General features: G+C 44.3%; 1 protein-coding gene and 1 pseudogene across 2 annotated transcripts; one reads left to right on the top strand and one right to left on the bottom strand.

Moving 5' to 3' along the window:
* Nucleotides 1–31,890: 31,890 nt before the first annotated feature.
* On the bottom strand, nucleotides 31,891–87,452 carry LOC124789931 (opsin-2). 2 transcript variants are annotated; one of them, XM_047257456.1, is made up of 8 exons: nucleotides 87,192–87,452; nucleotides 70,766–70,945; nucleotides 65,537–65,755; nucleotides 57,586–57,716; nucleotides 51,804–51,976; nucleotides 41,667–41,827; nucleotides 38,602–38,703; nucleotides 31,891–32,274 (listed from the first exon to the last, which is right to left on the bottom strand). In XM_047257456.1, the coding sequence occupies exons 1-8, from the start codon at nucleotides 87,242–87,244 to the stop codon at nucleotides 32,154–32,156; spliced, it is 1,140 nt and encodes a 379-aa protein (XP_047113412.1). In that variant the 5' UTR covers nucleotides 87,245–87,452; the 3' UTR covers nucleotides 31,891–32,153. The 2 variants fall into 2 exon arrangements, with proteins under 2 accessions (XP_047113412.1, XP_047113411.1); XM_047257455.1 differs by having other exon boundaries at nucleotides 70,766–70,948; nucleotides 87,192–87,393.
* LOC124790742 lies at nucleotides 59,219–59,336 on the top strand (annotated as a pseudogene).
* Nucleotides 87,453–144,179: the final 56,727 nt, after the last annotated feature.

Raw genomic sequence — 144,179 nt, 5'->3', positions numbered from 1 at the left:
TGTTCATTTGAATCATTAATCTAAAGCAGGGCCGGCCACGGGGTGCCATATTTCACGCATGCTGCTTGTGCGGGCCACGGGCAGACCAAGGGACCGCTTGTCCCAGCTTCGCTCGGTTCTCTTCGCAAGTAGTCGGTACAGCGCGAAATTTCATTTAGCTGTGTGGTGTGGCATCTTTCGATCGGCACAACTCTCTTCAGTTCGGCAGAGTAGTGGTGTAAGCGCTGTTTACCCTTCGCTATTTGTTAGTGATACGAACTACGTTCAGAGGTCCAGTGGCTGCTTGCACGAAAAGACGCAATCTAGCGAGTCATCGTCACAAGCCTTTAAAACTGAATGGGAATGACAGAATAGAGGGATGAGAATTTTTGATTCGTATTATGCATTCGCATAAGCGACGAGTACTCAAAATGTCTCTGAGCACTATGGGACTTAACATCTGAGGTCATCAGTCCCCTAGAACTTAGAACTACTTAAACTTAACTAACCTAAGGACATTACAAACATTCATCCCCGAGGCATGATTCGAACCTGCGACCGTAGCGGTCGCGCGGTTCCAGACTGAAGCGCCTAGAACCGCTGGGCGACACCGGCCGGCTTACTCCACATTTGCTATGAAATGACATTACAGTACCATGCAGAAGGGATTTGGTTAGCAATGAAAGAGCAAATCTTACAACTATCGACAGATAGCATCCGGTGTTCCGCATTACAAAAGCACTTCGTGCTAAATTTGCCGGCATGGAGCACATTTAGAAATAGACAGTACAAGCTGAGCCGTGCTGGCTCGTATCGATTGATCGATCGGGTCAGCATCGTGTGATCTTTGGGCTGGGCCGTTTGACGTGGCTTTTGGCCGCGACAGGCGTGTTGCGCTAGAGGGGACAGCCAGAGAGCCGCGCCGCGCTGGAGAATCAGGGGGAGCGTGCTTGAGCAGGCCGGGGCACGACGCAGAGGTTGTGGTGTGTTTGACACGACTGCAAGACCGAACCTGGCTCGTAGTGTGGGAACTGGACTCGGCCACATTACCCGAATCGAGTCGTGCGGCCCTGATTTGGATCTGTAAAGGATTTCATAAAAGATTCGTGTTTTACAGTGTGCTGTGTGCGGCACCCTGTCCAGCTCGCCCGCTTGCTGTGGGTTCTGGGTCTAGCCGCCTCTGGTCCGGGTCCAGTGCCCCCTCCCCCCCCCCCCCCCCCCCGCTTCTGCTACTTGAATTATCCCGTGCCTTTGTGACGTCACCTGTTTTGAAAATCTGTCACGAAGTGGTTTATCTGTTTCTATTTTTTTTTTTTTTAATCTTGTGATATTCATGATTCGTTAAGCTTTATCTCATTATTGCAGTCCCCTTTTGGGAACTTTACTGTGTACGGAAACTAATTAACTTGCGAATCACTTAATGCCTGTTTAAAGATTAATGTTGTTTGAATAGGGCGCTTGCCCGTGCTTGTAAGGATTCTTTGCTAACTTACCTCATCACAAAATTTTAAAGATAAGATTTTATTTCCTGAAGAAAAGTTTAATAAAAGTGTTCTTGTTATAAACTGTGAATGTTGCTTGTGTGGCCCGGCCCTCCCGCTCAACAGCAATTGCCTGATTAGGGTGGATTGACCACCACACAAATAATACAATTTCTGAAGTCGCATGCAACAAATTTCCATGAGATCGAACACAGAGTGCGGGGACTTTACATATTACTGCAAGGTGTGTTGGTTGAGTCGAGGTGCATGCGCGGAACGATTTTTCGATTTAAAAATGGCTATTGCTGATTTTATCAAGGGTAAAGGAGTACAGGAATGAAAATTAGAACATCCGGAATGGATTTCCGCCCTCGCCTTTCAAGTGGACTTGACTGCACACTGCCCACAGTAAGACATAGCAAGGTATTGTACTTAGCTTTCCTCAGGTAGTTCCAATGTCTCCATATTGAGGTTGCAAAATTACCACAATATTTCGACCGACATATATTAGTGAAAGACTTTTTTCGGTTGTGAAACCAAATAAGCCACAATTACGTAGCAACCTGAGTGCGAAAATCTGTGAAGTTGTCTGTGTCTGTTCGCATGCCGACGATTTGTACTAGATAACGCAGGTTCAAATCCTGCCTCGGGCATGGATGTGTGTGATGTCCTTAGGTTAGGTCGTTTTAAGTAGTTCTAAGTTCTAGGGGACTGATGACCTCAGACGTTAAGCCGCATAGTTCTCAGAGCAATTTGAACCATTTGTACCAGATATAAATTGTATGTTTTCAGTGTGCCAAAAATAATTCAACAACAGGGAAAATCTGTTTGGTTTTTTGTCTGTGTTGCTGAGAAAAGTGAAATATACCAAATCGTGCGCACTACAGCTGCATTCAACGTGGCCTGGCAGTGGGGGAAATATGCCAGATAGGCTGAGAGCTGTGGTACTCTTGCCAACTCATGGCCCGCGATCCGAATTCTTGGCCACCCCCGATCTAAAACGTCCACATCTCTGTATTATTCTTCCTGCTGAAAGCAATGTGTGTGTCCCACCTCCCGAATAATTGATAATCAAAAATTTTACTTTTTTTTATTTTATTATCTTTGAGGGATATACACTGAAGAGCCAAATAAACTGGTGCACCTGCCTAATATCGTATAGGGCCCCCGTGAGCATGCAGAATTGCCTCAACACGACGTGGCATGGACTAATCTTTGATGTAGTGCTGGAGGGAATTGGCACCACGAATGCTGCAGAGCTGTTCATAAATCAGTAAGAGTATGAAGGGGTGGAGATCTCTTCTGAACAGAAGTTGCAATAATGTTCATATCTGTGGAGTTTGGGGTTCCTAGAGCCACTGTAGCAATTTTGAACGTGTGGGGTGTCGCATTATCCTGCTGGCATTTGCCAAGTCCGTCGGAATGCACAACGAACATAAATGGATACAAGTGATCAAACAGGATTCTTACGTACGAGCCACCTGTCCCATATCACTCCAACAGCAGACGCCCCACACCATTACAAAATGTGCCGACATGGAGGATCCATGAATTCATGAGGTTGTTTGCATACCCGTACACGTCCATCCGCTCGATACAATTTGAAACGAGTCCAATTTTGGTGTTGACGGGCCCAGGAGAGGCGTAAATTTTGTTGCACAGCCATCAAGGGTACACGAGTGGGCCTTCGGCTCTGAAAGCCCATATCGATGATATTTCGTTGAATGGTTAGCACACCGACGGTGATGTGCCCAGCATTGAAATCTGCAGCAATTTGCTGAAGGGTTGCACTTCTGTCATGTTGAACGATTCTCTTCAGTCTGGTTCTTGCAGGAGCTTTTCCGGCCACAGCGATGTCGGAGATTTTATGTTTTACCGGATTCCTGATATTCACGGTACACTCGTGAAATGGTCGTACGAGAAAATCCCCACTTCATCGCTACTTCGATGCCACGTCCTATCGGTGGTGCGCCGACTCCAACACCACGTTCAGACCCCCTTTAATGTTGAGATTACGAAGGCTTTCCCGGCGTAATAATTGATAATATTCTTCTCAGGTGTGCAGCCGGATCATAGCGTCATCTTGACACAATATTTCCGCGGTCCAACTGGCCGCCATCTTCAGGTGAGAGTGCTGGTACACGAGTTCGCCTGAACTGATTTCTCAGCGCAAGCGGCGGCCCATATATAGGCCGCAGAAGGCCCACAACGCGTGCGCGAGAAGGTGCCGTAACTGCCCTCTAGCGCAAGTAAACATACCGGGCCGCCAGTGGTGGAAACAGACGAAGTCGAGATATCGTTATCAAAAATTAAAAATTATTTCGACGATCGAAACACAGACCGTTGTTTTTTAATGTCTGATAACACCGAGTTCCAAGTCTTACTTAGAAGATAACCCTTGTCTCTATTAATAAGATTATGAGATAAACGAATCTCTATGGATTCTTTTGAAACACAGTCCCAATAGCGAGATGCAGGGGCAACCATTTGTGTCTCGTCATACAGCATTCTATGTCCCTCGGAGAGACAGTGCTCCGCCACTGCAGCTTTCACCGGTTGAAGCAACCATGTGTGCCGCTGGTGCTCAACACATCGGTCCTGAATGGTCCGGATTGTCTGATCAATATAAGCCTTCCCACAGTGGCAAGGGATCTTGTACACACCGGGCTTCCTGAAACCCAGGTCATCCTTAACAGAGCCAAGAAGCGCTCTAATCGTGGCTGGGGGACGAAAAATACTTTTGATATGATATATTCTTAGAATACTTCCTATCTTCGAGGAAATACTCCCAGCAAAAGGTAGAAAAGCCACCGATTTGCAGGTATCTTCTGGTAGTTCAGGCGATGGTTCAAACTGAAAAGCACGACGGATCTGTTTATCTGTATAGCCATTCTGCTTGAACACAACCTTAAGATGGTCCAATTCTTGTGTCAAGCTTTCTCCCTCTGAAATGGCATAAGCTCCTCTCGCCGACGTCCGCAGGACCCCCGTACGCTGGAACGATCGATGACGGCTCGAAGCATGCAGGTAACGGTCCGTGTGCGTAGGCTTTCAATAAACACTGTATCCCAGTGTCCCGTCATCCTTTCTGTACACCAGAACATCCAGAAACGGAAGCTTTCCATCACTTTCCACCTCCATGGTGAACTTGATACTAGGATGCAGGGAATTAAAATGATCTAGGAGGCGGTCAAGAGCTTCTCTCCAATGAGGCCACACCATAAACGTATCGTCGACGTACTTCCAGAAACAGGTCGGTTTTAAAGATGCCGACTTCAGTGCCATGTCCTCAAAATCCTCCATAGAAAGATTGGCGACTATTGGGGACAATGGGCTCCCCATAGCCACTCTGTCAGTCTGTTCAAAATATTTGTCATGGAATAAAATGTTGATAACCTGCCATTGTAGCAGCAGCAACCGATCTAACAACTGCGCCAGAAACTTGTTGTCTTATATAGGCGCTGCCGACTACTGTTTCCATATCTCTGTATTTGAATAAGCATGCCTATACCAGTTGCTTTGGCGCTTCAGTGTATTAGAGCTGGCACTTCCGTTGCTACCACTAGCGCCAGAGTTTAGAAACAGCTCTTGTCCGACGAAAGGCGCTGTTCTATACTACCCGACCTCCTTCCACGTGTATGAAAAACTACGGGAGCTGCTGACCCTCTCAAGACGCGACGGTGGCGTGTATTCCACCAAACAACTGAGCAATATGAGACCTTAACTTTTCCCGGCGAATTGAATGTTCAAATAACTTACGGGTTTGCTGCCGGGTGCCGGCCGGGTGTGGCCGTGCGGTCTAGGCGCTTCAGTCTGGAACCGCGTGACCGCTACGGTCGCAGGTTCGAATCCTGCCTCGGGCATGGACGTGTGTGATGTCCTTAGGTTAGTTAGGTTTAAGTAGTTCTAAGTTCTAGGGGACTGATGACCACAGCAGTTAAGTCCCATAGTGCTCAGAGCCATTTTTTTCGCTGCCGGGTGACGTCGTCGACCACCGCCGATATTTCCACAGGAGCACACCCTGCCATTCTCAAGGCACGACTGCAAGGAGGAAGCAATGTGCAAGGGAATTTAATACCTCGGTTCACAGAGGAAAAACAAGGAAGAAACCACACACAGAACAAGTAAAAGCAGAGTCAACACACAACCAAACATCAGAAATATCGATAGTGACTATTAATCAACAGGTGAGGTTCAAATGGCTCTGAGCACTATGGGACTTAACTGCTGAGGTCATCAGTCCCCTAGACCTTAGAACTACTTAAACCTAACTAACCTAAGGACATCACACACAACCATGCCCGAGACAGGATTCGAACCTGCGACCGTAGCGGTCGCGCGGTTCTAGACTGGAGCGCCTAGAACCGCTCGGCCACAGCCGCCGACACAGGTGAGATAGCACTAATTCTGTCCCTCTGTTTTTTTATGAGAGACAGAGCCGGATTCCAAGCAGCATTTAAACAAAATCCACCATCTCTGTTTATAAGGTTGCTTGATAGTCTGATTTCAACAGCTTCCTTAATGACAATCCCAATAGCTGGACGTGCAAGCCACAATCTCCGTGTTGTTGTATTCCATAGGACGACCAGTGTCAAGGCAATGTTCTGCAATAGCGGATTTGCTCCGCTGTTGTAAGCGTGTGTGACGCTTATGTTCAATACACCGCTCTTTCACAGTCTTGACTGTCTGACCAATATATGACATGCCACAACTGCAAGGAATACAATAGACACCAACCTTACGCAAACCAAGATCATCTTTTACGGACGCCAACAGGGCCTTAATCTTAGAAGGTGGTCGAAAAACACATTTCACATCATATTTCCGCAAAATACGGCCAATCCTGTTGGAAATGCTTCCTGCGTAAGGCAAAAAGGACGGAGACTTAGGAGCCACTTCGTTGCTATCGTCACTCACCCGTTGCACAGAAGGCTGATAGCGCAACGCACGTTTGATCTGCCTCTCAGTATAACCATTCTGACGAAAGTTGACTTCGAGATGTGATAGCTCAGCTGCCAAACTTTCAGGGTCTGAGACAATGTGGGCCCTGTGAACCAAGGTACGAGGTACTCCTTCACGCTGAGCTGGATGGTGACAATCTTTGTGTTAGCAGAAGAGCCAACACCGTGTTACGAGTGGAGGCCGAAATGCACGCGTTTTAGCTCAAGCAGGCTAGCGTGAGGGAAGTATACTGACGTGAGATCTGGAACATGACAAGGAATGAAAATTCAGCAAGCGGACGGAATTAGTTTCATTCTTAGCTTTAATCCATTAATGATGAACGTCGCTCTTGACGGTACATGATTCACAATATTATCTGTTCAGAATACATTCTTGAAGTAATTATCGAAACTGAATATGGGGCCTTGCTAGGTCGTAGCAAATGACGTAGCTGAAGGCTATGCTAAACTGTCGTCTCTGCGAATGAGAGCGTATGTAGACAGTGAACCATCGCTAGCAAAGTCGGCTGTACAACTGGGGCGAGTGCTAGGGAGTCTCTCTAGACTAGACCTGCCGTGTGGCGGCGCTCGGTCTGCAATCACTGATAGTGGCGACACGCAGGTCCGACGTATACTAACGGACCCCGGCCGATTTAAAGGCTACCACCTAGCAAGTATGGTGTCTGGCGGTGACACCACAACAACTATCAACTCGCAGATACAAGTCACTGTGAGTAGGCTTCCTATAAACAGAATGTCCCAACGTACCATCAGTCTTCCTTCTGACCAACACGTCAAGGAAGGGAAGACATCCATTCTTTTCCACCTCCATAGTGAACTGAATATTCGGGAGGATTTGACTCTGCGTTTACTTGTTCTGTGTGTGGTATCTTCCTTGTTTCTCCTCTGTGAACCGAGGTATTAAATTCCCTTGCACATTGCTTCCTCTTTGCAGTTGTGCTTTGAGAATGGCAGGGTGTGCTCCTGTCGAAATATCGGCTGTGGTCCACGATGTCAACCGACAACAAACCCGTGAGTTATATGAACAACTGAGCAATAACATCACGCCTACCTACATGCTGTGTCTGTGAATTTATCCGGTAGACTTCCATCGCCACATTTGTCTCCGGTCTACCAACACTAATTTCCTTCCGCTTATGGACACGGCTTCACCAACATGCCCCGTATAATACGCAATGTAACGAATCGCTCCTGTTCCTCGCCGTCCAGCTTTTTTTCTTTTTTAATCTCTGCCGCATACTGCCACATTTTACGATTTTTTCCCTCATTAACAGGCCAGCAGAGATTAAACGGCGCGCTCCCATTGTCCTCAGAGCAATTAATTACGCGCCTAATATTCCGGCGGGCAATTTATGAGGTCGCGGCCTACTCTTCATTTTTACGCTGTGTCTTCGGCCGCGCCCGCGGACAATGCCGAGGGGTGGGGGGAGGTACGTGGGCCGCAGTGCGCGGATTACAGCCCCCCCCCCCCCCCTTGGAGAATGCCGTGCTCCAGCGTGGTCGAGATACCAGCCCTGTGGCTCATTACCACTCCACCACCCACCCTCACCCCCTGGCGCCACTTCGCACCGTTTGTTTAAAATATAAATGACGTGCTAGAGAGCCCTTTATAAGACGTGCGGCGGGCGCGTGTGCGATAGCTCCGCTATTGCCGAGCCTTTGTTCGCCGGCCGAGATGGCCGCTGCAATTTATAGTCCTTTTCCGCGTTGCACCTTCCGCCCTGCCGAGAGCCAATTAGCCACCAGCTGCTGCTATTCACGGGCGCTCCGTTTCGTGTCAGATACCGCTCACCGCGGCTACCGATAGAGGTGCTCTGTCGTCGTTTTTCCCCCCTTCATCCACCGCTCGTGTTGGGCTGGCGAGATAATTTCGTTGTTGTGAAACATGCTTTCGTTACAGTTCACAGACGTGCCGGCTGAGATTGGGTAGTTTATTTTAGCTACTGCTTTAATGGATACACACAACCAGACCATAGCACAACAAGCGGGCACCATTGAGATTAAGACTGTTGGTTACATCAAAGGGTAAGGAAACATCTATAACAGGTGTCATGGACCTGCAATCTGAATGGCATAACTTCCTGGCAGATCGAAACTGTGTACTGGTCCGCGACTCGAACCTGCGACCTTTCCCTTTCACGTGCAAAGTGCTCTACGATCTGAGCTACCCAGTACAACTTATGACGCGTCCTAACAGCTTTACTTCTACAAATAATGTTATAGGTCGGACAACGATGGCTAAAAACTTGTACATACTATGATGGACAATCAAACAATTTAAAATCGTAGATGGCAAAATTGTATATATAAAACTGAGTAAAAGTCCAAATCCGCAATAGCTGTTTATTGTTTTTTCACTGTATGACGACCGGTTTCATACCCGAGAGGTACACTGTCATGCATCGTTAGCAATGCATCTCCAAAGCACTGTCCTTTTTACAGTGTGTTGCAGATGTATTACTGATCATGCATGGTTCGTATCGGATGCCCACCTGCCGTTTCATCCAAGGTTTTACCGAGGAGTGACATGTTTTTGTGCACACTTGCGCCTTCAAATTCGTGGCGCATGAAGTATTAGTTTTATGTGACCTAAGGATATACCTCCACGGTATGAAACGGGTCGTCATACAGTGAAAACCCAATAATTAGCTATAGCAGACTCAGATTAATATAACTATTTTACCAGCTCTGATTTTAAATTGTTTCATTGATCTTCACATCATCACTTTACTTTTGCCTGTGTCTCATTTCCTACCTGCAAAACGTCACAGGAGGTCTACTTGCGTACTTGCGGAACTAGTACTCCTTGAAGTAACGATATTGTGGGGACATAGCTAAGCCACAGCCTGAGGGACTGTTTGCACAATGAATTTTCACTCTGCAGTGGAGAGTGCGATGATACGGAACTTCCCGGAAGCTCACAACTGTGTGCTAATCCAGGATTGGAACCTGGGGCCGTTCCCTTTCGCAGGCAAGTGCTCTATCAGTTGCGCTGCTCAAGCACGGATCACTACATGTCCTCGCAGCATTACTTCTACCAGTACCTTACCTCCTACCTTCCGACATTCACAGAAGTTCTTCTGTGAAACTTGCAGTACTAGCACTCCTCGGAGGAAGGATATTGCGGAGATATAGCTTAGCTCCTGCCTGAGGGACTGTTTGTATCACGGACTGAGCGACCCCTCCCGCCGGAGGTTCGAGTCCACCCTCGGGCATGGGTGTGTGTGCTGTTCTTAGTATAAGTTAGTTTAACTAGTGTGTAAGTCTAGGGACCGATGACCTCAGTAGTTTGGTTCCTTAAGAATTCACATACATTTGAACATTTGATTGTTTGTACAATGAATTTTCACTCTGCAGTGGAGTGAACGCTAACTACCTGGCAGATGAAAACCGTTTGCTGAAACGGCATTCGAACTACACTCCTGGAAATTGAAATAAGAACACCGTGAATTCATTGTCCCAGGAAGGGGAAACTTTATTGACACATTCCTGGGGTCAGATACATCACATGATCACACTGACAGAACCACAGCCACATAGACACAGGCAACAGAGCATGCACAATGTCGGCACTAGTACAGTGTATATCCACCTTTCGCAGCAATGCAGGCTGCTATTCTCCCATGGAGACGATCGTAGAGATGCTGGATGTAGTCCTGTGGAACGGCTTGCCATGCCATTTCCACCTGGCGCCTCAGTTGGACCAGCGTTCGTGCTGGACGTGCAGACCGCGTGAGACGACGCTTCATCCAGTCCCAAACATGCTCAATGGGGGACAGATCTGGAGATCTTGCTGGCCAGGGTAGTTGACTTACACCTTCTAGAGCACGTTGGGTGGCACGGGATACATGCGGACGTGCATTGTCCTGTTGGAATAGCAAGTTCCCTTGCCGGTCTAGGAATGGTAGAACGATGTTTTCGATGACGGTTTGGATGTACCGTGCACTATTCAGTGTCCCCTCGACGATCACCAGTGGTGTACGGCCAGTGTAAGAGATCGCTCCCCACACCATGATGCCGGGTGTTGGCCCTGTGTGCCTCGGTCGTATGCAGTCCTGATTGTGGCGCTCACCTGCACGGCGCCAAACACGCATACGACCATCATTGGCACCAAGGCAGAAGCGACTCTCATCGCTGAAGACGACACGTCTCCATTCGTCCCTCCATTCACGCCTGTCGCGACACCACTGGAGGCGGGCTGCACGATGTTGGGGCGTGAGCGGAAGACGGCCTAACGGTGTGCGGGACCGTAGCCCAGCTTCATGGAGACGGTTGCGAATGGTCCTCGCCGATACCCCAGGAGCAACAGTGTCCCTAATTTGCTGGGAAGTGGCGGTGCGGTCCCCTATGGCACTGCGTAGGATCCTACGGTCTTGGCGTGCATCCGTGCGTCGCTGCGGTCCGATCCCAGGTCGACGGGCACGTGCACCTTCCGCCGACCACTGGCGACAACATCGACGTACTCTGGAGACCTCACGCCCCACGTGTTGAGCAATTCGGCGGTACGTCCACCCGGCCTCCCGCATGCCCACTATACGCCCTCGCTCAAAGTCCGTCAACTGCACATACGGTTCACGTCCACGCTGTCGCGGCATGCTACCAGTGTTAAAGACTGCGATGGAGCTCCGTATGCCACGGCAAACTGGCTGACACTGACGGCGGCGGTGCACAAATGCTGCGCAGCTAATGCCATTCGACGGCCAACACCGCGGTCCCTGGTGTGTCCGCTGTGCCGTGCGTGTGATCATTGCTTGTACAGCCCTCTCGCAGTGTCCGGAGCAAGTATGGTGGGTCTGACACACCGGTGTCAATGTGTTCTTTTTTCCATTTCCAGGAGTGTAGATACGTTTGCCTTTGGCGTGCAAGTGGTTGGTAGAAGGCAAAGGTTCCAGTTCGGCTCACAGTGTTGACTTGTCAGGAAGTTTCGTATTAGACCAGACTACGCTGCGAAGTGAATATTCATTCTCGAAGCATCCACATGATGTATGCAGTACTAATATGTCATAAAGGGTACTAGATATCAATATAAGGTTGGAATGGGTCTGTGGATAGAGATCTGGTCCCCCGCCCTTAGTGGCCTGACCGCGTCGACCGCATGCGGCTGTGATGTGCGAGAGAGAGAGGACGAATGCCCTTCCCAAACTTTGGCGGAAGTTGCCGAAGGTGGCCGATGCTACCCTGCCTGATACTGCAGCCGCGTGAGCGATTGTTGACAGCCACGCGACTACCACGCGGATGTCACGCGCTTGTACTCGCCTGCACGTGGGCTGCGAATATGCACTGTGCGCAGGCATGATGACACCACTATACATTACGCTTCCCACTTCTTTCTGGTCAGGGCCGTTAACATTAACGACTGTAACGGGCCAACTTGTGTTGAAAACGAGCCTGCGTCCATAACTGTAGTGCATGGGTCTCGCCGTGCTCGCCGCCCTTGCCTTTCGTCGCGCCGGATGTACGGTGCCGATCATTGGGAGCCTTGTCGTGCAAAATTGTGGTGGGTTCGTCGTCTCACGCTGAACAGCTTCCCAGCTCGTAGTTTGCAGGTTCCGAGTTACGTATGACCTTTATTCTGTGGTTAGCTAAGAAGATGGTTGAAACATTGTGGCTTGGGTAGCTGCCGGAGATGGTTCTGAACTTGGTTCCACAGTGGCTATTTTAAGGAGGCTGATATTCCTCATTTCGTTTCTCATCATCTGTGGTGTGTGTGTGTGTGTGTGTGTGTTTTAAGTGGTTTTCATACAAATTTTAACTTGTTTTAGGTATATTGACCGCTTTGAACTGGTTGCGGTTGTGTACGTGCCCGGCAGCCGTAGAGTTAATGGTTTAAACATTTGTCACGGCAGGATTTGGTACGTTTATTTAATGTTGAAAGTGCCTTAAGGCAACTGGAAATGACATCTAAGATTCCTGCAAAATTTACTGAGAGACAGGTAATGTTAGAGTATAGCTCCATAATAATTTAGGGGCATGCTTATTATATATTCCAGTGTGGCTGTAACTTGACCTTGTTTTCATTGCGATCTACTTGTGCTGCGGGCCATTTAAGTCTGCTCGTTTCCTGGCGTCTGTGCGGTTATGGATTCTTGTCAGGACCGCTCATTGTGAGGCCGGTCGGACTATATACACTCCTGGAAATGGAAAAAAGAACACATTGACACCGGTGTGTCAGACCCACCATACTTGCTCCGGACACTGCGAGAGGGCTGTACAAGCAATGATCACACGCACGGCACAGCGGACACACCAGGAACTGCGGTGTTGGCCGTCGAATGGCGCTAGCTGCGCAGCATTTGTGCACCGCCGCCGTCAGTGTCAGCCAGTTTGCCGTGGCATATGAAGCTCCATCGCAGTCTTTAACACTGGTAGCATGCCGCGACAGCGTGGACGTGAACCGTATGTGCAGCTGACGGACTTTGAGCGAGGGCGTATAGTGGGCATGCGGGAGGCCGGGTAGACGTACCGACGAATTGCTCAACACGTGGGGCGTGAGGTCTCCACAGTACATCGATGTTGTCGCCAGTGGTCGGCGGAAGGTGCACGTGCCCGTCGACCTGGGACCGGACCGCAGCGACGCACGGATGCACGCCAAGACCGTAGGATCCTACGCAGTGCCGTAGGGGACCGCACCGCCACTTCCCAGCAAATTAGGGACACTGTTGCTCCTGGGGTATCGGCGAGGACCATTCGCAACCGTCTCCATGAAGCTGGGCTACGGTCCCGCACACCGTTAGGCCGTCTTCCGCTCACGCCCCAACATCGTGCAGCCCGCCTCCAGTGGTGTCGCGACAGGCGTGAATGGAGGGACGAATGGAGACGTGTCGTCTTCAGCGATGAGAGTCGCTTCTGCCTTGGTGCCAATGATGGTCGTATGCGTGTTTGGCGCCGTGCAGGTGAGCGCCTCAATCAGGACTGCATACGACCGAGGCACACAGGGCCAACACCCGGAATCATGGTGTGGGGAGCGATCTCCTACACTGGCCGTACACCACTGGTGATCGTCGAGGGGACACTGAATAGTGCACGGTACATCCAAACCGTCATCGAACACATCGTTCTACCATTCCTAGACCGGCAAGGGAACTTGCTGTTCCAACAGGACAATGCACGTCCGCATGTATCCCGTGCCACCCAACGTGCTCTAGAAGGTGTAAGTCAACTACCCTGGCCAGGAAGATCTCCGGATCTGTCCCCCATTGAGCATGTTTGGGACTGGATGAAGCGTCGTCTCACGCGGTCTGCACGTCCAGCACGAACGCTGATCCAACTGAGGCGCCAGGTGGAAATGGCATGGCAAGCCGTTCCACAGGACTACATCCAGCATCTCTACGATCGTCTCCATGGGAGAATAGCAGCCTGCATTGCTGCGAAAGGTGGATATACACTGTACTAGTGCCGACATTGTGCATGCTCTGTTGCCTGTGTCTATGTGGCTGTGGTTCTGTCAGTGTGATCATGTGATGTATCTGACCCCAGGAATGTGTCAATAAAGTTTCCCCTTCCTGGGACAATGAATTCACGGTGTTCTTGTTTCAATTTCCAGGAGTGTATAAACATATACCAACTGCTAGTGAGCCTCTGCACAAGCCGTGGGGAGTGAACGCTCGTATTGTCTGCCGGCCGTAGCGTTATTGCTTCCAAATACTCCTGTGGGCCTTAACGCTGTTCTCTAAAGTTAAGTGCAATTTGAGAATCATTCTGAGTCATTATGTCCGTTAGTTAAGTGAGGCCGCTTTGTTAATATTAGCGTTTCTGTAATTCATTTTACTGGTTGAGTAATTACTAGCCATTCTTATTTAACACTTACGTTAATCATTTGTGTATCTTTAATGAATGTGCAACTTGTTATTTTTCCTGTGTGCCGGTTTTACGACCTTAGTTGGCCCACCTTGCATTTTCAGTATAAGCATGGTTCACTGCGGACCTTTATGTGGGCAGTTCGGTTTTATTAAGCTTTAAGAACTTTGTTTTTTAATGAAGTTGTGGTATTGCTGTTTAACTTTGGGTTCCTATTTCCTTTAAATAACTGTGGTGAGATTGTAATTTTTTGATTTTCTAAAGAACTGAGCAGTACCATGGTTCAGTGTATTAAAAGAAAATCCGACTTGCATCCTCATAGTGGCGCTACTGGCGCCACTCTTATGCAACTGACGCGAAATCCGAACAGACATCCTCTTTCGGATGTAGAAACACGCCTACCAACTTTCGTTCATGTCTCACAACTCCTTCTTGGTGTAGCAATTTTTACCGTCAGTGTACGTATGAATCAACAACACATCCTACCATATCCTTCGCAAGATCACGAGTTTAGCTTACCACGAAATTTTACTAGATTGATTGCAATCTGTAATGACCCTGCAGCCAACATTACGTGGGAGACTGGAAGTCGATGGCAAAATTTCACACAACACACGCGCAGAACCTACCATGGAATTCCACAAGAACGTCCATTGCTCATTGACTATGCAGCCAACGCCATGTGGCTGATCGGAAATCAGTGGCACAGCTCTGTACTAGCCGTATCGGATTGTTTTTCGATTAATAGCAAATGCTCACACATGCAAATCCCATCCTTACTGTCTTTCTAAGCAATGCTCCTTTCTCCATGCAGTTATGCTCATTTGGGAGCATGGAGACAATTGGAAACAGAGAAAAGTAAATACAATCAAATTGAAGGATTTGAAATTGTTCACTCCATTACGATCCTAATTTGTAAACAATTAGTAAAAATGACCACTGTTTGTTACAACGGTTTCGACCGTATGGCTGACGGATACATAGCGTGTTAGGCCCATATGGCAAAGGAAAAACGATAAATATTCTGGAAAAGAGTTAACGGAAAGAAATAGACACAGTTGGAGGGAAAAATGAATTCAAAAAACATTAAAAGTGCTGAAGGTTTCATACTGCTACATTTGAAATGAGCTCCTTGTGCTTTTTAGAAAACTAAGCCCTGACCACTGAATGTACTTGGAAAACAATTACACAGGCTGGTCGCAAAATAATCATGATTAAGAAGGTTCTGAAAAAAACGGATTTTTAGTTGCAATATACCTAAGTAACCACACAGCTTCACGGGGATCTGCACAGAGGCTGTGACGTAGCAAATTATTACTAATTTTCATCTTGCGTTGGAATCTTAGCTTGCCGTGGAGCCGGGAGGAGAGGAGATTTTGGTTCTCACGCTCACACAGCTGACGCTGGCATCGTGAAACTTGAGTTAGGGACTGTAATGTGTTCATTTATAGTATCAATTGAAACTACGACCAAGAGCATAGGTTCACATAATCTAAGTTTTTGTAATTTTCCTTAGTCTCAATACTACAGAATACTGACGTAATTAACAATACTTCGGAAAATTATTGTTTCATTGTGTTTTGGTTGTGTGAGTGTTTTGGTTCAAATGGTTCAAATGGCTCTGAGCACTATGGGACTTAACATCTTAGGTCATCAGTCCCCTAGAACTTAGAACTACTTAAACCTAACTAACCTAAGGACATCACACACATCCATGACCGAGGCAGGATTCGAACCTGCGACCGTAGCAGTCCCGCGGTTCCGGACTGCAGCGCCTAGAACCGAACGGCCACCGCGGCCGGCTGTGAGTGTTTTGGAGAGACAGGGAGTCAACGGAGGACATACATAAAGTGAGAATGTGATATTGTATTAAAACTATGTAAATCTCTGCGTGAGAAAGTTGTTGTGCAATAGGGGAGTTTGTGACATACAGCATGTCCGAGAGAGCTTGATTTTGTAAAAGGCAACCAGAAGGGGCGTCGAGTATTAATTTGTGAAAAGGGGAATCGTATTTTGTTTTCTTAAAATTAAATTTTTTTCGGAATTACGAAATTTAGTCTAAATTGCTGCTGGTAGTGTGATTGGCTGACATTAGAAATACCGCGAGTAAAGAAGTGTTCGGGATAATCCAATTAACTGCTTAACGTAAGAGCCAACAGGAATTCAGCATTTCACCGCGCATTGGACTATGGTTTTGTGCCTCAAATCTAGGAGTCGAGATAGTCGGTCGGGAACTACTTCTGGTAAACACCTGTGTTAAAACGCGCTGATTAAATTTGTACCAAACTGGAGAAATTCGTGCGTTTGATCCGTTCTCGTGTCGTTGACGAAAAGCGACTACAATATTGAGTATTTTGTGAATGTTTGAGCGTTGTGAGTGGTTTATTTTATGAGATATTTGCGTGTGAACCTTTCAAGGCGTACATAAACTCCGCGTGACGTGTTTCGAGCAGATCGCGAGACATTATAGGAACATTTCTTTACAAGAAGCTTACTGCATGCGTTAACGCGCGAGTGTCGTGGGTTAGTGACTGTTTGAGACGTTTAAAATATCAGTTCGGATTAAATATCTTCTGGCTGCTTTTCAATGTGAACTTGTTAGAGACAGTCAGTAACATTGCGTTATTGATCTCGGGATGTCAAACAAGGACTTGATAGCCATTTTCCGTGTTTTAAAGACAATAAACCGACTAAAAGATTTTTTTTTTTACATTTTTTCAAACGACTCATGCAAGAATCCCGAACGCTTGATAGTTTAACTAACTTTCAGCTGCTACCCATGGGCTGGAGTTATGTGGCCTTTGCGCCGTGGGTATTTAGTCGAATTTTCTTCAACGTTGCTTTTGTCGGCTAAACCAGTATCTACCATTGCAGAGTGATAGGGCAGACAATCTGAAGCCTATCCAGGTAGGAGGAAAGATTGTTTAAAGGATAGGGAGAGACCGATCCGCCGCGCCGCACGTCCATCCTCTAAGCCACCTGGAAACCGAATGCCGAAAACCTCGCGGTGTGCCAGCTAACGGTCTCTGTTCATCCCTGAAGGGAGAGGTGGCTCTTACAAACCCTGAAGATTCCAACGCCACAGGTGCACCGACCTAGTATGTAGCTACACTTGGTTTTACACGAAGTGAGACCAAGTGTAGCTACATATTGTGTTTATTTGTGTACATAGCTTAATAATGCACGTTATAAGAAGCAATCTGATCTGTGAACCGTGAATTTACTTTCAAAACCTTTTCTTAAAGAATTTATTTTATTTACTGGCGATTCAACAAGAACATTGACACATTTAATCACACTAGGTGAGCGTGGAAGTAGTTGCCAGGAAGTAACTGATGGAAAATTACTTTTAACAAATGTGAATTTATTCCTAAAAGCTTTTCAAAACAGATTTAAAATTATAAGCAGTAAATCACACTCGAAATATCAAGTTACAGTTTTATTTAGAGGCAAAGACAATATTAACAGTAGGAGCCTTTGGGCTGAGAAGCTTGCCTGCTCCCTTTCAACACGGCCGTAGAGATGACCGCTCACAACAACCTCTGAAAGAGTACACTGGTGCAAATCTGCAACACACCAGATTACTTTAAACAAAAAATTTTTAACAACTCACACAAACATGTAAACTATGCACCCCGTAAGAGGAATGGAAATGGTACAACCCTCAATTTATTTGCCAGTAAAAGTGCAATATGATTTTTTTTTCAAGGACTCTTACGGTGGAAGGGTGGCGAGCTTATAACCTAAAATAACTATTTAATAAAACCCATAAAATTAAGACTTACACAAAATGTACAACATGTTCTACATTACACATATACCACCTCGCAAGATGATAAGCAAGATATAAACATATTTCAAGAATTCGTCCTTTAAGCAATAAATTCGTCAACACCGAATCCGACAACCATGACAGAGGCAGCTATTAACGTACGGCAGACCGACAGACAGACAGACAGACAGACACTAATTACCTAACAAATGCAGACGAGAGACAGACGAGCAAGCTGGGGACAGAGACTGACCAAGAAAACAAGTAGAATTTCACAAGTAAATGAAACAACATATCACAAATCACTCAACTTCTAAAAATGTGATGTCTGGCGAAGACCTGGCGCAGGACCCCCAAAACTCTCTCCCGAACCGTCTGCTGCCAGCCGCATCAACGGACGCAGGAAGGCGCGCCGATCTCCCGTCTCACGGCGTCGCAGCTCGCGCCGGCCAAACCGGTGTCGTGGGTTGGCTCCTGTTGCTCTCGTGTCGACCGCGAAGCCACTACCCCTCGCTATACGCCGAGGCCCACTGGACTCACGTGGCGACCTCACATGCGCCGACGCTCAAGGCGGACAAGTCATCTTAGGTCCCAGTGCGCGACCGACCAACCGATCGATCCAACCGGCGTTAAAGTTCGATCCGAACGACAGACGTGATGGCACTCCAGACGTTGACTAAGTGATCACTCGGTCTGACCCACCCCTGCAGAGGAAACATTCCGTCTGGCTACCCGACATCCCTGCCCCGGCAAGAAACAGACCTACCGATCGATCCAACCGCCAATGTCCATTGCCTGCAGACTGGTGCCCTAACACATACTAGCACTCCGGACGACAGACTGACCCACACTGACCCGGCTGACCAACTGAACGACTCGCCGATACTGACAGACCTCCCCCAGACTCACTCCGAGTGACCGACTCAGACTGACTGACTTACCGACTAAGTAACTGACGAGTTTTTTTTTTTTTTTCTATATTGTGATTTCATGCCCCTGCCCCATACGGGCAGGGGAGGGCTGTCAGCAGCACAATCCGCCGCTCTTCAGCCGAGTGAATGACAACTAAAACAAGAATAAAATAATACATCCATAAGGAGGTAAAAAAGGGGAACATAAAACAGAGTAAGGGGAGAAAATGCAGGTAAAAATACACTGACATGTAGAAGTTCATTGGGGACAGTTAAAAAAGTCACCAGAAAGTTAAAAAACACAGTTGGCGATTCTTAAAACACAGAAGACACTGGATGCGCATGCACAGGTTAAAAGTTGGCCACAGTATTAAAAACACTCCGAAACAACACACTTATAACCCACTTGGAGCACACATGACGAAGAATAAAACTACCAGGCGGGACCTGCCGAGGGAAAGGTCAAAGAGGATGGAAAAGGAGGGGAGAGCATGGGGCGGCTGGGGAAGCGGCGGGATGAAGAGAGGAGGGGCAACCGTAGGTTCACGAAGAGGCAGGAGACACATGGGGCGGGAGAGGAAAAGGGAAGACAGGGCAGGAGGGAGCGCAGAGACACTGAAAGAAGGCACAAGAGATGGACGGGGAGTAGGAGGGGAAATCCGCTCAGAAGGAGGGAGGGGGAGGAGAGGGAGCCCTGAGGAGGAGGCAGGAAGAGGGGGTTAGAGTTGGTAGGAAGGGTAGATGTCAGGGCGAAGCTCATCATCCGGGAGTGGTAGACGGTGGAAGTTGTGTTGGGAAAGGAGATGGAGGGTGTGGAGATGGAGAGAGGGAGGGACACAACGGTAAAGGCGTGGCAACTGGTTGGGAGTGGAGAGGAAGGGATACACCAGGGGGTGAGGGGGATCAAGGCGGTGGACAATATATAGTGTGCGGATGTGTTCAAGGAAAAGGAGAAGGTGGGGGAAGGGGATGAGGTCATAGAGGATGCGCGTGGGGGACGGAAGGCGGATGCAGAAGGCGAGGCGGAGTGCATGGCGTTCGAGGATTTGGAGGGCTTTATAGAACCGGGGAGTGGCGGAAATCCAAGCGATGCTGGCATAACAAAGGATGGGGCGGATCATGGATTTGTAGGTGTGAAGAATGGTGGAAGGATGCAGACCCCATGTCCAGCCGGACAGGAGTTTCAGGAGGCGGAGGCGGTTGTGAGCCTTGTTTTGGATGGTAAGGAGATGGGGAGTCCAGGTGAGGTGGCGGTCGAGTGTGAGGCCAAGGTATTTGAGGGTAGGAGTGAGGTGGATAGGACGGCCGTAAATGGTGAGGTAGAAATCATGGAGGCGGAAGGAGCGGGTGGTGCGGCCTATGATGATTGCCTGGGTCTTGGAGGGATTAACACGGAGGAACCACTGGTTGCACCAAGCGGTGAATTGGTCAAGGTGGGTTTGGAGGGTACGTTGGGACCGTTGAAGGGTAGGATAAAGGGCTAGGAAGGCGGTGTCATCAGCGAACTGGAGAAGATGAACAGGAGGGGGAGGTTTGGTAACTGACGAGCTGATAGTGCCCCTTACATGCACGTGAACAGGCAACCTTTCCCCTTTCACACCAGAGGGAGACACCAAAGCTGCGATTGCCACGGAGGCGCCACTGCCAGAAACGGAGGGCGACTGCTTCACACTACGCGCTGCGGCGCGCTTTTCAAAACAGCAATTTTTACTACGGCTCAATGCAAATACCACAAGGCAGTGCACTCGCCAGCACTGCATCTAACTACACTTGGTCCACAAAATTATGTTTCTGTAACACCTCCATCTGAAGATGAGCCTGCAGTGGCTCGAAAACATGTTCATGGCTGAATAAATCGTAAAAAAGCGACTGGTAGCGTATTTATTACCAGATAAAGGCCCATTTAAACCACAGTCGCAGTTCGTCATCCACAATGGATATACTGAAACTAGTTAGAAAAGTTCTGGAAGTGAAGATGAAAATTTAACAAAACTGGAAAAATTCTATCACAGCTGGTTTGACAGAGGCTGTAGTTGCTCCTGTTGCATACGATTGTCAGCAGAGTACCGCACCATGTAAAGAGCGGACCAAGAGCTCCAGCGACAGTCAGTTCCACTTCTGAGAAATAACTGCACGGATGTCTCAAAGACTCCCTTCCGAAGGATGATAAAGGTAGACCGTCTCTCCAATCGATCTGCTGTACACGATAAAGATCGGCTCGCCGGCCTGTCCATGCGGTGGATTACGTCGCATACCAATAACACATCGTGATGTGTCTGAAATGAAGGTGCTCCAAGGGACTGGGGTAAGCATTCTGCCAGTCGTCAAACTCACTCGATATTCATTCACAGATACCAAATACTCGGTCATTTCTCAGTTTCGTAAGAACTATCAGGTTATCCGTACCGAAATATCGAATGGCGCAGCTGAGGACAAAAACTTTTCACTAGTATTTTAATGAGGATTAAAATGTATGCGTGTCTGTATGTAGTGCACAGGAAAGAAAAGCAATGTAATAAAAATTTCATAGAATATGCAGTCTACAACAAATATATTTCAGGAACATATACCAATAATTTTATCTATGTACCCACTGTCTTTGAAAAGTTGTTGGCGTTCCAGTTTCATGCTCTTTAGGAAAAAAAAGGGTTCTGTTTATGAATGCTTTTGTCGCAAAGAAACGCTTGTAATGATGTACAGTAACAACTGAACATGTGGGTAGTATGAAACCTAAGACGAGGCCTGTATTTCGTTCGTAGTTGGATATTTGTCATTTTCCTTACTTGTTATTTTGGTATTGGATTTTATATTCAATTTGGTGCGTGAAGGTATGGTATAACTGCCATATTTCGCTTAGTATTCCAGATAACGCCTTCAGTGTTCAAGAAAATCTTAAAGATACGTAAGGAAATCAATAGTTTGCTATAAGGACGTAATCAGAAATGGGGCAGGAAACCTACAACACGCCCTCCCCCCTCCCGACCCCAGAAAAAAATTTATATGTTCAAATCGATCATGCTTCCTGCCTCATCACATAGACCTGTGAAGTTTAATGACATGGAATGGTACCTGTACAGAAGAAATCGGGATGAGAATATCTACGGGAAAAGGGAGAATTTGAAAATGTAAAGCAGTTTTTAACATCGAGAAGGATTCCAGTGGAGCTGAGGAAAAGATCTTCTAAATGTTTAGGCCCCTAGTGTAGTGTTACACAGCTGTGAATCACGGACAGTTTAAAAGAAGAAGAAGATATTTAGAAAGATTTGAAGTATAGTTGTGGAGAAGAATGCTTAAGATGAAGTTGACTGACAGACTAAATAATGAAGAAAATACGGGTAGAAACCAGTGCCTATTTGAAGGTAGCCAGAACATATGGACACTGACTAGTAGCAGGCGTATCATACCAGAACCATTTTTCATGAAATCTGAAATGTTTTTTTCTGAAAATGACAGATACCTCTGGGTTCTACAATGTTCTAGTGGCTTTGTACCTTTAGTTCATGATGTTTTCACTCAAAATTGCCAGTTATAGTGAAAATTGAACTGCCAATTGTGAAAGTATTGTAAGCGAATTTTGCCTGCCCACATCAGTACAATACATACAAGCTTAATGTAGAGTATATTGTCTCAGTTTGGTACTTTGTAAGTAGTAATTACCCATACACAGTGGCAGCATTAGTTATGTTAAAAAGGTTTCAACGAGAGTCATCCTAGGGAGAACTGAATAGAAACTCGAGGAAAATTACTGACGAAGTCCAATTCGGATTGAGAAAGAGTTGAGGATGACTGGAGAAAGAGCGGTGGAGATGTGTGTATATTTCTTTTATCGACTGGCAGAAGACTTTCGACAGAGTCAACTGAAGTATACTGCTAAGAAGTTTAAAAGATAGACTGGAAAGATAGAAGGTTAATAAAGGAGATGTATATAAAGCCAAAAGTGCTGGTTATAGCAAGGCATGACGAGATGGAAGAGATTTGAAGGAGTGTAAAAAAAGTTTACTTAATGTCACCGAAGCTTTTCATTATATATGGAGAGAAACTGACAGGCAAGGCCGCAGAGGACGCGGGAGGCACTGTAATTGGAGGGGAAAGGATAAAGACTACAAAATACGTGGATGATCAGACACTGCTGACGGAGTTAGAAGAGGAGCTACAGAAGATGTTGAAGAGTACTGAAAGAAGGGCCACAGAGGATACAATGAACACGAACTGGTTCGAACAGCAAACTTACCATGATAGCAATCAGGTTAGGCATATCATTTTCGTGCAGATTTCACATGCATTGTTTCGGGTTTTTGTTCACATTTTCAATTGACTGAGAACACGTGGTGATCTGAATTCGTATCTGGGCTAGGCATCAGTGACATACGAGCAACTATTTTCACTCAGGACCAAGTTTCCAGTGGATTTGCGATATTGTTTCTTTTGTGATTGTGAAATTCTGCCCAGAATGAATGTGAGAGCCTCCAACTGGATATTTATTCAGCACCACTACGTCAAAATTATACAAATAACCAACTGGTAAATTATACTGCTTAACCACTGCATTTCGGCTTCACGAAAATCATTCAGACCTTTTTCTGGAATTACCAATTTTCAGCACACGTGTTTGCCTCATTGTTAGAAATCTCATGTACATTAGTTTGGTGGTGTCCTTCTTGCATTTATGTTGCACTTGATTCATAGCTGCATTGCACATGTGTTTGCTGCCAGAATTTCTTGTTTTGTAAAAGATTTTCACCAAACCAGGTAAACTAATGATGGCGTAATTGCTACCAAATTTCCTGCTGCTGAGACACTGTAATTGCGAATCAATGCTTTCATCACACGGCCTAAATGTTCACAGGTTATTAGGTAAAGTAGCTAATAGGTGACGAAGACTTTGTCCTTGCACAAATCTGGCCTGTAAGGTGTGATTTATTAAACTTGCGGCTTGAAGACACTGCCGGAAAAAAAATCGCATCATAAGAAAGGTGTAGTACGACGTAAACCGAAGTTAGGAGGCGTGTTCCTACATCTGAGATAGTCGTCTATTAAAAATTTCGCACTATTAGCATAAGAGTGGCGCCAGTAGCTTCACAGTGAGGATACAGATCAGATTTGTTTTACATACATGCTGTAACAGTCGTGAGCGTTTGTTACCTGTGAGACTGGACGTGGTGAGTTGATATTGGTCCAGAATGCATTTAAGGCGACCAAGACCCTGTAATCAGCAGCTCACTGAACGACGTCGTGTAATACGGCTATGAGAAGAAGAAGTATCCTCGGTGTAACAAAGCAGCTTAAATCACTTAATAAAGGCAAGGCCTCCGGTCCAGATTGTATACCGGTCAGGTTCCTCTCAGAGTATGCTGATAAAATAGCTCCATATTTAGCAATTATATACAGACACTCGCTCACAGAAAGATACGTACCTAAAGACTGGAAAATTGCTCAAGTCACACCAATACCCAAAAACGGAAGTAGGAGTAATCCGCTGAATGAGAGGCCTATATCACTAACAACGATTTGCAGTAGGGTTTTGGAACATATACTGTATTCGATCATTATGTACCTCGGAGAAAACGATTTATTGACACAGCACGGATTCAGAAAATATCGTTATTGTGAAACACAGAATAAAACTCATGAAGTAATAAGTGCTATCGACAGGGGATGTCAAACTGATTCCATATTTTTTAGATTTCCAGAACGCTTTCGACACCGTTCCTCACAATCGTCTTCTTAGGAAACTGCGTGTCTACGGAGTATCGCCTCAGTTGTGCGACTGGATTCGTGATTTCCTGTCAGAAAGGTCACAGTTCGTAGTTATAGACGGAAAGTCATCGAGTAAAATAGACGTAATATCCGGCTTTCCCCAAGGAAGTGTTACAGGCCCTCTATTGTTCCTGATCTATATTAACGACATACGAGACAATCTGAGTAGCCGTCTTAGATTGTTTGCAGATGATGCTGTCATTTACCATCCTGTAAAGTCATCTGATGATCAAAACGACTTGCAAAATGATTTAGATATGATATCTGTAGGGTGTGAAAAGTGGCAATTGACGCAGAATAAAGAAAAGTGTGAAGTTATTCACATGAGTACTAAAAGAAATCGGCTAAATTTCGATTACGCGATAAGTCAAACAAATCTGAAAGCTGAAAATTCAGCTCAATACTTAGAGATTACAATTACAAAAACCTAAATTGGAACGATCACATAGATAATATTGTGAGGAGAGCAAACCAAAGACTGCGATTCATTGGCGGAACACTTTGAAGGTGCAACAGGTCTACCAAAGAGACTGCTTACACCACGCTTGTCCGCCCTATTCTGGAGTACTGCTGTGCGGTGTGGGACCCGCATCAGGTGTGACTGACGGGTGACATCGAAAAAGTACAAAGAAGGGCAGGTCGCATTGTATTATCGCGAAATAGGGGAGATAGTGTCACAGACATTATACGTGAATTGGAGTGGCAATCATTAAAACAGAGGCATTTTTCGTTGCGACGGGTTCTTCTCATGAAATTTCAACCACCAGTTTTCTCCTCCGGTTGCGAAAACATTCTTTTGGTACCCACCTACATAGGGAGAAATGATCATCAGGATAAAATAAGAGAAATCAGGGCTCGCACAGAAAAATTTAAGTGCTCGTTTTTCCCGCGTGCCGTTCGAGAGTGAAACGGTAAAGAGACAGCTTGAAGTTGGTTCGTTGGACCCTCTGCCAGGCACTTTATTATGACTAGCAGAGTAATCACGTGGATGTAGATGTACACGGATATTTATTTTGCGATACTGCTGAAAGACTTGGCAGGAATGTAGCCACTGTACGATAGTTGGCAGCGGTGGTCACGGGAATGTACAGTCTCAAGAAGACCGGGATCCGAGAGGTTCAGTCTGGAACTGCGCGACTGCTACGGTCGCAGGTTCGAATCCTGCCTCAGGAATGGATGAGTGTGATATCCTTAGGTTAGTTAGCTTTAAGTAGTTCTAAGTCTAGTGGAGTGATGACCTCAGATGTTAAGTCCCATAGCGCTCAGAGCCAGAGCGGGATGCGGACAGGAACGTGGCACAACTGATAGGTAACACCATCGTGTTCGGCGTATGGCTCTGACGCTTCATACTGCATCTGCAGCAGCAATTCGAGCAGCAATTGGCGCAACAGTGACACAACTAACAGTTACAAATCGATTACCCCAAGGACAACACCGAGCCAGATGCCCTGTAGCGTGCGTTCCACTTATCCCATTTGCGACTTCAGTGGTGTCAAGAGAGAGCATATTGGAGGGCAGGGTGGAGGTCTGTTGTGTTTTCTGATGAAAGCTGGTCCTGCCTCGCTGCCAGCGATCTACGTCACTGACTCCGCCTGATGTCCCTCTGCAGCTGACAGCAGTGATCCCCCTTTCATTTATATATTTCTGTTGTTTCTGGCTGCTTCTGGCTTCGTGCCAGTGATGTCCATGTGTTGGTTAGAAGGAGGCCACCTGAGGGCCAAGCTGTCTACGTGCTAGACACACTGGAGCTACACCTGAAATTATGGTCTGCGGTACTACTTTGTGTGACATCAAGAGCACTCTCGTGCTTATTCCATGCAAATTTGTTAGTCATTCTAGTGATTCGACATGTTGTAACGTCATTCATGAACAAAATTCCAGGAGGTGATTTCCAACAGGATAACGCTCGCCCACATAACGCAGTTGTAACCCAACATACTCTACAGAGTGCCGACATGTTGCCTCGGCCTGCTCGGTCACCAGATCTGTCTCCAGTCGAGCAGCGCGGGATTAGCCGTGCGGTCTCAGGCGCTGCAGTCATTGACGGTGCAACTGGTCCCGGCGGAGGTTCGAGTCCTCCCTCGGGCAAGGGTGTGTGTGTTTGTCCTTAGGATAATTTAGGTTAAGGAGTGTGTAAGCTTAGGGACTGATGACCTTATCAGTTAAGTCCCATAAGATTTCACACACATTTGAACATTTTCCAATCGAGCAGGTATGGGACAGCATCAGACGATAACTCCAGCATCATCCACAACCGGCATTTAGTCGTCCCTGTAGTGAGCAATCAAGAGCAATAGCCGTTGAGCTCTAACCCACAAACTGATATCCAGCTCCAGTACAACACACTCCACGCACGTTTGCACACTTGCATTCAACACTGTGGACGTTATTAATGTACCAGCATTTTACATTTGCGGTGGCTTATCTCGCACTTGCATTGACCTGTAATCTTACAACACTACTCACTTAAATACACTACCGCCCATTAAAATTGCTACACCACGAAGATGACGTGCTACAGACGCGAAATACACTCCTGGAAATTGAAATAAGAACACCGTGAATTCATTGTCCCAGGAAGGGGAAACTTTATTGACACATTCCTGGGGTCAGATACATCACATGATCACACTGACAGAACCACAGGCACATAGACACAGGCAACAGAGCATGCACAATGTCGGCACTAGTACAGTGTATATCCACCTTTCGCAGCAATGCAGGCTGCTATTCTCCCATGGAGACGGTCGTAGAGATGCTGGATGTAGTCCTGTGGAACGGCTTGCCATGCCATTTCCACCTGGCGCCTCAGTTGGACCAGCGTTCGTGCTGGACGTGCAGACCGCGTGAGACGACGCTTCATCCAGTCCCAAACATGCTCAATGGGGGACAGATCCGGAGATCTTGCTGGCCAGGGTAGTTGACTTACACCTTCTAGAGCACGTTGGGTGGCACGGGATACATGCGGACGTGCATTGTCCTGCTGGAACAGCAAGTTCCCTTGCCGGTCTAGGAATGGTAGAACGATGGGTTCGATGACGGTTTGGATGTACCGTGCACTATTCAGTGTCCCCTCGACGATCACCAGTGGTGTACGGCCAGTGTAGGAGATCGCTCCCCACACCATGATGCCGGGTGTTGGCCCTGTGTGCCTCGGTCGTATGCAGTCCTGATTGTGGCGCTCACCTGCACGGCGCCAAACACGCATATGACCATCATTGGCACCAAGGCAGAAGCGACTCTCATTGCTGAAGACGACACGTCTCCATTCGTCCCTCCATTCACCCCTGTCGCGACACCACTGGAGGCGGGCTGCACGATGTTGGGGCGTGAGCGGAAGACGGCCTAACGGTGTGCGGGATCGTAGCCCAGCTTCATGGAGACGGTTGCGAATGGTCCTCGCCGATACCCCAGGAGCAACAGTGTCCCTAATTTGCTGGAAAGTGGCGGTGCGGTCCCCTACGGCACTGCGTAGGATCCTACGGTCTTGGCGTGCATCCGTGCGTCGCTGCGGTCCGGTCCCAGGTCGACGGGCACGTGCACCTTCCGCCGACCACTGGCGACAACATCGATGTACTGTGGAGACCTCACGCCCCACGTGTTGAGCAATTCGGCGGTACGTCCACCCGGCCTCCCGCATGCCCACTATACGCCCTCGCTCAAAGTCCGTCAACTGCACATACGGTTCACGTCCACGCTGTCGCGGCATGCAACCAGTGTTAAAGACTGCGATGGAGCTCCGTATGCCACGGCAAACTGGCTGACACTGACGGCGGCGGTGCACAAATGCTGCACAGCTAGCGCCTTTCGTTGGCTAACACCGCGGTTCCTGGCGTGTCCGCTGTGCCGTGCGTGTGATCATTGCTTGTACAGCCCTCTCGCAGTGTCCGCAGCAAGTATGGTGGGTCTGACACACCGGTGTCAATGTGTTCTTTTTTCCATTTCCAGGAGTGTATAACCGACAAGAAGAAGCTGCTGTGACATGCAAATGATTAGCTTTTCAGAGTATTCACACAAGGTTGGCGCTGGTGGCGACACCTACAACGTGCTGAAACGAAGAAAGTTTCCAACCGATTTCTCATACACAAACAGCAGTTGACAGGCGTTGCTGGTGAAACGTTGTTGTGATGCCTCGTGTAAGGAGGAGAAATGCGTACCATCACGTTTCCGACTTTGATAAAGGTCGGAATGTAACCTATATCGAGCTCCAATGACTGTTAGCAGAATATGGAATCGGTGGGTTCAGGAGGGTAATACGGAACGCCGTGCTGGATCCCAATGGCCTCGTATCACTAGCAGTCGAGATGACAGGCATCTTATGCGCATGGCTATAACGGATCGTGAAGCCACGTCTCGATCCCTGAGTCAACAGATGGGGACGTTTGCAAGACGACAACCGTCTGGACCAACAGTTTGACGACGTTTTCAGCAGCATGGACCATCAGCTCGGAGACCATGGCTGCAGTTACCCTTGACACTGCATCACAGACAGGAGCGCCTGGGATGGTGTATTCAGCGACGAACCTGGGTGCACGAATGGCAAAATGTCATTTTTTCAGATGAATCCAGGTTCTGTTCACAGCATCATGACCGAGCGAGGTGGCGCAGTGGTTAGCACACTGGACTCGCATTCGGGAGGACGACGGTTCCATCCCGTCTCCGGCCATCCTGATTTAGGTTTTCCGTGATTTCCCTAAATCGTTTCAGGCGAATGCCGAGATGGTTCCTTTGAAAGGGCACGGCCGATTTCCTTCCCAATCCTTCCCTAACCCGAGCTTGCGCTCCGTCTCTAATGACCTGGTTGTCGACGGGACGTTAAACACTAACCACCACCACCACCCCCACAGCATCATGATGGTCGCATCCGTGTTTGGCGACATCGCGGTGAACGCACATTGGAAGCGTGTATTCGTCATCGCCATACTGGCGTATCACCCGGCGTGATGGTATGGGGTGCCATTGGTTACACGTCTCGGTCACCTCTTGTTCACATTGACGGCACTTTGAACAGTGGACGTTACATTTCAGATGTCTTACGACCCGTGGCTCTACCCTTCATTCGATCCCTGCGAAACCCTACATTTCAGCAGGATAATGCACGACCGTTGCAGGTCCTGTACGGGCCTTTCTGGATACAGAAAATGTTCGATTGCTGCCCTGGCCAGCACATTCTCCAGGTCTCTCACGAACTGAAAACGTTTGGCCAATAGTGGCCGAGCAACTGGCTCGTCACAATACGCCAGTCACTACTGTTGATGAACTGTGATATAGTGTTGAAGCTGCATGGGCAGCTGTACGTGTACACGCCATCCAAGCTCTGTTGATGCCCAGGCGTATCAAGGCCGTTATTACGGCCAGAGGTGGTTGTTCTGGGTACTGATTTCTCAGGATGTATGCACCCAAATCGCGTGAAAATGTAATCACATGTCAGTTCTAGTGTAATGTATTTGTTCAACGAATACCTGCCTGTCATCTGCATTCCTTCTTGGTGTAGCAACTTTAATGGCCAGTAGTGTATGTTACCTAGATAAGCGTATTCCAGAAATTTCACTACTGTACGTTAATTATTTTTTGGTGTTGCAATTTTTCTCGTCAGTGCAGTATGGCGTTAGCACTTTCCTGTACGTGTTCATTATTAAATTGTGTTGCTATCCGGTAAGTTTCCCACATTATGTTGCGCTTTCCGTGAGCTTGCCATGTCATGTCATTAGTGAGAAGGATAGACGGCGTTACCATTGGGCGATATTCACCGTCTGGAGGTAAACTGAAAGGCATAAAGTGTGTTCATCATTCTTACACGAACAGTAGTATTTAATGGGAATGGGAGGGTGACACACAGTTTCCTTCCGTGAAACTAACGTGAATTGCTCCTCTCCACTACCTCAGAAGCTGGGTACAGTTTTCGTTGTAGTACTGTCGGTATCAACACTTTTGTTGCCGATATTATTGAGGTTTTGATTGAGTTATAGGTGATGGTGTCAACAACAAACAAAGTATTGAACTTGATAGTCGCACACTGGTAAGTAAGGCTACCAGCAGAAATGTTCAGTTCAGCTATCTATTGTCTGGTGAGGGACACCTACGTAGAAAAACTAGAAATAAACAGTAGATAAGCAGTTGCAGTACGAAAGGAAAGACTTTATTCTAGAAACAAAACGGTCTGTAGTGCGATTTAGTATGAGAGCAGGAGCAGTCTCAATGTTACCCCACGCACCCTGACTGCAAATCCATGTGGCACTCTGGTGATTCGACCTGTTGTGCTGCTACTCATGAACAGCATTTCAAGACCCTTTCTAACAGGATAACGCTCGGCCACGGGACGGAGACTCACAGTTTCCTGCCGTGGAACTAACGTGAATTTTTCCTCTCCACTAGCTCAGCTCCAGGATACAGTTTTGCCTTGCAATACTGCCAGTATAAATACTTTTGTTGCTGATATTACTGAGTTATCGATGGAATTCTAGGCGTTGGTGGCAACAATAAACAAAGTGTTGAACTTGATAGTTGAACAGTGCTTAGTAACGCTACCAAGCAGGAAATGTTCAGGTACCGGGTGACCAAAAAGTCAGTATAAATTTGAAAACTTAATAAACCACGGAATAATGTAGACAGAGAGGTAAAAATTGACACACATGCTTGGAATGACACCATATTGCTAGACGCGTGAAAGATCTCTTGTTCGCGTCGTTTGGTGATGATCGGGTACTCAGCGGCCACTTTCGTCATGCTTGGCCTCCCAGGACCCTGGACCTCAGTCCATGCGATTATTGGCTTTGGGGTTACCTGAAGTCGCAAGTGTATCGTGATCCACCGACATCTCTAGGGATGCTGAAAGACAACATCCGATGCCAGTGCCTCACCATAACTCCGGACATGCTTTACCGTGCTGTACACAACATTATTCCTCGACTACAGCTATTGTTGAGGAATGATGGTGGACATATTGAGCATTTCCTGTAAAGAACATTATCTTTGCTTTGTCTTACTTTGTTATGCTAATTATTGCTATTCTGATCAGATGAAGCGCCATCTGTCGGACATTGTTTGGACTTTCGTATTTGTTTGGTTCTAACAAAACCCGATGTCATTCCAAACATGTGTGTCAATTCGTACCTCTCTATCTACATTATTCCGTGATTTATTCAAATTTATACTGGCTTTTGATCACCCGGTATGTTCGAGTGAGGGACACAGGAATAGAAAAACGAGAAATAAAGACAGTAGAAGAGCAGTTGCGGTATGAAAGGAAAGAGTTTATTCTAGAAAGAAAATGGCACTGTACAAGAAAAAAGGAAGTGCGTGTGTATGGGAGAGGCGCGAAGTCCATGTCCGTCAGCCGGGTCTCCTGTGTCGCAGCAGTAATGGCAGGGCGGGCAGCTGCCACGCGTCCCGAGTAGAGAGGTGAGCGGTGTTCTGGCTCAGGGCGCGCGGCCGCCGCCGCCACAGCCGCTTCTGCAGCCCACAGGGCCTTCTAGACTGTCTGGTGGCTGCGGGCTCAGGCCGAGGCGGACACGTTGCCCACGGTGCGGTCCGTGGCCGTGCTGGAGGTGTCGGACTTGCTGCTGCGTGTATCTTCGCCGAGGTGGAGCCACTTCATCCGCTTCTGCACCTCCGCCCTGCAACAACAGCCCACCGGCCACCGTCAGCCGACACTGTCCCTACTTTGTTACGAACTGCTTTTCGTGCAGGGCAACAATTATTGAGCTATACTAAAAAAACGTAAATTAATTAAAAACTACAGTGTGCACAACTGTATCCAACATGCAAATGTCACAACAGATATTCCAATTTTAGTTATGACATGTTCGTTATGCCTGCCATAATTGGAGACAACGTGGTGCAGGCGAGTAGCAAAATTCTGCACGACCCACTGAAGTGTCGGAACATCGATGCTGGCGAGGGGCCTGAGTGGCTGTTTTCAGCTCGGCAATGGTTTTGCAGTTATTGCAGTACACCTTGTCTTTAATATAGCCCCATAAAAAGGAAACACATGCGTTCAGATCCGGAGAATATGGTGATCAATCGAGGCCCATGCAAGTGGTCTCTGGGTACCCCAGAAACGTTTCCCAAAGTTCCCCTCCAGGACATCAAACAATCTACTACGTTGACGGGGTTGAGCTCCATCTTGCATGAACCACATCGTTTGGAAATAAGTAGCTTGGATTTTCATTTATTCAGTGAATTCTGACAGCGGTAATGTAAATATGTTTCTGCTTTCATTTAGATTTGTAGGAAGGGGTTGTAGGTGTTATCTACATAGTGTTGATCATATGTGTGTAAGAGATTTCACTTTTGTCAAATACTACCAGAGCAAGGTCCAATGCGAGAGGTGCAATTGGTGTAAGTTTTGATGATTATGTGCACAGAGAGGGGACCATTGAACAGGGATGCTCTCACAATATTGATTTAACTGAAACAGATAGGACAATGCCTGCCAGGGTTGATCAGCGTAATTTTTCGGTTTCAAACATGGAACGATAAAATGCAGTTGGGAGTTCTGCTATGGAAACTGAGTCTGTAGGATGTAATTTGTCACAACAGTCATGTTCTGTAGTTAAGGATACAGGTTTTGCATCCACAACTGTTGACCAAGCTGAGCCAGTCTCTACCCCTTCCTGTAGCAATGCTGAAGATGGGGACAATGAATTTTTGCAAAATATCCTGAAGTGTTGTCAGAGTACAATAAATAATAGGATAGAAAATTTCTGAAAGTATAAGCAGAGCACGATAAAGAATGGGATAGAATGTTTCAAGAACTTAACAGAAATTTGTAGAAAGTGACAGAAGATATTAAAGAAAAGATAGGGGATATTGCAAGCAATCTAGAACAGAATAATAAAAAGTTTAGAGGGGAACTTTCAGCCTTTTTAAATGAGAAACCTAAAAATGTTAAATAAGATGTACGTGAGGAGTTCAATCCTGAAATAAATAATCTAAAGTCAAGGTGCCGAAATTTCACAGTTAAAATAGCAGGATAGTCAGTTTGAAACCCAGATACAAAGTCTTGAAGAGCAGTGTGCATCGTTTAAATCTAAAGAGACAGAATCTGCTATGCAGGAACACTTAAGTACAATTACCAAACAGACAGACGAACTTTCCGTAAACGTGATTCAGTTTTCTAGCAATGCGGATAAAGTTTCTGATGTTACACAGCCTGTTCCCTTTCCGATTTGGAAGAACGTCTTTGTCTTCGATGTTTCAAACAGGGACAAATTACCATAACCAACAGCACAAGTCTGATATAAAGAAACTTGATGACCATGTAACCAAAATTATTCAGTTGATTACAAACATCAGGGTAATGCGACTGAAATCATCTTACAAAGCCTTCATGTACTATTCAGTAGTCACACTGCCATCAAGGAATATTGCACCGATTATTCCGTGACTGGACACTGCACACCACACAGTTACTCATTGAGGGTGAAGAGACTTCTCGATCGCAAAATGCGTATTCTCAGTCCCCCAAATGCGCCAATTTTGCTTATTGACGAACTCATCCAAATGAAATTTGACTTCGTCGCTAAAGCAAATGATACATGCGCATACTATTTCCCATCATGCCCCATGGCCATCTGTCCACTTTGAACGTCTTAATGCAAACTGTTTAGAAGTTAGGATGATTTTATTTCATATGGTTAAATAATTGTCACCCTGTATGTAGGTAAAAAATTACATTGTGTCTATGAAGAAGTCATTGGCCTTTTATACACATTTTTTTAATTTGAGAAACAAATGTGTTATCACCTCTGAGTATATGCTGCCTCTGTGGTCTAGCAGTTAGCATCTGCGGATAATAACACAGAAGCCCTCATTTGATTTCCAGTGACCGAATCAGATTTTTCTCATGTGGCCAAATGAGAGACCACTTGATAAAATAAGTTGGAAAATATGCATGAACATCGCCAAATTGGCGTCAAATAGGCTTGCAACAGGCTAGTAGCTCCAAATTTCTTTCATTCCCATCATTGGCCAGTTAGTTAAGGTGCCTCGTAGACGGAGGAGCGTAGTAGAATAATGCTCTATGCCATCTGTTATGTACCATCACCTCTAACAAGGAAACCTCCGCATCGCACCCCCCTCAGATTTAGTTATAAGATGGCACAGTGGATAGGCCTTGATAAACTGAACACAGATCAATTGAGAAAACAGGAAGAAGTTGAGTGGAACTGTGAAAAAATAAGCAGAATATACAAACGAAGTAGTCCATGGGCCACATAGGCAACATCACAGTCTATGTGAACACAGGAGCGCCGTGGTCCCGTGGTAGCGTGAGCAGCTGCGGAACGCGAGGTCCTTGGTTCAAGTATTCTCTCGAGTGATAATTTTACTTTCTTTATTTTTTCATAGTTATTATCTGTCCGTTCGTTCATTGACGTCTCTGTTCACTGTAATAAGTTTAGTGTCTGTGTTTTGCGACCGCATAGCAAAACCGTGCGATTAGTAGACGAAAGGACGTGCCTCTCCAATGGGAACCGAAAACATTTGATCGTAAGATCATAGGTCAACCGATTCCTCCACAGGAAAACACATCTGATATATTCTATACGACACTGGTAACGGCATGTGCGTCACATGACAGGAATATATTGTCGACCCACCTAACTTGTACACTTGGCGAATGGGTAAAAATATTCTTCTACCTTGCCCGATTTAGGTTTTCTTGTGGATGTGATAATCATTCCCAAAAAAGTGATGAAAACATAAGAGTTTGTCACATAAACTGAAAATAAAAAATTAAACTTTTCACTCGATTGAAGATTTGAACCAAGGACCTTTCACTCCGCTACTGCTCACGTTACCACGAGACCACGGCGCTCCTGCGTTCCCAGTCACCTTGATGTTGCATATCTTCCCATGAACTACTCAGTTTCTATATTTTGCTTATTTTTTCAGAGATCAACACAACTTCTTCCTGTTTTCTCGATTAATCTGTGTTCAGTTTTTCAAAGCCTACCCACTGTGCCAGCTTATAACTAAATCTGAGGGGGGTGCGATGGGGAGGTTCCCTTGTAAGCATAGGCCCAGATATGTAAATACCTTCCAACTGGAAGTCCTTCGCCATTTCTTCATTATTTTCATTAGAAACACAGGTTTTACTCTAGTTTTAAACATGTTTGAAAGCATTTTGATTTGCACACTACATTGACTGCACTAAATGACTAATTGTTTGAACTTACCAGGTATACAAAATAAGAAAATGGACATGTAATAGTGCAAACTGTATCCTCTGTCCACACACATACACACACACACACACATACACACAAATATATCCACATCCACATATTGTTTGTTTGTGTGTCTGTGTGTGTGTTAGTAGTAAGGAAGTCGAAGCACCACTTACTTAGCCTATATATTTTCCTGGTTTTATTTTTCAGATGACAATGCATATTATGAACACTTTGTGCACCAAATACCACCAATGATCCAGATATCAACCACTATTATTTTGTTCCATGACATCAATATTTTGACCCATTCTTCTGGCTGAAAACTAGGCAGCTATTCTTAAGTGAGGCTTACATTAGAGACTGCTGTACTGGCATATGGCTAGCTGCACTGTGTAGGCACATGTGTAATAGTGTTAAACTGTAGGCTCCCAAGTTAAAATGTAGTAGTCAAAATGATAAAATTAGCTGTCCCTAGATGTGGCATAAAATGTAAAAATTTACTTTGTGAAGTAATTAAACAGATCGCCAGATTCCAAGACTTAGCTAGTTGAAAGCACCAACAAGACTAACGACGTCCTCTTCCAAATCTACTCATATTTCTACTGACTTCTTAGTAACTGAGCCCCATAAATATCTTGTTGTAGCCGATATTTTCGTGGCAGAATAATCCACAGTATGTCATGTGGAAATACTTTCTCAGCTACGACTGGCTTACTGGACTGTGGATAGAGAGTGTTGAAACCATATTCGATGCACCCTTCATAATCTCTGTGAGTGATGTGATGAATGTAAGCTTTCCTACATTGACATGGTATTCTGTAGACTGAAACTATCTGCATATATTTTGATTTGTTACTTAAGTCACTTACAAATATAAAACATGCATATATTTTAAGATTCTTACATGGGTTGTCTTCTTATCCAATGGCAGATTCTGAAGATACGATTGTATCGCCGAAACAGATGTAAGGATATTCTGTTACTGAGTCTAAAGTATATGCCTTGCATCAGCTATTCTGTGCAGTCTTGCTTCCTATATAGGAGAATTCTTTCAACTCTTCCACTACTGTCTTGTTCTCAACTTTGATACTGTTGTTGTTGTTATTGTTGTTTGTATTACGAATCAGCATGGTTTTAGAAAGCATCGCTCATGCTAAACTCAGCTTGCCCTTTTCTCACGTCATATACTGCGAACTATGGATGAAAGGCAACAGGTAGATACCATATTCTTAGATTTCCGGGAAGTATTTGACATGGTGCCCCAATGCACGTGGTTCGAATTCTATGCTAAAATGTAGGTCGACTCTTCCTAGTATTATTACTGGGGTAGGTTAAGGGCGCGGAAATCTGCGAAGAGGAGTCCAGTTGAAAGAACGAACAGGCAGTTCACTGCAAATTGTACAGGCTACTCAAGTATCGAGGACACCAGTCTATTGCAAGGGTCAAAGAGATCTAATTTCACTTCACACTCAAATTTATATTGTATGTTAACAAAATTTCTCTTTCTTTCAGGAAACCTGCCAGTGTGAACTTTGTCTCCTCTTTCCTTCTGACATCGTTAGATAGTTTTCTGCCTCAGCAGCAAAACTCCTCTCTTACTTTCAGTGTCTCATTTCCGAATCTAATTCATTCAGCCTTGATCTAATTCGACCATATTCCATTGCCCTTATTTTATTTTTGTTGATGTTCGTCTTACATCTTCTTTTCATGACCATTTTGTAATTAGGGCAGCCATAGCTTAGATTATATATTGTCACTGTAAAGAAATTTCCAAAAATTTTCAAAAACAAAATAATCATAAAAAATGGTTTAAATTTCTTTTTTAATAAATGAAAATTCTTCAAGGCCGCCTTCGTTGTATACACATTCCTTTATTACACAATACAAACGGTTGTAGGTGCATTTTCAGGTGATAATAATTTTTCACTTTGTAAGGGTATAGAGAATGTACCATGTCCCAACTGTGTCTTTTCAATTTTATTGGTCCTTAAAGTTCTTTGCCAACCCTGTTATAACACTCCGTTACCGAAAAACCACAAAGTCCTTTCTTGCATTTTTGAATTTTATTTTCATTTAAAAATTTATCCTTGGTTTCCTTGTTTGTTCTGTGAACAGATTGAACAGGTTGTTAAATAGTTTCACGCGCTGTTCAGCTGCTTCTTCCTTTTCACGTTCTTCGCCTGAAATAACTACATCATGTACACGTTGGAGGTGAGCTCTCTTCTCCGGTAAATATGCTGTCCATTTCTTTCAACACGCCCTCTAGGTCGTCCATACATCTCCCCAGAGAGGCTACATCTCGCTTCAAAATGTTAGACGGTCTTTTAAACCAATGATTCTCGCTCATGATAACTGATTTCTGGCTGATTGCGTGTATATCTAGAAATGTTGTGTGCTTACTTCCTGGGCATAATTTCTGTGGTCCTGTGGTACTATTTACTTATTTACGTATGACAATCTGGGGTCCCTTAGAAGTCTACATCCGTCGCTGTGTGCCTGTGTTCTGTATGGATCTAAAGAGAGACAAAATTAGCTGAATGAGCGGACCTTGCAGCCAGCAGCTGCTCCACTCCATCTAACAAATAAAAGTCCCTAGGTCGAACCCTAATTCCCCATCTGGCTTTAAGTCATGTTACTAGCTCAGCTATGTACAGTACCCTGAATTTTCGGTGACGTGTCAGTGTTTAAATATATTTTTATACTTACTGCATGATATTTTTCCAGTCACACAACTATGATCAGTATCAAAACATGAGGTCATAGACTTACCTGAACCTAGGGTGGTTGATGGCGTACACCCATGGGTCGATGCACGACACGATCTTAGCTGTCACTGCTGGGATCATTGTCGACAAAGGTGTTAGTGCAGCCCTGCGAACAATAATTCATTAATCCATACCATACAATATTCAGCAGTGAACACGGGTTTGTGACAGGTGTACGTGTGTTATTTTTAAAAATTTATTCCACCTTTGCAATCTTGGCAAACAAATTTTGCGAGATTTTTTTACAGACCTCATCACTGAATCATTTGCACCTCAAATTAGCATGGATCGCTGGTTTTGATATTCACTCTGTGCGACAGAGTATCGACATCTTATTCTCTTTATAAATAGTGTAAAAACGTGATGTTATTTATTAACAGCCAATGGAAGACAGAAAATCATGATAAAGCTTTTTACAAAATAGAAAAATTTGTATGGAGAGACTAAAATCTCCTTCTATTCGCCGAAAAACCTCTTCTGGTCAGATACGTCCAGTTTGAAGACACACAACAACGTGAACGCAACGTCGTGCATGTACAGACCATTTGTGAGTGTCTAAATGATTAGAACTGTAATGATATGTGATAGAACAGCCACAAAGTACGTTATTGTTGTCACCAGATGACGATGTTATCAGGTCTGCCAGGGTAGAACAAAATGACGTACAAACTACATTGTTCATATAGAACATAGTCAGCTCGGCAGTATGGTCATGTGGCGCTGTCTATGACATACTAGGGATGTAAATGGAACATTAGTTTACTGGATACATATAAATCATCCGAGCTATTTCTTGTGCAGAGAATGGGGAACGTTGTGGACTGGGAAAGATTAGTAGACCCTGGAGATCGGGAACGACTATGGAAGAAATAGCTACATACGTAGGATGACAATCTGCATTGGAACATTCAATCACATTTTTCGTCAAGGATTGGGATCGTACGAGTATTTTATACCTTGTTTTAAGTCAGTGTATTTTAGCCACAGTTGTTATGCAGTCATTGAGAATGGATGCTAAAGACCCTTCCTCCAGTTTCATCATTATCTGACAAGTATTTAAGGGTAAAAGGCCAACATGCAACACTGTAAAGGCTAGAATACAGAAAACGACTACTTAGCAATTCTCCAGTGACCAGGAGCAGTTATTAAGAAAAGGACCGGTACACAACCGCCTACACAACCGATCCACATTCCCGCCGACATGTCCGAAAGAACAGAGACCACGCTTTCATATAAAGATTAAAGTACCAGTGTTATGTGAAGAATCTATCACTATACAGTTGCCCTACGTATTGCTCCTATAGGAAGATTACAGCACACTCAGAAGGATTTCAGCACTCATCCTTACAGCACTGATGCGAATGGAATGCAGTATAACTCATAGCACAATGGTTTGTTGAGTATGAATGTAGATGTTGTTGTTGAACTCATGAGAACTCGAAATTGCGGGATTAAGCTTTTGGCTAGAGCAGGGGTGTTCAGCCTTTTAGCTTATCTGTGCCACATTGGAAGAAGACGGGTATTTTATGGCAAAATAATGTGAATAGTCGTGGTAATGGGATGGTTGTGTTTGATTGTCAACAACGCAGGCAGTGCAAGTGTAGCGATGGATTGTGCGTGTTCAGTACAGAGTAGGCATCAGTGCAGGTTGCTTACGAGTAGTGCACACTTCGTAGTTGCATTCAGAGGCCGAGGTCGACGTGTAATGAAAGACCTAACAGAGTTCCAAAGGGGGTGCATTTTGGGGGCCCGATTAGCTGCAGCATCAGTAACCAAGACAGGCAACTTACTGAATGTTTCAAGAGCAACTACTTCAACTGTCATAACAGCCTACAACAAAACATGGAAAGATATCATCGTGTAAACGTAATAGTAGGCGCAAATCGAAACTAAATGACAGAGATCGACGTACGCTAACACCAAGTGTGTCAAAAGAACACAAAACTAAAGTGACGGCAGAGCTCAATAGCCCTCTTTGAGACCCCGTATCTATCGACACTGTCCTCTGAGAACTCCATAAAGCGAATATTCTTGGAAGAGCTGATACACCGAAACCATTAATGACGGTGACCAACGAAAAGAAGCGTGAAACATTGTATCAGGAGCATAAACCCTGAACGGTTGATCAGTAGAAACACGTCATATGGTCTGACGAGTCAACGTTTTCGTTATTCCCAACATCGGGCCAGGTTTATATCTGGAGAACGCCAAAAGAAGCCTACAATCCTGATTGCTTGATTCCAACGGTTAAGCATGGAGGTAGAACTGTGATGGTGTAGGCAGCCATATCATGGTATTCCGCTAGTCCCATCATTACTCACAAAGGACGTACTACAGCCAACGATTATGTGAACATTTTACATGATCGGGTGCACACGGTGATTCAAATGTTCCCCAACAGTGATGCCGTATTCAGGACGATAACGCACCCATTCACACAGCCAGAATAGTATAATCTTGGTATGAGGAACGTGCAACTGAACTGCAGCGTCTTCCCTGGCCATCACAGTCCTCGGACTTGAACACCCTTGTGGGTGGTATTGGAGGCCAGACTCAAGATCAGATTTGCGCCTCCCTCGTGATTACAGGAATTAGAAGAAGTTCTGATCGAAGAGTGGTATAGCATTCCACTGGAGACTATATAACAATTTTATATGCCAGCATTCCAAGACGAATCGCAGCCATATTTCGGGCAAATGGGGTTCCATCCCCTTATTAATAAATCATTTCCAAGTAAGTACAGGTGTTCACATTATTTTGCCCCTCCCCTATACTTAATACAAACAATAATCACTGAGGAGGAAATTGGTATGGACCAATGAGAGAATGACATCTTTATCATACGACGGAAGCTTCATTACCATAACTTCCATAAATGGAATTTTAGCAATCGTCTGACAGACGCTCACTTCGTGGGCCGCATGAGCCCCGAGGGCCGCGGGTTGTACATCCTTGGGCTAGAGCGTCGTGTGGTACACATCACCTTGCTGCGCTCTATCGTGGCTCACATAAACTAATAAACGACATCGCCCAAGCGCGACGCTGGCTCGGACGCCAGATGTGACGCACCTGTTGCCGAAGGCGCCGATCATGGCCACGACGGCGTACGGTGTCCAGGAGCAGAGGAAGAGGAAGAAGATGGTGAGCGCCACCTTGGCGATCCTGATCTCGGCCGACTGGGCTTCCGTGTCAGCGTTGCTCTGCAGCGACTTGACGTTCATCTTCTTGGCCTGAAACACAGAAGTTGACGGCCGTCTCAGAACGAGCGAGTCCGTATGGGGGGAATACGCCAGTGGCTCTGCGTCTGCAGCCAGGATAATGAGGCCTGGAGAAGCATGTGTTTGGTCCCATAGTCCTTACCACAAACTTACAAAACCACTTCTCATTTTGTACGAAGAAAAATATTTATTTCTTCTGTAACTTCGAAATTTCACGGGTAATAATTTGGAAATTTGTGGTAAGTTATATGGGACCAAACTGCTTAGGTCATCGGTCCCTACGTTTACACACTACTTAATCTAACTTAAGCTAACTTTCGCTAAGGACAACACACACACACACACCCATGCCCGAGGGATGATTCGAACCTCCGACGGGGGCAGCCGCGAGAACCGTGACAAGGAGCATGAGACCGCGCGGCTAGCCCACGCGGCAAATTTCACCTGTGACTAGACCAAAATGTTTTTAGAAATGATATGTATTTCCTAGAACAGTCTTTAACAACTTTCGTAATTCTACGTAAACTGACTTTATAGTAGGTCATGCAGTATGGGAATGGCTTCTATACATATGTCAGAGAGTAGACCGCAATGGTAGCAGCGCCTCTTGGTGGTGCTTTAGCATGTCAGTGCGCTCGGCACTGTTGCCCCATATGTCGCTAAGCTCTACTTGACGAGACACAAGAGAAGCGACGTGGCCAGTCGAATTAAGCTCTAAATATCATCAAGAGCCTGCTCCGAAATCGTCTGCTCATATCCACCTGAGTGAATAGACAGTTGTCACTGATGCCGTCAAAGTCTTGTCAACGGCATCGGTAACTTGTGAGACTGTTCACATCGGATTATCTTGGCACTGTTGTAATGTATATCCAGTGAATTTCACTGAGAACTGAATAATAAAAAATTTCACGTCAAGTTCTAACTTTTCGATCTTGTAACTGACTTCATTGTTAACTAAACTAGGAGTCTGCAAATATCCTACTGTAATAGAACTGAGTGTCTTTGACGAAAATCTAATTTGTCAATTAAAGAGAGAAATGTATTTCAAAATTCTTAGCAATGTAATTTAAATGCAATAATTATGGCTAAGAAAAACTATGTTGTTTTAAATCTTTCATTTGACGATTGATTTTATAGAAGTGTTTCTATCGTTCAAATGATGTTTCCCTTGTGGCGTTGCATCAGAGTTGAATTTTGGTTATTATCATTTCATGCAAAGAGTTCTAGATTGGTCAAAACAAAAATCTATAATCTCTTTCTTTGAAGATGATCAGTTTTTCCTGTCCAGGTAAAAGTCATTGAGAGGCAACGCAATTTTGATTGTAATAGAGCTCACCATTTAACTATTTCTATAACGATTATGTATTATTTTCCCCAAATTATTACATTTGATTTTCTTAAGTAACTTAAAAACAAATTTTATATGTCTCCTTGTTATTTCCTAAAGTACCTATGTTGGTTCTGTGTGCGAATTATTTCGTCAGCAAACGTTTCGTTAGCGTAAGTTACGTAATAATTATTTTTTTGATATCCAACAGACAGATAAACAGTGTGTGATTTGCACTACTTCATAACGATCATTCAAAATTTACGCAAAGAAGAAGGTGAAGTACGTTAGTTATAGAAGTAACTTGTTGTACACTTTCCCCGATAATCACTTATTATTTCGAAAACGATTGCCTTAATTTTCTGGTCCGATTAGGCTCACGTGATCACATTCATTTCCGTAGCCAAGGAAAGTCGAAAGTTGTGCATCGGAAATTAGGGCACGATTTTTACTTTTTTGTCAGGAAACAAATAACCACAGAAAGGTCATTTTGGATTGATAAACGTAGGTTTAAAGACATCAATTGCAGAAGACTTGAAACACGTACTCTTTTTCATAATTCACTCGATTTATTTGTATTTGCTTCACAAAACTAGTTGGCACGACGTGTTTCGGCAGCACGGTATTATTACATTAATCCTGTACTGCATTGATTCCGTGTGGTTACAGCGTTTTTTTACTATGTTCGCTAGTTTCGGTAAGTGGTGAAATATTGTTTTTAATCAGAGTATTTAATAGAAATTAATTTCCTCTATTTATCGCCAGGCAGTTTATTAACTACATAATAAAAACTGAAATTTATATAATGTTGAAACATTTTATCCATTCTCGGTGATATCAGCATGCAAACACAAAGCAACCATGTACATTTATAAGGTCTGAAGACACGGGAAATACCTTTTGGATTACATCATGATCACAGAGCTCCTAAATCAGTTACTGGATTGTAATGTGTTCCCAGAAGCAGATATAGACTCAAATCATAATCTACTAACGACGAAGAGTAGTTTGGAGGTTAAGAGAATCGTCAGGAAGAATCAACGTGGAATTAAGTGTGATAGGAAGTACTGAGATGTGACGATGTGCTTTTGAAATTCTTTCAGGCTGTAGATACTGCGATAATGTATACCACAGCAGGCAGTTAAGAAGAAGAGGAAAGAACATCCCTAAAAAGGGCAATGACAGACGTTGCACAGACAAACATGGCTACGAGAGACGTAACTCCGAACAAACCTTGAGTGACAGAAGAAATACTGCAACCGATCGATGAAAGAAGGAAGTACAAAAATGCTCAGGAAAAACCAGGAACATCACAATATAAGTCGTTCATGAATGAAATAAATATGAAGTGCAGGGAAGCTAGGGCGAAATGGCTGCAGGCAAAATTCGAAGAATTCGTAAAAAACGGTTGTATGAAGGACTGATTCAGCGATAGAAAAGTCAAAACATCACACCGAAAAATTAAAAACAGAGGAGGGGGAGAGAGGGAGAGACAGACAGACAGACAGACAGAGAGAGAGAGAGAGAGAGAGAGAGAGAGAGAGAGAGAAGGTAGGAGAATCGAATACACTGAAGGCTGCAACGAGGGGTGAAACTGTCTGTAGGCGAAATGGAAGAAGAAATGGAAATAGATTTGCAAGATATAGCGATCCAGTATTAAAGTTTGTGTTTGACATAGACCATATTCCTCCAGACTTTCTAAAATCATTAGGGGAAATGATAATAAAACGCCTATTCAAGTTGGTGTGTAGAATGTATGAAACTAGAGGCATCAGACTTTCAGAAAAATACTATCCACACAATTCTGGAGAAACCAAGGGCATATAAGTACGAGAATTATCGCACAAGCAGCCACATGCATCCAAGAACTGAAAAGAAAATAAGGATCTCTTAAGTGGCGATCAGTCGATCAGTGTGGCTTTCGGTAAGGTAAAGACAACAGAGATACAGTTATGATGTTGCACTAAATAATGGAAGCAACACTTAAGAAAAATCAAGACATCGTAGGATTTGTTGATCTGGAGAAAGCGTTCGACAACGTAAAATGGTGCAACATGTCCGAAAATACTAGAAAAATGGCGTAAACGATAGGCAAAAACGATAATATAAAATGTTCACAGGAGCCAAGAGGACAAAATAAGAATGGAAGACCAAGAATGAAGTGCTCCGATTAGAAATTCTATAAGACATGGTCCAGTCTTTTATCCCTGCTGTTCAGTCTACACATCGAAGAAGCAAGACGGAAATAAAACAGAAGTTCCTGCCTGTAGGCATAATTCGAGGTGAAAGGATATGAATATTAATATTGGCTGATGACATTGCTACCCTCAGTGAAAGTGGAGAATAATTAGAGAATAAACTGAATGGAATGAACATTATACTGAGTGAATATCATGGATCGAGAGTAAACCGAAGAAAGACGAAAGAAATGAGGCGTAGCAAAAAGTAGATTTGTGAAAAACTCATAATCAAAACTGGGGTTCACAAAGTAGACGGAATGATAGAGTGATATTAACTTGAAAACATATATTGAGGGGCGAAGCAAGGATTGCAGAAAACATACAGCAACAGGAGAGCATTTCTGGTCAAAAGAAGGCTACTATTATCAAATATCGGTCTTAGAAAGAAATTTCTAAGAATTTACATATGGTGCTTAACATTGTATGGAGGTTAATGATGGACTATCGGGAAAACGAAAAAGAAGAAAATCAAAGTTCTTAATATGTGGTGTTGTAGAAAGTTTATGGACAGATAAGATAATCAATGTTGAGGTGCCCGCAGGATCGGCAAAGAAAGGATCATATGCCAAAAAGTGACAAAACACGATGTTGGGTGCAATTCTCTGAGAAGTTGGCACAAGAGAGGAGACTGATGAACGAACATGGGATTCTCCATGATGGTGCGTTTTCATTCCGGGTATTCCGCTGAGCGCCTCTTCAGTAGTTTGATCAGTGACGGTGATGTCAGGTGAGAGAAGGTGATGCGACGAAAATTGACATCTGTGTCTCGCTCTCAGTAAGGCTGTTGAAAGTGGCAGCCGAGTGGAAGAAGCAGTCCGCCTCGCTAAAGGTTTCCGCAGGCTTAGCAGGAGGAATCCGTATTGGACACTAATCCACTTTGCAGCACTCTCAAACGACTTTCACTGTCTCAGTCGCCGTTGTTTTGGTCCTGTATCGCCTCCAGTGCAATACTTCGTTGCTTCACGTTTACTTCAACACGTCGCAGACATTGGGAAAATTGTCCTCTTTACGAATCAGTACTTTTTCGGCACTTCCCCTTCTGTTTTGTCACACGAGTTCATTTAACTTCCCAGCGATGCGGAAATTTTCCACGGAAAAATTTCACAAAATCCGTTTCATTAACTACAACGGAAGTTCTAACTCATGGAAGTATAAAATGGGACATGTTGAATTAAACTGTGGCCATTATCGACCTCCAAGTTCTTACTAAGTGAAGTGTGAAGTATGAGGTCCGACTCCAACAGACGAAAATTCATAGCAGAGCCAATATTGCCGTCAGAGCGCCAGTCTATCGGACGGGTTACAGTGGCGTACAGTAGTTTAATATCCGCGCATGCGGGGCACAACTGGATAAAAAAGAGTTGCGGAATCGGAAAAGGCATATGTAGATGCGATATGGGTGCAGGTCTCGTTTCTTTTATACGTGCAGACCTCTACTGACGACATTTAAGCGATGCGAGTGGGTCAGGCGTTGGGAAGCGGTGACATGTAAAACGTAACACTGAAACGCATTGAGAAATTGCAAGCAGATTCAATATGTACCAGTAACACCCTCTCACCCCACAAATCTTTAACAATCGATCCCCCCGAACTGCTATGTATAAAACAGCTTCATACGTCTGGTTACAACTGAGTTAATGTGTTAAATATGCGGCGATAAGCGTATAAAACCTTAAGAGTTGAAGACGCAAAACCCTAATCATACTAGTTTTATTGGTTTCGGATCACACACTTATTAAAAAGTGAAAATCAAAAGTGCTGTTTGTGGGGTTGCAAGAGAGGAAAAGTTAAGAAAAGGTTTAAAATTAGTTTAAAGTTTGTTAAAAGATGTTACCTGCTCTCATAATCAAACCGTGGACGAGTACGGTTTGGGTAGTTTTCTCGCTGTTAGTTAAGACTTACGCACAGTTTCTGACTTAAATAGTTGTTTTATTGTACTAAAACTATAATGTAAGTTTACACCTCTTAATGAGTAGATTATGATAGCATTTTAAAAGTTTAAAATCGGTCAATAAATATATGAAATTAAATTTTTGTTACCCCTGTAAGCCTTTAGATATTGGAGAAATTGTCACGGATATGATAAGCGACTTGGGGTGGCAGTAATTAAAAAAAAGGTGTTGGCGAGATCTTTTCACGAAGTTTCAGCACCAATTTTCTGCTATCAATGTGAAAATACGAGGGTTGTTCGGAAAGTAAGGAACGACCGGTCCCGAAATGGAAACCACAGTGAAAATCAAAACGGTTTTCTTTGCACATTTAGCTACGCCTTCCAGGTACTTCTCTACACAGTCGCCGCTCCGACTTAGACATTTGTTGGAGCGTTATACCAGATTTCGAACACCATCGTCATAGAGGGCAGCCACCTGTGCTTTCCAATAATTCTCTACACTGGTCTATAGCACATATCCTGCGCCCAAGTGTTGTCTTCGTATCCAGCGTTTCATGTGATGATACTTAGGACGAGCCAATTATGGCTGTGTAGTGGGTGATCGAACACTTCCCATCGAAAAGGCTGCAGGAGCGTCTTCACTGCCCCTACAGAGTGTGGCTGAGAATTGCCATAAAGAAGGAAGTGCGTGGCAGTTGTGTTAAGTGGGCTGCATTCATTAAGGCGAAGCCTCTCAGCGGGCCCTCCTACTTGGCCGGAGACATTGTTGTCCTAGGCACCTCGTCGGATTTTCACAGTGGTTTCCATTTCGCGACCGATCGTTCCTCACTTTCCGAATAGCCCTCGTATTCCACTGTTAACAGCACACATGAGGAGAAACTATCGCCGTAATAGAACACAGGAAATCAGAGCTCGTACAGAAAGATTTAAGTGTTAATTTGTCCCACGCGCTGTTAGGGAGCGAAACAGTAGACAAACAGTGCGAAGGTGGTTCGAAGAACCCTCCTGCAAGCACTTTAGTGTCAATTGCAGAATAGTGATGTAAATGTTGAACTACAACTGGGAACTGGGGCTGTGTGACAGTTTCAGCCGTTTATTAATGTACACTCTTGCAAAAATTTCAATGTCGAACGTAACTTTTGCATGGCGTGTGACTGCCCAGTAACACAGATCGATGAAACCTTGGACCGTACGTAGAAACACCTACTACAGTGTAGTACAGATGAAAACGATCTTTTATTCAATGACAACAAGTATACTGAAGTCACCGCTATTCGTGATGATCCCCCGGACATTACAGCCGGTGGGACATGGTTCTTAAAATAGGCTATGTGATCACCATGGACAGCAGTGACTACATCGATCTTTCATGCTGGTCACTAGATTGCTAAAGAGTTCTTGTGGTAGGTAGTTACAATCCTCCACCAACGAGTCTGAGAACTGTTGGATGGTCGTTGGTGCTTCTGTATGGGCTGCAGTACGTCTACCCACATGTGCTAGGTGGGATTTAGGTCGGGGGACTTCGCAGTTCTGCCCATTCGCCGAATATCCTCTCGTTCCAAGAGCTCCTCGACCTGCGCTCTTCAGTGCGATCGTATGTTGTCATCCACAAAAAGGAAGTCAGGGCCGAATGCACCCTCGAAAAGACACTCATGGGAAAGGAGTGCAGTGTGACAACAATGTTGAGCAGTGAATGAACTGCGTTCAAAGATTTGTTGGTCAGTGCATCCACGCAACATTATGCCTCCCAACACCGTCACACCTGGACCACCAGAACAGTCATGTTCGACAAGATAGTGTCCATTACGTGTTGTCTCCTCTCACCATATGAGAGCACATCAATAATCACTACCCAGGCGGAATCTGCTCCCATCCGAAAAGAGCACGTATCCTACTCCTCGTTAGTTCAGTCGCCATGCTCTCAGCGCCACGACAAATCTTTGAAAACAGTACACTCACTGATCAGTGTTATTCTGACACAGTACTCCTACCCCATGCCCATCTTTTCGTGGGTGCTTTCGACCGTGACGTCATTTTTATGGATGGTAATACACGACCGCACCGAACAGCGTAAGTGGAAGAGCTCATCGAACAAGAGAATATTCGGCGGATGACGTGGTTTGACCATTCCCCGACTTAAATCACATCGACAATATGTGGGATGCGTTGAGGAGACTTACTGGAACACTTCCACATGCACCAATGACCACCCAGTAGTTTTGAGTCAACGGCACTGGCGAAGGAATGGAACGCAATACCAGAACTCCTTAGCATCCTTGTTGACAGCAAGGGAACACTACAAAGACTGGTCTCTCTTTTTTTTTTTCCATCAGTCTTCTGACTGATTTGAAGCGATCCGCCACGAATTCCCCTCCTGTGCCAACATCTTCATCTCAGAGTAGCACTTGCAACCTGCATCCTCAATTAATTGCTGGATGTATTCCAATCTCTGCCTTCCTCTACAGTTTTTGCCCTCCACAGATCCCTCTAGAACCATGGAAGTCATTCCCTGGTGTCTTAACAGTTGTCCTATCATCCTGACCCTTCTCCTCATCAGTCTTTTCCACATATTTCTTTCCTCTCCGGTTCTGGGTAGAACCTCCTCGTTCCTTACCTTATCATTCCACCTAATTTTCAACACTCGGCTGTATCACCACATCCCAAATACTTCTCTTCTGTTCCCGTTTTCCCACAGTCCATGTTTCACCACCATACAATGCTGCGCTTCAAACGTACATTCTCAGAAGTTTCATCCTCAAATTATGGCCTATGTTAGATACTAGTGGACTTGTCTTGGCCGCGAATACCAGTGCTAGTCTGCTTCTTATGTCTATCTTACTCAGCCTGTCATTGGTTATTTTGCTGCCTAGGTAGCATAATTCCTTAACTTCGTTTACTTCGTGACCATCAGTCGTAAAGTTAAGCTTCTCGCTGTTCTCATTTCTGCTACTTCTCATTACTTTTGTCTTTCTTCTATTTACTCTCAATCCATATTCTGTACTCATTAGACTGTCCATTCCATTCAGCGGATCATGTAATCCTTCTCCACTTTCTCTCAGGATAGCAATGTCATCAGCGAATCTTATCATTGATATCCTTTCATCTTGAATTTTAATCCCAGTCCTGAACTTTTCTTTTATTTCCATCACTGCAACTTCGATGTACAGATTGAACAGTGGGGGCGAAAGACTACATCCCTGTCTTACATCTTTTTTAATCCGAACACTTGGATCTTGGTCGTCCACTCTTATTATTCCCCGTTGGCTCCTGTACATATTGTATATTACCCTTTCTCCCTACAGCTTACCCCTGTTTTTCTCAGAATTTCGAATATCTTGGATCATTTTACATTATGGAATGCTTTCTCCAGGTCAAGAAGTCCTATGAACGTGTCTTGATTTTCCTTTACTCTTGCTTCCATAACAGCAACGTCAGAATAGCCTCTCCAGTGCTTTTACCTTTCCTGAAGCCAAACGGATCGTCATCAAACACGTCCTCAATTTTATTTTACATTCTTCTATACATTATTCTTGTCGGCAACTCGGATTCATGAGCTGTTAAGCTGAATGTGAGGTAATCCTCGCACTTGTCAGCTCTTGTAGTCTGCGGAATTGTGTGGATGTTACTTTTCCGAAAGTCAGATGGTATGTCGCGAGACTCATACATTCCACACACCAACGTGAACGGCCCTTTTATTGCAACTTCCTCCAACGGTTTTAGAAATTCTGATGGAATGTTATCTATCCGTTCTGCCTCAATTAATCCTAAGTCCTCCAAAGCTCTCTTAAATTCTAATACTGGATCCTCTGTCTCTTCTAAATCGACTCCTGTTTCTTTCATCACATCAGATAAATCTTCCCCCCTCATAGAGGCTTCGTTGTACTCTTTCCACCTATCCACTCTGTCCTCTGCATTTAAAAGACAGTACATAATGAAAATAAATGCTCCAAAGTTAGCTGCAATAAGGTAATATTTTTTTAAAAATATTTTACACGACACGCCTGTTTTGGTTTATTGTCATTTTCAAGTGACGTCTCGTTGAAAGTGAGGACCATATTGCATACGTAGTAATTCTTTCTGTTATATCTTGGTAAATATATTACATTTTGTAGTTACGGAAGGTAAAAATACATTTTTGTCGGGTATTTCGATAGTTCAGTTTTGACAGTTCTTTACTACGATGTTTACAAATATCTAACTAGAGTCACTCGACAATTACGATAAGCCGAAAGAGGCCTGTCGTGTAAGATATTTTTAAAAAAAATATTGACTTGTTGTGGCTAGTTCTTAAGCATTCATTTTCACTGTGTCTTACACTGGTGTATACTATGTTGTGGTCCCAGCGGAACGTAAAATATACAGTGTCAAATGCAGACACTGCACTATTCTATGTCAAGAGTAGAGGCGGTGCTAACGGTACTGGCGTGATAAGTGCATGGCGTATGTTTTTGGACGGAGTGCTTATTGTCTGAAGATGACGTAGTTGCCTGTGAGAACTTCCACTACAGTGGACACACAGCGGCGACTCACCTGGTCGCGCAGCATCTTCTCGTGCTCCCGGACGGCTCCGATGAGGCGGTAGTAGAAGCAGCAGATGAGGAACAGTGGGAATGCGTAGGACCACGCGAAGATGCAGCCCACGAACACCTTGGTGTCCTCGTCGTCGGTCAGGTAGTCGAACGAACACGTCGTCAGGAAGCCCTCTGAAAGAACCCACAGCATCTCTCACTCACCGTTTACCTTAACACTTTCCACACAAATTCGAATGAAACATCAGAGTTTCCAGCGAAATGAAGGAAGACCTGCACAGGATCGACGCTTGGCGCAAGACGTGGCAACTGAGCCTCAAAATAAACAAATGTAACGCATTGCGAATACGTAGACAGACAGACCCTTTAGTATATTGCAGTGTTATTCTGATTACGCTGCAAAGTTGTGGCGACTGCAGCCTCTGTGAAATGCATTAAATGAATTCGTAATTGCGAATACGGACAACCATCAGCTGTAGAATGCAATGACGACAGTAAAAATTTGTACCAGAGCGGGAATCGAACCCGGATTTCTCGCTTATCGCGAGCGGTCGCTTTACCATTTATTTATTTTGCTGATCTCATTTTGTTCGCTATTGTTGGTTGCATTTGCTCGGGGCGGACGTTCCATGACACCTGTTTAAGTTCATCGTTGACCCGTTCCCTCAGCTTTTTAAGTACAGAGGGCAACTAGCCCTCTGACCGAACACGCTGAGCTACTATGCCGGCTGTTATTAGGAGCGGTCGCCTTAGCATTTGGCTATCCGTGCACGACTCACGGCCGGACTCAAACTACACATTCCTGGTCATTATTCAGTCCACTCTCGCCACTTTCATGAGTGATGATGAAATGATGGGGGCAACACAAACACCCAGTCCCCGGGCGGAGAAAATCGCCAACACGGCCGGGAATCGAACCTGGGACCCCGTGACGACCTGTACGGGAATATACATAATAGATATGTGAGTCGACATATGGAAATTTGGCTGTTGCCGTGAGTCGTGCTCGGGTAGCCTAATGGTAAAGCGACTGCTTGAGAGAAGAAATCCGGATCGAGTCCCAGCCCGCCACAAAGTTTCATTGTCACCATTTCATTCTACAGCTGGTTGTCCTTATTCGCAATTGCGAATACATTTAAAGACCTTTTACTGTATGATTACAAAATTGCAGACCAATCACTGGAAGCAGTTTCTTCCATAAAATACCTGGGAAAATGCGTACGGAGCTCTTTGGAGTGGAGAGACCACGTAAAATTAATCGCTAGTAAGGCGATTCATTAGAAGATTCGTTGGAAGAAACCTCAGGGAATGTAGTCCATCAACAAGGGAAGTAGCTTACAAAAACCTCTCTCGACCACTAGCTACCTCTCGTCAGTATGGGATCCGTACCAGGTAAGACTCATAGATGAAACGGAGAAGGTACAAAGAAGAGCAGCACGTTCCGTTACAGGTTCATTTAGCAAGCGCGAAATCGTTATAGGAATGCTCAGCCAACTCCATTGGCAGACACTGCAAGTGAGGCGTTCTGCATCCCGTTATAGACTGCTCTTGGTTCCGAGAGCCTACATTTCCAGAAGAGTCAACAATTACATTGCTTCACCTTACGTATATCTAGCGTAAAGACAATGAAGATAAAATTAAAGAGCTTCGAGCCCACACGAAGGGTTACCGGCAGCCGTTCTTCCCGTGAACCATAAACGACTGGAACACCAAGAGAGGGAAGTAATACTGATACACAAAGTGCCCTTCGCCATACACTGCAGGATGGCTTTCGGGGTGTAGATGTAGATGCAGAGTAAGTCGTACTCGATAACTGATTTGTTTGTAATAATTCTAAATACTAAGAGAAAGGGAAAATTTCTTTTGTTTCGTCCTTCGCCCGCGGTCTGCAAGTTGCGACAGGCGGAAGTTGTTGTCATTGATCTGCTTCAGTATTGGGCTCGCGAATCTGCCGGCACATCACGTTTTGTTCATCCTTCCCTATTTCCATGAGATAAACGCTCGACAGCTTCAAGTAGTGGCTGAGGCTTACTGCTGCAAGCTATAACAAGTTATAGGGCGACAGACGCGAGTGCCATGCACTGATCCATCTAGAAAGCTTGGAAACCTACGCTAACCTACTCGTTACAATAAAAGTTCGCTCATACTCTCAGAACTTTTTTTGACATCAGTCTTCTGGCAGGTTCGACGCGGCCCGCCACAACTCCTTCTCCTGTTCTCCCCTCTTCATCTCAGGGAACGCCTCTGATAAAATTTTGGTGGTTGTTCAGGGATATTTCCCGAGTATTTTGCTATAAGGGAACCGTGGTGCGTTTGTCAACCGAATTATCTTCGTATCTGTGAAGGGGCCTGCAATATCTCGCTCTAACATAGAAGGACCTAGTTCTTCGAAGGCGCCTGTGTGGAGACGCAAAAGTACAAAAGTACTCCCTGTTTGTTTCCCTCGCACCACTCCTATCCCCTCAGGCGGTCTAAGTTCTCGTTTGTTTACAATCGCGGCTGACTGCCAAGTTAGACTGTCCACACTTTGTTGTGAATGAAAGGAACAAGTTTGTTTCCAAACAACACACCCATGGCACACCCACAACATTTGCACTGTTGTGAAATATTTTTCACTCCAGTAAAGATACGAAGGTAAGTCAGGGTAACAAATCAAATTAAATTTACTCTATCACGAGCTACCGGAGGTCACAGGTCCCTTATTGTTAAAATACTCAGAAAATATCGCTGAACAGTCCTCGAAATTTTGCCGATAAAGTTCGGGCACAGTCTGAAAATTACACGCGACATTGCTTCGTTGACAGGCAGCATTACCTCCAGTTGCAACCTTCCACTACCTGATAACACTAGGTAATTACGGAGAGTAAGGCGCCATTAGCGAGGCGTTTAAGCTACAGTTTGTACCGCAAGCGGTCGCGTTTAAAAGCAGACCGCTGTCGCCGTTGGCTAAGCCACTATCCAAAACACGAGCTTCCTTTATCTGCGCCTCATTTTTCTTACCTCTTTCTTTTTTTCTTTTGTCAGCCGCAAACCAGCTACAAGCTGTTTAAATTAATGCCATCTCTTGCAACAAGCGTTACACGTGCAACCGGTCTACATCTGCAATGAATTGTTGCAAGTACGTCATTTCTAAACCATTGCATGAATCACCTTTGTTTCTGTTATTTACTGTTCTTTCATACTCTTTCTTTCTAGTTATGTTCTTATTTCTGTAATATATGCCTGTGTCGATTTATTTTTCCAGAGAAACGTTTCATTAGCCTATTCGCATTCATATAGTAGATGTGTCCAAAGAAGATTCATCTTCACTGTGTTGTTACTTCTGATACTGTCGCAATATTTTCATAGATTCCCTCGTTACTTCTCATTTTCCAACTATCTGTAGTTTGTGTTACACCCATCTTTTTCTAATAATCCGTCTTTCAAGTACCTCTGTTCTGTCCAGCTTAGAGTTCACCGTTGAGCATTCACGTAGTCACAAACTTCTGGTCTTACCACTGTGCTACAGTGTTTTAATTTAGTTTTCCTAGGCTTGCTTTTCTTGTTGTAGATATATTTTTTGGCGAACCACATGCTGTTTCAATTTCATTAACTCTTTTTCTAGTCCATTCTGCTGTATAATTTCGCCCACGATATTTAAATTTACTAACTCGTTCTATTTTGCCTACTTGTGTTTCCATATACTTTTGTGCATTTCTTTGGTATAGGTTCTACTCGTAATTTTTTCCAGAAAACTTATTTGAGTAACTGCTTCTGTCAGATTTTCTAAAGGCATTGCGAAATCTCCTGCAAAAGACAGGTATTTTACCTTACTTTCATTTGTCTCCCTTTCCAGAATTATTGGTACAATTTTGTGATTTTTTAGCTCCAAATTCCAGATACTTACAATTTTTTCTGAAACGCAGTACAGGTCATAAGCCTTCCCCTTGTCTAACACCTGTTATTATTTTAAATGGCTGTAATACTTCTCACATAAATTTAACTTTAGATATCGTACTTGATAGTCTCACGAATTACGTTTGAATTTTACTTTAACACCAAAATATCTATCGATTTAGTCTGTTCAGTCTGCCGATTCAGATGCTTTCTCATTTATGCAGGTTTTTTATTTACCCACCTGCCCTTGGTTTCTGTTAGTAGCTTAATCACATTCACAGAGATAAGTGAGAGGAAGTTGATGTCTCGGCCACGATCAGGACAGGAAAGTGTAAGGCAGCGTCACTGAAGCAAGAGCATACAGCATCAGTGCTAGGGAGAGATACGAGGCGTGTTCGGAAAGTAGGCTCCGATTAGGTGCAAAGTGGAAACCACTGTAAAAATCCGATGGATCTTTGCACACATGTGTTGGGCAGTGTCTTTAGTGCGCCTGTCGAACGCTTTACGCCGCTCTTTTCAGTTCATAGTGCAAAGCGATCACGTAGAAATGCCTAAAACAACAGTGTCTCCCGCCAAGTACCTGGTGATCAAAAAGTCAGTATAAATTTGAAAACTTAATAAACCACGGAATATTGTAGATAGAGAGGTAAAAATTGACAGACATGCTTGGAATGACATGGAGTTTTATTAGAACAAAAAAAACAAAGTTCACAAATGTCCGACAGATGGCGCTGGACAGCAAAACTGCTACCGTGACAGGTGAGAGGTACGCCGATATGTTACAGAATCGCATCATCCCCAGCCTGGCTGATAAACACCTGCTGGAACGTACAACGTTTATGCAGGACCCCATATTGCTAGACGCGTGAAAGATCTCTTGCGCGCGTCGTTTGGTGATGATCGTGTGCTCAGCCGCCACTTTCGTCATGCTTGGCCTCCCAGGTCCCCAGACCTCAGTCCGCGCGATTATTGACTTTGGGGTTACCTTAAGTCGCAAGTGTATCGTGATCGACCGACATCTCCAGGGATGCTGAAAGACAATATGCGACGCTAATGCCTCACCATAACTCCGGACATGCTTTACCGTGCTGTTCACAACATTATTCCTCGACTACAGCTATTGTTGAGGAATGACGGTGGACATATTGAGCATTTCCTGTAAAGAACATCATCTTTGCTTTGTCTTACTTTGTTATGCTAATTATTGCTATTCTGATCACATGAAGCGCCATCAGTCGGACATTTTTTGAACTTTTGTATTTTTTTTTTTATTATTCTAATAAAACCCCATGTCATTCCAAGCATGTGTGTCAATTTGTACCACTCTATCTACATTATTCCGTGATTTATTCAGTTTTCAAATGTAGACTGACTTTTTGATCACCCAGTATGTAAGAGATTTCGCCTGAAGCTATGCAGCCCACATAACGCAAATGTCATGCGTTTCTTTCTTCTCAACTTTCCTCTTTCTCACCCATATTATGCAGGGGCAATGAAGACGCTCCTGCAGCGTTTCTGATGGGATCACCCGCATATACAGCCCTTAACTGTCTCCCTCAGTTGTTCATCTCTGCTCACATGAACCACTGGCTACGAAGACATTTTGGCACAAACAATGAGAAGTAGACCAGCGTACAGAATTGGCAGAAAGCACAGGTGGCTGCTTTCTGAGGGTGCTGGAAAGTTTGTACAACGCCACGACAAATGTCTAAGTCGGAGCGGCGGCTATTTAGAGAGGTAGGTGAAAGGTGTGGCTGATTGTTTCGAATAAAAATTTTTTGACTTTCACTGTGGTTTTCATTTCGCTATCCATGGGACCTTACTTTCTGAACAGCCCTCGTATCTTCTGCAGTCCGCGACGTGAACACTGGCCGGAGCTGCCCGTTAGGCAGGAGGGATGCCCTTACCCGCGGTGAACCTGCTCCAGATGCGGAGTAGCGGCATCAGCGTGAAGGGCAGCGTCCAGACCCACGTGCCGGCGATCAGCGCCAGCACCTGGCCCTGCGTCAGTCGTCCGTCGATCGGGCACGAGATGGTCCTGAGGGCAGACACACATACACACACACACCGTGTACCACAGCAAAACGCACAGCAGCAGGTACAGCTCCAGCGGTATCGAAAACTTTGCAGTACCTATCCTCACACGAGACGTGAAAGCGTTCCTGGACGTGGAGTTGAACGAGTTTTGTGTGATCACCATGTGGAATTTCCCGTTCCAGAGCATTCCGAAGCGTGGAAAACTATGGCCAGGAGAGTTTTTGCTTCTCGAAGAGAAACGTGGCCAATCAGATGCAAAATTGGTTTCTACGTCACGAACAGAACTTAGGAGACATCATATTGAATTACGTAGTTTGCGGATGAAGCACGTATTTGATGCGTTTCGAGTTAGAACACTACTGGCCATTAAAATTGCTACACCACGAAGATGACGTGCTACAGAAGCGAAATTTAACCGACAGGAAGAAGATACTGTGATATGCAAATGATTTATTTTTAGAGCATTCACACAAGGTTGGCGCCGGTGGCGACATCTACAACGTGCTGACATGAGGAAAGTTTCCAACCGATTTCTCATACACAAACAGCAGTTGACCGGCGTTACCTGGTGAAACGTTGTTGTGATGCCTCGTGTAAGGAGGAGAAATGCGTAGCCTATAGCGATTGCGCTTTATCGTATCGCGACATTGCTGCTCGCGTTGCTCGAGATCCAATGACTGTTAGCAGAATATGGAATCGGTGGGTTCAGGAGGGTAATACGGAACGCCGTGCTGGATCCCAACGGCCTCGTATCACTAGCAGTCGAGATGACAGGCATCTTATCCGCATGGCTGGAACGGATCGTTCAGCCACGTCTCCATCCCTGAGTCAAGAGATGGGGACGTTTGCAAGACAACAACCATCTGCACGAACAGCTCGACGACGTTTGCAGCAGCATGGACTGTCAGCTCGGAGACCATGGCTGCGGTTACCCCTGACGCCGCATCACAGACAGGAGCGCCTGAGATGGTGTACTCAACGACGAACCTGGATGCACGTGTAGCAAAACGGCACTTTGAACATTGGACGTTACGTTTCAGATGTGTTACGACCCGTGGCTCTACCCTTCATTCAATCCCTGCGAAACCCTACACTTCAGGAGCATATTTCACGACCGCATGTTGCAGGTCCTGTACGGGCCTTTCTGGATACAGGATATATTTGTCCAATGAATACCCGTTTATCATATGCATTTCTTCTTGGTGTAGCAATTTTAATGGCCAGTAGTATAATTACGTACTAGGACTACATGCTGTTCCGAAGCACCACCACAGTGCGGATTTCTCTAAAACTCGTCATTTTTTGTGTGCAATTTGTTGAAATAAAATCACGGGAAACATCATATTTGTGACTAAAGAACTTTTGTATCTGGTGTTCTTGTATTGCAACTTGCGTGTTATAAACGTATGCCCTTTCAAGTCAACGCCTCACTGAAGGTTTTTCAAAAACGAGTCGTTCTTCGTATGATTTTGTCGTAATTAAATGTCAATTAATGAGTTATTGGCCAACGGCCTTGCCGCAGTGGTAACGCCGGTTCCCATCTGAGCACCAAAGTTAAGCGCTGTTGGGCTGGTCTAGCACTTGGATGGGTGACCATCCGGTCTGCCGAGCGCTGTTGGCAAGCGGGGTGCACTCAGCCCTTGTGAGGCAAACTGAGGAGCTGCTTCACTGAGAAGTAGCGGCTCCGATCTCGTAAACCTGCATACGACCGGGAGAGCGGTGTGCTGACCACGTGCCCCTCCATATCCGCATCCAGTGACGCCTGTGGGCTGAGAACTGTACAGCGGTCTGTCGGTACCGTTGGGCCATCATGGCTTTTTCGGGTGGAGTTTGGTTTTGATGAGATATTGGCCGTTAAAACCTTCGAGGCGTTTCAGATTTTAGCAAAAAAATCTGTAGTGTAGTGGACACAAGCTTTGTTATAATTACGAATTAGGTGGTTCACATCTGCTATCTGCGATTATTTTTGTTCGTCTGTGCTTTCTCTAAAAATTCTTGGACTTCCTTATTACTTTCATAGAGGTATGTACAATAATACTCGGTCTTACGTATATGTAAGTGTGCGCTACTTCGGAAGTGTGCTCGTTCGGTTTTGTCAACATGCCATGAAACGTGGACCAATGAATTGCAAATCTAAGTCTCTACCTGATTCAATTGCAGTTTAGCATTTGTTCTTTTATTTATCCAAATAACTTTCCACACTGTATGAAATATAAGTCCTTTGTAACTATTGTGTCTAATTGTGTGCAAAAACACACATGTATACAAATTTATGTGTGCATACACACACACACACACACACACACACACACACACACACACACATATACACACACACACACACACACACACACACACACACATGAAAGTACAGAAAATTTAGTATCAGTGTTGCAGTACAGATATTACCTTTTGCATTTATATGCAAGACAGCTTGCACTTCTTGCTGTATAAGATTTCCCGCTTTCTTGTTTTAGATCTCGTATTTCGTAAGTTCTAAAAATTCAGTTACTAAATAGAAGTAGTGTTTTAATAGGAATCAATTTAGGAATTAACAAAAAAATTAAGAATTATGATATAATTTCTATCTCATGTAGAAGACTTTTGCACATTTTTAACGCTCTATTTGTAATGAAAGTTTTAAAAGTTTATGTCCACTACTGTGATGTAATCCAGCACTAGTAATCATGAAAGCTTGTGACCGTTCCATCTGCAACTTCGGTCTATTTCAACAAAACTTTTCTTTTTGTCGCGTATCATGTTTATGGATCTTTTATTTGTGTGTACTACAGATAGAAGAACATGGTTGGCATATCGAGAAAGTAGAAAATGGAGTTTTAATACAGTTGGTGTAGCAATTTCATGCGTGTCCGTTTTCGTAAGCGAACTGTATGATTTGCGACTCAGATGCAGCCTAAAACTGCCGGTGGATCAGCGCTGCGGTCGCAAATAATGGTGAGGAACACGTTATGTTCCCTGTGATGCACCAGCTCGTTTCTAATGGTGAACCAGCCACGATGGAAGGCACGTTCGTCGTTCTTAACGCTATGAAACACGTTCCATGTCAGGGTGGCTTTAGCATTAATACGTGCGGAATGCGAAGCAGAAAGAATTGTATGTATTACAAGCAAGGAGTATTTCAAAGAGGATCGTGATTCTCACCATCGTCATCATCATCATCATCATCAGTAGCAGCAGCAGCAGCAGCATCTTCATCTACAGGTTCCATCCCATGGCTGAGTCTGTTGAGAACATAAGCCTCCCAATCTTTCCCTGACCTCATACCACGTTTCTCCCTACACTCCATCCCAGTCTTTTCCTCTCTTCATGGCAAATTTCTTCACTTCCACGATGCATCTCTCAGTCTTCTTCTAGGTACCTTGCCTCCTAATGTCATTTTATGGGCCGGTCTCGGTATCCTGCCAATTCCCATTCTTTTAGTTTGCCCGTACCTTCTTAATCTTGTTTTTTCTATGGTCTCCTGCAAGAGCTTCTCTTTCACTATTTCTCTCACTGTCTCATACCCTTCTATATCCATATCCTTTTACGCTTCTTTGAAATTGCATTTTGTAAGCTGATATACTCTCACCTGCCTTCTCTTCACTACCCACATTTCCGATGCATACGTGAATACTGGAGCATAATATACTCAGCATAACAAGCGCTTCTACATCTACATCTACATTGATACTCCGCAAGCCACCCAACGGTGTGTGGCGGAGGGCACTTTACGTGCCACTGTCATTACCTCCCTTTCCTGTTCCAGTCGCGTATGGTTCGCGGGAAGAACGACTGTCTGAAACCCTCCGTGCGCGCTCTAATCTCTCTAATTTTACATTCGTGATCTCCTCGGGAGGTATAAGTAGGGGGAAGCAATATATTCGATACCTCATCCAGAAACGCACCCTCTCGAAACCTGGACAGCAAGCTACACTGCGATGCAGAGCGCCTCTCTTGCAGAGTCTGCCACTTGAGTTTATTAAACATCTCCGTAACGCTATCACGGTTACCAAATAACCCGGTGACGAAACGCGCCGCTCTTCTTTGGATCTTTTCTATCTCCTCCGTCAACCCGACCTGGTACGGATCCCACACTGATGAGCAATACTCAAGTATAGGTCGAACGAGTGTTTTGTAAGCCACCTCCTTTGTTGATGGACTACATTTTCTAAGCACTCTCCCAATGAATCTCAACCTGGTACCCGCCTTACCAACAATTAATTTTATATGATCATTCCACTTCAAATCGTTCCGTACGCATACTCCCAGATATTTTACAGAAGTAACTGCTACCAGTGTTTGTTCCGCTATCATATAATCATACAATAAAGGATCCTTCTTTCTATGTATTCGCAATACATTACATTTGTCTATGTTAAGGGTCAGTTGCCACTCCCTGCACCAAGTGCCTATCCGCTGCAGATCTTCCTGTATTTCGCTACAATTTTCTAATGCAGCAACTTCTCTGTATACTACAGCATCATCCGCGAAAAGCCGCATGGAACTTCCGACACTATCTACTAAGTCATTTATATATATTGTGAAAAGCAATGGTCCCATAACACTCCCCTGTGGCACGCCAGAGGTTACTTTAACGTCTGTAGACGTCTCTCCATTGATAACAACATGCTGTGTTCTGTTTGCTAAAAACTCTTCAATCCAGCCACATAGCTGGTCTGATATTCCGTAGGCTCTTACTTTGTTTATCAGGCGACAGTGCGGAACTGTATCGAACGCCTTCCGGAAGTCAAGAAAAATAGCATCTACCTGGGAGCCTGTATCTAATATTTTCTGGGTCTCATGAACAAATAAGGCGAGTTGGGTCTCACACGATCGCTGTTTCCGGAATCCATGTTGATTCCTACATAGTAGATTCTGGGTTTCCAGAAATGACATGATACGCGAGCAAAAAACATGTTCTAAAATTCTACAAGAGATCGACGTAAGAGATATAGGTCTATAGTTTTGCGCATCTGCTCGACGACCCTTCTTGAAGACTGGGACTATCTGTGCTCTTTTCCAATCATTTGGAACCCTCCGTTCCTCTAGAGACTTGCGGTACACGGCTGTTAGAAGGGGGGCAAGTTCTTTCGCGTACTCTGTGTAGAATCGAATTGGTATCCCGTCAGGTCCAGTGGACTTTCCTCTATTGAGTGATTCCAGTTGCTTTTCTATTCCTTGGACACTTATTTCGATGTCAGCCATTTTTTCGTTTGTGCGAGGATTTAGAGAAGGAACTGCAGTGCGGTCTTCCTCTGTGAAACAGCTTTGGAAAAAGGTGTTTAGTATTTCAGCTTTACGCGTGTCATCCTCTGTTTCAATGCCATCATCATCCCGTAGTGTCTGGATATGCTGTTTCGAGCCACTTACTGATTTAACGTAAGACCAGAACTTCCTAGGATTTTCTGTCAAGTCGGTACATAGAATTTTACTTTCGAATTCAATGAACGCTTCACGCATAGCCCTCCTTACGCTAACTTTGACATCGTTTAGCTTCTGTTTGTCTGAGAGGTTTTGGCTGCGTTTAAACTTGGAGTGGAGCTCTCTTTGCTTTCGCAGTAGTTTCCTAACTTTGTTGTTGTACCACGGTGGGTTTTTCCCGTCCCTCACAGTTTTACTCGGCACGTACCTGTCTAAAACGCATTTTACGATTGCCTTGAACTTTTTCCATAAACACTCAACATTGTCAGTGTCGGAACAGAAATTTTCGTTTTGATCTGTTAGGTAGTCTGAAATCTGCCTTCTATTACTCTTGCTAAACAGATAAACCTTCCTCCCTTTTTTTATATTCCTATTAACTTCCATATTCAGGGATGCTGCAACGGCCTTATGATCACTGATTCCCTGTTCTGTACATACAGAGTCGAAAAGTTCGGGTCTGTTTGTTATCAGTAGGTCCAAGATGTTATCTCCACGAGTCGGTTCTCTGTTTAATTGCTCGAGGTAATTTTCGGATAGTGCACTCAGTATAATGTCACTCGATGCTCTGTCCCCACCACCCGTCCTAAACATCTGAGTGTCCCAGTCTATATCTGGTAAATTGAGGAGGTTGCTCTAGGGTGTTACGTTCTTGCTCCATACCAAGCTTTTTTCACTCTCCGTGGCCTTGCGGTCCCCTTTCACTAATCTTCCTCCCGCTGTCTTCTATTACGGTCCCTAGGTATTTGAAACTTCCCACTTTCTTTAGAACTTGCCCACTAACACTTATATCCGTCGCTACTCTCCGCTTATTCCTCGTTGGCAGCATCATTTCACACTTCTTTGCCCAAATTTCAGTCGATACTGTCCGGCCTCTTAATCCCAACATTTAGTCTTTTTTGAACTTCTCCTTCCCTATTTCCCTAGACAATTAAGTAATGTGCAAACATCACTGTTTCTGTATTTTCATTTCATATTCGCTGCACCACTCCTGTCATTATATCATCCATAATGGCGATGATAAATTAAAGTGATAGTACGTTCACTTGCTTCAGCCCATTTATCTGTTCAAACTAGCCTGTCTTCTCCCCTCCCGCTGTTACACAAGTCACAGTTTCTTGATACGTTTCCGTTGTGCTAGTCAGCCTTCCAGTTGCCCTTTCCAGAAGAGTTTCCCAGATCTCCCTTCGTTCCACACTACCACACGCCTTCTAGGAGCACCATTACTAAATCCATACGAAATTCAAAGCACCTCTCTTCGAACTGCTTTACCATGAAAGTTAGACTCACTGTGGACCTTCCTCGTCTAAACTGACCTTGTCCCTCTTTCAATCCTCCTCCAGCTATCATCGGTGCTCTCTTTCCCTATAATTTTGGCACAGTTTCCCGCGTTGTTGTTGTTGTTGTTGTTGTCTTCAGTCCTGAGACTGGTTTGATGCAGCTCTCCATGCTACTCTATCCTGTGCTAGCTTCTTCATCTCCCAGTACTTACTGCAACCTACATCCTTCTGAATCTGCTTAGTGTATTCATCTCTTGGTCTCCCTCTACGATTTTTACCCTCCACGCTGCCCTCCAATGCTAAATTTGTGATCCCTTGATGCCTCAGAACATGTCCTACCAACCGGTCCCTTCTTCTTGTCAAGTTGTGCCACAAACTCCTCTTCTCCCCGATTCTATTCAATACCTCCTCATTAGTTATGTGATCTACCCATCTAATCTTCAGCATTCTTCTGTAGCACCACATTTCGAAAGCTTCTATTCTCTTCTTGTCCAAACTATTTATCACCCATGTTTCACGTCCATACATGGCTACACTCCATACAAATACTTTCAGAAACGACTTCCTGACACTTAAATCTACACTCGATGTTAATAAATTTCTCTTCTTCAGAAACGCTTTCCTTGCCATTGCCAGTCTACATTTTATATCCTCTCTACTTCGACCATCATCAGTTATTTTGCTCCCCAAATAGCAAAACTCCTTTACTACTTTAAGTGTCTCATTTCCTAATCTAATTCCCTCAGCATCACCCGACTTAATTAGACTACATTCCATTATCCTCGTTTTGTTTTTGTTGATGTTCATGTTTCCCGCAGCCCTCTTTAAAAATTAGCTCTATGATACCCTTTTGCCAGACTTCAGGTGGCCTCCGTGTTTCTATACCGTGACCCGACAGAGCCACTGCACTCCAAAAATGTCAGCTGCTCTCGCCATCTCCACGCTCACTTCATCCAGTCCAGGTGCTTCTCCCCCTCTATCTGCTTCTGTCTGATGCCTCTACTTCGGAAAGACTCTAGAGTGCAATTGTCAATGCGGTGGTGCGTAAGCTGGCCTCACCGCTTGATTCGCTCGCAGGCAGCGCAGAGCAACAGGTTGAGAGAATGAGCACCAGCTGACCTACCTGTACCGGTCGAAGGCGATGGCGGCGTTGTTGATGGCGGAGCCCATGCCTGCGACGGACCCGAGTGCGGCGTAAATGTCGCAGCCCAACTCCCAGCCGACGGGTCGCTGGTAGAACAACGAGTTGACCACCAACATCGGCATCTCGAGCAGCATCAGCACGTCGAACAGCGCCAGGTTAACGATGAACATGTTGGACGGTGTGCGGATCGACTTGGTCCTGTGGGCGGCGCAACACTCTACTCAGTAACATTACCTGTACTTTCTGCTGGCTCTTTACAAGGTGCGCGACGTTCTACAGTGGGGGTTCGAACGCTGGCGGCGGAAGAAATTTTTATATCTGATGTCTGGCCATAACGGGAGGCTATGTAGGGTTTCCGATCGCTAGATTGTGCTAGGTTATGGCTCTGAGCACTATGAGACTAAACTTCTGAGGTCATCAGTCCCCTAGAACTTAGAACTACTTAAACCTAACTAACCTATGTACATCACACACATCCGTGCCCGAGGCAGGATTCGAACCTGTGATCGTAGCGGTGGCGCGGTTCCAGTCTGTAGCGCCTAGAACAGCTCGGCCACTCCGGCCGGCCGTGCTAGGTTATCCTCGAACCACTACATACTGTCGCCCACCTCCTACCCTCCCTTCTCCCTGCAACATCACCCACCCTACAGAATCTGTCATGGAATATTCCCTCGGTTCTTGGAGGAACACAGTCATATTAAAAACTTGAATACGCAATATTAACGTTCCATAATAATATTTATTCAATAGTTTGTCATTAACCGATTTTCGGCCTCTTTGGTCATAGTCAGATAACTTAATACTAAACAGATAGTTCATACGAGTTCAACGGGACTTCATGGCTGTGCATAGATTGTTATACAAAGATATCTGACATTTTATGACAATATCGGCACAAAACACAAGCAAAATGTTGTATCCAAAGCGATTCTAAACAAATAAATCTTATACTACAGTTGTAAATAGGCTGTTTAGGTTTTTATGTTGGTAACTCCACGCAGCGCTCTGTATGAAAATCACTGCCCGCGCTGTGTGCAGTCTGTGGTTGGTTGGACTCATTGTCGGAATATTCGGTATTGTAGTGTTGGGCAGTTAGATGTGAACAGCGCGTAGTGTTGCGCCGTTGGAGGTGAGCCGCCAGCAGTGGTGGATGTGGGGAGAGAGATGGCAGAGTTTTGAGAGCAGACGATCTGGACGTGTGTCCGTCAGAGACAGTAAATTTGTAAGACTGGATGTCATGAACTGATATATACATATTACGACTTTTGAACACTATTAAGGTAAATACATTGTTTGTTCTCTATCAAAATCTTTCATTTTCTAAATATGCCTATCAGCAGTTAGTGCCTTCAGTAGTTAGAATCTTTCATTTATCTGGCAGTATTGGCGCTTGCTGTATTGCAGTAGTTCGAGTAACGAAGATTTTTGTGAGGTTAAGTGATTCATGGGAGGTATAGGTTATTGTTAGCCAGGGCCATTCTTTTGTAGGGATTATTGAAAGTCAGATTGCGTTGCGCTAAGAAAAAAAAAATTGTGTGTCCGTTTAGTGATGATCAGAATAAGTAAGAAAGAAATGTCTGAGTACGTTCAGTTTTGCTCAGCTGTTTGAAAATCAAATAACGTAAGAAGTTTATCAGTACAGTCATTTATAGTTTTTCTAACGGAACGTTACACAGTATACTCCAATATTAAAACTGTATGAATCCGTAAGCCAAATATGTTGTGCAAGTGAGCAATGGCACAGCCTACTATGTCATATGGACAAACTGGTGAATGTGATGATCAGGCCGAAATATAACATCCATTCAGAGCATATTCAGCAAAGGTCGAATCTTTCTCCAAGTCGTTTCATGCTCAATTAGTTTGCCACAGGCAGGACTTCACAGGTTCTTACATGGGATCTAAAATCCAGGAAATATGCTCAACATTTTTACATTAGGAATACTGTTGCCCACTTTCTGTTCAACACCAAAGATTAGATACCACCTTTGGAACAGAGTGTAATTTACAGGATTTCTTGCAATCTGTGTGGCAAATTATATTTAGGTCAATCAAGTAGGGCTATAACTACTAGACTGACTGAGCACAGAAAGAGTTGAAGACTGAAATACGAAAGATTCCACCTTTACACCTGGTCCTTAGCGACCAAACATATTTCCTTTACCCTCCATTACTAAAGTAGCAGCAGTCAGTTATTATTTCTATCATCATTAGAAAATAATCTTGTTATAACTGTTCCACACACACATTCTATAGACTGCCTCTTCCTCCACTCCTTTTTCCAACCTGTACATCACATTCACGAGTTTGTCCATATCGTATAGAAGACTGTGCCATTATTCACTTGTAAAATATATTTGGCTTATACATTCATAAGCTGAAGATTAGGAGATATAGCTCACCATGCTACTCTATCCTGTGCAAGCTTCTTCATCTCCCAGTACCTACTGCAACCTACATCCTTCTGAATCTGCTTAGTGTATTCGTCTCTTGGTCTCCCTCTACGATTTTTACCCTCCACGTTGCCCTCCAATACTAAACTGGTGATCCCTTGATGCCTCAGAATATGCCCTACCAACCGATCCCTTCTTCTAGTCAAGTTGCGCCACAAATTTCTCTTCTCTCCAATTCTGTTCAATACCTCCTCATTAGTTATGTGATCTATCCATCTAATCTTCAGCATTCTTCTGTAGCACCACATTTCGAAAGCTTCTATTCTCTTCTTGTCCAAACTATTTATCGTCCATGTTTCACTTCCATACATGGCTACACTCCATACAAATACTTTCAGAAACGACTTCCTGGAACTTAAATCTATACTCGATGTTAACAAATTTCTCTTCTTCAGAAACGTTTTCCTTGTCATTGCCAGTCTACATTTTATATCCTCTCTACTTCGACCATCATCAGTTATTTTGCTCCCCAAATAGCAAAACTCATTTACTACTTTAAGCGTCTCATTTCCTAATCTAATATCCTCGGCATCACCCGATTTAATTCGACTACAGTCCATTATCCGCGTTTTGCTTTTGTTGATGTTCATCTTACATCCTCCTTTCAAGACACTGTCCATTCCGTTCAGCTGCTCTTTCAGGTAGTTTGCTGCCTCTGACAGAATTACAATGTCATTGGCGAAAAAGTTTTTATTTTTCTCCATGGATTTTTCTTTTGTTTCCTTTACTGCTTGCTCAATATACAGATTGAATAACATCGGGGATAGGCTGCAACCCTGTCTCACTCCCTTCCCAACCACTGCTTCTCTTTCATGTCCCTCGACTCTCATAACTGCCAACTGGTTTCTGTACAAATTGTAGATAGCCTTTCTCTCCCTGCATTTTACCCCTGCCACCTTCATCATTTGAACGAGAGTATTCCAGTCAACATTGCCTAAAGCTTTAACTCTACAAACGCCAGAAACATCTTGCTCACCAGATGGTAGAGTTTTGTTAGTCCTGGCTCTTTCTAGGCTGTCAGTAATTCTAATGGGATGATGTCTACTCCCGGGGCCTTGTTTCGACTTAGGTCTTTCAATGCTCTGTCAAACTCTTCACGCAGTTGTTTACTATTAAAACAGTCTTGATCACGATTTATTTATCAAGGTGCACTACTTAGTATTGATTCTCCAACAGAAAGAGGTTCCTACTCAATGGTCTGAAGATGACCACAGTAGCGGTCGAAACCGGTCACCTTGACAAATAAATCGTGATCAAGACTGTTTTTAATAGTAAATATTTGTAAGACATTGATCACTGCCTTTCCCGTAATGTATTCAAAAGTTCTTCACGCAGTATCATATCTCCCATTTCATCTTCATCCACCTCCTCTTCCATTTCCATAATATTGTCCTCAAGAATATCACCCTTGTATAGACCCTCTAATACTTCTTCCACCGTCCTGCTTTCCCTTCTTTGCTTAGAACTGGGTTTCCATCTCAGCTCTTGATATTCATGCAAGTGGTTCTCTTTTCTCCAAAAGTCTCTTCAATTTTGCTGTAGGCAGTATCTATCTTACCCCTAGTGATATGCACCTCTACATCCTTACATTTGTCCTCTAGCCATTCCTGCTTACCCATTTTGCACTTCCTGTCGATCTCATTTTTGAGACGTTTGTATTCCTTTTTGCCTGCTTCATTTACTGCATTTTTATATTTTCTCCTTTCATCAATTAAATTCAATGTCTCTTCTGTTACCCAAGGATTTCTATTAGCCCTTGTTTTTACCTATTTGATCCTCTGTTACCTTCACTATGTCATCTCTCAAGCTACCCATTCTTCTTCTACTGTATTTCTTTCCCCCATTCGTGTCAATCGTTCCCTAATGCTCTCCCTGAAGATCTCTACAATCTCTGGTTCTTTCAGTCTATCCAGGTCCCATCTGTTCAAATTCCCACTTACTAATAAATACTTAATGCTAAACTAATATCTTATGTGCATTTTATCTTTGCGTGTGCTGCAATCCTTTATAGCTCGAATATTTGTTCTTTGACTCCGAGAATCCTAAAATTTTTGTGTCGTTGTAGGAGGTTGTAAATTGCTGTAGGAGAAAGAACACCATTCAAACATTTTTTTGGAGTTTATTTTTATTTTTTTAACCAGAAGTTCACGTTTTTATATCCTGGCACGCATTGGTTAAAAACTATTAAAGATAGAAGGCTGAGATTCTGTATACTGGCTCTAAGTATACTTAACTAGAGAGTAGACTATTCTTATGACTTCAGTTTGAAAATTAAAGTTTTTTTAAAGAAAAACTATAATTACTGAAATTTTTTATGATCATTATTAAATTTTCTTTGAGCCATAATTTATGACAGCAAAGTCTTTCTCAAAGTCTACTTTAAACACAATAGTGTACAGAATTTGCAAAACAAAAATCAAACTTCTACTTTCTTTTTATTTCGAGGTATGTGTACCTGTGCTGTACATAAATAATTAATATGCTTGATTTCATTTGCAACACAAAATACAGTTCAGAAGAAAGTGTACCCAAAAGATTTGTTAAAATATGGATACCATTAAATGGGCTTACAACTCGTATTCCTTGAGCTACACTGTTCAGAAAGTTTACAAGTTTTTCGTGATTTCCCCTTGTGTGCTCGAACCAGTCCCCTTAATACTAAACTAAAGGGTCTTGTGCAGTTTATCTTATCGTGCGCTACAAAAATAAATAAATAAGTGCATGTCGAGAAACGTGAAGTAAGTAGGTTACTGACGTGGCGTATATCCACAGGACGATGCCGTTGCCCAAGGAGGACATGCAGATGAGCATGAAGTAGACGAAGGCTAGTCCGAAGTGCCAGTACTTGTTGGGCACCTGGAAACTCCTCCAGTGCGGGTGGACCAGGTCGAGGTGTTCCGTCGGCACGTTCCATCCCAGCAGCGGCAGGCCCACGCTGCTGCAACACACACAAACGCCGCGGCTGCCGAAGCGAAACTTCACAAGTGTGCCGCAGCGCGCCGCGCGCTGCTTGCAATCCTCTTAACGGCGGCGAATTATTTTTAAAGCTTTCTTTCTGTCCAGCGACTCATATGGGGATTCGCGCAAGTACGGCCGAAACCCCAGTTCTTAAAGTGAGAAGCAGGCACGTGTGGACGTAAACAAACACTCGTCCTCAAATTAAGATGCTTACGTAAGGGAAACTGCCATTGCAAATAAACTACAGGGTGTTACAAAAAGGTACGACCAAACTTTCAGGAAACATTCCTCACACACAAAGAAAGAAACTATGTTATGTGGACATGTGTCCGGAAACGCTTACTTTCCATGTTAGAGCTCATTTTATTACTTCTCTTCAAATCACATTAATCATGGAATGGAAACATACAGCAACAGAACGTACCAGCGTGACTTCAAACACTTTGTTACAGGAAATGTTCAAAATGTCCTCCGTTAGCGAGGATACATGCATCGACCCTCCGTCGCATGGAATCCCTGATGCGCTGATACAGCCCTGGAGAATGGCGTCTTGTATCACATCCGTCCACAATACGAGTACGAAGAGTCTATACATTTGGTACCGGTGTTGCGTAGACAAGAGCTTTCAAATGCCCCCATAAATGAAAGTCAAGAGGATTGAGGTCAGGAGAGCGTGGAGGCCATGGAATTGGTCCGCCTCTACCAATCCATCGGTCACCGAATCTGTTGTTGAGAGGCGTACGAACACTTTGACTGAAATGTGCAGGAGCTCCATCGTGGATGAACCACATGTTGTGTCGTACTTGTAAAAGCACATGTTCTAGCAGCACAGGTAGAGTATCCCGTATGAAATCATGATAACGTGCTCCGGGCCCAATCAAGACATCACCAACAATGCCTGCCCAAAAGTTCACAGAAAATCTGTGTTGATGACGTGATTACACAATTGCGTGCGGATTCTCGTCAGCCCACACATGTTGATTGTGAAAATTTACAATTTGATCACGTCGGAATGAAGCCTCATCCGTAAAGAGAAAAATTTGCACTGAAATGAGGATTGACACATTGTTGGACGAACCATTCGCAGAAGTGTATCCGTGGAAGCCAATCAGCTGCTGATAGTGCCTGCACACGCTGTACATGGTACGGAAACAACTGGTTCTCCCGTAGCACTCTCCATACAGTGACGTGGTCAACGTTACCTTGTACAGCAGCAACTTCTCTGACGCTGACATTAGGGTTATCGTCAACTGCACGAAGAATTGCCTCGTCCATTGCAGGTGTTCTCGTCGTTCTAGGTCTTCCCCAGTCGCGAGTCATGGGCTGGAATGTTCCGTGCTCCCTAAGAGGCCGATCAATTGCTTCGAACGTCTTCCTGTCGGGACACCTTCGTTCTGGAAATCTGTCTCGATACAAACGTGCAGCGCCACGGCTATTGCCCCGTGCTAATCCATACATCAAATGGGCATCTGCCAGCTACGCATCTGTAAGCATTGCACTGACTGCAAAACCACGTTCGTGATGAACACTAACCTGTTGATGCTACGTACTGATGTGCTTGATGCTAGTACTGTAGAGCAATGAGTCGCATGTCTACACAAGCACCGAGGTCAACATTACCTTCCTTCAATTGGGCCAACTGGTGGTGAATCGAGGAAGTACAGTACATACTGACGAAACTAAAATGAGCTCTAACATGGAAATTAAGCGTTTCCGGACACATATCCACATAACATCTGTCCTTTATCTGTGTGTGAGGAACCTTTCCTGAAAGTTTTGCCGTACCTTTTTGTAACACCCTGTGTAATGAACTATCCCTCTTATAAGGTGTAAGTATATGTACATCAGTAAACTAATACTACGTTTAAAAAAAACTATAATCTCTTTATTTGAAGATATGGAATATAAGAAGTGAGGTCTTACCTAGCGGTGACTGTTCATGCCGCAATCATATGCCGTCATAGCGAGTGAAACCTCACATAGCTAGCAAAAATACCATTTCATTTATTTAACTTAAAAATACTGCAGATAATACACTTAAAGTACAGTGAAAAGGGCCGAATGCTTTGTTCACTGTCTGACTACAATTATATTAAAATCGCTGTACAGTGAAAGATTTCCCACTGATGAAGCAGTACAGTTTAAACATCTCTACAATAAGACTAAAAATATGGGATACAAGGGATTCCAGGTGTAGGTATTAAAAACCCATCAATAGACTAGTCTACATCTACATCTACATGATTACTCTGCAGTTCACATTTAAGTGCTTGGCAGAGGGTTCATCGAACCACAATCATAGTATCTCTCTACCATTCCACTCCCGAACAGCGCGCGGGAAAAACGAACACCTAAACCTTACTGTTCGGATTTCTCTTATTTTATTTTGATGATCATTCCTACCTATGTAGGTTGGGCTTAACAAAATATTTTCGCATTCTGAAATTTCGTAAATTGATCTCACCGCGACGAAAAAGGTCTTTGCTTTAATGACTTCCATCCCAACTCGCGTATCATATCTGCCACACTCTCTCCCCTATTACGTTATAATACAAAACGAGCTGCCCTTTTTTGCACCCTTTCGATGTCCTTCGTCAATCCCACCTGGTAAGGATCCCACACCGCGCAGCAATGTTCTAACAGAGGACGAACGAGTGTAGTGTAAGCTGTCTCTTTAGTGGACTTGTTGCATCTTCTAAGTGTCCTGCCAATGAAACGCAACCTTTGGCTCGCCTTCCCCACAATATTATCTATGTGGTCTTTCCAACTGAAGTTGTTCGTAATTTTAACACCCAGGTACCTAACTGAATTGACAGCCTTGAGAATTGTACTATTTATCGAGTAATCGAATTCCAACGGATTTCTTTTGGAACTCATGTGGATCACCTCACACTTTTCGTTATTTAGCGTCAACTGCCACCTGCCACGCCATACAGCAATCTTTTCTAAATCGCTTTGCAACTGATAATGGTCTTCGGATGACCTTACTAGACGGTAAATTACAGTATCATCTGCGAACAACCTAAGAGAACTGCTCAGATTGTCACCCAGGTCATTTATATAGATCAGGAACAGCAGAGGTCCCAGGACGCTTCCCTGGGAAACGCCTGATATCACTTCAGTTTTACTCGATGATTTGCCGTCTAGTACTACTAACTGCGACCTTCCTGACAGGAAATCACGAATCCAGTAGCACAACTGAGACGATACCCCATAGGCCCGCAGCTTGATTAGAAGTCGCTTGTGAGGAACGGTGTCAAAAGCTTTCCGGAAATCTAGAAATACGGAATCAACTTGAGATCCCCTGTCGATAGCGGCCATTACTTCTTGCGAATAAAGAGCTAGCTGATTACGTATCAATAGATCGTTCCTTTCGAGGTGATTCATAATGTTTTAATACAGTATATGCTCCAGAACCCTACTGCAAACCGACGTCAATGATATACTCCTACTACCCTTCTTAAACACTACTGCGACCTGCGCAATTTTCCAATCTGTAGGTACAGATCTATCGGTGAGCGAGCGGGTGTATATGATTGCTAAGTAGGGAGCTATTGTATCAGCGTAATCTGAAAGGAACCTAATGGGTATACAATCTGGACCTGAAGACTTGCCCGTATCAAGCGATTTGAGTTGCTTCGCAACCCCTAAGGTATCTACTTCTAAGAAACTCATGCTAGCAGCTGTTCGTATTTCAAATTCTGGAATATTCCATTCGTCTTCCCTGGTGAAGTAATTTCGGAAAACTGCGTTCAATAAATTCATATTCTAGGCCGTGGCGGTATTTACACATTCTGTCATATCAGCGACTTTTTACCTTACCTTCTGTATCTGAGTGGTGTGATTATGAGATATAATGGGAAGATCGCACGGAGAGCGACGCACAGATCCTGAGAAGAGTTGACAATGTCAGCATTGGTCCTCATTGTGAACATTGGGGAACAGCCAACCAGAAGAGCAGAGAGCGTATAGATGAGATTTTGTGTGCCGTGGTGTATTCTGCATTACTGGACTGTAAGCGAAATTAGGACATCAGGTGAAGAGATAGATATTTAATGAGAATGAGAAAATAAGTGGGCCGGCCGCGGTGGTCTAGCGGTTCTAGGCGCTCAGTCCGGAGCCGCACGACCGCTATGGTCGCAGGTTCGAATCCTGCCTCGGGCATGGTTGTGTGTGATGTCCTTAGGTTAGTTAGGTTTAAGTAGTTCTAAGTTCTAGGGGACTGATGAACACAGATGTTAAGTCCCATAGTGCTCAGGGCCATTTGAAGAAAATAAGTGGAAGATACGAAAGGCAAGAAAGGATGCTGCCAGAATATAAAAAAAAAAAATTAAAGCTATTTTTCCAGTAATTTTCGAATGGTCTTCCTTCTACGATAGCATAAGGAATTTGCAAAATCAGATACAAGTAAATAAATAAATTGAAAACTTAAAGAAGTTTATTATCTATTGCCACGACTTATTTCGGAAAAAATCTGTGGTCTTCAGATATCTGTAGTTCTTCAGTCAGGTTGAGAGGACGAATCTGGACTTTTGTTGTGCACTTTTTGGTGTCTCGCTCCTGCTGAGTGGTTAATATAAACATACATTGCTGTAAAGCCAAATTATAACGTTGATGATCTGTCATCATACTGTCTGCTTTCAGTAACAAAATCACAAAAAGTTTATTAATCTATTACGTTTGGTACCCTACACACATAACAAACATTAATGTGTCTAATAATATCCATACCATACATTCACATTTAGACGCCTTGTGAAATCACCTGTATTCGCTTTCTTGTATGTACTTTCCCGCATTAAATTTTAGAGGAAAATCAGTACCAAGCAATGGCCGATTCTTTAAAGAATCGGACTCCCTTATATAAAGGTATCTCTGCAAAGAGTCAAATCCATTAAATCTGTGGGAGTAATGGTGATTGCGTCACTGGGATGTAGCGATGGCAGTACTGTTAGTAGTATACTACTGGCCATTAAAATTGCTACACCACGAAGATGACGTGCTACAGACGCGAAATTTAACCGACAGGAAGAAGATGCTGTGATATGAAAATGATGAGCTTTTCAGAGCATTCACAGAAGTTTGGCGCCGGCGGCGGCACCTACAACGTGCTGACATGAGGAAAGTTTCCAACCGATTTCTCATACACAAACAGCAGTTGACCGGTGTTGCCTGGTGAAACGTTGTTGTGATGCCTCGTGTAAGGAGGAGAAACGCGTACCAACACGTTTCCGACTTTTATAAAGATCGGATTGTAGCCTACCGCGATTGCGGTTTATCGTGGCACGACATTTCTGCTCGCGTTGGTCGAGACTCAATGACTGTTCGCAGAATATGGACCGGTGGGTTCAGGAGGGTAATACGGATCACGGTGCTGGATCCCAACGGCCTCGTATCACTAACAGTCGAGATGACAGGCATCTTATCCGCATGGCTGTAACGGATCGTGCAGCCACGTCTCGATCCCTGAGTCAACAGATGGAGGCGTTTGCAAGACAACAACCATCTGCACGAACAGTTCGACGACGTTTACAGCAGCATGGACTATCAGCTCGGAGACCATGGCTTCGCTTACCCTTGACGCTGCATCACAGACAGGAGCGCTTGCGATGGTGTACTGAACGACGAACCTGGGTGCACGAATGGCAAAACGTCATTTTTTCGAATGACCCAGGTTCTGTTTACAGCATCATGATGACCGCATCCGTGTTTGGCGACATCGCGGTGAACGCACATTGGAAGCGTGTATTTGTCATCGCCATACTGGAGAGTCACCCGGCGTGATGGTGTGGGGTGCCATTGGTTACACGTCTCGGTCACCTCTTGTTCGCATTGACGGCACTTTGAACAGTGGACGTTATATTTCAGATGTGTTACAACCCGTTGCTCTACCCTTCATTCGATCCCTCCAGGATAATGGACGACCGCATGTTGCAGGTCCTGAACGGGACTTTCCGGATACAGAAAATGTTCGACTGCTGCCCTGGCCAGCACATTCTCCTGATCTCTCACCAACTGGAAATGTCTGGTCAATGGGGCCGAGCAACTGGCTCGTCACAATACGCCAGTCACTACTCTTGATGAACTGTGGTATCGTGTTGAAGCTGCATGGGCAGCTGTACCTGTACACGCCATCCAAGCTCTGAATCAATACCCAGGCGTATCGAGGCCGTTATTACGGCCAGAGGTGGTTGTTCTGGGTACTGATTTCTCAGGATCGATGCACCCAAACTGCGTGAAAATGTAACCACATGTGAGTTCTAGTATAATATATTTGTCCAATGAATACCCGTTTATCATCTGCATTTCTTCTTGGTGTAGCAATTTTAATAGCCAGTAGTGTAGTTGCACTGAATCATTTGTACAAGAGTGTACAACGTGCTTAAAAATATTCGTACAGGGGTAGTACTGACCAAAACCAGAGTAAAAGTTGCCGGAGTTATATGTCCGGAAACCAATACCTGTTGAGATATGGGCCATTTTACTTGCGGAGAGTAATGTGTAGTGTTTACGGATGAGGCAAGATTCACAAGAGATTGCATAGTGAATTACCACACTACGCACGTGTGAGCAGACGCAAATCCTCGAGCAGTAACAGGGGGGGGGGGGGGGGGGGCATGAGAATTGCTTCGGTATCAGTCTATATTCTTAACAGATTCACAGGGTCATACCCTTCAACAAACAGTTTAACAGGTGCAGCATATCACCGATTTCTGCGGTATATATTACCGGTGCTTTTGGAGAACGTTACCCTTGCAGGAAGGCAACGACTGTAGTTTATGTGGGACGCAGCACCAGCCACTTTTCCACGCACCCTATCTCACCGCAACGTTCTGCGAGCGATTTATTTGTCGGGGACGATTACCATCATGCGCTCCCAGTCCACCGGAAACGAATCGTTGGATTTCTGACATTAGGCACCCGGCAACAATCTGCAGACGTTACAGGAGCGCGTGACCAATGTATGCGACGCAATCCGAATGGAGCCAGCTGTATTTGAGAGATTGCGTGATTCACTGCGACGATGGGCTAGAGGATATGCAGCGCTGCCTTTTGTGTCTACTTCTATGTAACATACACATGGGAAGAGAGAACAGATTGATGTACATCTCAACAGGTAGTAGTTTTACGATATATTATTATTAGAGGACCTTTTCTTCTAGTTGCCAAGTTACACTTAGATTGTTATAACATCATAATAGCTATTAGTTTTACGATTTATTATTATAGAAGCTTTTCTTCTAGCTGGCAAGTTACACTTACATTGTTATAACTTACTAAAGCCGGTATTTGACACAAACATTAACACTCCAAAAACAGAAATACAAAATGTGAGTGTATGCTTTCCCGGCGTATACAGCTGGCGAAGAGTTCTCGGGCTTCCAGCCGGGTGGCGGTGTCTTCAAACAGCGACGTTTCGACGAGTGACATACTCATCATCTTCTGGCGAAGTGCCGAGACTTTGCGGATGCCGGTCCCTTTATACCTGCGGTGTGCCACCCACCACCTGGCCGCGGGAGGCTGGGTCCAGAGGAGCCGGCGGGCGAGGTGGAGGGGGAAGCGGGTGCGCCGTTCGTGTCTCCGTCAGAGCATTCTGATTGCGTCTCGTGAGCTGGACGGTTCTTGTTGCGTTCCTGGCGTATTGCGGCTAATGCTGGATTCCAGGCCGCGCTCAGTTGATAGCCTTCGTCCCTGTTCACAAGGTTCTCGTGGACCCGTATTTCTGTTGATTCTTTAATGACGCTATCCCAATAGCTCCCGGCTCGGCATAGCACCCTGGTGTTTTCGAAGTCAAAGGTATGGTTTTCTTTGATGCTATGTTCAGCTATAGCAGATTTCTCTATCTGTCCAAGTCGAACATGCCTGATGTGTTCCTCGCACCTTTTTGAGATGCAGCGCTGCGTTTGACCAATGTACTGCACACCACACTCGCAGGCAATGTTGTATATACCAGGTGTGTTTAGTTTGAGTGGGTCTTTAGCTGAGCCCAGCAGCTCTTTCGTCTTCGGCGGTGGTCGGAAGACGGTATTTATGTTAGATTTTCTTAATAGCCTCCCGATTTTGGCTGATGTGGGCCCCAAATATGGAAGAAAGGCGAGTCTCTTGTTAACTTCCTCTTCCTCTTCCTGAACTTTGTCAGCCTGTCTCCTCTTCAAGGCCCTGCCAATCTGTGTTTCACTGTGCCCGTTTTTCCGAAATACCTCTCTTAGGTGGTGTAATTCGTCTGAGAGGCTTTCTTTGTCACAAATGACGTGCGCCCTATGCACCAAGGTGGTCAGTACTGACTGGCGTTGCGCCGGATGGTGGCAGCTGGTTGCATGGAGGTACAGGTCTGTGTGTGTCTTTTTTCTATATACTGAATGGCCCAGCGTGCCATCCGCTTTCTTCCTGATCAGTATGTCCAGGAATGGAATACAGCCATTCTCTTCTACTTCCATCGTGAAGGTGATATTCTCATGTATGCCGTTTAGGTGGTCCATAAACTCCTCCAGTGCCTGCCTGCCATGCTGCCAAATCACGAAAGTGTCGTCCACATAGCGGAAGAAGTGCCTGGGTTTACGGTGAGCAGTTTGTAGTGCCACCTCCTCAAAGTGTTCCATATAAAGATTCGCGATCCCTGGAGCAAGGGGAGATCCCATGGCCACTCCATCCACTTGTTCATAATGCTCTCCATTGCACTTGAAGTAGGTGGTCGTAAGTGCATATTCAAAGAGCTTCACTGTTTCAGGCTCGAAGTGCCGATTAAGGAGCGCCAAGGCGTCTTGTAGCGGTACTTTTGTGAACAAGGAGGTGACGTCGAAGCTCACGAGTAGGTCATCACTCTGTATTCGGATGTCCTTCAGTATTCTAACGAAATCCGCGGAGTTTTTCACGTGATGACTGCAGTGTCCCACCAGTGGTTTCAATAGTGTCGCCAGGTATTTGGCCAGTCCATAACTGTGCGAGTTCATAGTGTCCAGAATCGGCCGTAGAGGCACCCCATCTTTGTGAATCTTGGGCAACCCATACAGGCGCGGTGTCGTTGGCGCTCTGGGATACAGCCGTTTCTGCACTGCCTCTGGTAGATCTGAGTCCTTCAGTAGCGCCACGGTTTTCCTGGTCATCGTCGAACACATCAGGCATGTTCGACTTGGACAGATAGAGAAATCTGCTATAGCTGAACATAGCATCAAAGAAAACCACACCTTTGACTTCGAAAACACCAGGGTGCTATGCCGAGCCGGGAGCTATTGGGATAGCGTCATTAAAGAAGCAATAGAAATACGGGTCCACGAGAACCTTGTGAACAGGGACGAAGGCTATCAACTGAGCGCGGCCTGGAATCCAGCATTAGCCGCAATACGCCAGGAACGCAACAAGAACCGTCCCGCTCACGAGACGCAATCAGAATGCTCTGACGGAGACACGAACGGCGCACCCGCTTCCCCCTCCACCTCGCCCGCCGGCTCCTCTGGACCCAGCCTCCCGCGGCCAGGTGGTGGGGGGCACACCGCAGGTATAAAGGGACCGGCATCCGCAAAGTCTCGGCACTTCGCCATAAGATGATGAGTATGTCACTCGTCGAAACGTCGCTGTTTGAAGACACCGCCACCCGGCTGGAAGCCCGAGAAGTCTTCGCCAGAAATACAAAAGTTCGTAATTTTGTCAACCATAAAAATTCTCAATAGTGCAAGTAACTGAAGTGTATTTTTGCATTGTAACATAGCCACACACTTTCGCTATTATAAATCACTTGAAAGACCGTAAATAAAAAAATTTCAAGTTATTTTTCAGCCGTCTAAGGATGCGTCAGTTACGGATTTGTATGTCTGTGCAGATGAAAAGCATGATTCGTGACAACAAAACAAGCAATCTCTGTTGGTCCATTATGGCCAGCGGACATCAGTTGGTACGTACTTTTCAAGTCAATAAACTTTACCAACAGCCGAACACTTTACGATATTTTATTTTATTTCGAAAGCAATCAGTTTCGGGCAATTCATTTTGCCATCTTCAGGCCCCAACGAGCTTATCGTATAGCGCCATAAAACTGGATATCGTGAATCCCAATCGTTGTGCAGATGATTCATACGAAAGTGTGAGGTGGGCTCAGTTGCTGTCACGCTTTCGCATGAATCAGGTATGGGGCCTGAAGATGGCAAAATGAATTGCCAAAACTGATTGCTTTCGAAATAAAATAAAATATCGTGAAGTGTACGGCTGCTGGTAAAGTTTATTCAATTGAAAAAACAAACCAAGGATGTCGTGCAACGAATCTATTCCTCCCCGCTTTTGTTTCCCCGTGTGAAAAAAGCAAAGCAGTCTTTACAAACAGCAAATAAAATCAGTTTCAATGGCAGTTCCAAATTTCGTCCCCGTGACCAAAATCGAAACTGCACAGGGGACGAAATTACGACCATCCCTAGATTTATTGTAATGGCCGCTACAGCAGCATGGACTAAATCCTTGACTATAGCGATTATAGATATGAACTATATAACATAGAAACTATATTACTGAAATGCAGCCCAATAGTTGAACACAAATCAGAGCTCCCACTAGAAACTGCAGGCCGTTAATTTGACTGCTACACTAACACCCCAGCAAAAAAAATTCAATTCCCTCTACTTTGAAGATACACGTCCTGCACACAACAGATTCTCTCAACAGTATAATCGACTGAGATCATGCAGGAATGCGCATTAAATATTTGTTACCAAATGTGGAAACCGAAAATTCCTGGGAGGAGGGGTGGGGGGACCAAATCTGGGGAAGGTGCAATATTAGGGCCCCTTTTATCAAAAACTCTTTTATTTATGTAAGCTGTAGTGCAGTACCGGCACAATCATTTTAAGAGAAGAAGATTGATTGTCTGAGCGACAATATCTTCAGCATGATCCAAAAGCGCGCCTGTCGACGTAACCGAACATTCAAATACAATCTACGTAGACAAAAACACTACAATGGCTTAATTGCAGTATAACTAAACGATCTTTTCAAATTTTTGTGATAAAAACTTCCAAAAAATTGTAGAGTTCACTTGTAGCTGCTAGTCGTAATTTATGGTGAGATTAAGGTACAATCTGTTTCGCGCTAATGAATGGCATCTTCAGGTTAATCTACAACAACATACATACCAATTACACGCTGTTACGTACTAAACCTAATTGGGCCTAATACGACGGAGATAGAAAGGTCAAACCTGGCTGGATTACACAATCCAGTAAACCAATATGATCGCCCAACGCTTTTAAGGCACCTGGCAATATCGAATGCAATGGATGTTGAAAGATCCATAAATAATCTTAGATAATTACTGATCATCACTGACGGACATACTAACTTGGTTTAAAGAATGGAAACGTTGCCCAAGAGGGTGTACTTTGCGATCGGCCAGTTTCAACTCTGTGTCATTCTCATGTTTAAGATACGTGCTTGAAAATGGCCCAGAGTTGAAGCTGGCCAATCGCATACATAACAAAACAGTACAGCCTACTTCGACAGTATTTTCATTGTCATAAATTACCTCGAAGAGAACGGTTTCTTGACACACAGTCAACACCGATTTAGTACACGTCATTCTTGTGAAACACAACTAACTCTTCATTCACACGCAGTGTTGAGTGCTATCGACAAGGGGTTTCATACTGATTCCGTATTTCTAGATTTCCAGAAAGCTTTTCACACCGTGGCTTGTAATAAAATTGCATGGTTATGAAATATTATCTCTGTCATGTGACTGGATTCGTGATATCCTGTCAGAGAGGTCACAGTTCGTAGTAACTGACGGAAAGTCACCTAGTATAACAGAAGTGATTTCTGGCGTTCCCAAAGGTAGTGTTATATGCCTTTTGCTGTTCCTTATGTCCGCCTCAGTAGCGTAACCGGTAGCATTATCGCCTCTGACGCAGGCGACCCTGGTTCGATTCCCAGCAGGGGACTAGGTGTTGTGTGTCTTTCATCATCATTGACTCGCAAGTCAACTAATGAGGACTTGCTATACGGCGGCCGAACTCCCCCGAATGGGGGCCTCCCGGCCAACAATGCCATACGATCATTTCATTTCATTTGCTGTTCCTCATCTATTTGATTTAGGAGCCAATCTGAACAACCCTCTTAGGTTGTTTGCAGATGATACTGCTGTTTATCGTCTACTAACGTCATCAGAAGATCAAAACAAATTGTAAAACGATTTAGAAAAGATACCTGCGTCTTGCGGAAATTGACAATCGACCCCAAATAATGAAAACTGTGAGGTCATCCACATAAGTGCTGGAAGGAATCCGTTAAACTTCGGTTACACGATAAGTCAATCAAATCTGAAGGCTATTAATTCAACTGAATACCTAGGAATTACAATTGCGAACAACTGAAATTGGAAAAAATGCGTAGCTAATGTTGTGGGGAAGGCAGACCAAAGACTGCGTCTTATTGGCAGAACTCTCAGAAGATGAAACAGCTCTCCTAAAGAGACTGCCTGCACTACGCTCGTCCGTCCTCGTTCGGAGTGCTGCTGCGTGGGGTGCTATCCCTACCAGATAGGATTAACGGAGCACATCGAGAAAGTTCAAAGAAGGGCAGCACTTTATGTATTATCGGGAAATAGGGGAGAGAGGGTCACGGACATGATACAGAATTTGGGGTGAACAACATTAAAACAAAGGCGTTTCTCGGTGCAGCGGGATCTTCTCACGAAAATGCGAAAATATTTTGTTGACGCCAATCTACATAGGGAGAAACGAGCATCATAATACAATAAGGGAAATCATAGCTCATACGGAAAGCTATAAGCGTTCGCTTTTTCAGCGCCCTGTCCGAGAGTGGAATAACAGAGAATTATTGTGAAGGTTGTAATGGTTCTTTATTTACGTGACCATTACGGCACTCCAACCCCAGTTCTCGATACCAGTAATATCGTACTACTTTTCTGCGAAGTAACAGACATACTCCGATGTATTGATAGACTACAGTGATATGGTTCTTCTGTGTGTTCATTTCTGTGAGACTGTCATAGTCTTTGACTTACTTGTAACCGTTTTGGCGCGAATGCGCATAGAGCAGTCTTTGTTTCACTTTGCAGAAGTTAAGTTGTTATTCCGCTTTGTAAAATAACAGTCAAGTCTTGTGTTTGGTTAAACTGGAAATTAAATAGATGAAGATGATACAAAACTGCTTTCTTGATGGTGTGACAATTAAGAAGTAGTATATGTGAATTTACAAGAAGTTTAATAAAAATGTGGATCGCGAACATCAAGTCAAAAATTATTTCTACCATACCATTGTTCTGATCTGGGATTGTTTGATCATTAAGATTTTCCTGAAAAACGCATTTGTTAGGACTTCAAATATTGCTAAAACACAGATCTGGACCTTCCAGCAGTCAAAGTGGAACCACCCTAGAATCAACAAGACGAGCCATAACGACTTCGACGAAATCTACGTGGGAATCCATTCAAGATAAGTGCCAAAATTAATGACTTTTTTACAGTGAGTTCATTACTTCCATTCTGACGATACCGTCCTCAGTCAATAGCTTTGTTCTTGCCCGATAAAGCGAACATATGCTGCTGATTTCTAATCTACTTTGCAAGTGATTTCTAATCTACTTTGCAAGTGGTGGTATTGTTAGACTATTAATCATCACCAGCAGCACTAATAATTAAACTGTATTACAGCAGGTACTGTTGCTATGTGCCTCGACATCTTTACCCATTGATGGTTCTTTCACAATTGGGTGAACTATATATCGATCACTGTATACATATATTATTTACAGCAGTGTATGCAACTTTTTTTAAAAAATATTTTCATGTTATTTTTTGTTTCGGTGTAAAAGACGAATCACTGGGCTCTACTGCCAGTTCGTCGCCAAACTGCACAAGATTATGATTCTTGACGCCAAATACAAAGCGATGATACTAATTGTAACTTGATTGAGGGCAGTGAGCGTATATCGCACGCACCTGCACATACTCTGAATACAGCCATTAACTCACTTTTAAGAGGTGACACCACTGTAACGACCTAGAGTCACGTGCTCAATCATCCGTGCACTGCCTGTACTTGAGTATACGTGAGTAGCGATCAACAAGGCATTTGTGTTTCAAGCGGACATTTTACGTAAAAATGGGTAAATGTAGGGAAGTGACTGAGTGGCAAAAATGAGCAATCGAGTTTGAATGTGCCAGAATGAGATTTTCACTCTGCAGCGGAGTGTGCGCTGATATGAACACATCCCCCAGGCTGTGGCTAAGCCATGTCTCCGCAGTATCCTTTCTTTCAGAAGTGCTAGTTGTGCAAGGTTCGCAGGAGAGCTTCTGTAAAGTTTGGAAGGTAGGAGACGAGATACTGCCAGAAGTAAAGCTGTGATGACCGGCCGTGAGTCGTGCTTCGGTAGCTCAGATGGTAGAGCACTTGCCCGCGAAAGGCAAAGGTCCCGAAGTTCGAGTCTACATCTATATCTACATCGATACCCCGCAAGCTACCTGACACCTGACGGTGTATGGCGGAGGGTACCTTGAGTACCTCTATTGGTTCTCCCTTCTATTCCAGTCTCGTACTGTTCGTGGAAAGAAGGATTGTCGGTATGCTTCTGTGTGGGCTCTAATCTCTCTGATTTTATCCTCGTGGTCTCTTCGCGAGATATACGTAGGAGGGAGCAATATACTGCTTGACTCTTCGGTGAAGGTATGTTCTCGAAACTTTAACAAAAGCCCGTACCGAGCTACTGCTCTCCTGCAGAGTCTTCCACTGCAGTTTATCTATCATCTCCGTAACGCTTTCGCGATTGCTAAATGATCCTGTAACGAAGCGCACTGTTCTCCGTTGGATCTTCTCTATCTCTTCTATCAACCCTATCTGGTACGGATCCCATACTGCTGAGCAGTATTCAAGCAGTGGGCAAACAAGCGTACTGTAACCTACTTCCTTTGTTTTCGGATTGCATTTCCTTAGGATTCTTCCAATGAATCTCAGTCTGGCATCTGCTTTACCAACGATCAACTTTATATGATCATTGCATTTTAAATCACTCCTAATGCGTACTCCCAGATAATTTATGGAATTAAATGCTTCCATTTGCAGACCTGCTATATTGTAGCTAAATGATAAAGGATCTTTCTTTCTATGTATTCGCAGCACATTACACTTGTCTGCATTGAGATTCAATTGCCATTCCCTGCACCATGCGTCAATACATTGCAGATCCTCCTGCATTTCAGTATAATTTTCCATTGTTACAACCTCTCGATATACTACAGCATCATCCGCAAAAAGCCTCAGTGAGCTTCCGATGTTATCCACAAGGTCATTTATATACATTGTGAATAGCAACGGTCCTACGACACTCCGCTGCGGCACACCTGAAATCACTCTTACGTCGGAAGACTTCTCTCCATTGAGAATGACATTCTGCGTTCTGTTATCTAGGAACTCTTCAATGCAATCAGACAATTGGTCTGATAGTCCATATGCTCTTACTTTGTTCATTAAACGACTGTGGGGAACTGTATAGAAAGCCTTGCGGAAGTCAAGGAACACGGCATCTACCTGTGAACCCGTGTCTGTGGCCCTCTGAGTCTCGTGGGCGAATAGCGCGAGCTGGGTTTCACACGACCGTCTTTTTCGAAACCCGTGCTGATTCCTGCAGAGTAGATTTCTGGTCTCCAGAAAAGTCATTATACTCGAACATAATACGTGTTCCAAAATTCTACAACTGATCGACGTTAGAGATATAGGTCTATAATTCCGCACATCTGTTCGACGTCCCTTCTTGAAAACGGGGATGACCTGTGCCCTTTTCCAATCCTTTGGAACGCTACGCTCTTCTAGAGACCTACGGTACACCGCTGCAGGAAGAAGGGCAAGTTTCTTCGCGTACTCTGTGTAAAATCGAACTGGTATCCCATCAGGTCCAGGGGCCTTTCCTCTTTTGAGCGATTTTAATTGTTTGTCTATCCCTCTGTCGTCTATTTCGATATCTACCATCCGTGCGACAATCTAGAGAAGGAACTACAGTTTAGTCTTCCTCTCGGTAGGGCACACAGTTTTAATCTGCTAGGGAGTTTCTTTATTACTAATCTGATTTCTAGCCTACTTTGCAAGTGGTGGTATTGTTAGAAGGTGATTCTATGAACACTCTGCCAGGCACATCAGTGTGATTGGCAGGGACTCCATGTAGGGGTAGTGTGGGACGAAGCAGACGGTCATGAGCAGCAGTGTGATATATAAAGTTGCGTCTTTACCTCTCGTAGGCCATGGCGGCTGGCACCGGGTAGAAGTCAGTGGTGTTCACCATGGTGGCGAGTCGGCGATGTGTTGCTGCTTGGGGTGAGTGTGTGAGCAGAGTCTGGGAGTGGCAGAGACAGCAGGCAGAAGCTAGCGGGCAGCAGGCAGCGAGCAAAGTCGACCGCAGCCGCTTCGCACCTGGGCGCCTGGGCCGCCGCTCGCCGCCTTTATAGCCGCGCGCCGCCGCCGGCTTCGGGCTTCCCTCGGCGCGGCCGACTCGCCGCTGCGACAGCACATCACGCGAACCGCCACCGGACGCTCATCACCGAGCCCGGCCGACCCCCTAAACGCATTACGACGCCACCACGACGCTCTCAATACGTTTTAATTCGATTTGAGGCCAAGCATCCGATTGTGGTACGGTTTACAACACACGCGCTGAAGCACTATCAAGGTCGCCAGAGGACGGACCTCAGATGTCCTACAAAGCACGCGCGGACGCGCGCACACACACAACAGCGGAGGTATTGTCGTCGTTGTGGAGGGAAGCGGGCGCTAGGACATCGTTTCGATCGATTATTTTTTCCCTCCTCTCCGTCTTCAGTCTTTCCGACTGGTTTGGTGCGAACACGATTTGCTCTCCTGTACCGAAAACTTCATCTCAGAGCTGTCTCCACACCTCACGTATGTATTCCACAGACTTTTTCAGGATTTCACAAAACGAATGCCCGAAAATAACAGAAACTAGAGACAGGTCGAAGGGCAGAATATCTCTCCAAGTTTTTAACTGTACACACATCAAAAAATGTTTTTCTTCACCCCTGTTCCCAGAGCTCCTGAAGATATCGTGAAACTTGTATGTAAAGAATGACAGTGCTGGAAAAACTCTTACGTTATTTGATTTTCAAAAAGCTGACAAGGGAACCTCCCCATCGCACCCCCCTCAGATTTAGTTATAAGTTGGCACAGTGGATAGGCCTTGAAAAACTGAACACAGATCAATCTAGAAAACAGGAAGAAGTTGTGTGGAACTATGTAAAAAATAACCAAAATATACAAACTGCGTAGTCCATGCACAAGATAGGCAACATCAGGGATAGTGTGAGCTCAGGAGCGCCGTGGTCGCGTGGTTAGCGTGAGCAGCTGCGCAAGAGAGGTCCTTGGTTCAAGTCTTCCCTCGAGTGAAAAGTTTACTTTCTTTATTTTCGCAAAGTTATGATCTGTCCGTTTGTTCATTGACGTCTCTGTTCACTGTAATAAGTATTGTGTCTGTGTTTTGCGACCGCACCGCAAAACCGTGCGATTAGAAGACGAAAGGACGTGCCTCTCCAATGGGAACCGAAAACATTTGATCGCAAGGTAATAGGTCAACCGATTCCTCCACAGGAAAACACGTCTGATATATTCTATACGACACTGGTGACGGCATGTGCGTCACATGACAGCAATATGTTGTCGACCCACCTAACTTGTACACTTGGCGAATGGGTAAAAAGATTCTTCTACCTTGCCCGATACTACGGCGCAGTTACCTCGCATCGGACGGACGGACGGACAGATAATAATTGTCTAAAAATAAAAAAAATAAACTCTTCACTCGAAGGAAGACTTGAACGAAGGACCTCTCGCTCCGCAGCTGCTCAAGCTACCCACGGGACCACGGCGCTCCTAGCTCACATTCTCCCTTAGGTTGCATATCTTGCGCGTGGACTACTCAGTTTGTATATTTTGCGTATTTTTTTCATAGCTCCACACAACTTCTTCCCGTTTTCTCGAGTGATCTGTGTTCAGTTTTTCAAGGCCTATCCACTGTGCCAGCTTGTAACTAAATCTGAGGGGGGTGCGATGGGGAGGTTCCCTTGTGAGCAAAACTCAACGTACTCAGACAGTTTTCTCTTTACGTATTCTGATCATTACTAAACTGACGCACAATATTTTAGCGTAACGCAATCTCACTTTAAATAATCCCTAGAAAAGAATGGCCCTGACTAATGATAACGTATACCTTCCATGAATCACTTACCTCACAAGAATCTTCGTGACTCGAACTAATGCAATACAGCGAGCGCCACTACTGCCAGCTAAATAAAAGTTTCGAACTACTGAAGGCACTAACTACTGATAAGCATAGTTAGCAATTCAAAGATTTTGATAGAGAACAAACAATGTATTTACCTTTATAGCGTTCAAAAGTCATAATATGTATATAATTTTGTGACCTCCAACTAAACAAATTTCTTTTTTCTGACGGACAAACGTCCAGATCGTCAGCTCATAGTAACCTCCCAAAACTTTGACATCTCTCTCCCCATATCCACCACTGCTGACTGGTCACCTCCAACTGTCCAACGCTACGTGCTTTTCACATTCGCCGGCCAGGGTGGCCGAGTGGTTCTAGGCTAGGGTGACCAAACGTCCCAGAAAACCGGGATTGTCCCGGTTTTCAACCCTGTATTCCGGTGTCCCGAAAATTTGTTTCGGGACGCTCAAAAGTCCCGGAATTCAATCTTTAAATACATTTCGTGAAAATTTCTCAAATTTTTGGGATTTCGTTATATTAAAGGAAACAAAACACAAGAAATTAATATATTTCAGCTTATTTGTCTAAAACCTCCATTGTCCCATACTAGTAATCACAGTATCAGTATTGCTACACTCAGGCAATAATTTACTTTGAGCGGTACTTTGGTCAACAAGTAGTAAGTTGTATTATTGTAACAGAGCTATGAAACCGTCCGATTGTCGCGCCACTTACTCACACACACATTGTCAGAACGGTGTAGTAGTTGAAGTTTTGTCAGACAAACTGCAATATTTTTTTCTCATATTATTGGTATTATTGCTGCAGTACTGTGAAACGCAATGCCGAAACGTGCCTGCAAGTTCAGTGACTGTTATTCCAAGGAATGGGATTTCATTAAGAAAGTTTGTTTTGATTACGAAGCAGAGCGTTCCGTATGTAACTGTTTTATTAGTATAAGTCATGGTGGACGTTCCGACATAGTTGATCACATCAGGTCAAAGAAACACATTAACAGATACAGTGCACCGAGCTGCAGTAAAACTCTACAAAATTATTTTGTGAATCATCAGTCGAGTGAAGAGACGAAAGTTCGAGCAGCCGAGCTTACACTAGCCTACCACACGGTAAAACATCACCAAACTTATAGACCTGATTGTACTAATAAGCTTAACAGCATTATGTTTGATGATTCTCCCATTGCAAAAAAGTTTAGTTCAGCAAGAACTAAAGTGTCATCCTTAGTGAAAGGAGTTATTGCTCCCCAGAGTGTAAAGGAAAGCCTTGAATACATCAAAAAGTCTTCTTTCTATGGGATACCCACTGATGCCAGCAATCATAAGGCTACTAAAATAATTCCGTTTGTTGTTCAGTTTTTCGTTATTAATCAGGGAATTCAGACCAAACTTTTGAAGGTGAGTTCCCTACCTAATGAAACATCTGACGAAATTTCAAGATTTTGTATGAATGCTATCGAAATGATTGATCTTGAGAAAAATAAATGCATGGCATTTTGTGGAGACAACACCAACACAAACTTTGGTGGTTTAAAAAGACAAGGCAAATGCAACGTATTTACCAAATTAAAGGCAACCTTGCATTAAAACATTGAAGGCATAGGGTGCCCTGCACATGTTTTACACAATAGCGTGCAGACATCTGCTGACAGTTTAAGCTGTGATGTTGAAACTATCGTCATGAAGGTATACTCACACTTTTACATATATACTGTTAGAACAGAGAGGCTTAAGGAGTTCTGTGATTATGTGTGAACTGAATATAGGAATGTAATGTGTCACTCGAAAACTCTCTGGTTATCACTGTTTCCAGCAGTTGAAAGGGTAAGCCCCTGTTTGAACCGTTAAAAGATTTTTTCCTAAATGAAGACAAAGCTCCCAAAATATTGGTTCAGTTTTTCAGTAACCCTTTAAGTGAAGCCTACTTATGGTTCATTCACAGTCAGCTTAGCACTTTGCAGCATGGGATAAAGGAAATTGAGGGAAGCACAAAAAGTGTAATAGAGGTAAATGATGTATTGAAAAATACTCTGCAAACTGTTACTAAGAGGAGAGAACAGCAGTTCATTTCTTTTAATGTTAAGTCTGTCCTTAAAAGAGCAGAAGTATCAGAAGCAGCGGAAAGGAGTTTTAGAGAAGAAGTTAACAAGTTTTATGACACTTGTGTAGAATATCTCAGCAAGAGGAGCGCCTCATTATTACCCTCATCGCCGGTGTTTGATTGGATGTTACTGAAGAGAGTGCCAAAATGGGAAAGTTACTGACAAATTCTGTTGAAGAAAGTCTTCACAAGTGGAATGAAGAAAAAAAACACCACTAGAATGTCATGAGAAGTGGGTGAGTTTTTTTTAAAAGCTGTGACTGTCTTCAGCATTACTCTGAGTTGGTAATAATTGCAAGGTATTTACTTGCAATCCCAGCCCATAATGCCAATGTGGAAAGAATATTTTCGTTCATGAATATCCAGTGGTCTGATGAAAGAAACAGAATGGAGGTGGACTCTCTTGAAGCAATCCTGCAGATCCTGTACAACTACAAAATGGATTGTGCCGAGTTTTATCACTGTGTCTCAAAGATCAAAGACATGATCAAGAAGGCTGGAGACAGTGAAAAATACCCTTTTCTCCAAGGATAGTCAATTCTATCTACAAGTGCTCAGTAATGTTGATATTAATTGATTAAAAGTTGAATGGCTGTAAAATTTTGTAAAATGGTAATACATTTCTTTATTACGGTATACGTTTATTAAATGTCATTAAGTACACAGATAATCTAGATTATATCAATCTTCTGTATCCTCTTATTAGTTATAATATTCGGGTTAACAAAATGTATCAACAAAACATTAATATTTAAAATTAAGAAACCTGGGTACATGTGAAATAAGGTGTCTATTGGCACCCGGGTGAATGTGTCCCGGTTTTCACCGAAAATAATTTGGTCACCCTATTCTAGGCGCTACAGCCTGGAACCGCGTAACCCCTACGGTCGCAGGTTCGAATCCTGCCTCGGGCATGGATGTGTGTGAAGTCCTTAGGTTAGTTAGGTTTCAGTATTTCTAAGTTCTACGGGCTGATGACCTTAGAAGTTAAGTCCCATAGTCCTCAGAGCCATTTGAACCACTTTTGTTCACATCCAACTGCCCAACACTACACAAGCGAATATTGCAACAATGAGCCCAACCACCCACAGACTGCACACAGCGCACTCAGCGATTTTCAGTAGTATCACAGACACACTCCCTTCGACTGTTCAGAGACGTCACTAAACCCGCCCAAAAGATGTAAACAACCGTGCATGACCAGCGCCTATTACAGGGAGGGTGTCAGAGAACCGATCAGTCGCAGTCATTCCACCAGGAAGGGTACACGGCTCGTGTTGACTGTAGTTCAGCAATGCCTAGGCGGTCAATACCGCAGTTTGATCGCGTCCGCATTGTTACTTTGTGCAAGGAAAGGCTGTCAACAAGGGAAGTGTCCAGGCGTCTCGTAGTGAAGCAAAGCGATGTTGTTCGGACGTGGAGGAGACACAGAGAGACAGGAACTGTCGATGACATGCCTCGCCCAGGTCGCGCAAGTGCTACTACTGCAGTGCATGACCGCTACCTACGGATTATAGTTCGAAGGAACCCTGACAGCAACGCCAACATGTTGAATAACGCTTTTCGTGCAGTCACAGGACGTTGTGTTATGACTCAATCTGTGCGCAATACGCATCACTCCTGACGTCCATGGTGAGGTCCATCTTTGCAATCGCGACACCATGCACCGCGGTACAGATGGGCCCAATAACATGTCGAATGGACCGCTCAGCATTGGCATCACGTTCTCTTCACCGATGACAGTCGCATATGCCTTCAACCAGACAATCGTCGGAGACGTCTTTGGAGGCAACCCGGTCAAGCTGAACGCCTTAGACGCACTGTCCAGCGAGTGCAGCAAGGTGGACCTGATCCTCCCTGGTACACAAAACGGGTTAGAACACTGTTGCAGAAACAAAGAAACAAACATGCCAAATTTAAACAGACGCAAAACACCAAAGATTGGCGATCATTTACAGAACCTCGAAATTTACCGTGGAGTTCAATGGCGAGACGAATATAACAGTTTCCACAACGAAACTTTGTCTCGAAACCTGGCAGAAAATCCAAATAGATTCTGGTCGTATGTGAAGTATGTTAGCGGCAAGAAACAATCAATGCCTTCTCTGCGCGATAACAATGAAGATACTATCGAAGACAGTGCTGTCAAAGTAGAGTTATTAAACACAGCCTTCCGAAATGCCTTCACAAAAGAAGACGAAGTAAATACTCTAGAATTCGAATCAATAACAGCTGCCAACATGAGTAACGTGGAAGTAAACATCCTCGGAGTTGTGAAGCAACTCAAATCACTTAATAAAAGCAAGTCTTCTGGACCAGACTCTATACCAATTAGGTTCCTTTCGGAGTATGCCGATGCATTAGCTCCATATTTAACAACATATACAGCCGTTCGCTCGACGAAAGATCCGTACCCAAAGACTGGAAAGTTGCACAGGTCACACCAATATTCAGAAAAGGTAGTAAGAGTAATCCACTAAATTACAGGCCCATATCGTTAACGGCGATATGCAGCAGGATTTTGGAACATATATTGTGTTCAAGCATCATGAATTACCTCGAAGAAAACTGTCCATTAACACACAGTCAACATGGGTTTACAAAACATCGTTCCTGTGAAACACAACTAGTTCTTTATTCACATGAAGTGCTAAGTGCTATTGACAAGGGATTTCAGATCGATTCCGTATTCCCGGATATCCGGAAGGCTTTTGACACTGTACCACACAAGCGGCTCGTAGAGAAATTGCGTGCTTATGGAATATCGTCTCAGTTATGTGACTGGATTTGCGATTTCCTGTGAGAGAGCTCACAGTTCGTAGTAATTGACGGAAAGGCATCGAGTAAAACAGAAGTGGTTTCAGGCGTTCCCCAAGGTAGTGTTATAGGCCCTTTGCTGTTCCTTATCTATATAAACGATTTGGGAGACAATCTGAGCTGCCGTCTTCGGTTGTTTGCAGATGACGCTGTCATTTATCGACTAATAAAGTCATCAGAAGATCAAAACAAACTGCAAAACGATTTAGAAAAAATATCTGAATGGTGCGAAAAGTGGCAGTTGACCCTAAATAACGACAAGTGTGAGGTCATCCACATGAGTGCTGAAAGGAATTCGTTAAAGTTCGGTTACACGATAAATCAGTCTAATCTAAAAGCCGTAAATTCAACTAAATGCCTAGGTATTACAATTACGAACAACTTAAATTGAAAGGAACACATAGAAAATGTTGTGGGGAAGGCTAACCAAAGGCTGCGTTTTATTGGCAGGACACTTAGAAAATGCAACAGACCTACTAAGGAAACTGCCTACACTACGCTTGTCCGTCCTCTTTTAGAATACTGGTGCGCGGTGTGGGATGCTTACCAGATAGGACTGACGGAGTACATCGAAAAAGTTCAACGACAGACAGCACGTTTTGTATTACCGCGAAATATGGGAGAGAGTGTCACAGAAATGATATAGTATTTGGGCTGGAATTCATCAAGAGAGGCGTTTTTCGTTGCGATTGAATCTTCTCACGAGATTCCAATCACCAATTTTCTCCTCCGAATGCAAAATATTTTGTTGACACCGACCTACATAGGGAGGAACGATCACCACGATAAAATCAGGGATATCAGAGCTCGTAAGGAAATATACAGGTGTTCATTCTTTCCACGCGCTATACGAGATGGGAATAATAGAGGATTGTGAAGGTGGTTCGATGAACCCTCTGCCAGGCACTTAAATGTCATTTGCAGAGTATCCATGTAGATCTAGATGTAGATGTAGATCTACATGGAGTTTCCCTGCTGTTTTTTTCAACTTTGCTCGTTGGTACGCGCAGCAGACGGTAGGCAATGAAACCCTCCTTGCAGATGTCTTATTTGCTGACGAGGCTACCTCATACGCGGTCGGATATGTTGAACAGCTGTGGGCTCATGCTAACCCACAAGGCACCATAGCACATGCCTACCAAGAATTGATTTCCGTTTATGTTTGGGCAGGCATTGTGCACAATAACTTAGTAGAACCGTACATTCTACCTAGTCGTTTAACTGGCCACACTTACATCTTCCTACAGGAGGTCTTACGTGAACTTCTGGGCGATTTGCCGATGTATTTTTGACATACAGTTTAGGACCACCCTGTAGTTGCTCAATCTGGACACGCCTATCTATATCTACATCTCGAAACATATTCTCCAAGCCACCATACTCTGCATGGTGGAGGCTACCCCGTACCACTGGTAGTCATTTCTTTTCCACTCGCAAACAGAGCAGTCTATACAACTTCGTACGAGCCCTAATTCCTCGTACCCCAGGTACGTGGCCCTTACGCGAAACGTATATTGGCGACAGTAGGATCGTTCTGCAGTCAGCTTCAAATCCCGGTTCTTCAAATTTTCTGAATAGCGTTCCTCGGAAAGAACATCCGCCTTCTCTCCAGGGATTTCCGTTCGAGCTCCCAAAGCACTTCCGCAATACTAGCGTGTTGCTCGAACCTACCGGCAACAAATCTAGCAGCTTGCCTCTGAATTGCTTCGATGTCTTCCTTTAATTCAACTCGATGTGGATCCCAAGCAGTAGTTAAGAAAAGGTCACACTAGCGTCCTATATGCGATCTTTTTTTGCAGATGAACCACACTTTCCCAAAATTCTCCCAATAAACAGGTCGACCTTTCGCTTTTCCTACCACAATTCACACATGCTCCTTACAGTTCAAATGGCTCTGAGCACTATGGGACTCAACTGCTGTGGTCATCAGTCCCCTAGAACTTAGAACTACTTAAACCTAACTAACCTAAGGACAGCACACACATCCATGCCCGAGGCAGGATTCGAACCTGCGACCGCAGCAGTCGCACGGTTCCTGACTGCGCGCCTAGATCCGCGAGACCACCGCGGCCGGCGCTCCTTACAGTTCATATCGCTTTGCAACGTTACGTCTATATACACTACTGGCCATTAAAATTGCTACACCACGAAGATGATGTGCTACAGACGCGAAATTTAACCAACAGGAAGAAGATGCTGTGATATCCAAATGAGTAGCTTTTCAGAGCATTCACACAAGGTTGGCGCCGGTGGTGACACCTACAACGTGCTGACATGAGGAAAGTTTCCAACCGATTCCTCATACACAAGCAGCAGTTGACCGGCGTTGCCGGGTGACACGTTGTTGTGATGCCTCGTGTAAGGAGGAGAAATACGTACCATCACGTTTCCGACTTTGATAAAGGTCGGATTGTAGCCTGTCGCGGTTGCGGATTATCGTATCGCGACATTGCTCCTCACGTTGGTCGAGATCCAATGACTGTGAGCAGGATATGGAATCAGTGGGTTCAGGATGGTAATACGGAACGCCGTGCTGGATCCCAACGGCCTCGTATCACTAGTAGTCGAGATGACAGGAATCTTATCCGCGTGACTGTAACGGATCGTGCAGCCACGTCTCGATCCCTGAGTCAACAGATGGGGACGTTTGCAAGACAGCAACCATCTGCACGAACAGTTCAATGACGTTTCCAGCAGCATGGACTATCAGCTCGGAGAACATGGCTGCGGTTACCCTTCACGCTGCATCACAGATGGTTTACTCATCGACGAACCTGGGTGCACGAATGACAAATGTCATTTTTTCGGATGAATCCAGATTCTGTTTATAGCATCATGATGGTCGCATCCGTGTTTGGCGACATCGCGGTGAACACACATTGGAAGCGTGTATTCGTCATCGCTATACTGGCGTATCACCCGGCGTTGATGGTATGGGGTGCCATTGGTTACACGTCTCGGTCACCTCTTGTTCGCATTGATGGCGCTTTGAACAGTGGACGTTACATTTCAGATGTGTTACGACCCGTGGCTCTACCCTTCATTCGATCCCTGCGAAACCCTACATTTCAGCAGGACAATGCACGACCGCATGTTCAAGGTCCTGTGCGGGCCTTTTTGGTTGCAGAAAATGTTCGACTGCTGCCCTGCCCAGCACATTCTCCAGATCTCTCACCAATTGAAAACGTTTCGTCAATGGTGGCCGAGCAACTGGCTCGTCACTATATGCGAGTCACTACTCTTGATGAACTGTGGTATCGTGTTGAAGCTGCATGGGCAGCTGTACCTGTACACGCCATCCAAGCTCTGTTTGACTCAATGCCCAGGCGTATCAAAGCCGTTATTACGGCCAGAGGCGGTTGTTCTGAGTACTGATTCCTCAGGATCTATGTACCCAAATTGTGTGAAATTGTAATCACATGTCAGTTCTAGTATAATATATTTGTCCAATGAATAACCGTTTATCATCTGAATTTCTTCTTGGTGTAGCAATTTTAATGGCCAGTAGTGTATTTAAACGACGTGACTGTGTCAAGCGGTACACAACCAATGCTGTGTTCGAACGTTACGGGTTTGTTTCTCCCACTCACTTGAATTACCTTACATTTTTCTACATTTATAGGTAGCTCTGATTCATCACATCAACTAGAAATTTTGTCTAAGTCATCTTTTACCCTCCTACAGTCTGTCAACATCGGCACCTTCCCGTACACCACAACATCATCAGTAAACAACCGCAGATTGCTGCCTCATTGTCCGCCAGATCACTTATGTATATGGAGTACGACAACAGTCTTATCACACTTCCCTGGGGCACTCCTGACGATACCCTTGTCTCAGATGAACAGTGGCCGTCTAGGACAATGTACTGGGTTCTATTACTTAAGGAGTCTTCAAGCGACTCACATGTCTGAGAGCCCTATTCCATGACACAGTGAACATCAACACGGTCAGAAGAGCACGTGCGCGCAATTCGCTGAATCGCTGAAGTCCTTCATGCTGCTACGACAGCACCCGGCCTAAGCACCTGCTCAGATTCCACTCTACCTGCCGCGAGCAGTTGTTCATCACGTCGTTTTACGGTTGCAGCTTCTCGTCGGCGTCTCCGGGGCTCACATTTAATAAATTGTGTAAGCGGCGGTTAGTAATAAAGTCAAAATTATTCCATTCTCACTTGCATGACAGTTTCTGCCCACGTCCCGGTCGTAGTCCATGACATGCGGAAACGTTTCTACACGTCTTTCTTGCATTCATAGCACCAGATTTGCATCTGGTGGCCAAAATTCCAACTATTTTTTTCCATTGTAAATCCGTTCCACAGATTTTCATTGTCGTATGAAAATTACCGCCCGCATTGGAACCCCCGCGAGTAGCTGCAGTTTAATTATAACCGCCTGGTACTTATGAACAACCCTGTATACAGACAGGGTATCCCATTATCTTAACCACCGAAAATAACTTCTTATCTAGAAGCAAAAAAAAAAAAAGTATAAAGCAAATATTGTGTAGCTACCAGGAGAACATTAACGAACATGACTGCCCTTCTTATAACTTTGTTCGTTACGCGGATAGGAGCACCAAAACGTCTTTTTAAATAGCCTCCTATATTTTTTATTCCGTAATCCACTTACTCTCCTCAAGACGCTATCAAAAACGTATCGCACTGTACTATTCACGTAATAAAAATGTAACTCAAAACTGACTTTGCTCTCCTGTAACAGTACACAGCGCAGGTACTTGGGACAACATAACTCGTCCGCGTTCCGGAGCTAACAGTAAACAAATGGAAACAACAGAAATGTACACTGGTCATTCAGTCAGCAGCCTTGAGTTGCAGCTTTGTGCCAGCAAAGTGTACACCAATGAAGAGAAGGTAAAATGTTACTCGTCCACGGGGAATGTAACTTTGCAGCACAGTAACTGCAATAATTTCTTCCTATTTACAACGGGGTGCATGCAGAACAGTACTGTAGTACTTACATCCTCCACGTATGAGTAGCATCTGTACCATCTCTTCGTTGGTGTACATTGTACTCACACAAACCCTCAACTGATGGCTGTTGACTGACGACTGTGCATTTTCCTTGTCTGCCAAATAGTTTGCACAGAGCGAAAAACAACACTCCCTGCAAGTTACTCAATGGAGTTTTGTCCTTAATTTTCGTAGCCAAATGAAGACGGAGGAAATGGACAACTTGGGAGTATCAAATTGATAGTGTGAGAACTAGCTTTGAAAAAACAGGGGGTGGAGGCTTGATTACTTGAAGGTAATTAGGGTAATTAACAATAACTCAAGCACTGATTTGAGGAAAAATTTAAATATTTCACGAACAACTACTGCTATGTAAATCAAGTTTTCAAAAGTTCATCTCTTCAATGGTAAGTTATTTTACGCGTAAAATCTTACACTGGCGTAGAAAATGTGAAATTTTTTCTTTCATGTTGAAAGAGTATTAAGTATTCAAATTCCAGCGTAAATTAAAGCTCTTTATCTTTCACTCGATTTATATACTCTTAATAATAATGGAATACCGATGGATATTTTATATACTATCTTTCGCTATTTCTGAACAAAACTTGAAAATAAAAAAATAGGAAAAATTGTCAAATAATTCGTGAAACGACTTGTCTAAAAGTAAGAAATATGCTGCAATAGTTCAGAGAAACATTTTAGACGCATCATTTGCTGTACGTCATTTCGAGCAGCATTCAAAGGCGCGTTAATTGTTTCTCTAACCTATTTTGTTTCTTACTTTAAGACAAATCATTTCACAAAGCATTTGACCGTTTATTTAAAAAAAAAAAACGATTTACGTACGTCGTCTATCCGCAATGTGTCCTTATGCAGGAGAGTCAAGTCAATTTTGTGTTATGTCCTTTCTTTTAACAGCTATTAATGGGAGCAAGAGGATTGCGGAATACAAAATATAAGGGTGCTATTTAGAAAAGACATACTGTTGTTAACATTTCCGTAACGAGTAAAGTTGCAGGAAAAACAGTCATGCAGGTTAATGGCCCCATTGGAACTTAAAAGCATTTGCTTGACACATTTTTTTATTCTACAAGTAGACGAAAAGCTATTTGTGGTGGTCGAGATAAGGGAAAAACCCTGTGCACTCCGCTTCCAGTCCAGCCTTACAATTTTCGACCTCTTGTAAGCGTACTATATCTGCTGGAGGGTAAGTTCTTTATTAGACGTCGTCAGCATTTTCGTATTGACAGTGCGAGTTTGTCGATACGAATGCGCATGCGTTTTCCAAGTCAGTTGCGAATTCGGGAGTCGAGGGTGGGAGAATGAGCGAGTACATCGTATCGCAAGGGGGTGTAAGCAGAACTTCGAGTGAAAGAAAGATGTATTGGATACTAGTCAATATCTCAAGTCAGATCAATGTCGACGGGAATAAGAAGTGTAAGTGCGCTAGGAGGTAGAATATTAATTCAACAATTTAGTGGGAAAAGATAGTAACACAACGCCGTTATGGGAATTGAGTTCGGGTTTAAGTGGTTCAGATTAACAATCGCATATGCATAATGAGAAACAGTAATTGTCCTACATGAGATTTCATCTAATCATATCAATATCTGTTTGCTGTAGATTCAATTTGCGACTGCTAATAACCGTCGAAATGTAGGGAAAGTTACGCTTTGCCGTTCCCTGTACTAAAATGGAAATTATCCCCTGGTATCTCAACACTTGCACTATCATCTTGTCCCTTGTTCTGTTTTCCTCATATTTGTTTCCACCTCATTTGTTAATAGTCCCCTTAATTTTCAGCATATTACTTTACACACGTAGAAAACGCTTCTTTCCTGTTTTCGCCGGATCCATCCCCAGAAATTTCTTCCTCATTTTGATAAAGCCTATGTCTGATAGCAGTAGATTCGGCGGATCTGCTTCTTATGTCGGTCCACTGTCCCTTCCAGAATGACGAGACCACCCCGGGGAATGCCACGAAAACATTCCCCGCCCTGGATCCTTCTGAAGATTCTTGCTTGTGTTTGCTTTCAGACGTTTCACGCCGTACACGTCAACGGCAATTTTACAACTGAAAATTCCATCTGTCTCCAATCAGCGGATGACCAGCTGCAGCACTGGCGTGCAAATTTCAGACTTCATCGCCGACAAATAGCAGTCAACGTGGCTGCATTAAGACATTATCAGTGTCATCAGACAGTCTTATCATCGATATCCTTGTAACACTTCTCAAGACCGCAAGTGAGACTGACGGACAGAGTCAGTTTCCCTGTCGTGTCTTCGTTTCAGCTGCAGAAGTTTCTGAAACCCCTCCTGCGAATTCTACTTTGCAGATTTTTTGCTTCTTTTACGGAATTGGCCAACTAGGACAGCTGAAAGTACAACGTTGGTTGTTATTTCCCTTCCAGTTTTTATATGAACCCGTCTTCTCGTTTGAGACCAAAACCCTCCAGTCTCCTTTGATTTTTCCTCGTGAATAACTTGCCATAATTGTATTTTAGGTTAAAAATTTCCCTGTTGCGGGTGTCTACTCATGTGATCCCTGCCAGTTTTGGATAATTTTTGCTTTCCCAACAATCTATCTTTTGGCCACGTCTAAAACTGAAAGGTCAGCGTCGCGGCCTTCACTACGGAAGGACCCGTGTTCGTTACCCATAGATTTTTTTTGAGTTGAGGAGATCTAGAACGGGTCTGCTCAGCCTCGCGGAACCAAATGACGAGCTGCATGAAAAAAGAAGAGGCAGTTCGGTCAGGATTCAACTCCTGGAAATAACGACTGAAAGGACTGTCGACATCCTGACCACATGTTCCACATTCATAGACCGATGCTCGTACTCCTTTGCAAACAGCCCCAATCCTTGAGGGGCGTCTTTTACCATTCCACTTTCTCTATTTTTGCTTCATCCCCGTTTTCCTAAAATTCACAGATTTGTGTTCTTAGTAAATCTGGTTTCATCCCTTGAAGTGACCGTAGAATTTTAACCTGCGTTTTCTGATACCACTGTGATGTTTCTGTACCGTTTGATCTCTTCTTCATTTCTTAACGTGAACTTGTCCCCGGTTCGTTTCAGTCCCAAGATCTTTGTTATAATTTTTCTATCTGATTTTTAATGTATGTGGTATTTGCTTTCATGTCAATATTTTCGAAGTTCAGAACTACTCTGTTTTCATGAAGAAATTGTAATGTTCAGTTTTACATACTTCTAGATGTAATTCTTGTTACGGATATTCTGCACGATACATTATGTTGTTCCTTTTTTTCTTCTGTTAACATGTGCTTTCTTTCGTATAACATTTTCCGAAATTATTTCACGTAGATAATTGGACGTTTTCGTCATCGGATTTGCTTGATATTTGGTTTTCATGTCAATTTTTCGTGTTTTTTCAGCTAACATATTCCCTCATTTAGAATCAAACTGTGTAACTACATTTTCTCATTCCCTGCGGTCTTTTGTCAAGAGTTCCGTCTGTTTCTGGGCTATTGTCATGTTACGAATCAAGGCTGCGAGGTCATCTGCAAATACGTCAACGAATTGGGGAAAAGGGAATACAGACGTATAAAAAATTAGGTTAACAGAAAATGTAAGACTGTAGAAGTATGTAAGACTAGGGGAAAGATATAGCAAAATTAAAGAGATGTTTCGATAAAAGAGAAGCAGGTATGAACATCAAGAGCTGAAACAAAAGTGAAGTTAAGCAGGGAAAGGTGGAAGGAAGGTATAGAAGGGCTATACAAAAGGAAATGCACTTGAAGGCAATATTACAGAAAGGGCGATGAAGTAGATGAAGGTATGGTAGCCGAGATATGGTAGTGGAAGAAGAATTTGACAGTGTGCTGCAGCGTAAGTCGAAACAAGGCTCCTCGAATAGACGACATTCCCTTAGAATTCCCGAGATCATCGAAGAGCCAACCATGACAAAACTTTTTCACCTGATGTGCAGGACACATGAGACAGGCGAAATACACATATTTCAAAATGAATGTAATAATTCCAATTCCAGAAAAGGCTGGTGCTGACAGGTGTGATTACCTCAGAACCATCACTTTAATAAGTCGTAGTTGCAAAATATTGACACAAATTACTAAGAGAATAATGGAAACACTGGTTGAGGCCGACTTCGTTTGACTAGTGTTTAAAGAATTTGTAGATTGAGAGAAAGCTTTTGCCAGTGTTGATTGTACTACACATTTTGGAATTATGAAGGTAGCAGGGCTACAATACAGGGAGTGAAAACTTATCTAAAACTTGTACAGAAACCAGACAGCAGTTACAACAGTCGAAGGACATGTAAAGTAAGCAGTGCTTGAGAAGTGAATGAGATAATGTTGTAGCACATCCTCCATGTTATTCAATCTGAGCAAGCAGTAAATGAAACCAAGGAGAAATTTGCAAGCGGAATTATAGTTCAAGAAGTTGAAATAAAAACTTTGAGATCTGTCTGTTACATTTCAATACTGTGAGAGACGCAAATTACTCTGAAGAGCAGTTGAATAGAATGATGTTTTGGTTTGTGGGGTGCTCAACTGCGCGGTCATCAGCGCCCGTACGAAGTCCCAATTTTTACACAGTCCAATTTTGACTCAATCCAATCAAGCCCCTATCACGCACGATGATTATGATGATGACATGATGAGGCCAACACGAACACCCAGTCCCCGGGCAGAGAAAATCCCCAACCCGGCCGCGAATCGAACCTGGGACCCCGTGATCCAGAGGCAGCAACGCTAGCCACTAGACGTTGAACGGAATGCATAGTGTCTTCAAAAGAGGCTATAAGAGGAATATAAAGAAAAGGAAAACAAGGATAATCTAATATAGCGAATTAAAGTGGGCGATGCTGGACGAATAATGTAAGTAAATGAAACTTGGAAGATAAGCAGTTGAGACAAGAAAAGAATACAAATGTGGTGGTACGGATGAATGTTGAAGAATAGATAGATATATCGAGGAAGGTATGAAGATGGTACTGAATAGGAAATCCAAAAAAAAGATATTTATGACATAACTTGACTAGACGAAGGGAGTTGTTCATAGGACACATCCTGAAGCTTCAAGTAACAGTCAGTTTGGTAATGAAGCATGTGTGTTCGTGTGTGTGTGTGTGTGTGTGTGTGTGTGTGTGTGTGTGTGTGTGTGTGTGTGTGTGTGTGGGTGGGTGGGTGGGTGGGTGGGTGGGTGGGTGGTTGGGTGTGGGTGGGTGGGTGGATGTGTATGTTTGTGTGTGTCTTTATGTTGGCAGGACATTGGGGAAAGTAAAAATTGTACTAGGAGACGTAAGAATGAATGCAGTAAGCATGCTAAATGTAGGTTGCAGTAGTTATACTGGGAAGAAGAGGTTTGCACAGGACAGGCTAGTGTGGGGAATTCATGAAACCAGTTTTCAGAATGGAGAGACAACAGCGACAGTGACAACAATAGTAGTTTAAATTACACTACTGAGGCCAACAAACACTGCTGTACATTAAAATTGTAACATCAGAAGGATAGCAAATGAAAATAAAACCTTACTGTGTATAGAGTGCAGTGGGAAGAATACACAACCCACAGTGTATGTGCTTCGAGGGTCTATACAGAGCTACCATCTCTGGCAGCAACAACAACTCTTGCTCCGCAGGGGTTCGAGTCGAACTGAACTTGGATGACAGTTAAAGTTGCGTCGTCATACTGTGCTGTCTGAGTTCTAGGCCAGGATTTATCAGTCGTGGTACCACATGACTTGGGACATGATAGTCTCTCAGCCAGCCATAATTAGGTGTTTTCACTCAATGAAAGATCCAGAGGAGAATGTGCTGGCCATAGTAACAAGTAGACATCACCTGTATCGAGGTAGATCGAGATGTGTGGTCTTGTGTCACCTTCTTGAAAGACAAAGCTATGGAAATCTAGGCTCGACCAGCTTTAACGTGTCGTAAATGTAATGACTGCAGTCCAAGTTATCAGCTATGCGAATCAGAGATGATGGTGTTTTGTATCAAATGCCACCCCATATCACCACACCAGGTGCTAGAATGAAACCCCCCACTGTGTAATCTCCTACCATCTTTGTGTAGTTGTGCACAAATGCTAATCATTTACATATCCAAAGGTAGTGAAATAAAGCCAGTTCTGATGCAGTTTAGGTATCAAATTGATATCAAATTAATTAATTGATCAATTAATTATCCTACTCTCTGATGACATCATGAGTATTCCTCAGCCAGAACATGGCTCCCCGTCCAGAACCTCCTAGCCCCCTCCCCTCCGCAGACCACATTAAATGCAACAAGAAGAAACACATGCTCCATTCGCCTAAGCAAGAGTGTGTAACATTCATTCATTGACCCTGCACTGTGGTAGAGTGACACTAAGGTGATAATTCTGTTTGGGATACCTGTGCTCCCTAGCCCAAGGGCTATACAAAACCCTTGACCTTGCCTTTCTGCCTCAACATAACCCGAGGTCTGAGCCCAGAAGAACTCCGATTTTGTGAGTGGCGTTTTGGAACATATTAGGTAGCACGTGCTGTCACATGTGTACTGATAACTCGAACAGAAACAGGTACACCAGACACTACTTCACAGTCTGTAGATGACCTTTCATTCAGGATAATACACTTCATTCTTCCTGTCACGAATGAAAATCCCAGTCATAGATTTGCTTATGTGTCTCTCAATGACGTATATGCTTTAGAAGGTGTCGATATGGTACAGAATCAGAAGCTTTTCATAAGTCTAGAAACAGCGAATCAAATTAGTTTCCTGCGTCCATGGCACTAGGGTGTCATGTACTAAGAGGATCGTCGAGATCAGTGTTTTTCGAAACCCATTCTGATTAGCATGGAAAAAGTTATTATGATCCAGATATGTCACAATATTTGAAAGCAGACTATGTTCGAGAAGGGATAAATCAATCCCCTTATAAACTTAAAAATCCACTGCCGCTCATTACAACTGCAACAGAGCAAAACTGGCATCCAACAGATGTCAAACTTGCATGAAATGTATTACATAATTTCTTAGACCTTCCCAACTATCCATTATCATCTCATAAGTGGGTGTACTGCCAGTGGTTCGCATCCTCCCAACACGAAATTTCGACTTCGCAACTCGCCATGTTCATCAGGTCTTTCTTGAGATTGGTCTCTAGTTCCATCGTGAATTTAATGATGAGATGTCTCTAGTTCAGATTTCCTAGAAACTTGTCCAGCCTTTTCCAGCCATGTCGCCGGATGACGAACGTAACAAATCTGAAGAAATACATGAGCTGGTAGGCAGCAGTTGAAAGGGCCCCGTCCTCGAATTTCTCCATAAACAGATGTACCACTACCAGAGACAAGAGACCATATATCGCCAGTCTGCTCATTCAATTCATCATGGAACTAGAGAATGATGGGCATTTTTTTTAGTGAAGAGGAAGGCAGATGGCACATATTGCCACAGTGTATATAGGAAAGCAACACACACCGACTTATATCTACAGACTGACAGCTGCCACTACCAGTACAGTAAGACAGGGTACTCATAATACTTGTCCACCAATCCATGACAGTTTCTGAACCACACAGTTTAACAACAGGAGAACACCTACGAGTGTTCATGGTCAACTGGTATTCAAGCACTCACATCCACAAAGTGTTACATCTCACCAGACGATCTGATACAACCGAAGAGGAAGAAGACCAGGAAGGAAGCCTTTCTAATTTATGAAGGGCATATCTCTGTTAAGGTCAGCTGAATCCTGAAGAAATACAAGATCAAGGATTATCTGGAGTTAAGTAAGCCTGGTGTTTACCATATACCTTGTGAATGCAGTATGTCTTACATTGGTCAAACCACCAGAAAATAAGTTGTAAGGAACACCAAAGGCATACCAGGCTACAACAGGTCACTAAATCAGCAATAGCAAAACACTGCTTGGAACACCAAGAATTGTGACAAAATCACAACCCTGGCTCAAATCCCCAGATTCTTGGATAGCATCCTCAATGAATCTATTAAAATCAAGATGGTGGAGAACCTGATCAGGTTGAAACAGGATACCAGCACAGTTTGGGGTGGACTCCGGCTTTGGAACTACTACAGAAACATCGGAAAGAAGTTTCCTTCTCTGGTAACGCACCTCAAACGATATGTAGCGAAATTAATAGGATCAGACCTCATACAGAGCACCAGGGGCAACTACCTCCTTGGGACACAGTCACATCACTCACAGAAAAGATTAGGAAAAACATCAGGCATTGCACAGACTGGGAGCATACATAAAACGGAATTCTAGCTGGTGGTTACCACAAGAGGAGATTGTTGCAGCATGCACAGACATAATGTGTAACTCCAACAGCAGCCATCGAGTGGGCTAGCACATGGGTTAGCTCACTCAATTCGCATTTGGGAGAACAAACCCATATCCAACCATACTGATTTAGCTGTTCCATGATTTCCCTAAACTGCTTAAAGCAAATATTGGAATGGTTTCCTTGAATGTGCACAGCTGCTTTCCTTCTCCACGCTTCCCCAATCTGAGCTTGTGCTCTGTCTCCATTGACCTCATTGTCAATGGGACATTAAACACCAATCTTCTCCTCCTTCTCCAACAGCAGCCTGATGCCACGGAAAGTGCAGCTAGCAGGCTCATACCGAGTACCACTGCAAGAAACTGCTACAGCAGGCGCTGACAGGGTAGTGAACACCAGACACCACCCAGGCACAAATATGGAATTCTGTTAGCAAAGTGACCAGTCTCTGAAAACACCTGATGAAGATCCTGAGTTACGATGTCGAAATATCGAGCTGGGAAGATGTGGACCACTGGCAGTATGCCTGATTCTGAGGGATGACAGTGCACTATACGCTTGGAAGTAGTGGGACAAAGGTAGTTCTGGTGCAGTTTCGATATTAAATTAATTATACAAATTCATTAACTGAACAATTAATTACCCTCACCCCTTATGATGTCATGGGTTTCCCCAGCCAGCACATCAGTCCACCTTAGGGAAATCCCAGCTCCCGTTCCTCCTGTAATGTAATCCAAGATGGCAGCACAGAAATAATGGCATCAAATTCAAATCAAATTTTGTTTGTTGACAATGAGGTCCAGATGCTAACTGACCTAGTTCGCAATGCCACCACAAGAGGGCACTGTTGGCCCTCCCCCTTCAACTCCCCTCTCCTCATCTCACCACTCACTCTCCCCCTTGGTTGGAAAAGGACTTTGTCTGTGCTGGGGTGCCAGATAGGATGGATGTAAGCATTTATTTTGTACACAGTGTTGTATATTGTTTATTTCAACAATTTGAGTTGCCACTGATTGATCACTAGGCAGTAGATCTACCTAGTTTCAGCATTAACTGCTAGATGTGGAGTGGATATTTTCGCTGTTAGTCTAGCGCTGGAGAATTGCTCCAACCAGTCTAGCCAATAGCCCTACATGGGAAGGATGGGTGGTACTAATAATTCCACATCAAACTATCACTAAAGTCACTGGACTTGCATTCGGGAGGACGACGGTTCAATCCCGCATCCGGCCATCCTGATTTAGGTTTTCCGTGATTTCCCTAAATCACTCCAGGAAAATGCCGGGATGGTTCCTCTGAAAGGGCACGGCTGACTTCCTTCCCGATCCTTCCCTAATCCAATGAGACCGATGACCACGCTGTCTGGTCTCCTTCCCCAAACCAACCAACCAATCACTAAAGTACAGAGGAGTAGCCTCCTGCAAATCTACAAGTGAATTGTTGCTGCTGGGAGAAATGTATAGATGAGTAACAACAATATTTGAACAGTGATCCACTATTTCACTAATCTGTAACAGCCTGTCCTATACACAGGACTCCTGTAGCAACATCATTTGAGAACAAAACACACTTACACCTATTTGCAAGTTGCAAGTCGTATTCTAGCCAACACAAACATGGGAAATACATCATATGGTATTTTTTATGAATTTAGTGCTCGTTATGTTACCTGGACACAGTGCCTTAAGATGGAAAAAGAAACTGACCAGTCACCTCCAGTCACCTCCACTCTAGTCCAGCGCCATCTACTGGGTGTGCTGTGTCAGCTGGCCAGGAAACCATGGCACGCTGGAGGCCTGGCTAATCTTCTACTATTGACCACCCAGACCACTCTCTGAGGCCAGCCATGTTCCAATGTGGACCAGCTTGGGTAACAGCAGCATCATCCCTCACATAAACTCTTTAGTTTAAAAAATCTGAAATGTTCAATTGTCAATACACCTCGATGTCTTTAGGTTAGTTAGGTTTAAGTAGTTCTAGGGGACTGATGACCTCAGAAGTTAAGTCCCATAATGCTCAGAGCCATTTGAACCTCCCTTTTCTTCCCCTCATCTGTCCGGTCATCCCCCCCCCCCCCCCCATCGGCCTTAGGCTGTGGTGTGTCATCTTTGTGTCTTATCTATAGTGCAGTTTTTAAGTCAGTGTTAAGTGTTGTGTGTCCCTTTTTTAAGTGTTGTGAACCGAAACCATACTGTCGCTACAGGTGATTTTTCATTTCTTGCGAACAGAAACCAGACTGTCGCCATGTTGTTTAATTGTCTGTCCGCTATTGTAACTGTCTGCTTACTGTGTGTCTTAATTAGCATCACCAACACTTTGTTTTTATATTTTAATTTCTACAACTTTCTGCCATTTTACAGTTTTAAAAAGTCACTGTTTTTATCGACTGTTTTTATTCTTTATTGTATTCTTATTATGTTTTTAAATATTCTGTAGGCTGAAGAGCGGCGTACTAAGCTACAACCACCCTAACCCCCTCTGGGGGGGAATCGAAACTCAATAAAGGAAAAAACACGCAATTTTCACATCAGTGAAGTATCGTTACATTTGTGAAAATCCTGTACAACGCTATAACGTAGGCTATATTTCCTCTAAGTATTTTATCATCAGCTATAAAAATATCTTTTCTTATCTGTTACGTCCTGCATCACTGGACTAGAACATTAAACTATTATTTGGCTCATGACGGAATGCTAAGAGCACGTTCTAACTCTGTCACAGGATACCTCCTCATTCTTGAACTCTCTTAAAGTAACAAAATGCTTCCCCATATATGAGGTATCTTAAGGTAACAGTTCAGAGAAGTTGTAAATATCAGGATTATACCATGTGACACTTTATAAATTCGATAATATAGCTGATTTTATTACGATGATAATCTCGACCAGTGTAGGCTCCATTAAAACGTCTCATCACAATGAAAAGACGCCAACTGTTAAAGATTCCAGACTCTCTAAACTTGTCCCATTCTTCCCAGAAGGAGTGGACGTTTTAATGGCGATGGGAGAAAAAACCAGGATGTGGAACATTATGTTTCCCCTTCCCTTCCTGCAAACTGAAACGTGCCAGATGTTTTCGAAATATCATGAAAAGGCTGACACAGTGAACAATAACAAATACCTGTATACTAACTGCCACATCCCAAAGCTATACAAGTCTGCAGACCCAGGATTCCCTCAGAATACAGCCCTATAGAAGTGTTCCTACTGCCTCTCACCAAATTAATAGACAGATAATTCGAGAACTCAGATGGGAAACCCATGAGGGAAGATGATGTTCTTTAGGAGGAACACTATTGAGAACTGGAAATTGAACCTAACCGCAGAAGGGTTTTACTGCCGCCAACGTACATTTTGCGTAAGGACCACAATGGTAAGATATGGAGAGTTAGCGTACACAGGGATACATATAGGTCGTCCTTCTTCCCTCCCTGTATTTGCGAGTACAACAGGAAAGGGAATGACTAGTAGTGTTGCAGAAATCACTCCGACACCCATTGTATGATGGCTTGGAAGTGAGCATACAGATGTAAATTTAACCTACCTATTAATATGTTAGTCCATCCCTTTACAGGCACACAAAACTCACGCAAGAATGTTGTGTCTTGGCTGGTTGTTTGATGTATTTAGGGAAGCAATGTCATCGGCTCCATCAGATTGGGACATACCCTTTCAAAGATACCACCGTGGCATTTGCCTGAAGCGATTTAGGGAAATCACGGAAAACCTAAATCACGATGGCCGGATGCAGGTTTCAAGCGTCATCCTCCCGAGCCCTCACTTGGTAAGATGTCTCTTATTTATCGAGAAAGCAAAGGACAGAATTTCTGCTGCTGTTTGTCTGTCTGTAGAAACCTTCGTATTAGTCTAATTTTTCATGGCAGTCACTTCGCTAGATGTATGCGAAGGTTTGCAGGTAGAGAGCACATTATCATGCAGGAGGAAATTCATAATCATGCACAGTACACATGAACTGCACAAAGAAATTCTGAAGCATAACACCTACAATTCATCAATACCCCATGACTGACTATAAATGTTGAGGGTTGGCAAGAGAGCCAACCTGGTACTACTAGAGGAAGCCGAAAGGCACGCGTTTTAGCTCACGCAGGCTGGCGTGAGGTCTGGAACAGGACAAGGAAATTAGACTTTAGCAAAAAACGTACGTTGCTGCTGGAATACTTAACTTTAATCCATAAATGGTGATCATCGCTCTTGATGGTACATTATTCATAATCTCAATAGTAACTGGCAATGGCGCCTTGCTAGGTCGTAGCAAAGGACGTAGCTGAAAGCTATGCTAACTATCGTCTCGGCAAATGAGAGCGTAATTTGTCAGTGAACCATCGCTAGCAAAGTCGGTTGTACCACTGGGGCGAGTGCTAGGAAGTCTCTCTAGACCTGTCGTGTGGCGGCGCTCGGTCTTCAATCACTGATAGTGGCGACACGTAGGTCCGACGTATACTAACGGACCGCGGCCGATTTAAAGGCTACCACCTAGCAAGTGTGGTGTCTGGCGGTGACACCACACTTTCCCATCATACATCCACTGGTAACTGTTAATTAAGACGTAATAATTGACTGAGACCACTTGTTTGAGCTGGAGAGAGCCTTGGTGGGAGCAACACCTTCTGGGGTTGGCCAACACTGAAACATTGATACATGTCTACAATATAAGGAATCAATCGAAATGGAACTCTGACACATCTGCTCCCCTGTCACTGTGGAAGACGATATTAAATGTTGAGGTTATCACCTTTGGACAGCTGTTTGGAAATGCTCCACAATAACACAAATTCTTCCAGTTTCCACATGTCATGATGACTTCCACATTTTGTGTCAAAAGGAAATACCAATCCTGTCTTTCATTTCAATCATGATGCATGTTGTGGAGCAGCATAGTTTATATCATGAGATGTACAGCTTTCTGTGAGAGCCATTGGATTGCAACGTGTTAATGTAGTTTTAGCACCTGATACACACCTCGAAGTCGTGGTGAAAAAATTAAATGTATGGTGGTGTACAAAGTTGCAGTCATACACTGCTTGGATATGTTACTGGAGAAAACAGCGCATCATACTGCTTGTGAAAGAACAACTCAGGGGCCCTCTCTTGTGATTGATAGTCCGTGGGATATGGTTCTACTACAGTACAGGTGACGAAACTTTAAACTGGTCTGTGCAAGCGACTTTGATCACTGACCACCAGTACCAGTGGAGATATACCTGCATCTTTAATAGGACAGAAACAAATGCTTGATGTCAGCATGTAGACAGTATTTATTTCTATATATTGGAAGAGAGATATGTGGCATTATATTATTGAGTTCTCTACTGAGTGAAGTTAGCAGTTTTTCTCTGTTGGATAGTACAAAATGAGGAGGATAGTTTGGGTGACAGACATGAATGATTCCTGAGAGACACAGAACTCCTTCAAACTGTAGTAACACCCTAATGTTTTAGCACAGCAATGGTTTTGAACTCCAATGTAGTAGCACCGCAACGTAGTAGCAAAATATTAATTCTTCTTCCAGTTCCCATTTGATGTGGAGTCTTCCTGATTTTCCAGATAAGAAACACCACTGTGACTGCTGATGCCGTCTTTGCTACTACCTCATGTTGCAGGAGCAAGATTCGATTGGTGCAAGCATTACACATTGTACATGGATGGAGGAGTTGTGACAGCATGTTCCCATTTCCACTGAGTGCTCCAAAAATGGTCCTGTCGCATTAAATCATCTCACCCTGTTTGTGCATGAGATGCAGAACATGGTGGTCATAGCACTCTTCGACTTCTGCTCAGTTCTGACTTAAATTGGAACGATCATGTAGACAAAGCTGCAGGGAGTCTGGGGCAGAGACCAAGCAACAGTTACGAGATGCAGAGAGACTGTCTAAAAACCATGCTGGTGTTTCACTGTATGGAGCCCTTAGCAGATTCGAGAAAGTTGACTCGTTTTGAGGTATGAGAGTGACATAAATATGATTTATCAGTGGCTGTGATCATTTAAAGACATCTCCATAGGATCCAAGCGAGTGGGTAGTTGAATGAGAGAAGCTGTGAATGAGAGTTGTGATTCCAAATCGCGGACAGGATTTCTACTATATAGTGTAACACTATAAATCAGAAAAGCCAGTACTCTGGTCACATGATTTTCTACCTTTGATCGTGGATATGGCCTTGCTCCAGTACACACAACAAAACTTTTGACAGGTCCGTGGAAGTGACTTTGATCACTGGTCGCCTGCTCCAGTGGACCAATAGACGTATACTTAATAGGATCCCACATATGGTTCACACAAACATGCAGACGGTATTTGTTTTCCGATATACTGGAAGAGAGAGACACAGTGAATGAGTTACCAACCAGGTGACGTCAGCAAACTTTTTGTGGTTCCTAGTTTTATTCAGTTGTGTGTTACAAAAATGACGAGGAGAAAGACAAGAAAGACACTGTGATGTCAATGAAGACTCGGACAGGATTACATTGTAGTATTTCTATCATGGTAATCATAGGAATACGATAAAGCAGATTGGGCATAGTACAGGAGGGATATTTATTGTGTAAGTAGGCTGTTTATGTTTTCTCTATGTAAGTAGGCTGTTTATGATTTCTTATTGGCAATGTTACGTAGCGCTCAATATGAAAATCACTGGCTGTGCTGTGTGCAGTCTGTGGCTGCTTTGCATTGTTGTAATACTCGCCATTGTAGTGTTAGGCAGCTGGCTGTGAACAGCGCGTAGCGTTGCGCAGTTGGAGGTGAGCCGCCAGCAGTGGTGGATGTGGGGAGAGAGATGGCGGAGTTTTGTAATTTGTCATGAACTGCTATATTTATATATGATGATATCAAGGTAAATACATTGTTTGTTCTCTATTAATATCTTTCATTTGCTAACTATCCCTATCAGTAGTTAGTGCCTTCCATAGTTTGAATCTTTTATTTAGCTGGCAGTAGTGGCGCTCGCTGTATTGCAGTAGCTTGAGCAGCGAAGATTTTTGTGAGGTAAGTGATTTGTGAAAGGTATAGTTTAATGTTAGTCAGGGCCATTCTTTTGCAGGGAATTTTGAAAGTCAGATTGCGTTGCGCTAACAAAATATTGTGTGTCAGTTTAAGCACAGTTATGCATAAATAGTAAAAAAGGGGACGTTTCATATGGCGACCCTGCCAGGATAATGGCCTTCCCTTTCTTTTTTTTTTTTTCCTGTGCTCTGAAAGGCACGCGCTAATGACTTTTTCTCCAGGCGTCTGACACAGCTGGGTGCCCGCGACGCATTACGTGCAGGTGGTCACTTAACTTTCGTACGGAAATATTTACGACAGCAATTTTCGCTAAAGTGACAGTCTCACATAAAAATACTTCACAGGTCAAGAATTAGCGTTGCAAATCTGTAGAAACAAAATCCTATGAATATAACAGTGTCCAAAAAATGTTCAGTGGCATTGTGATACATTCACACATGATTCACACATGTCATAACTCTTAAAGTACGATTCTTGGTTTCCAACATCCTTTTTCACAAGTCAAGAGTCCCTACCCACTATTCATTACTCCTTACCTTATTACACATATACGTATCCATCGACACTCGTCAATATTTCGTCATTATAAATATGAAGCATAATCAAATAACTCATATAGCCTCAGCCTATTAATCGTAAACATACCTCAGCAGCATAATACACATCGTCGTCGTAAAAATAACATCATAACACCTCGGTCAAATCTCAAAATCGTCGTAGCTTCCTCCAATAATTAAAAAAATTCTCTGCTCATGTCAAAAGTGTCGTCTGCCTCAAACGTACTTTAAAAATCATAATCCCTTTACCAAATACATCATTCAAAGCTCTCATAGTATCACAATGGTTCCAAAAAAATATGAAGAGTTCACACAGTACAGACAAAATACAATTTCGTAAGTGTGAAGTTATCCAACGGTGTAATTACGTAAACATGTGTCACCGATGTAGTAAAAATAAATGTTTGTCTCTCTCAGTTAAATGATCAGATAGCTGTGTAAATTGTGTGTTAGAGAAATATGGTACCGATGTGTAAAGTTGTATAAGCAAATACCATATTAGCTAGGGTTCCTTGTGCTTGCCAAACACATGGTACACAAAGTAGGCGTATACCCCCCACACTGAAAACGAACCCTGTCCTTTCCTATTGGTGTTATCCCACTATGTGTTTGTGTACCCTTGTGCAGTTGTTTTCTTCCTGTCTCTGTGTAGTTTCATAGAATTTTTTCCTCTTTTAATATTAAGCTACATTGACTATGATGAGGAATACTGTTATCCTCAAATATAATTGGCATTAATAATATGTTATTTACTTTGTAAAGATGTTATACATTATTCATTCTGTTTAAATGCTCATGTGTGAAGTTGATGTTTCGCAAGTTATTCTGATCTTCTATGTATGTACTCATGTCATAATTCCTGTAACACTGATGTATATGTCTATTTCTATTCTTTTGTAAAGCCTGTTTTACTACAAATGTTATCTGTATTGTTATGTTCTTTAATGATGTATTCTGTACCTTTGTTATTGTATTCTTCTGTTATAAAATTGTAATTGTCACCAGTTCATGATATTATTAACTTGTAAGTTACATTTCACTGCACACGTTTCTGTTGGTCATAGTATATGGACAATATGTGAGAAGTAGGGACTGATAGTGTTTGCACGTGTGTTAATGATTCAGCAAGGGACTGGATAACAGCATTGCTGGTTCTAAGGACATGTCAAACAAATTTTTTGTGAGTGGACAAGGGGTGGTTTATGGACTTGCTATATTCTCCGCAAGACTCTTCGATGGTGAATGTGCACCTGCACAATCGCAACAGATGGCTGCTGGTCATCTCTACAAGGACTACAGTGGGTCTACACCTCTGGTGGCCCACCAATACCATTATCTCTACAAGGACTACAGTGGGTCTACATCTTTGATGATGCATCAGTACCATTATTTCTACAAGGACTGCAGTGGGTCTGCGCCTCTGGTGGCCCACCAATATCGTAATCTCTACCAGGACTACAGTGGGTCTGCTCTGTGATGACCTACCAATATTCATCAAAACTTCGACTGACTCTGCTGTGGGTTTGCTCTGTTGTGGACCAATACTTGTCTGCATGTCGAGAGTCAGCACTGTCTTTCCGTTGGAAGGACAACACTACTTCTTCAAGACTGCATGGAAATCCACTACTTCTGTGTGCATTTTCTTCTACTGCTCAGACTTTGAGAAAAACACTATTTTACTGTGATGAACAATGTGGACTGTCTTTATGGACTGTGAAAAAAATTTTAGCTTTTGACCAGCATTGTATAAATAAGTGTGTGCATTTGATTTCTTTGTTATTGTAATTATGAAAAATTTTATCCAATCATTATTGGCCACTGCCCAAAAAAATTTTGTAAAATTTTTTGTGGGGAGCATGGGGGCTATGTAAGTAGGCTGTTTATGTTTTCTCTATGTAAGTAGGCTGTTTATGATTTCTTATTGGCAATGTTACGTAGCGCTCAATATGAAAATCACTGGCTGTGCTGTGTGCAGTCTGTGGCTGCTTTGCATTGTTGTAATACTCGCCATTGTAGTGTTAGGCAGCTGGCTGTGAACAGCGCGTAGCGTTGCGCAGTTGGAGGTGAGCCGCCAGCAGTGGTGGATGTGGGGAGAGAGATGGCGGAGTTTTGTAATTTGTCATGAACTGCTATATTTATATATGATGATATCAAGGTAAATACATTGTTTGTTCTCTATTAATATCTTTCATTTGCTAACTATCCCTATCAGTAGTTAGTGCCTTCCATAGTTTGAATCTTTTATTTAGCTGGCAGTAGTGGCGCTCGCTGTATTGCAGTAGCTTGAGCAGCGAAGATTTTTGTGAGGTAAGTGATTTGTGAAAGGTATAGTTTAATGTTAGTCAGGGCCATTCTTTTGCAGGGAATTTTGAAAGTCAGATTGCGTTGCGCTAACAAAATATTGTGTGTCAGTTTAAGCACAGTTATGCATAAATAGTAAAAAAGGGGACGTTTCAATTGTCATTCATCGGATATCGATGAATTGTAGATGTTATGCTTCTGAATTTCCATGTGCAGTCCATGTGTTCTCTGCATGGTTATGAATTTCCTCCTACACGATAGTGTGCTGTTTTTCTCGTTGTGACAGCTCTCTACCTGTTATCCTTCTGCCTAAAGGAACAGTGCTGCCGGAACGTGATGAGATTTCGAGAGAATTAGTGGAGGTCTGTATCTTGATTTGGAGGGGGGGGGGGGGGGGGGGGGACATATCTCACTCATCGAAATCAGATGGACTGAAATGCTATTAGGTCTACAACTTTGCCACCGCCGTTTTGCAATAGACGGCAGTAGCGGCAAGTGGGTTCAGGAGGTTGGTCATAGGTGTATACAATAAGCTTAGGCATCTGTAAACATAATGCCATAAAAATATTAGTAGATTTGTGATTGCATCATAAGGTTATTCTCGATTAAGTACGTCAACTTACGTACCCATTTCTCCCCATTTACTGTAAGCTTTAATTTTCTGCTTTAACATGAAGAAATCTGCGGCTGTGGCTCTTAAAATGCTGGGTAAGACCAATCGCGAGGGAACTATTCGTGGAAGAACGTGCAGAGAATGATTTCAGTGCCTTAAGAACGGTGATTGTGATGTCGAAGACCGGCATGGCGGTGGAAAACAGAACGTTTTCGTAGCTACTGAAACAGACGGAGACAGTCAGGACATCATTATCAGAAGCAATTGATGCATTCGAGCTCAGCACTGAAACACAAACGGCCGCAATACAGCGACAGACACGTAAAGGTAATTTTGCAGCAGGTCAGTGCTCGACCCCATGTCACAAAACCGGTCAAAATATACATGGAAACGTTGAAATGAGAAGTCCTATCCCTCCCCCCGTATTCTCCATACGTTGCTCTCTCCGACTACCACCTTTTTCGGTCAGTGGCATACAGTCTTGCTGACCATTACTTCCGATCATATGAACAAGCGCAAAATTGAATCGATTCATGGATCCCCAAAAACGAAGCCCAGCTCTTCCGCCACGGGATTCGTATGCTATCCGAAAGATGGGAGAATGTAGTGGCCGGCGATGGGCAATACTATGAATCATAATTTATTTGCAAGTTTTTCACAATAAAGCCCCGAACTTCGAGAAAAAAACGGTTGAAGCAGAGTTGTAGACCTAGTATATATCGAAGACTGGAAGATTCGTGAGAATGTGGTGGTTAAGCCTGTGACGACAGGGTGAGTTTGGAGGTGAGCTCTATACCGTTTGTTCTAGGTATTGAGGGAAAACATATTACAACCTCTCACATACGTCTTACGAAGTGAATGCATTGAATAAACTAGGGACTAGTACAAAGGTTTCTACAGAGAGACAAACTGCAGCAGAAGTTCGGTCTTTTGCTTTCTCGATAAATAAGAGACAGCATACCAAGTGATGTGGCGCAGTGGTTAGTACACTGGACTCGCGGTCGGTAGGTCGAGGATCCAAACCCGCGGCAGGCCATCATGATTTAGATTTTCCGTGATTTCTCTAAATCACTTCAGAGAAATGCCAGAATTGTTTCTTTGAAAGGGCATGGCCGACTTCCCCATCGTCCCGTAATCCGATGTGGCCGATGACATTGTTGTTTGGTCCCCTACCTCGAATCAACCAACCAACCAGCCAAGACACAACATTCTTCCGTGAACTTTGTGTGCCTATAAATGGATGGACTGACATCTTAATAGGTAGGCTAGCTTTACATCTGTGTGGTATACACCACTTCCAACAAACACCGAACAACGCGCTCCAGTACGCGGCCGAGAAATACATCGCTGGCGGCACTTCTCCGGGCGGCTCGCGGCTACCATCGCTGGCCGCCTTCGCGCGCGCGCGTTTGTCAGCACACAGCAATTGGCTACGCCAGGAAACATTGCGATTGGTTTTCCCTGGAAAACAGCGACCCCAGCCGACGGCTCCATTAACTAGCAAGCCTTATATAAACCCGGCCGCCGTCGCAAACGACAGTTCTCATCGGGAAGTGCAGTACGCCGTGTTCCAGCTGCTTGTGGATGACTCGCCGCACCACTCGAGGTTACCTGGCTGCTCTGCGTAAAATCTTGCGACTTCACTTGGAGAGACTGAACTTCACTGGACTTAGGAATAATTACGGGACGTGCACCCCACCATGCACATTCGGACATTGGTATAACCAAACTTTAATTCTGCATTACTTCTGACAAGGGAACCTCCCCATCGCACCCCCCTCAGATTTGGTTATAAGTTGGTGCAGTGGATAGGCCTTGATAAACTGAACACAGATCAATCGAGAAAACAGGAAGAAGTTGTGTGGAACTATGAAAAAATAAGCAAAATATACAAACTGAGAAGTCCATGCGCAGGATAGGCAACATCAAGGACAATCTGAGGGTATGTGCGCCGTGGTCTCGTGGTTAGCGTGAGCAGCTGCGGAACGAGAGGTCCTTGGTTCAAGTCTTCCCTCGAGTTATAAGTTTACTTTCTTTATTTTCGTAAAGTTATGAACTGTCCATTCGTTCATTGACGTCTCTGTTCACTGTAATAAGTTTAGTGTCTGTGTTTTGCGACCGCACCGCAAAACCGTGCGATTAGTCGACGAAAGGACGTGCCTCTTCAATGGGAACCGTAAACATTTGATCGCAAGGTCATAGGTCAACCGATTCCTCCACAGGAAAACACGTCTGATATATTCTATACGACACTGGTGACGGCATGTGCGTCACATGACAGGAATATATTGTCGACCCACCTAACTTGTACACTTGGCGAATTGGTAAAAAGATTCTTCTACCTTTCCCGATTTAGATTTTCTTCTGGATGTGATAATCACTCCCAAAAAAGGGATGAAAACATAAGACTTTGTGACACAAACTGAAAACAAAAAATTAAAATTTCAACTGGAGGGAAGAATTGAACCAAGGATCTGTCGTTCCGCAGCTGCTCACGTTGACCACATGACCACGGCGCTCCTGTGCTCAGCTTGTCCTGGATGTTACTTATGATGCACATGGACTACTCAGTTCGTATATTTTGCTTATTTTTTTCATAGTTCCACACAACTTCTTCCTGTTTTCTCGACTGATCTGTGTTCAGTTTTTCAAGGTCTATCCACTGTGCCAACTTAGAACTAAATCTGAGGGGGGTGCGATGGGGAGGTTCCCTTGTGAGTGTGAGCCTGGGTAGACGCTTGGCTAACATAATTGTTAAAAAGTGATTTGTGATTTAATAAACCAGACTAAAGAGGTTATTGTGTTATTCCTGGTTATAACAATCTGGGTGCTTTCTTCGTAAGCCATCATACAATGGCTGGCGGAGAGTACACGGTAGCACTGCTAGTCATTCCCTTTACTATTCCACTCGCAAATACAGCGAGGAAAAAAGAACTACCTATACGTATCCCTACAAGCGCTAATTTCCCATATCTTAGCTTCGTAGTACTTACGTCAAATGTACGTTGGCGGCAATAGAGCTTCAAATGACAGATCCCAATAGTGTTCCTCCAAAAGAACATCGTTTTCCTTCCAGGGATTCCCATTCGAGTTCTCGAATTATCTGTCTACTAATTTGGCGGAAGTACTTCTATAGGGCTCTATTCTGAGGGAAACCTAGGTCTGCAGACTCGTACACGTTTAGGATGTGGCGGTTAGTATACAGGTATTTTGTTATTGCTCACTGTCTCAGCATGTTGTGGTTTGCAGGAGAGATGAGGGGAAGCATATTGTTCCAAACCGCGGTACTTACCCCAGCGACATTTAAGCGCCCAGTCCTTCTGGGAAGAATAGGACAACTTTTGGAAGTCTGGAATCATTAACAGCTGTCTGGCATGGCGAGCGGCACAGCGCTGAAGGGCGGCCGTAGGTTCGCGCCCTGGTGACAGCTGTTAACATCCAGTCCACAGGCGCCCTCATACACAGACGGGTCTCAGCAGGATTAGTTCGGGACCAGTATACCAGAATTCTGTGTGACTTACTTCCACCAGCATGACTAGGTAACCGAGAGACAGAACGCAAATAGGTCAGGTGTCTTCAGCTACACTCCTGGAAATTGAAATAAGAACACCGTGAATTCATTGTCCCAGGAAGGGGAAACTTTATTGACACATTCATGGGGTCAGATACATCACATGATCACACTGACAGAACCACAGGCACATAGACACAGGCAACAGAGCATGCACAATGTCGGCACTAGTACAGTGTATATCCACCTTTCGCAGCAATGCAGGCTGCTATTCTCCCATGGAGTCGATCGTAGAGATGCTGGATGTAGTCCTGTGGAACGGCTTGCCATGCCATTTCCACCTGGCGCCTCAGTTGGACCAGCGTTCGTGCTGGACGTGCAGACCGCGTGAGACGACGCTTCATCCAGTCCCAAACATGCTCAATGGGGAACAGATCCGGAGATCTTGCTGGCCAGGGTAGTTGACTTACACCTTCTAGAGCACGTTGGGTGGCACGGGATACATGCGGACGTGCATTGTCCTGTTGGAACAGCAAGTTCCCTTGCCGGTCTAGGAATGGTAGAACGATGGGTTCGATGACGGTTTGGATGTACCGTGCACTATTCAGTGTCACCTCGACGATCACCAGTGGTGTGCGGCCAGTGTAGGAGATCGCTCCCCACACCATGATGCCGGGTATGGCCCTGTGTGCCTCGGTCGTATGCAGTGCTGATTGTGGCGCTCACCTGCACGGCGCCAAACACGCATACGACCATCATTGGCACCAAGGCAGAAGCGACTCTCATCGCTGAAGACGACACGTCTCCATTCGTCCCTCCATTCACGCCTGTCGCGACACCACTGGAGGCGGGCTGCACGATGTTGGGGCGTGAGCGGAAGACGGCCTAACGGTGTGCGGGACAGTAGCCCAGCTTCATGGAGACGGTTGCGAATGGTCCTCGCCGATACCCCAGGAGCAACAGTGTCCCTAATTTGCTGGGAAGTGGCGGTGCGGTCCCCTACGGCACTGCGTAGGATCCTACGGTCTTGGCGTGCATCCGTGCGTCGCTGCGGTCCGGTCCCAGGTCGACGGGCACGTGCACCTTACGCCGACCACTGGCGACAACATCGATGTACTGTGGAGACCTCAAGCCCCACGTGTTGAGCAATTCGGCGGTACGTCCACCCGGTCTCCCGCATGCCCACTATACGTCCTCGCTCAAAGTCCGTCAACTGCACATACGGTTCACGTCCACGCTGTCGCGGCATGCTACCGGTGTTAAAGACTGCGATGGAGCTCCGTATGCCACGGCAAACTGGCTGACACTGACGGCGGCGGTGCACAAATGCTGCGCAGCTAGCGCCATTCGACGGCCAACACCGCGGTTCCTGGTGTGTCCGCTGTGCCGTGCGTGTGATCATTGCTTGTACAGCCCTCTCGCAGTGTCCGGAGCAAGTATGGTGGGTCTCACACACCGGTGTCAATGTGTTCTTTTTTCCATTTCCAGGAGTGTATTTGACGATGGTTACCATCCATTTTGGTATCAGAGGGAGTGTTTACCAAGTCTGTGGAATGTCTTCAGGGATGTCATGGAAGCAATTTAATAACAGTTACGTAGAGAATGTAATCTGATTGCAGGAAAACAAAATGCTCACCATGGAAAGGGGCTCTCATGATCAAATGAATAAATTAGCCTATCATTTTGATATCAATGGCATGTCACCTCGTGGATGCATGCATGGGTGGGGGTACCAGGCCCCTCACCCTTTCATCCATCCGCCATGTCGCATGTCATTGCATATCAAATTGATTAATTAATTAATTGATTAATTTGATCATGAGAGCCACTATGGTGAGATTTGGAGCGTTAATCAGGTGTTTTTTTGCTATGTTATCGAGTTTAGAAAGTGTCACACTGTATAAACTTGATATTTACAACTTCTCTGTACCGTTATCTTAAGAGACTTCATATGTGAGGAAGCATCTGGTTACTTCAAGGGCGAGTTCGAAAGTGAGAAGGCATCCTGTGACAGAGGTAGAGCACGCCCTTATCATTTTGTCACGATCCAAAAAAGACTTTAATGTTCTAATCCACTGAAGCATGATGTAACAGATAAGAAAAGATATTTTTCTAGCTGATGACAGAATACTTTGAGGAAATATAGCCTATACCGTAGTATTCTACAGGGTTTTTACAAATCACGATACTCCAACGGTGTGAAAACGCGTTTATGGCCCAATTTCTTCTGTCTTGGTGTGTGGTTTTGTTTTGTGTGCACTAACTTCTTATCTCCATTTTACAGTCGCCCCTATTTTTGTCTGCTCTCTCCCACGATGTTCCCCCTTTTTTATATCGATGTACGCCATATTCTCTCCTTTATGATATTTTAAATGTCTTCTATTGTATGATTAATGTCTTTCGGCTGAAGAGCGTCGCATATGCTGCTGCCAGACCACCCCAGATGGGGCACTGAAATACAACAAAGGAAAAAAAACTAAGTCGCAGCCTCAGTGTCTGCTCAACGATCGTTCAGCGAACGATGCTGTATGAGCGCTTCTGTAGCAGGTGCCTTGCTGACTTCTGTTTATCGGCGACGAGGGCTGGCATTTTCACTCCGATACCGCAACAGGCCGTCCACTGTGTGGCGGCAGGTGGACTTTTCAAGTGAACTACGTTTTAGGCTCCATCAGCGTGAAACGTCTAAAGCAGACACCCTGTAACAATGTCGGAAGACTCCAGGCTAGAGGAGGGAGCGTTGTAGTCTGGGGAATGTTTTTGGTGACATTCCGTCTGCGATCTCGCCATTCTGGAAGGTAAAATGGATCAGCATAAGTATGCATGTCTCCTTGGGACCGTGTTCACCCCTACATGGAGTTTGTTTACCCTCAGCAGGATGTCATCTGCTGGCAGGACAATGCAACATGTCACACAGCTCGCACTGTACGTGCGTGGTTCGACAACCATCAGGATGACCGGCCACCAAACTCCCAGGACTTAAACCCAATCGAGTATATGTGAGATCATCTCCAGCGTGCTGTGTGCGCCATGGATCCTCAACCAAAAAACCTAGCGCAGCTGATCACAGCGCTGGAGTCGGCATGGTTCCACATCCGTATTGGTTCTTTCCAGAAACCCACTGATTCCGTTCCTGCACGTCTCACAGTGGTTCACAATGCAGAAAATGTTTATTCAGGTTTAGACCCGTGGCCAGATTAACGTTTCTGTACAGTGTAAAACTATAGCCGTGCGGGATTAGCCGAGTGGTCTGGGGCGCTGCAGTCATGGTCTGCGCGGCTGGCCACGGCGCAGGTTTGAGTTCTCCCTCGGACATGGGTGTGTGTGAAACTTCCTGGCATAAAACTGTGTACTGGACCGAGACTCGAACTCGGGACCTTTCCCTTTCGCGGGCAAGTGCGCTACCAACTGAGCTACCCAAGGAATTGGATTGGATTGGTTGGGGGAAGAGACCAAACAGCTAGGTCATCGGTCTCATCGGATTAGGGAAGGAAGTCGCCGTGCCCTTTCAAAGGAACCATCCCAGCATTTGCCTGGAGCGATTTAGGGAAATCACGCAAAACCTAAATCAGGATGGCCGGACGCGGGATTGAACCGTCGTCCTCCCGAATGCGAGTCCACTGTGCTAAGCTACCCAAACACGACTAACGCCCCGTCCTCACAGCTTTACTTCTGCCAGTACCTCGTTTCGTACCTACCAAACTATACAGAAGCTCTCCTTTCGGAAGTAAAGCTGTGAGGACGGGGCTTGAGTCGTGCTTGGGTAGCTTAGTTGGTAGAGCACTTGCCGTCGAAAGGCAAAGGTCCCGAGTTCGAGTCTCGGTCCGGCACACAGATTTAATCTGTCAGGAAGTTTCATATCAGCGCCCACTCCGCTGCAGAGTGAAAATCTCATTAAGGGTGGGTGTGTTTGTCCTTAGGATAATTTAGGTTAAGTAGTGTGTAAGCTTAGGGTCTGATGACCTTAGCAGTTGAGTCCCATAAGATTTCACACACATTTGAACTTTTTTTTTAAACTATATTAACATTTTATTTCCTCGATGTTGTCAAGGCGGATGTTCCTTCTTCTTCTTTGTGGCTTTACATTTCATTGTGAACCTTGGCCTCTTCAACAATTCTCCGCCAGTTACCACGAGCGTTCCATCCCTTGCATGCGAATGCTACTCTCTGTAGTTAACGGGACCGATATTCTTCCCTCTCTGACACCAGAACGCAGCTTTCCGGGGCCGTGAAGGGATATCTCTACCCTAAAGACTCACGTGTGCACGCCACGCTCAGCTACAACAGAAGCCTCTCCCTGTAAGTAGCGCGCGCCTCAACTATTAAGTATAGTTCTCCGATTCTCCACCCGACAGCGGAGTGCAAAAATTCGTATCCAACACCCTCACAGAATCTTCTGCATTTCTGATTTAAGCCTCGGCTCGAAACTAGAGAACCCCGATCGGTTCTGGAAAATCGTAGTTGAACTTTCACTCCCCCCCCCCCCCCACCCTCCACCCTTCCCTATAAATCGTACTGCCCTTTCTTTTCTCCAGATCTGCATAAGGAGCTCCATCACTGCCTTAAGTTGGAGCTCTCATTGGACAATATACCTACTGTCTGTGATTGTCTAGTTTTCTCAGGAAGATTGGTTTCAGTCCCAACAGGCGAGTCTAAACTGCAAATTCCATCAAAATAAGTGCTGCCCCATCCGGTTCATATTTCTCGTGTTTCATGATCGACAGACGCTGACGTTTTCTTTGCCCACTTGGTTATACTCTTATTTTTGTATCACACAGGACAAAACTTGCTTCTAGCAGCTGCTTGCATAACGTAAGTGTTCTGTCGAGGATTCATTGCCCAAACCGGTTTGTAGCGGAAAAATACCAGCAGTCTTATGGCTTCAGCGACCGTGTAGGTGTCACCTGTTGACATACAGAGCTCAAGGGCAGAGGTTTTTTCCACGGCCGAAAATTTATGACCCCGAACTGTAGAGACAGTGTGACATAAAACATCAACACGCTGATAACTTCAGCAGTGGAATAATTGAAGAGATTATTTGCTATAGTGAGGGTGGCAAGTGTGAACATCAAGTACAATACCGGCTAGCCTGATGTAATAACAGGCCATGATTTACGTGCACTGCAGCAACATCTGCATTTAGCGAGCCGTGTGGGGGCGCCAGGTATGAAGCAACCTAAGTGTCGGGAGTGTCAGTCAGTTACCGATACGAACACGTCTATGTACGATCCAGTCACAATAATGTGTGCACCGCCTATGTTCGACGTCAACGTGCAATAACCACTCACAGACGGCAGCTGGCAGCACTAGTAGTGAAGGGCATATACACTGAGGTGAGAAAAGTCATGTGATAGGGATATGCACATATACAGGTGGCGGTAGTATCGCATATACAAGATTTGCCCAGAAGGAAATGCACTGCAATTTTTTTCTCTGTCGAAAACAATGCTACGAATGCGAAACGTTACGTATGTATTATTTTAAGTCTCCTGAGTGAGCGCGCCAAGTTTCCGTCACTTCCGACAGATAGCGTAGCTGCAGGACAGTTGCAAAATGGCCGTCTGCAGGTGATGTACGTTACAAGTAACGTGCTGTTATTGAATGTCTCATTGCACAGAAAGAAACTGTGGAGAATATTCACAAACGCTTGTGCAAAATCTATGGAGCATCTGCTGTCGACAGAAGAACAGTTAGTCCCTGGGCACGGAAGGTGAGGTCATCAGAAGGCGATTCGGCGGAGCTCCACGATTCGCAGCGGTCGGGGACACCATCCTCGGCTGTCACACCTGACACACCTTACCTAGCCTCCCTCGGAATTCCACTTGTTTGGCCTTTTAAAGGACGCCATTTGTGGAAGACATTTTGAGGTCGTTGAGGAGGTGATTCATCCACTGATGCACTGGCTTCGCCACCAGGACAAGGATTGGAACCGACAGGGCATACACGCCCTTGTTTCGCGCTGGGGGAAGACCATAGAAAGGATGGATATTACGTGGAAAAATAGAGTGCGTAAATAAAACATTCTTCCTTGTTTATAATTCTCATTATATTAAATATAGAATTGTTGAAAAGAAAATGCGATGCGTTACTTCCTGGGCAATCCTCGTACGAGGTATAAAAAGGCAGTTCATTAAGCAACGTGGGACGTAAGACGAACGTATGCGTTAGGACAGTGCGGTGAAAATTATCGTTAATGAGCGATAGCAGCAGACGGCCGACGTGTGGCCTTCTTTAAAAGCACGGCATCTTCTGCAGCGCCTCTCCTGAGTTCGTGACCACATCGGTTGGATCCTAGACTACTGGAAAACCGTGGCCTGGTCAGATGACTCCCGATTTCAGATGGTAAGAGCTGACAGTAGGGTTAGAGTGTGGCGTAGAACCCACGAAGCCATGGACCCAAGTTATCAAGAGGGCTGTGGAAGATGGTGGTGGCTCCAGAATGGTGTGGGCTGTGTTTACATGGAATAGCCAGGGTCTTCTGGTCCAACAGAACCGATATATGCCTGAAATTTGTCATGTTCGGCTACTTGGAGACCATTTGCAGCCATTCGTGTATTTCATGTTCCCAAAAAACGATAGAATTTTTGTTGTGACTTGGCAAGACAGCCAAGTCACAATGAGAGGAAGCCGAAAGGCACGCGCTTAAGCTCACGCAGGCTGGCGCGAGGTCTGGAACAGTTAAGGGAATTAATAGTAGCAAATAAAGTACGTAGTTGATATAACACTTAACTTTAATCCACAATTGTAGAACATATCTCTTGACGATACATGTTATAACCACAATATAAAATAATATCCAATGCTATGGCGCCTTGCTAGGTCGTAGCAATTGACGTAGCTGAAGGCTATGCTAACCATCGTCTCGGCAAATGAGAGCGTAGTTGTCAGTGATCCATCTCTGGCTAAGTCGGCTGTACAAATGGGGCGAGTGCTAGTACGTCTCTCTAGACCTCCCGTGATGGTGGCGCTCGGTCTGCGATCACTGACAGTCGCGACACGCGGGCCCGACGTATACTAATGGACCGCGGCCGATTTAAAGGCTACCACCTAGCAAGTGTGGTGTCTGGCGGTGACACCACAATTTTTATGATGACACTACACCATTTCACAGGGCCACAATTGTCCACAACTGATTTGAAGATCATTTTGGACAGGCGAAAGACTCGGCCACCCAGATCGCCCGACATGAATCCTATGGAACATTTATACGGCATAATCGATAGGTCAGTTCGTGCGCAAAATCCTTCGCCGGCGACACTTTGCTATTGAGGCAGGATGGCTCAGCATTTTTGCAGGGGACTTCCAACTACTTGTTGAGCCCATGCCACATCCAGATGCTACACTGCGCCGGGAAGAAGTTGGTCCGACACAATGTTAGGAGGTGCCCCATGACTTTTGTTACCTCAGTGTAAAGCGTTTCTGGAATAGGCGGAAAACAGAGCAGTCGTTGTAATGCAGAAACGGAGTGATTTATCTGATCTTTGGCATTTGGGCGAAGGGTCGAAGCGTTTCCGAAACGGCTAAGTCTGTAAACTGTTCGCTTGCCGCCTTAGAAAAGTATATCGCACAAGGCAAAATGGCGCTATGCAAAACCGGGACTGAGGCAAATGTGGTGCACCATGGGCCATGGATGACAGGTGTGAACGACGGGTGTGGAGATATGTTCTCTGTATTATTCTTGTATGTAGTTGTGATTCGAAGACGGATCATTCTGCGCTATAAATCGTCATGATGTGGAACGAGTCATCTTACATTCATATTGCAAATTAACCTGTACATCTACCTGTACTCTAAACATCATCATAACTAGGTATACTGATTGAATTAGCAATTCCTACTCACCACCTTTTACACATTACAAACATAGAAATACTTCTACGGAATAGAAGGAGTTGTCAAGAAGAAACTTTTCATTTATTTTCAGATTTTACCTTTATATCACTGGGTAAGCGGTCAAAAATTTTTGTTGCAGCATTGGGCACCCCTTTATGTGCCAAAGACAATCTTAATGTTGAGTGATGAATGTCAATATTTCTTCTAGTGTTGTAATTATGTACCTTATTGTTACTTTTCAACTCTAGTGGATCATTTACAACAAACTTCATGCGGGGATAAATATATTGTGAAGCAGTAGTCAGAATGTCCAAATCCTTGAGCAGATGTGTACAAGATGATCGCGCGTGGGCACCACATATTATTCTTACAGCACGTTTTTCGGCAATGAAGACCTTATTTTTTCAAGATGAGTTACCCCAGAACATTTTTCCATATGAAATTACTGAATGCAAACAAATAAGATATGTCAACTGACTGATTTCTCTCTCCCCTAAATTTACTTTGATTCTAAGTGCAAATGTGGCTGAACTAACTTGTTTTAGGAGTTCCAAACTGTGTTTTTCCAACTTAAATTCTCATAAATATGAATACTGAAATCCGGTATCGCATGACAGAGCAGACCAGCTTGTGGAAAGGGGCTAAGATCAGTTACTATCTGTTACACAAGAACACAAAACTTTATTCCTCGATAACGAATGCACAGTTCTCTCTTTAAAACAAGGATCAATTCACGGCTGAGGGCCAAAGTAACCTCTCAATAATGAGGTCTAAATACCTCCTTTTAAAATAGAAAGATTTAGGGAAACGGCTGAAGGCCTTACTTAAGTAAAATTAAAATATCCTTGAATATTTCCTTTTAAGGCACAAGAATTTAGACAAATGGCTGAAGGCCTTACTTAAGCAAAATTAAAAATATCTTCTCGGCTTAAGGCCCGAATAATATTTCAGATCAGCAGAGGAAATTATTTAAAAGGCAAGCATTTACCAATTTCGGTTAAAAGCCATATTAAGGAAAATTTGAATTAATTCCTCGGCTGAAAGCCCAATAATATTTCAACATTATAAAAGGCTACCTTTAAAGACAATCATTTACACAATGCAACAGAAAACCATCTTAAGAAAACTTGAAATATCTTAACGGCTAAAGGCCTAAACAATTATTCAAAATAATTAAAGACAAACCTTAAGATAAGAATTTACACAGTACGGCTGAAGGCCATTTTAAGAATTCAAGATATTTAAAGAGAAACCTTACACACAGGAATTTACACATTACGGCTGAAAGCCACAAAGTTTAAAACAAATGCGACTGAATGCCTAAATACAGAGCAAACGAGAATTTTAAATAAAGCATTTTAAAGATTTAAAATTTAAATAAAACATTTTAAATAAAATATTATCTTAAAATACTTCACATAAGGTTTGGCTGAAGGCCATATACTGAACATAGAACAGACAAAATTAATATACGGCTGAAGACCTGGCACAGTACTTGCGACAAAAGAAAATCACAATCACAAACAACAGAACAGTGGTGCTCAGAAGTGTTCCAAGCGTCGGCCTGGGGAGGAAACTCTAACAACAGTTCAGGTGAGACGTGCAGCCAAGCGTAACACTAACTAATAGGGTGGCAGCACGACCTAGGAATGACTGAAGAAGCAACCAACACACCTAATCAATTCCCTTCCACCCAACCAACGGCACGACAACCAAAAACATCAGCGAGGACGAAGATTGCAGCAGCACTGCGTCTAGATATTTGGCATCTAAACACAGTCAACCAACTGGCTACTCCAGTACGCAGACAGCATTCATCTGCTCAGTGGAAATCACAGAAGCTACACAAAGTTCCACATAAACCCTTGCACCAAGAACTCCAACAATCCTAAAACCAATCACCGTGGAACAACAAGGAGAGATGACAAGTCACACACACACACAGAATTTCCAGAAGCGGTCGGCGACCAAATACTCGTCGTCCGATGATACGACCGATCCAACGACCTGCTGTGGCCTTCTCCACCAGACATCACAGTGCCTAGAGTATCGGCAACCAAACTGACAGCCTGCAGCTGCGGGTTGCCCACTTCGCAGGCACACCGAAGCACTACATTACCGACAGGCAATATTGATGAACGGCCACAACAACAACAACACAGCAAAGAAACCAGCGGCCACCAGGGGCCACTACTGGCCCACATAAACATAAGGAAGAGGTCTCTGCAGATCCCAGAACTATTTTCACACGTCAAACCACGTGATGGAAAATAGTTCCGCGGTACTCATCCGCCGAAGCGCTATAAAGGCCGGCACTCGGCCGCACATCGGCAGTTCATCGACCGCCAGCAGATGTGAACAGCTGCCGCCCCGGCAGCCCGGCTTGGATCTTCTCGCTGATCTCTGGGTTAGGCTTGGTATATCGGAGAAGTCTCTGGCGGAGACAAGTAGGAAATTATTTCAGTTGTTTTCCGTATTATTCTTGCATGTAGTTGTGATTCGAAGACGGATCACTGTTTGGTGTTGGTTTATCCTTGGAGAATTTGTTTTGCTTAATTGAACAGTCCAATAAATTGTTTTCGGACTTTGATCGTTAGTTTCTTCTTCTTGCGCAGACATAGCACGACCAACCAACGGTCGTTCCCGCTCCAGTCCCCTTCCGTCGGCAGTGCATGTGTGTGGGGCCAACGGTCGGCAAGTACTGGCTGTGTGCTCCTCACTGGCGCTCCGTCCCCGACTGAAGTCCCAACAGACGACGACGCAGAAATACTAAAGATCGCTCCAGAGACAGTGCGACAGTGCACTTATCGATAAGCGCTGCTGCTGCCACTCACGGGCAAGCAAACCAGCAACTTAGTGACGCCAACAAAATTGAATAAGAAAGAGGCGACAGGACCATAAAAACAAGACAACGAGTAATAAACAGCATGACTGCGAGCTGCGCACGTCTCAAACACCTAAGAATTTTGAAGTTTCCACCCTATGTTTTATTCCATCACCATGTGTTACACTTATCACTGATGCAGTACCCTTAGAGGTGCAGAAATGATTATGATGTATCTTTGTGAAACTCAGGGTGAGACTATATGCAGAAAACCGGTCAATGATAGTTTTGAGAATTCATGGGTGAATATACGAGCAACAATTGAACAACTGACCACTGATATGATCCAAAGGGCCGCCAACAGTTCTCTTAAACATTACCGTTCAGTGAACTTTACTACGTATGGGCCTTAACAGCAGGCATCAACCCATGTTGACTGCTGTTCATCGGCGACGGCTGGAATTATTCACACCAGTATCGCAGCTGGACGACTACTGAATGGCGACAGGTGACCTTTTCAGTGAAACACGTTTTATGCTCCATCGGACAATTGGCCGTTAGCAGGTGCGGCGTGAAACGTCTGAAAGCAAACATCCAGCAACCAGGTGGAGCGTTGTGCTGTGGAGTATGTTTCTAGGCATTATCTGGGTGATCTCGTCATTCTGGAAGGCACAACGAATCAATACAGGTATGCATCTATCCTTGGGGACCATATCCATCCCTACATGCAGTTTGTTTTTCCTCGGCACGACGACATCTACCAGCAGGACAATTCAATGTGTCACACAGCTCGGAGTGCACGTGCGTGGTCCGAAGAGCAATAGGACGAGTTTATTGTGTTCTCCTGGCCACGAGACTACCGGATTTAAAGCCAGTCGAGAATCTGGTGGGATTACCTCCATCGGGCTGTTCGCGCCATGGACTTCAACTGAGAAACCCAGAGCAGCTTGACATGGGCTCTACATCCCTGTCAGCACCTCCCAGATCCTCTTCCCGCACATCTCACTGCTGTTGTCACTACAGAAGGTAGTTATTGAGGCTTTTGACATGCGATCACATCGACAGTGTAGTTCGGCGTCATGAGTAAGCGCTGACTTACAACGGTCCACTGTACCACTTCGGCTGGTATACAAGCTCACCGAACAAAGTATGAGTCGCCTTCTTAAAAGAGCATACTGTTGGCTTTGGAGTATTGAAGAAGGTGTAAAACTGATACCTGGCGGTCATGTGATCCTCCTCCGCAGACGTAATGCCAGTGAAATGCGTATATTTCCCAGTCAGTTGTATGGATTCAACGCAATAAGATTGATCGACGTGGAGACAAGACAGAATGGCAGAAAGGAGCTAATCTGTTTCAACATACCGATGACCACACTAGGAATGAAGTATTCCGATTTGCGGCTACACTGATAAGCCAAAGCATTATGACTACTGCCCAACCGCGACGTTGGATGCCGCCTGGTGGCGTTGTGGTCACGTGACGCGGTAATAAAAGTATGTAAGGGGAGCAGAGAAAGACGGGGCATCACGCTAGTGAAGATATGGTCTGCAGATGGGGAAATCCACTGTGATAAACGACTTTGACAAAGGGCAGATTTATTACGGAGAGCCCGTGATCGAGTATCTCGAAAACGACGGAGCTGGTCGAATGTTCATAAGCTACTGTCATGATCACCTACGGAAAGAGGTAGAAGGGCAGTGAAACTACCACTAGGCGCTAAATGGTTGGACACCCACGACTCTTCACAGTATTTTGGGTTCGGAGCCTTGTTTGCTCTGTAAAGTAGAATAGATGGTGATCTGTGGCATCTCTGCCGGAAGAGCACAATGCCGTGCACCCACAAGTGTTTCGGAACACGCCGTTCATCGGACATTGTTGAACAAAGAGCTCCGCAGCAGACCAACCCTAAGTTTTCACGTGTTCATCCAACGACAACGTCAATCACGATTGCAGTGGGCTCGGGACCTCAAGATTCGACCGTCGATCATTGGAAACGTGCCGACTCTTCGGTCTCCACATACGCCGTCAACGAGGTGAACGGCGGTTCGAAACTTGCAGTGCGGCACGAACGCAGGCTGCAAGGGCCTTTACGTTATGGGAGACATTCTCCTACACTTGCACGGAACCTGTGGTAGTGATCGAAGACACACGCTGACAGCTACGCGCTACCTGCACCTCTTCATGCTTGATACATCTTCTCCAACGGCGATGTCATCTTTCAGCAGTATAATTGTCCGTGTCTCGAAGCCAGAAATATGCTACAGTGGTTTGAGGAGCATTATAGTGAACTCACGTTGATATCTCGGCCATCAATTGCGTCTGGTGTCAATCCTACGGAACCCACCTGGATTGCTATCGGGCGCTTGAGCAAATCATCGTATAATTGCTGGATTAAGGCTTGAACGCCGGAAAGAGGTCAGTCAGTTTCGCTGAGTCCCGCTGCGCGCTCAGTGAGCGAAGAACGTGGACTGGGCCTGCAGGCGAGGCGGACGAGACGAGACAGTGTGCGGACCCTGTGAGGGTGCCGGCAGCGGGTCCACGGTGTATCAGGGAAGGTACATCTACATCTACATCTACATGGATACTCTGTAAATCACATTTAAGTGCCTGGCAGAAGTTTCATCGAACCACCTTCACAATTCTCTATCATTTCAATTTCGTATAGAGCGCGGAAAGAATGAACACCTATATCTTTCCGTACGAGCTCTGATTTCCCTTATTTTATCGTGGTGATCGTTCCGCCCTATGTAGGTCGTTGTCAACAAAGTATTTTCGCATTCGGAGGAGAAAGTTGGTGATTGGAATTTCGTGAGAAGATTCCGTCGCAACGAGAAACGTCTTTCTTTTAATGATGTCTAGCCAAAATCCTGTATCATTTCTGTGACACTCTCCCCCATATTTTGCGATAATACAAAACGTGCTGCCTTTCTTTGAACTTTTTCGATGTACTCCGTCAGTCCTATATGGTAAGGATCCCACACCGCGCAGCAGTATTCTAAAAGAGGACGGATAAGCGTAGTGTAGGCAGTCTCCTCAGTAGGTATGTTACATTTTCTAAGTGTCTTGCCAATAAAACGCAGCCTCTGGTTAGCCTTCCCCACAACATTTTCTATCTGTTCTTTCCAATTTAAGTTGTTCTTAATTGTAACACCTAGGTATTTAGTTGAATTTACGGCTTTTAGATTAGACTTATTTATCGTGCAACCGAAGTTTAACGAATTCCTTTTAGCACTCATGTGGATGACCTCACACTTTTCGTTATTTAGGGTCAACTGCCACTTTTCTCACCATTCAAATATTTTTTCTAGATCTTTTTGCTGTTTGTTTTGATCTTCTGATGACTTCATTAGTCGATAAACGACAGCGTCATCTGCAAATAACCGAAGACGGCTGCTCAGATTGTCTCCCAAATCGTTTACGTAGATAAGGAACAGTAAAGGGCCTATAGCACTACCTTAGGGAACGCCTGAAATCACTTCTGTTTTACTCGATGACTTTCCGTCAATTACTACGAACAGTGACCTCTCTGACAGGAAATCGCAAATGCAGTCACATAACTGAGACGATATTCCATAAGCGCGCAATTTTACTACGAGCCGCTTGTGGGAATCGATCTGAAATCCCTTGACAATAGCACTCAGCACTTCATGTGAGTAAAGATCTAGTTGTGTTTCACAGGAACGATGTTGACTGTGTGTCAATAAACCGTTTCCTTCGAGGTAATTCATAATGTTCCAACAGAATATATGTTCTAAAATCCTGCTGCGTATCGACGTTAAAGATATGGGCCTGTTATTTAGTGGATTACTACTACTACCTCTCTTGAATATTGGTGTGACCTGTGCGACTTTCCAGTTTTTGGGTACGGATCTTTCGTCGAATGAACGGTTGTATATGATTGTTAAGTATGAAGCTAATGCATCAGCATACTCCGAAAGGAACCTAATTGGTATACAGTCTGGACCAGAAGACTTGCTTTTATTAAGTGATTTTAGTTGCTTCACTGCTCCGAGGATATTTACTTCTACGTTACTCACGTTGGCAGCTGTTATTGATTCGAATTCTGGAATACTTACTTCGTCTTCTTTTATAAAGGCATTTCGGAATGCTGTGTTTAATAAATCTGCTTTGGCAGCACTGTCTTCGATAGTATCTCCATTGTTATCGTGCAGAGAAGGCATTTATTGTTTCTTGCCGCTAATATACTTCACATATGAGCAGAATCTCTTTCGATTTTCTGCCAAGTTTCGAGACAAAGTTTCGTTGTGGAAACTGTTATAGGCGTCTCGCGTTGAACTCCGTGCTAAGTTTCGGGTTCTGTAAAGAATCGCCAATCTTGGGGATTTTGAGTCTGTTTAAAGTTGTCATGTTTGTTTCGTTGTTCCTGCAACAGTGTTCTAACCCGTATTGTTAGTTTATTTGGTATAAGCCTCTCAATTGCTGCCGATGCTATTTCTTTGAATCTAAGCCACATCTCGTCTACACTTATATTATTAATTTGGAATGAGTGGAGATTGTCTCTCGGAAAGGCGTGAAGAGAATTTTTATCTGCTTTTTTGAATAGGTATATTTTTGCTTATTTTCCGAGGATCTGGGAATTACAGTATTCAATCTCACTACGAACCCTGTGTTCACTAATCTCTATAACGGTTTTGATGCTGGTTATCAACACAGGATTATTTGTTGCTAAGAGGTCAATGTGTTTTCACAACTGCTTACTATTCGCGTGGACTCATGAACTAACTGCTCGAAATAATTTTCAGAGAATGCATTTAGCACAATTTCGGATGATATTTTATGCGTACCTCCGGAATTAAACATGTATTTTCGCCAAGATATCGAGGGTAAATTAAAATCACAACCAACTATTTCGTAGGAGTCGCGTACGTGTTTGAAATCGAACTCAAGTTTTCTTTGAACCTTTCAGCAACTGTATCATCTGAACTGGGAGGTCGGTAAAAGGATCCAATTATTATTTTATTCCGGTTGCCAACAATGACCTCTGCCCATACTAATTCACAGGAAGTATCTACTTCAATTTCGCGACAAGTTAAACTACTTCTAACAGCAGCAAACACGCCACCGCCAACCGCGTTTAGCCTATCTTTTCGGAACACCGTTAGGTTCTATGCTAAAATTTCGGCTGAGCTTATATCCGGCATTAGCCAGCTTTCAGTGCCTATAACGATTTGAGCATCGGTGCTTCCTATTAGCGCTTGGAGCTCTGGTACTTTCCCAACACAGCTACGACAATTTACAACTGTTATACCAATGGTTCCTGTATCTATGTTCTTCCTGTGTTCAGCCTGCACCCTTTGTGACTGAAGCCCATCTTGTGTTTTCTCGAGACCCTCCAACCTAAAAAACAGCCCAGTCCACGCCACACAGCCCCTGCTACCCGTGTAGCCGCCTCCTGCGTATAGTGGACACCTGTCCTTTTCAGCGGAACCCGAAACCCAACCACCCTTTGGCGCAAGTCGAGGAATCTGTAGCCTACACGGTCGCAGAACCGTCTGAGCCTTGGATTCAGACCCTCTATTCGGCTCTGTACCAGAGGTACACAGTCGCATCGAGGGTCGCCACCATGGATGAAAAGGATGGGCAGTGGCTCTGAGCACTATGGGACTTAACTTCTGAGGTCATCAGTCCCCTAAAACTTAGAACTACTTAAACCTACCTAACCTAAGGACATCACACACATCCATGCCCGAGGCAGGAGTCGAACTTGCGACCGTAGTGGTCGCGCGGTTCCAGACTGTAGCGCCTAGAACCGCGCGGTCACCCCGGCCGGCTGCAGTGATATTCGACTACGTTGTACATATGTAAGTTATGTAGACATTTGTATCTTTTGAGGTATTGTAACAATCCGAACAAAGGATTCCGGGTTTAGGTCAAGCCAAAGGAAGCGTTCATGTTGAAAAGCGCCGTAGAACTGTGTTACGAACATGTTTCTGTTGGAAACCTGACAGTATATGTGAGAAAGCCGTTGACTGGACGACTTTTGGCAGAAGGTAAGGAACTAGTGCGATCCTTTGAACAACTTTCAAGCTAACTACAGTTTGAGGTACGGCTAGCTGACTAGTATATTGCCGTCTACTGATAGAGATACCTCGTTGATGCCGAGGCCACACAGAGATGGAGCAATTTTGCGAGACTATCCCATCAAAGGGGTGGGTAAATGTAAGTAATTATATATTCGTCCCGGCTACGATATGTTGTGGGACATAAAAAAAGAGAATGTAAAAGACCGTGGATATAAGTGTAAACTTATTCACTGTGTAGCAATAGTCAAAGAGCAACTAATATATCTTTCTGATCAGAGCTATCTTATTTAAATAAATTTTTTTCATGTTATGATTTGTAAGTTTACAAATTTTGTGTTGTTTTAAAACATTAACTTTTTTTAATTTTTAAGGTCGAAAATTTTGAGTACACGAGATGGTAACGGACAGTATGTCTTTATTTTTAGTGGAAGACATCACCTTTATATCTGTTGAGTATTTTGAAGGTCTTGAGTCTAATTCAAATTTCGGTGGTCAAAGGAGTGAAGTATAATACATACACTGAAGAGCCAAAGAAAGTAGGACACGTGCCTAATGTCGCGCAGGGTCCCCGCGAGCACGCAGAAATGGAGTCAACTAATGTCTGAAGTAGTGCTGGAGGGAACTGACACCATAAATCCCGCAGGGCTGTCCTTAAATTGGTAAGAGTACGAGGGGGAGGAGACCTATTCTGAACAGCGCGTTGGAAGGTATCTCAGATACGCCCAATAATGTTCATATCTGGGGAGTTTGGTAGCCAGCGTGGGTGTTTAAACTCAGAAGAGTGGTCCTGGAGCCACTCTGTAGCAATTCTGTACGTGTGGACTGTCGCATTGTCCTGCTGGAATTGCCACAGTACGTCGGAATGGACAATGGACGTGAATGGATGGAGGTGATCAGACAGTATGAGTACGTACGTGCCACCTGTCAGTCGTATCTAGACATATTAGGGGTCCCATATCACTCCAACGGCGCATTACCCACACCGTTACAGAGCCAGCACCATCTTGAACAGTCCCCTGCTGACATGCAGGATGCACGGATTCATGAGGTTATCTCCATACACGTACACGTCCATCCACTCGATACAATCTGAAACGAGACTCGTCCCACCAGGCAACATGTTTCCAGTCATCAACAGTCCAATGTCGGTTTTGACGGGTCCAGGCGAGGCGTAAAGCTTTGTGTCGTGCAGTCATTAAGGGTACACGAGTGGGCGTTCGGTTACGAAAGCCCACATCGATTATGTTGAATGGTTCGTGCGCTGACTATTGATGGCGAAATCTGCAGCAATTTGCGGAAGGGTTGCACTTCTGTCACGTTGAACGATTCTCTTCAGTCGTCGTAGGTCCCCTTCTTGCAGGATCGTTTTTCCTGCCGCAGAGATGTCGGAAATTTGGTGTTTTACCGGATTCCTGATATTCACGGTACAGTCGCGAAACGGTCGTACAGGAAAATCCCCACTTCATTGCTGATTCGGAGATGTTGTGTCCCATCGTTCGTGCGCCGTCTATAACACCATCTTCAGACTCACTCAAATCTTGATAACTTGCCATTGGAGCAGCAGTATTCGAACTAACAACTGCGCCAGACACTTGTCTTGCATATGCGTTGCCGACCGCAACTTCGTATTCTGCCTATTTACATATCTCTGTATTTGAAACGCATGCGTGTACCAATTACTTGGACGCTTCAGTGTATTACACCGTCCAGTCACCTGTCAGAAGCCCGAACAACCACGATCAGCAGCACGGAGCACTGCGGGGTGCAAGAAGACAGTGAAGTTCTGGAAGATATCTAAAGTGGAGCGTTACAGACTTCAGTGACGTGGCCAACTGCGCTATGTTTCTCGATTGGGGATCCATGGGGCGAAGAGCCCGATCGAGGTGGTCCTACAGATTCTCGATTGGGTTTAAATCCGGAGAGTTTGGTGGCCAGGAAAGTACGGTAAATTCATCCTGGTGCCTTTCGAGCTACGCACGGACACTGCGAGCTGTATAAAACACGTTGCTTTGTCCTGCTGGTAGATGCCATTGTGCCGAGGGAAAACGAACTGCATGTAGGGACGGACATGGTCTCCAAGGCTAGATGCACACTTGTGTTGATCCATTGTGCCTTCCAGAACGATGAGATCACGCAGGGAATGCCACGAAATCGTTGCCCAGACCATAAACCATGCAGGGTGTTTGCTTTCAACTGTAGATTACCTATTGGTAGGTAGAGTGCTGTGAGTAAGACATCATAATACCCTGCCGACACATCTGATGGATAGCCATTGAAACGACTGTGCTAATATTCAAAACCAAGTTTCGCGCAGTCCTTCCCATGTACACGTATTTATCTCGGAAAGCATACGTTTCTGAAGCCATGTTTATTGGACTTATTTTCCTTGTTTCGACGAGTACTATCACTTCTAAAAGTATTCGACACTTTTTTAACACCTTCTACGAGTATAAACAGAAATTCCGGGCTTGCTCCTGTCTGTATATTCAGCATAATCTCCGGAACTACTGTTGAGATTTTAAACTGGTTTTCATTAACAGACAGTGAGAGCCACGAGGAAGGTTTTGTATATTAATTTATAAATATTTCCTGGAAGTTCACTGAGCTATGATGAGTTAAAATCCGACGCCGCTGTAAAAACGATGGCATTGCTACTCGTATCTAGCGGCACAGCCGCCACAGCACCACAGAGCAGGAAATATCGAGGGGAATTCGAGCTTGGCAAAGGCATCGTTTACACAGATTATGGCAATAATAATTTCGGGTGGATCAATGTTCTGGTGCAGTTCTTTCAATTGGAAGCCGCCTCGGGGACTTTGGTCTCCCTAGCCAGTTATCCAGTGGCCAAAAGGTGAACGCACTGACACCGGACCATTTCTTCTGGCTGCTTTACCTCTTTTGTCAGACAGTGCACTTTGAGAAGCCGTGACGTGATAACCACATCAGAAATGAGTGCGTTACACGTTGCCGAGTGAACTGTGTGGATCTTGTAGCAATATTTGTCTATTAACGAGCAAAAAAAGACCTTTTGTCTTCATGGACCACCTCCTTGCAGTAGCGAAAATAAAACGAAACAAACCATGAAACGCAAAACACTCTGTAACGAACAGTGAGAGGACTGTGTCAAGTCTCTTGATTTGGGAGGACTGCAGTTCAAATCTGTGTGCTATCAACTAGAATTAGAATTTTTGTGGTTTTCTTCAATCACCAGGAGGGTTCCTCTCTGGATGGACGGTAGTTAAAGAGCGGTCATACAGGGACAGAACCGTTTAGAAGCAGTTTCTTATCTCAAGATCATTGATAAGAAATTCCGATGTCAGGATACAGCTGAAGCTATTGGACGAGTTATATTCAAGGTCACCCTCGAATACTCCCCCAACCCCTGCCTTTGCACTTATATGTGGTATTTTCAAGGTCATGACATAACGCGGTACTACTCATATTTCCGCTGGGCTCTTGTGTAAGTTATATTAAAGGTCGGTAAATAACCTGATACCCTGCTCATGCATAAAGGGCAATTGCATGACATAAAATTGGCGAGAAAATAAAGGTCATCTCCCCCCTCCTTTCTCTCTGGACCAATGAGATGTCCTTTCACATTCAGATAACACCCTAGCTGCATAGTTAACGATGTTCATTTCGCTTTTGCCATCCATTTGTACTATCTGAAATAAACATGCACCAGGTCCAGAACAGGAAGCGTGTGATGCAACACAAAAGTTTTTTTTTCCATATCTTGACGGTGGAGTATAATTGAATATAGCAAAGCCCATTTGAGTTTGTTAAAAATCTTCTTGGTATCGTAGTGTCCTTATCCACGGAGCGTTCTTCTTTAATACATCTAACAGTTCTTGATTATTCAGGAGCTATTTGGGAAAAATCTCTCAAAAGAATGATGCCGGACCATAAAATGCCTTCGACTGTTTCTTTGTCGTAGGAGGGAACTTCTATATAGATTTTTATTTCATCCAGATCAGGAATAATCCCAGTAGGAGCTATAACGTGAGATAAGAACTTTATCTGTTCCTTGGTAAACTTTGATTTTTCAAAGTTGGCAGTAACACCTGAGTCTAAAAATTTCCTTAGCACTTTCTCCAACAATATGATGCCCCCGTGATGTAGAAGTAGCAGTCCATAAATCAACCATGTAGATAGTGGTCTTGTCTAATAATTCTGGCCTGAGAACTGTCTCAAGGGCAGTAATAAACACTATGGAACTGCCGTTCAGCCCAGACAGTGACACTTTAAATTGATAGGAATGTCCTGTACTTTCAAGAATCGTCTCAGAAGGGCGCCTATCAGTATATAGTTAGATATTTTGCTCCATGGAATCTCTAAAGCTGGTGCCGGCCGGTTTGACGGTGCGGTTCTAGGCGCTTCAGTTTGGAACCGCGTGACCGCTACGGTCGCAGGTTCGAATCCTGCCTCGGGCATGGATCTGTGTGATGGCCTTAGGTTAGTTAGGTTTAAGTAGTTCTAAGTTGTAGGGGACTGATGACCACAGACGTTAAGTCCCACAGTGCTCAGAGCCATTTGAATCTAAAGCTGTTCCTAGAACACTTCAGGTCGGGTCCTAACTGGGACGCGATTTTATTTACAGACTTGACGCCAAGTACCAGGCTCACATCTCCATCTGTATCTTGATACTTCTAACAGTGGACTGCTGTATGAGGACAGTGGAGTTTCAGTTTCCAAGTCAGCATCCTATGCATCTCCTGCTCCATTGTCTCTCTCTTTGCCCATGTGTTGGAATGGAATGACGGGGACAACATTTCTATTATACAAGTGACCTCTTATCACTTTGGCTTTACTGGATAAAACATAAACATATGACAGTAACAACTCTGCCAGTTCACTCTTCTGATGTTCGCTAAGGTATCCAGATTCTTGTGCCTTGGCATAAATCTTATTGGCTTATTGGTATCAGGGAAATCACTTTCTACATTCGTTGACACAGGCTCATCACGTCTGTAGTCCATAATGCCAACGTGGGCTCACAGCACCTTACTATTTTTAGCCTAAGATTCTAATAGGCAAGTTCCAGGTCAGAGGTCGACTCTTGCGTACCCCCCCTCCCCACCCACCCCGTCTTCCGTCAATTATAGCAATTGTAGGAATTCCATGGCAAGTAAGCCAGATAACCATTTCACAATGACAAACATGCATTCAACGACTACATCCTCAAATTTTAGCTCCACCTGTGCCTGCTTGTCTACCTTCTTCGTATGGGAGCGATTAGCCTCTCATACAATAAAATGTTGCGATGTCAACGTCAGGGTTTTAACAGTCTCGCAGATCTCTTTGAAAAAATCACCCACCAAAACATTCATTCTTGCTCCTGTGTCTGTAACTGCCGTGGTTGGTATTCCACCCGAAGTAGTACGAACTGCAGTTTGTACTTGGTCTCAAACTATTCTGTACATGACAGGGGATCATCACATAATTCGTCGTGTATACTTTTTCTGTCGTTGTAACATAACATACATGTTGTTTCATTGTAAAGTGTTCCGCCATTCTACGGTCGATACCCAGGAGCAGGATAAAACTGCCTCTGGTTTGTCGACTGATTGGAGGTTGGACACCGGTCTTCAGGTTCAGAATGTTGCTGTGGCCAACCAGGAGGTGGTTCAGAATAATTTACTGGCCTATTGAGGTTACCATTTTCATCGTGGTGGTAGTCTGCGTAAATTCGGTTGTCATTGGGCTGCGTTATTCGGTGAAGCCCAGTACCCCTGAGTTGGTATACTCCTATCCGTCTGATATCCAGGATGGCATCAATGCTCTTTTTTTCTCCTCGAAAACCCTGTACCATTTTGCATCTGATTAAGAGCGTATTCATGTCTAGGCCCAGCTGAAGATGGTGTGCTGTTGCTGCAAACAACGTTATTCCGGCCGGCCGAAGTGGCCGTGCGGTTAAAGGCGCTGCAGTCTGGAACCGCAAGACCGCTACGGTCGCAGGTTCGAATCCTGCCTCGGGCATGGATGTTTGTGGTGTCCTTAGGTTAGTTAGGTTTAACTAGTTCTAAGTTCTAGGGGACTAATGACCTCAGCAGTTGAGTCCCATAGTGCTCAGAGCCATTTGAACCATTTGAACGTTTGTTG

This window comes from Schistocerca piceifrons, chromosome 3 (genome assembly GCF_021461385.2).
Source record: "Schistocerca piceifrons isolate TAMUIC-IGC-003096 chromosome 3, iqSchPice1.1, whole genome shotgun sequence".
Lineage (NCBI taxonomy): Eukaryota > Metazoa > Arthropoda > Insecta > Orthoptera > Acrididae > Schistocerca > Schistocerca piceifrons.
The sequence above is the reverse complement of the archived record's forward strand: the minus strand, read 5'-3'. Positions and strand labels throughout refer to the sequence as shown.

Coding starts and splice junctions, on each gene's coding strand:
- LOC124789931 (XM_047257455.1), bottom strand. CDS start 87,244: ATGGTGAACACCACTGACTTCTACCCGGTGCCAGCCGCCATGGCCTAC. Junction 65,756..70,765: donor GTCCTGTGGATATACGCCAC/GTCAGTAACCTA, acceptor CGCCGCCCACAG/GACCAAGTCGATCCGCACAC. Junction 38,704..41,666: donor ATCGGCGCCTTCGGCAACAG/GTGCGTCACATC, acceptor TATTGTTCGCAG/GGCTGCACTAACACCTTTGT.